Source organism: Rhinatrema bivittatum, chromosome 3, assembly GCF_901001135.1.
Source record: "Rhinatrema bivittatum chromosome 3, aRhiBiv1.1, whole genome shotgun sequence".
Classification (NCBI taxonomy): Eukaryota; Metazoa; Chordata; class Amphibia; order Gymnophiona; family Rhinatrematidae; genus Rhinatrema; species Rhinatrema bivittatum.
The window spans coordinates 261,278,586-261,422,764 of NC_042617.1; the positions used below are offsets into that span (position 1 = coordinate 261,278,586).

Here is a 144,179-nt window from a genome sequence, read left to right on the forward strand (position 1 = left end):
TGCTAATGCTCAATATCGCTACTTAGCTGGCTAACTTATTCAGCTAAGAAGCGCTGTCCGGTTATCCCTTTTGCCCACCCAGCTAAGTGCTGATACTGAAATGACACTTAGGTGGTTAACTGGCTTAACTGGCTAGGTGGTGGCTACTGAGTATACAGTGGCCACTACTTAGACGGTTAAGCTCGACTTAACTGTTTAAGTGTCGTTTCAGTATCGGCTTCTTCATTTTTATCTGCCTGTATTTTTGGAAGGGGAGTCTGGGACCATAAATAGGTTTCCTCCCTCTATCTGGGAAGCCTTGGTTTTCCATTGCTTTCCCACTGTGACCCCTGTCTTCCAGAACCAACCATTTATTAAGTTAGTCCAATAAAATGTATCATCTACAAGTTGTTTCTTGACCTTTAATCTATTTTTTTATTTAAAAGTTTTTGTAAATTGCTTTTAACAAATCAGTTGAGCTAAGTGGTGCACTGTAAAGCATAGATCATGTAAATAAAACAAGACAATCATAAAAATAATTTAAAGCAACAACACATAGAAAATAACAAATGAAAACATAAATCGCTGTTAAAATAACTTGCTAAAACACATTTGCAAAGCCTCCAGCAATAAAAAAGCTTTCAACTGTTTACAAAAAAGTTTGATATTGGAAATCAGGTGTAAATGACATGGGAATTGGCAAGGCATTCCATAGCATAGGACCGATAATGGAGAAGGCTCTAGCACGAATTTTGACTAGGCGTACATACTTAAAAGATGGCATGTCAGGTAATAAATAATCTTGAAAACACAAGAATGAGATGGTGTATATAATGAGATTAAACAAGAAAGAAAGAAGGGCTGTCCCCTTTAATATATTTGAACATGAGACTTAAGATTTTAAACTTTGTTCATTGTGCTACTGGGAGCCAGTGCAACTGAGCGAGCATGTTCTTTAAGCCCGCTATGTGTCACTAATCAGGCTGCTGCATTTTGTAATAGCTGTTGTAAGGTATGGGATCAATATTTTGGCAGCCCAATTAACACAGTATTACTATAACCAATTGAAGTTCAATTAAATGTCTAGACAAAAGTTCTGAAATTTTGAGTTGTTAAAAAATAATTCAGATTACGTAATAATCGTAGCTTATAAAAACCCCATGGCAACTGCTGTCTAATATGAGGCAAACAGGTCATAGCAAGATCAAGATAAAACCTTAAGTCTTGAATGAACTCAACAAAAGGAATAGTAACATGTCCAAAAGATAAGAAAGGATGGGAACTAGGGGGTACTAGGGGCAGGATGTCAGGAAATCCACAACACTTCCATTTTTTTAAAGTTTAAAACAGATGACAGCTGTCATCCAGGTTTTTATATGCTCCAGGCATCGATTCACTCCTGATAAGGTAGCTATAATGCTGCTCTATAAGGGGAAGAACTGAATATCATCAGCATAAATTTCATAAAAAGTGATCAAGAATAGGAAAGGGTGGCAGAGAGAATGAATTTCTGGGGAATGCCAACCAAGCTCCTGCCGAGTGAAATGGTTTTGACCAAGTCTAACCTGAAATTGCTTTTCTGCCAAAAAAAGAATTAAATGAACTGAGAATCTGACCCTTGACTCCTATGTCACTGAGCACTTGGGTGGGGCTCTGGAGGGAACCATAGTCCGTGCCTCTCAGATAGAGGATTGTTGCTACAATGGCTGAGCTGGGTGGCAGAAGAGGAACTTAATGCGGGAAAAAGGGGCGCATTGCAAAAAAATATTAGCCCAGGGGATTTTTTCAAAACTGGCCCACGAGGTAAATGTGACTTACTCATGCGCTTTCTGTGCAGCATGTGCTTCAACAGCTCCCAAAAGCACACCAAGCCAATCATTCAGGCCGATTCAAAAAAACCCACCGGAGAGCCGGCGCTCCTTGTTGAGCACCCGCTCTCCCAACATGCGCCCAGCACCTCTCCTGGGTGTGCGATTCTGTAAGTATTTAAATTATGCCACGTGCTAAAAAGGAGGCGCTAGTGCCTCCTTATTAGTGAAAGAGGCGACTTAAGTGCTAAATCTGCAAGTTTTTAATTGAGTGCCAGGGCTGGAGAGAAGCTGCTGAATAGCCACAACTCATTTACTTCTGAAGTGCATTCTCCGTATTCCTGAACAACCCTCACGCGTTTACACAACCTTCTCCCCTCCCCATCTTCTTGACTATTATAGCGAGCTGATAAAAGCTTCGGAAGAAGGGGAGGGGGAAGGGAGGACTGGTCGTGGGGTGAGCTGGCACCCTATGTCACTCCGCCTCTAGCAAAATACAACTCTGCAGTATCACCAACCTCCCAACCACCTCCTTTCTCACGACTAAACACCGCCCTTGTGGATTGGCTGCAACACGCAGATGCTAGTGGCCTGAAAGATTTTAGAAATAATATCTGGGTATGAAGCTCTCTACCCCGACCTGCCCCATGAGTAGCAGAGCCACTACCTCTCCCTCCCTGCTAGTGCAGCCTCAGGTCCCCGACGTTTCCTGGGTTGCTCAGATCTTTAATTTCTGAGAGTAAAATGTGCGCACATTTTACTTTCAGTATCCCATGGGGATAACCAATAGGCACATCAACATGCATTTGCATGTGATGAGCACTATTAGTTTCGGGGGGTTGGCCACACGTTTTCCAGGCGCTATTACCCCTTACAGTATAAGGGGTAATAATAGCACATCTAAAACGCGTGGCCAAATGGGGTCTAAACGGTGTGCTCTGCCGAGCGCACCATTCTGTATCGCCCTGATTGAGAGCTACCATCATATGACCTGAAGCCTGGCAGAATTGCGACAAAAAATCTCCAACATAAACATCATATTTTTTCCTTAAACTATTTTTTAGAGCACATCTTAGACTAAAGATGAGCAAACTGAACTGCAGTCCCACTACCATCCATGCAATCAGTTGGCCCCACTAGTTACGTCTCTCATAAATCCTGAATTCCTAGTCTAGTGTTAGTCTTTTGCCAATCAATGAGCTCTTGAACCAGGTGCCAAGTAATGAGACAATCGTACTACCAGCCAGTGGCTTAGACACTCACAGACACAAACACACACACACACAGACATTTGCTGTTGTATTGCTGTTCATGTGCTCATTCAATGAGTGTCCTCCTGCTCAGAGGCATGCCTTGAGTATTTGGCACCTGGGGCTGATACTTCTTTGGCAACCCCCCAATATATAATTTTAAAATTTACTAAACATCGATAAAATATTTAAAAACAGCAGACACATCAAATAACACCAATAATTAAAACTAATGAGGATTTAAAAAATCTCCCACTCTCCATATTTGTCATCCTAAGATATATTTATTTATTTTATTTATTTATCTAAATGGTTTTAAAGATACCGACATTCATAGGACATATCATGCCGGTTTACAATCAACTTTGTAGCAAGGAAAGAGAAAATTACAAAAAACAGGGAGAGGGGAAGGGGAGCAGGATTGGAAAAAGGAGAGGATGGGGGGCAGGTGAGAGCAAGCGCATAAGTAGCGGGAAGAACAAAGGTAGTCAAGCGTAAAGGGAGAGAGAAAATATAGGAACTGTATTAAGCATTAATATAACCCTGCCCCTCCCCCCCCCCCCCTATTCTAAGCTCAGAATTTGGGAAAGCACTTCTGGACAGCTATATCACCGCAACATCTTGTGTGACTCTGGTTCAGGCAAATTAGTGTGGCCCTGCGGGATGCAGGACCACAGTTGTGAGATGTATATTGAATATTGTCAGGAGGAAGGCTAACGCCACCTTACCGGATTGGAATGGGATGGCCAGAAATAGTCCCTCTGCTGTCTGGAGGGAGCATTCCTGAGTTCTCTCGGAGGAGAGAGCTGCTTTCTTTTGCTTCCCTTCAGGGGACTCTTTCCCCTGGTTTTTTCTCCCCTAGGCAGGGGAGAATCTCCTTGTTTCCCCCAGGGAGTTTGGACTTGCAGCTGCTGCTACTGCCTCACCCAAGGTAAGCCACTTTTAAACATTTTCTGCTGAGGCTTTCCCAGGCAAGGCACCTCTGTGTGGCAAGAGCAGCTTCAGTTTGTTCCTTCTCCCTTCCCCCATTTTCTTTTCTTTGTTACTATTTCTTTAGAGTTTAATTTGGTAGTATTGTTCTAGTTTGTTCAATTGTCTTTACATAGTTTGTTTGCTTGTAGGTTTGTGGTTTTTGTTTGTAAGGTTGTTTGTTTTGTTTGTTCCTTGTTTCTTTTCTTAAATTGTTTGTTGTTCTTTTGTATGTTGTGTGTTAGTATTGTGGTTTATCTTTTTGTGCTCCTAAGTTAATAGTTTTTGTTGAGTTCTCCCCCAATCCCCCTTTTTTGTTTGAGTTTCCCTTCCCTCATATAGGCTATTCCACCGTGCACAGAACCGGCTAGGCCTGTGCACAGCCTTCTTCTATTAAGCCTTCATTGACTTCTCCTTAGTCCCTAGTCTCCTGAGCTTCCTTCCCTCTCCTTGTCCACCCCCCTCCCTCCACTGCCAAGGCTCATTCTCCTCCCCTGCCTTTCCCCCTTCCCATCCCTTTTGTTATTTTAGGGGTTTTTGTTTTCAACATAGTAAAGACCAGGAAGGCTGAAGGGTACTAGTAAATGTTCATTACCAGACAAAATTAAGGCTACCATAGTGCAGAGAGGCCTTCCATTTTGTCACCACCGGCAGCACCACCACCGCCTAGGGGCCACTCTGAAGGTCAATATGTCCCGGAAGGGTCCAGCCAAGTGGAGGAACAAGGACTCAACAAGACCTAAGCTCTGGAAGACGGAGGAGCCTGGAAAGCCTGCCCAGGAGCCCTGTGATGAGCTAGGGCCCGGGAGTCCATGAGAAGGGACTTCTAAAACTTTCCGGAGATCAGCAGAGACCAGCGTTGCGCAGCTGGTCCAGAGGGTGCAATGGGCCCATCTCCTGGGGCAGACTGGGGTGGAAGGAACCCCCTCCGCTCCACACCCAAGCAAGACACCCACTGTGGAGACACCCTCTCCCATGAAGGACGGCTTTACGGGTATAGACACACCCCGGGGTAAGTTCCAGGCCAAGCCAGTGGAATCTGTGTGCAACATCCAGGCCGGGGCAGACACCACCGACCATGGCAAAAACAGTGAGGGTGGGTCAGCCGATGGACCCTCCTCAGCCAGTAACAACCATGACCACAAGAGTCCCCCCCCCCCCCCCCCACCGAACAGCCCCCGTACGAGTTCCTGAGCTCCCCTTAACGCCGGTCACCGACATCCCAGCAAGAAGCACCGAGGTTGGAGGTGGGCCTATCTCTCCCACCACCATATCCCAAGGCACAAGTAGCAGGAACACCAGGGGTACCGGAGGAGAAGCCCAAGGAGGGAGGAAGAGAAAAGAGAAAACGAGGCGGGAGGATCCAGATCCAAGTACACCACCCATAGCTGTCCGGTCTTATGCAGCTGTCACAGCTGATACCCTCCCCACCCCTCCTGTTGGACATGAGGCAAGCAGGCCACACACCCCACCCTCAAGTGTCATCACAGGGGGGGGCATTGCGGCTTAAGCCATAAACACGCAATTAGGTGCGAGTTGCTGGCCACAGACAACATCCATGAATACACACTGGCGACGGCACAGGTCGTAGGGGCGGAGAGTGTCCACTCTGCGAGCAAGGAGAGCGGCAGGCCAGTGATTCTTTTCCATTCTCTGGCCACTGCCCACAAGGCACTGGTCACCGGGTTTGTGGTTGGAGATCTATTCCACTCTCCGGAGCCGTTGGATGTCCATCCACCTAACAAGATCCATCAATAATTCCTATGCTAAGTAGCTGTATATAGTGGACTCCATATTTATTTTGTTCTCTTGTATATATAGTGGACTCCTTATTTACATTGTACACTTGTATATAATTATCCTCCTCTATCTCTTTTATTTCTTACAATCCCAGTTCATTAGCCCTTGTTAATTGTAACTGCTTCTCTTCTCCACGTTTATTTATGTTTTTGGTTATATTTTTGCACCCCTGTTTTCTGTAAACCGACATGATGAGAACGAGTTCTTGAATGCCGGTATAAAAAACCTTAAATAAATAAATAAATAATGTGCAAGGGGTGCAAGTCGTGCTATCGAATGTACTATCCTTCCTGACGGAGGCCGGGCTGAGGCAGCAGCTCAGTACCCTAGGGATGTGCGATCTTCCATCGCGGTCCTGCCCCTAGGGTTCAAAACAAAGGCAATGAGGCACGTGGAGTCTCACTGGCGGCAGGCGTGGATCATGCTTCCTAAAGGGAAGGACGGCATTGAGGGATGGTTCCCTGTGAAGGATGGGGACCACTCTAATAAAATCTATTATACCACCATGGAGGACCGGTGCTACCTCTGTAAAGAGGTAGGGCATATAAGGAAGGAATGTCCTCTGCGGTGAGGACAGCCCCTGAAAGGGAGTGAGAATGCTACCCCCGCAGCCGGACCTCCCAGAGCCTCAGAGCTCAAGAGTGGTACCCCGGACACCAGGGCCCCCTCACCCCTGGGAAAGCCATCCATCAAATCTGCTCCACGAGCCAAGCCTCGGAAACAGCGAGCTGTGTTGTCTCGGCAAGACTCGGGGGATTTCCCCCGCCGTCAGAGGCGATTAGCCCCCAGCACGCACCATCTGTTGCCAGAGGATTGACTAAGGAACACAGCAGCCGGGAGAAAAGAACTACACCGCCCCTTGCTGGTAGAGTGGACGGTTCTCCGCCCCCTCCTGGCGGTGAGTCTGAGGCTGCTGGGCCCCCACCGAAGAGGGGGAGCGGAACTCGCGTCCGCCAGAAAGGCGACAAGACCAAAGAAGCTGAGGACCGGATCCTCCATGTCCTAAAACGGCCTCCGAGGATTCAGGAAAAGGGAAGGATGGGAAGGTAGCATCAGGAGGGGAGGTGGGTTGGGTCAGGCAAGACAGGAGGCTTTTCTACCTGCTCTCTTTCCACCCGTCAATATTAACAGGAAGAGGGGTCTCCCAGAGCAATAGTCGGGTCACAAGGCAATCACGGATGGGTCAGCCTGGACCTTTAATCCAGAGGCTGGCCCATCCAGCCCGAAGAAGAAGGCCCCACCGCAGATATCCGAGCTGCCTGCCCTAGATGCTTCAGGGGATCCCAGGCAGATCTGGGATGCGGACAGCTTCCTCAAGCTCAACTGAGGTGGGCCTCTGGAGTCCCCCTTCCCCTTCACTCCCATACTGGACCTCCCCCTGTACAGCCTACTCCCTGCTGATGGCTCTGACAAGGCAAATGCCATAACAACTGCCTCTCCCCACCTGAGGCAGGAGGTGAACACGCCCTCCGGGGATGTGCTAGTGGGGAGAGGAAGGCCTCCGGAGTCCGAGCCAGGGACTGGCAGAGACACAGAGCCTTTAAAGACTCTGGCTGGACATTGGCAGGCAGGAGAGGACAAAGTATGTGAGCGGGCACGACAGGTTTCACATCCAACACCTCAGCATGCCAGGATTCCACTAGCAGGATGGCTACCCCACTGAATCACCTGACGGAGTGATTGAGCTCCACCCTGTCGGGCCACCCCAGGAGCCAAGCTGCCTCGGTCTCTGTGGAGGAAAGGATCTCCTGTAGGAAGGACACTGAGTACCCCCCCCCCCCCCCCCCCCCGCCTCAAGGAAGGAGAGCACCCAGTGCCTCCGGAGACCCCTCCTGTGGCCGTTAACGTTCAAAGTGCCAAATGTCAAAGCCATTCTCTGTCAGCAATGCAAACGATCACATGGGGCGGCAACTTACAAGGGGTCGCCTGCCCCATGTCGGTCCTTTTTCTCCAATCCGTCAGGCTGGCCGAGCACCTCCTCAGATGACACGAGGAGGGTCGGCTCAGCCAAGGGAATGAGGGGTCCTGGGAGGCCACAGGACACTACGGAATCCGCAGGCCCTCCCATCAGGGGGTAACCCTCATTCCCTATCTCCCTGTGTTGAGAACTGGACCTCCCCCTGAGGACCGGGGTGGGATCCAATGGGCCAGCAGGCAGAGGTGTGCAATGAGGAGAAGCTCCCGTATCCATCTCCTCCTGGGTGTTACTCTGAACAGCAGAGGGGACATCTGTGCACTCTGGAGGGGAGGGGGGGCCCTCCTCCACATGTGTCCTCTCCTGCCTGCCCATATTCAGCCAGAGTCTGTAAAGGCTCTGTGTCTCTGCCGGTGCCTGGATCAGACTCCGGAGGCTTTCCTCTCCCCACTATCACATCCCCAGAGTGCGTGTTCACCTCCTGCCTCGGGTGGGGAGAAGCAGTTGTTACAGCATTTACCTTGTCAGAGCCATCGCCAGAGAGCGGGCTGTACAGGGGGAGGTCCAGTAAGGGAGTGAAGGGGAAAGGGGACTCCAGAGGCCCACCGCAGACGAGCTCGAGGAAGCTGTCTGCCTCCCATATCTGCCTGGGAACCCCTGAAGCATCGAGGGCAGGCAGCCCAGATATCTGCGGTGATGCCTTCTTCTTCGGGCTGGATGGGCCAGTCTCTGGATGAAAGGTCCAGGTTGACTCATCCGCAATTGCCTTGTGGCCCGACTCATGCTCTGGGAGTCCCTGTTAGTGCTGACGGGTGGAAGGGGAGCAGGAAGCGAAGCATCCTGTCTTGCCTGACCCAATGATGGTGGGCTGTCGCATACAATTCTCTTCTCTCCACACCTCCCCTCCGGATGCTACTGTCCCGTCCTTCCCCTTTTCAGAATCCTCGGAGGCCTCCCTGGGACATGGAGGATCCGGTCCTACAGCTTCTCCGGTCTCGTTTTTGTTCTGGCAGATGCGAGTTCCACTCCCCCTCTTTGGTGGGGGCCCAGCAGCCTTAGACTCGCCGTCAGGAGGGGGCGACAAATTGTCCACTCTACCAGCACAGGGCGGCTGAGGTCTTTTCTCCCAGCCGCTGTGTCCAGTGTTGTGTTCCTTAATCAATCCTCTGGCAACAGATGGTGCATGTTGGGGGCTAGTCACCTCTGACAGAGGGGGAATTTCCCCCGAGTCTTCCCGAGGAAACACAGCTCATTGCGTACGAGGCTCGGCACATGGAGCAGATTTGATGAATGGCTTTCCCAGGGGCGAGGGAGCCCTGGCATCCGGGGTACCGCTCTTGAGTTCTGCGGCGGGGGTGGCGTTCTCACTCCCTTTCGGGGGTTGTCCTCACCGCCGAGGACAGTCCTTCTAATGTGCCCTACCTCTTTGCAGAGGTAACACCGGTCCTCCATGGTGGTATAAAAGATTTTATATGAGCGGTCCCCATCCAACACAGGGAGCCATCCCTCTACGCCTTCCTTCCCTCTGGGAAGCACGATCCACGCTTGCCGCCAGTGAGACTCCACGTGCCTCATCGCCTTTGTTTTGAACCCTAGGGGCAGGACCGGGATGGAAAATCACACATCCCCTAGGGTACTGAGCTGCTGCCTCAGCCCGGCCTCCGTCAGGAAGGGTGGCACATTCGACAGCACGACTTGCACCCCTTGCGCATCCAACGGCTCTGGAGAGTGGAAGAGATTTTCAACCACAAGCCTGGTGACCAGGGCCTTGTGGGCAGTGGCCAGAGAGCAGAAATAAATCACTGCCCTGCCGCTCTCCTTGCTCACAGAGTGGACACTCTCCACCCCCACAACCTGTGCCTCCGCCAGGGCGTACTCGTGGATTTTTGTCCGTGGCCAGCATCTCGCACCTAATTGCGTGTTTACGGCTTAAGCCGCAACGCCCTCCTGTGATGACACTTGAGGGTGGGGGGGCGTGGCCTGTTTGTCAAATGTCCATCAGGAGGGGTGGGGAGGGTACCAGCTGCAATGGCTGCATAAGACCGGGCAGCTATGGGTGGTGGTCTTGGATTCGGTTCCTCCCGCCTCGTTTTTGCTTTTTCCTTCCCCCCTCCTCGGGCGTCTCCCTCGGTACCTCTGGCGTTCCTGCTACTTGCGCCTTGGGATATGGTGGTGGGAGGGATAGGCCCACCTCCAGCCTCGGTGCTTCTTGCCGGGATGTCAGGGTCCGTTCGGTGGGGGGGGGGGGGGGGGGACTTTTGCGGTCACGTCAGTTACTGGCTGAGGGGGTTCCTTCAGCTGACCTACCCTTGCTGTTCTTGCCATGGTCAGTTATATCTGTCCCCGCCTGGATGGTGCGCACAAGTTCCGCCAGCTGGGTCTGGAGCTGTCCCCGGGGTGTATCAGTACTCGTGAAGCCGTCCTTCATGGGAGGGGGTTCCTCCCCAGTGGGTGCCTTGCTTGGGTGCGAAGCGGAGGGGTTCCTACCACCTGGTATGCCCTAGGTGATGGGCCCATTGCACCTTCTGGACCACCTGCGCAACGCCGGTCTCTGCTGGTCTCTGGAAGGTTGTGGAGGTCCCCTGTCCCGGACTCCCAGGCCCTAGCTCTTCACAGGGCTCCTGGGTAGGCTTCCCGGGCTCCTTCACCTTCCGAAGCTTGGGCCTAGTTGAGTCCTTTTTTCTCCACCGGGCTTGACCCTTCCGGGGCATGATGAACTTCAGAGGGGCCCCTAGGCGTTGGTGGTGCCGCCGATAATGACAGAAGGGAGGGCCTCTCCGTACTACAGTAGCCTTAATTGTGTCAGGTAACGAACCTCTGCAAGACTCCCATCCTTCCTGGGCTTAACTACAGTGAGAAAACTAAAATAACAAAGGGATGGGAAGGGGATAGGGGGAAAAGCAGGGGAGGGGAGGGGAGTGGGCATGGGAAGGTGGTGGGGGGGGGGGACGACGACAAGGAGAGGGAAGGAAGCTCAGGCAACTAGGGACTACGGAGGAGTCAATTAAAGGCTCAATTATAAGAAGGCTGTGCACAGGCCTAGCTGGGGCTGTGCACGGTGGAACAGCCTATATGGGGAAGGGAATTCAAAAGAAAAAAGGAGGAGGGGGGAAGGGGAGGAGAACACAACAAAACCAGTAACGGAGGAACACAAAAATAAACCACAATACTAACACACAAGAGAACAAACGAACCACAAACAAAAAATTCAACAGAAGGAACAAACAAACAAACAACCTTACAAACAACAACCACACAACCACAAACCTTTAAGCAAACAAACTATCGGGCCGATACAGTAAAGGCCACTCTCCTGTGCGCGCGATTCACTATTCAAATGAGGCCTGGCGGTAAAAACAGGCAAAAGGAGGCGCTAGGGACACTAGCACGTCCCTAGCGCCTCCTTTTGGACCGGAGCGGAGGCTGTCAGCGGGTTTGACAGCCGACGCTCAATTTTGCCAGCGTCGGTTCTCGAGCCCGCTGATAGCCACGGGCTCGGAAACCGGACGCCGGCAAAATTGAGCATCCGGTTTTCGACCCAACAGCCACGGGCCGACTTCAAATTTTTTATTTTTATGAAACCTTTATTTATTACATTTTCAATAACATGAAACATATCACCAACCATCAATAAAGTGGGTGTTCAATTTTACCCCCCCATTTCCCCCCCCCAATCCCCCCCTCGCCCCGAGCGCTAGTTAGATTAACATATAAAAATAATAGTAATAGCACAAACTTCAAATTGTGACTTCGTAGGTAAACAGAAGAGAATCCTATGAATCTCAACAATAGCTGAACATTTGGCATGGGAAATTAAAAGTTCAATATCCCGTTGATCATGTTGATCAAGTTGATCCTGTGCACCAGAGCAGAAGTCTACCTCAGTTCTCCATAGTAGCAGCAAGGCCTTGCTGTCCCTGGATGGGAGCTTTTTTAGGCAGAAATAGGCAGAGCGAATGTGAGAAACAAACTTTGAAGACTCGAAATTTAGGAGAAAAACTCCAGTGTGACATGGAGAGTGCCCGCATAGTCAAACTTAGGAGGCCAGTATTTTACTGCGAGCTCTAGGGTTCAGGGATAATAGATACGGGTTCCATATTTCCAGGTAAAGGTCATAGAGTCGTTGGGATGGCGAGGACTTTGCTGACATATGCTCGAAGATAGCCAGTCTGTGCAGCCTTAACCTCCACTGCGTTAGGGAGGGAGGTTCCGTCGCCAACCACTGAGTGAGGATTGTCTGTGTGGCTAACAAGAAGGCTTTGCATAGGAATTGGCACGTCGAATATTTCGGCGGACTGGCCAGTGTGTTTTTGATGAGATGCAGTAAGCACAGCTGCGGGTTCACAGGCAATTGTAAAGCCAAAAGGCCACTCAGGTAATGAAGGAGCTTGGCCCAGAACCTCTGAATTGCCTCACATTCCCAAACATTGTGAATCAAGGTCGCATGTTCCGTTCCACATTTAATGCAAGCGGCTGATAGAGTCAACTTCCATTTATAAGCAAGAATAGGCGGAATGTAGAGTCTGTGCAATAGCTTAAACTGGGTTTCCTTAAGCTGTACGTTTTCAACACATTTAGCTATGCTTTTAAACCCATGAGTGATATGAGATGGAGAGATTTGGCAATGCAAGTCTTGAGTCCATAAATCTGCCAGTTTGATAGCCCTATCCGAGATGGTCAAGAGGTTAAGTTTTTTTACCATAGTAGAGCATTTCCTGGTGATCGATTTAGATGCGAGGAACTGATCCAATGGCTCGTGGAAAAAGGTAGTAGTATGTGTCCGGCTCTTTGTCTGTAGAAAGTGTCGAATTTGTAAGTAAGCGAAAAATGTAGCTGAGGGTAGATTAAAGCGAGATTGTAAATCCTCAAAGGAATGGAGATGGTTGCTCACCGGATCCCATAATTGATGCACGTGTTTCAGCCCTGCAACTGCCCATTGTGCAAAAGCTGAAACCTCCCAGCTTGGGGAAAACGCCGGCAAACCCACAATGGTCGCAAAGGTTAAGGTCCCCCAGGTGGTGTGAAGTTGTGTGCATAGTCTTTTCCATGCCATTCGACAAGCTGCAAAGTAGGGAAAGGCTTTAATATGCGCAGGTAGTAAGGATTGCGGAGCCACCAGTATATTGCACAGATCAAAAGGTTTACACCAAGTCTGAAGGAGGGGCCTTGGTATCAAAATCTCCGTGGCAGCAACCCAGTCCTGGAGATGACATAATAACATAGCAACATTATACAAATGTATATTGGGGCACATCAAATCTCCCTCCGACAATGGGCGCATGAGCTGTGGCAGACTGAGCCTGGCCTTTTTCCCTTTCCACAGAAAGTGGCGAAGGGCCTGATGTAAGTCCGTGATATGTTGACGTTTTATCCATAAGGGCAGCATATGTAATATATATAACCATTTTGGGAATTCAATCATTTTGAAAAGTTGTATCCTCCCAGAGAGCGAAAGCGGCAGGTCCATCCAGTCTTTAAGCTTCTGTTTAGTTTTGGCAAGTAGAGGTGGGACGTTGGCATCATAAAGATTGTTAATATCAATCGGAATGTGAATTCCCAAATACTTCATCGTGACCGTTACCCAACGCAGTGGAAAAGTCCCCTGCCAGCAACTTCGCACCTGATTAGTAATATCAATAGCCTCGGATTTGTCTACATTTATTTTTAAACCAGAAAACTGACCAAATAAAATTTGCAGCTCCAGTACCCTGGGTAAGGAGGACAAGGGATTGGTAACAAATATGAGCACATCATCGGCAAATGCCGCGACTTTAAAACAGATTCCTCCCATTTGTAAACCCTCTACCACTGGATCAGAGTTGATAGCCCTGAGAAGTGGGTCTAATGTGAGTATGTATAATAAAGGGGAGAGCGGGCAGCCCTGTCTGACTCCTCTACTTAACTCAAAAGGGGCAGACAATAATCCATTGGCCACAATGATGGAGTGTGGCTGCTGGTAAAGTTTGGATATATTTTGGACAATCGACCCTTGAAAACCAAATCTTTGTAAAACAGAAAACATGTACTCCCAGTTCACCCGGTCGAAAGCTTTCTCAGCATCAAATCCCACTGCCAGTGCTGGGAGCGCCCGAGTCGTGCAATAAGTCATAGCAGCCCACAGACTTAAAATATCTTTTCTGGCTTTCCGGCCTTTAACAAAACCCACTTGGCTAGATAATATGAGAAGGGACAAGATGGCACTCATCCTGGTGGCAAGAATCCGTGCAAATAGTTTAACATCATAGTTTAAGAGTGAAATTGGGTGGTACGAGGCCGGGCTCAGTGGGTCCTTACCACTTTTTGGAAGTACTGTGATATAAGCCATAGTAGCTTCAGCAGTGAACCCTGCTTGTGCTACCGAAGAGAAATAAAGTTGTAGGGGCTCCGCAACATCGGTTTTCAATAATTTATAATAGTCCGCATTAAGACCATCTGGGCCCGGGGCTTTGTGAGACTGGCTGGCCCCTATCTCGTCCCAAATTTCTCTCTCTGTAAATGGGGCATTCAGGAAATCCAGTTGATTCTGAGAAAGAGTAGGCAAGGACAGAGAACTAAAAAAATTGTCCTCAATTTGCTTCGCTTGGGGCCGTGGTTCCTCTGCATACAGAGTTTTATAAAATTCCCTGAATAATGAACATATTTTGGGGCCTGACGTGTGTCTAGAACCTTGCGGATCCTTAAGGGCTGCTATAAAAGCTGTTCCTCTATGTGCTCTCACTTGGTTAGCCAACAACTTACCCATCTTATTGCCAAACCTATATAATCTATGGGAATGGAAAAGGATGTCATGCTGTGTTCTCTGATGGATGTAACAATTCAAGGTGGTCGCTAGGTCCCTGTAATTCTGTTTGGATTGGGGAGTGGGGTGGGCTATCATGGCCCTTTTCGCCAGGTGAACGGCGTGACCAAGATCAATTAACTGTTTGCTAGCGGCTTTTCGTTGTCTGATAACATAGGCAATTATCTCTCCTCTCATAGTGGCTTTCCCCGCTTCCCATAATAAAGCTGGATTGCTTTGATGTTGGGAATTGTGGTACATATAGTTATCCCATTTCTCTTTAAGATATATTTTGAAATCCTTATCCTCAGAGAGATGATCAGGAAAGCGCCATCTCGCCTTAGAAGTTTTTGGGCCCCCAATGTATGCCTCTATCCATATTAAAGCGTGATCAGAACACTCTGCAGGCCCAATTTCCGCAGTAGCTATTTTGTTAAAGCCATGTGGTGTAGTGAATATATAATCTAGGCGGGACATTGAGTCATGTGCTCGAGCAATGTGCGTGTAGTCTCTCTCTTCTGGGTGTAATATTCGCCAGGGGTCCACTAGGTGCAATTGATTACATAGAAATGGTATCCCTTTTCGGGTGGTATGCCTAGATTGGGACGATTGATTGGAACGGTCCAGAGTCGGGTCTGCCACTTGATTAAAGTCACCAGCCAATAAGACCAGCCCCCTGCTGTTTTGAGTAATGATTTGGGTTAAACGTGTGAAGAAACTATGTTGGTATACGTTTGGTGCATAAACACTACATAGCGTGACCTCTTCACCGAATAATTTCCCTATAGTGAGCACATAACGGCCCTCCCCATCCGCCAGTACTTGAGTCTCTTCAAACACTACACTCTTCCCCACTAAAATGGCTACCCCTCCTTTCCTGTTCTGTGCAGGAGAATAAAACACCTTTCCCACCCAGTCCCGGGACAATTTCTGGCTTTCTGAAGCATTCAGGTGTGTCTCTTGTAGGAAGGCAATTTTTGCCTTGTGCCGCCGCAGTGCTTGTAAAACTTTAGCCCTCTTAACGGGCGAACTCAATCCTGCTACATTCCAAGAGACACAGCGAAGCTTTTCAGCCATAGTTCATCTCTGAGCTGACCATGTAGTGAGTCCTTAGGCCATAAATCAGAGCCCGTGGAGCGTACCCCTCCCAGCCTAGAGGTACTGCTACCCGGGTCCCTAAGCTTGTGCTCTGGTACCAACCTAGTCTATGTAACATGTTCCCATACATCCACAAAATATGTAGTGCTATTGCATAACAAGAAAGAGCGCTCCCCCAATACCCACTCCCCCCTTCTACCCCCCTACCCAACCCTATAGAGGTAAGATCCCCTAACTCCTTCATAAAACGAAAGACGAAGACCACAATTGTGCCATACCGGCTCCCCCGTCATCCGTCATACATAAAATAATCAACCAGGCCCAAAGCCTAACCATAAACATACAGAGCTTGAATCCTCTGTTACAAACAGTGTGCAGAGATAATAATCACAGAAAGTTAAACTGGTAGTCCTGACAGTTCCAGTGTCCCAAAAAAAAATGAGAAGAAAAGTGAGCACTGAAAGAGCAAACGTGCCAGCTTCATTGCAGAGTGGAGTCACTCGCCAGATAATTTTTGGCGGCTTCTACTGAGTCAAAACTTCGCCAGGTCCCATTATGTTCCAATCGGAGTCTGGCCGGATATTGGAGCATAAACTTGATTTTCCTGTTCACTAACTCGGCACACAATGGTGAATACTCTCGGCGTTTGGCAGACACAGCAGCGGAGTAATCTTGAAAGATTATGATTTTGCAACCTTCATATGTTAAAGTGGCATTGCGCCGAAAGGCTTGTAGGATCGCGGTTTTATGACAAAAATTTAAAAAGCGTGCAATCACCACCCTAGGCCTCATGGCGTCTGGTTTTTTGATCCCCATTCTGTGCGCTCTTTCCACATTAACACTGCCCAGGAGCTCCGTTAGGCCCAATTCACAGCTCGATACAGTATCGTCCGGTCGAAGATTGCCCGTCTGTAACGTGCTGGGAGCGCACAATACAGACGAGTAAGGCCATCCAGCGATACAGTCTCTAGTTTCACGCGTCCTTAGCGCTTTGTAAAATAGACACATTACCCTTTCCGCACCCAGCATGTAAATGAACGAAAAAGCTGTATAATGAAGGAATTAGCTATTCCCCTCCGATACTGTAACAGGCGCTGATATTATCTCCTTAGGAACCCGCTGTTTTGCTGCGGCCTTAACGTGCTAGTTTACCGCCTCCCCCTAGTAGGAGTTAGGACTGTGAAACAAATCCATCGACACCGCTTAAGATACTCAAACACAATAAAACAATAAGCCTGGCACCCTCCTTGATGTAGTACGTCCCGGATGCCCCCCCCCCCTCCCCAGCGCGCCCGCCACTACCCCTTTCATCAGCTGCATCCACCCATTATGCCCCTCACGGGCATGTCCCGCTTCACAGAGCGCTCCCACTCAAATCCGTTCATGGGTATATACCCTTTCGCCCCCCTCACAGCGCCATGCTACCACTGCGACCCGGCAGTCCCGTGAGGCCTACAAAAACAAAAAAAATCCCCGGCTCCCGCGCCCCCGCACTGGCCCGCTGACTCTACCCCCCTCCTCCCGATCGGGCGGGTAGGCGGCGGCGAAAAGCAAAAAAAACCAAAATCAATTTTTTTTTTTTTTTTTTCAAAAAGCGACATCACACAATGCATAAAATAATTTCTCCAGCCTTAAAGCGACAATTTTGGTTTTTTCCAAAAGCGACTTACTTTTGGGATCTGTCAAGATCCCAAAAGTAAGTCGCAAAAGTAACTTACTTTTCTGAAGCCATCAGGAACACGATCTTAGCTCCTCCGGACGAAGACGAAGATGGCCGCCTGCACGGGGAAAGCGTGCAATTGGCAGCTGAAGACGTGACGTCATGACGTTTGGCGTCACGAGATGTGACGTCACGTCTTCAGCGGCCAATTGCACGCTTTCCCCCGTGCAGGCGGCCATCTTCGTCTTGAGCTACGATCGTGATGGCTTCAGAAAAGTAAGTTACTTTTGCGACTTACTTGACAGATCCCAAAAGTAAGTCGCTTTAAGGCTGGAGAAATTATTTTATGCATTGTGTGATGTCGCTTTTTGAAAAAAAAAAATTGCTTTGGTTTTCGCCGCCGCCTACCCGCCCGATCGGGAGGAAGGGGGGGGGGGGGGGGTAGAGTCGGCGGGCCAGTGCGGGGGCGCGGGAGCCGGGGATTTTTTTTTTTTGTAGGCCTCACGGGACTGCCGGGTCGCAGTGGATGCAGCTGATGAAAGGGGTAGTGGCGGGCGCGCTGGGGAGGGGGGGGCATCCGGGACGTACTACATCAAGGAGGGTGCCAGGCTTACCGAACCACTGCTATTGCCTCTGCTCGCAGGTCTATTTCGCCGGCTTGCTGCACGCTTTCGCTTTGCTCGCACGCTTTCGCTTTGCTCGGCTCTGCTCGGCTCTGCTTTTTCTCCTCTCCCGTCTGTCTTCGCCGCTGTGCCTCACCTCCTCCCGGAGCAAGGCTGCTTTCGCGCCCTGCTCCGGGAGGAGGAGAGACACAGCGACGAAGCAACAAAGACTTTTCATGTTTTTTACACTTCCTGGTACCTGTCATTTGAAATGACATTTGAAATGACAGGTACCAGCGCACCCAGGTTACTGTATAGGCGCTGTATTAAGCGCCTATACAGTAAAACGGGTTACGCGGGCATAACCTTTCCCTAACACTTTAAAGCCGCGGCATGCATTTGCATGCAATTAGAAGAGAGTATCGGGGAGTTAGTGAAGAGAACTGTGCGTGCGGGGAGGAAGGGTGCGCCTGACACTGCCGCACTGTTTCTACCGCGGCCTTACTGTATCGACCTGTCAGTTAGCAACCAGGTTTCCAAAACTTTCGTCATCTCTCTATCAGGCACCACCTCGGGAAACCCAACAAATCTTAAATTATTTCTTCTGGACCTATTTTCTAAGTCCTCCACTTTATCTTCTAGGGAGTGTACCTGCTTTAGAAGCTTTTCTTGTGTTTGCAGGAGGGTTTGAGTTTCCGTTTCCACATCAGCTATACGCTGCTGCGTGTCAGCCACTTGAGTTCTTATTTCCTGTAAAGTTTCATTACCGGAGTTAATTTTTTGAGCCAGCTCCGTGAATCGAGGTTCCAAGGCATGTACCACCGCTTTTGTAACCTCTCCCACAAGGTCTGCAGGTTCCGTCGGTGCGCCGGGGCTCGGAGGTCCGGCGGCCATTTTGCCGTCGGCCTGCCGACTCGCGATTTTTTCTCGGCGTTGCGGCTTGGATGCCATCCCGGATTCACCGCTGTTAAAAAAAGAATCGAGGGTGGTTTGATGTGGATGTATGTCCGCTGGAGCTGCCACGATGCACGTAGAAAGCGCCGGTTTAAGGGCTATTTTGGACGGGGGAGCCGGGAGCGCGGTGAGCGTGCTGCCTACCCACTCATCAGGTCACGTGGTCCTCATTTTTTATTTTTTTTTACTTTTGGAAACTTTCGGGACCTCCGACAATATCGCCATGATATTAAGTTGGAGAGTGCAGAGAAAAGCAGTTTTTACTGCTTTTCTGTGCACTTTCCTGGTGCCCGAAGAAATTAGCACCTATCTTTGGGTAGGCACTAATTTCTGAAAGCAAAATGTGCGACTTGGCTGCACATTTTGTTTTCTGAATCGCGTGGGAATACCTAATAGGGCCATCAACATGCATTTGCATGTTGTGGGCGCTAATAGGTTTGGGGGTTGGACGCGCGTTTTCGGCCAATGGCAGGTTAACAGTGCACTCCGTCGGAGCGCCCTGTACTGTATCGGCCCGTATGTAAAGACAAATGAACACACTAGATCAAACTACTAAATTAAAGAAATAGGAACAAAGAAAAGAAAATGGGGGAAGGGAGAAGGAACAAACTGAAGCTGCTCCTGCCACACCCAGGTGCCTGGCTTGGGAAAAACCTCAGCAGAAATGTTTAAAAGTGGCTTACCTTGGGTCAGGCAGTAGCAGCAACAGCAAGTCCAAACTCCCCATTCAACTACAGGTACATTGAAATTGCAACAAATACAAATTTCTAGTTAGTGCACCCTAAGTCCTATTAGGGCGCACTAACTCCGAAATTAAGAAAACTGGATAGTGAGACAGCCCCCTGCATTAAGGTCTGACTGATGCTGTGCTGACACACTCTTCTTAACAGTCAGCTGTCCTCCACAGACAGGGGAACTGCCTGGCCCGTCACCCCCTCCCCTCCTCCATATATCAGCCAGTGAATGCTGTGTGTGTGTGTGTGTGGGGGGGGGGGGGGTGTTGGGTTATGACAGGTGAGACAGCCCCCTGCATTAAGGTCTAACCAATGCTGTGCTGACACACTCTTCTTAACAGTCAGCTGTCCTCCGCTGATGGGGAACTGCCCAGTCCGTCACCCCCTCCCCCACTATCCATCCTCTGTCCTAAACAACATACTTTTCTTCAATTTCTTTTATATTTTATCATGGTAGAATGGATCCTGAACGTGAACCACCACTGTCTTCCTCTAAGGTGGCAGCTCAGGAGAGGACTCCTCAGTGCAGAAAGCCTGCTTCACGGAGCGAGATGTGGACCTCCTAGCCTGGCTTATCCTCCTAACTTGAAAAGGGAGACTGCAGCCTGGGTTGCTCTCCAGGAGGAGTTTTGCCAGAGGGCCTCTTACTCTCATGAGATTGAAGATCTCAAAAAGAAAGGTGAGAGATAATAATGTTGTGCATATTTACATTATTGGATTTGAAAATTTAATAGTGTAGCAGTGGTACTAGAATAGATTAAGTTATATCAAGTTATAAGTACAGTAGTAATATATTATAATAAATATATTTTAGAAGAACAGAAGTAGCACCACACTATCCCAAAAAAGAAGCAGTTATCTGAGGTATTATTTGTGAAATTGTGGTATTTGGAATTCTGCTCACAGGCGCCCTCTGCTGTCTGGAGGGAGCATTCCTGAGTTCTCTGAGGAGAAAGCTGCTTTCTTTTGCTTCCCTTCAGGGGATCCTTTCCCCTGGTTCTTTCTCCCCTAGGCAGGGGAGAATCTCCAAAAAAGAAGCAGTTATTTGTGAAATTGTGGTATTTGGAATTTTGAGTGCCACATTAAAAGATAAGTAAATATAAAATAGTATTTATTACTAACTTTTCTATGTGGCATACAAAATTACCTAGTAGGTGAAGGCAAATCTTGGTCATGTTTATAATAATTAATGTTATTCCTTTATCCCTCTAATTCTAAGGTCATCATTTGAGACTTTACCAGGGTAAGAGGCTCGAGGAGGTCTGCAGAAGTCTGTCCCATCACTTGCCTGGTAGGTTGTTTTTAGAATACTGTTTTGACACAAATATTATTCATTCAATAAGTGTGCTACTGCTGCTGCTGCTGTACTAAATTTTAATTGTAATGACATTTGATATATGTTGTTATAACAGTTATTGAATGCAATTGCCTGGGGCTACAGTGTTACTAGTACTCATGACCTCACTCTTATGTTTTTCAACTCTTATTCTCTCAATTTTAAACTATCTTGGACAGAATCGCACACCAGCAGTAGCAGTGACACGGGACTTCCTGGTCCTAGCTGCCACCAGAGGAGGATGGAAGCAATTGCATCGAGTATCACATGTATGAATTTTTACCTACTGGTGAAAAATTGTACATGTGCATGCGATGCAAAGAGCTTCTGGCTCTCAGAGAATGAGTCCAATCTCTGGAGGCTAGAGTGACAGACCTGGAGGAGCTGAGGCAGACAGAGAGGTATATAGATGAGACCTTCAGGGACATAGTAGCCAAGTCACAACTTCAGACTGGCAGCCCTGGTGCTGCCTTGAAGGAAGAAGGTCTTATGATTGGAGAGCATCAACCTGGTGCACCAAGAAAGGATCCTGTAGCAAGGACCTGCTCTCCAGGTGATGCATTGACCTTTCGCACCAAGGATATCTCCCCAAGGCCTACTGCCCAGGAGGGAAGGGTTAGGTCGGCCATCATAGTTGGTGATTCGATTATTAAGAATGTAGACAGCTGGGTGGCTGGTGGGCATGAGGATCGCCTGGTAACATGCCTACCTGGTGAGAAGGTGGCGGACCTCACTCGTCACCAAGATAGGATTTTAGACAGTGCTGGGGAGGAGCTGGCTGTCGTGGTACATGTGGGCACCAATGACATAGGAAAATGTGGGAGGGAGGTTCTGGAAGCCAAATTTAGGATCTTAGGTAGAAAGCTTAAACCCAGAACCTCCAGGGTATCATTCTCTGAAATGCTCCCTGTTCCACACGCAGGACACCAGAGGCAGGCAGAGCTCTGGAGTCTCAATGCATGGTTGAGACGATGGTGCAAGGAAGTCTACCTTGATTCCAGCTAGGTAGAGAGGGTATCGAGCAAGTTATAGAGAACATGGTACAAAAATCTCCTTTTCTTTCTCCTTCCAATCCTTCAAATCACGTAATATCTATCTAGATATATGCCCTTCCCTTTCCCCCTCCCTCTCGCTCCCCTGTTATGGACTCCTCATTTTATTAAAATCCTCTAAGTTAGTAAATTAACTATATTCTATGATTGTGTGTTTAATTAAATATACAAATTATGTTATTGGAATATTAATACTAAAATATTTTTTATTTATTTGACTTATATTTATTGTTCTATGTCTCATGTTTATATATATATTTTTACAAATCTTTAGAGGACAAGAGGCCTCCAGTGCCACCATGGACATGGAACACCAGCTGCCAGGCCCCAACCCTCCCGTATGTCCAGCTGGTTCTCCTGCCTGTGCTTGTGCTGCAGTTTTCTATTCTGCAGGAGATCCTGCAGGAAGTGCGGGAGTTCAGGGCACAGCACACCACAGACTTCAGGGTATTGGAGAGGAGGGTAGCAACCCTGGAGACCTCTTTTCCAACACTCTGTGTTATAATATGATTATATATTGTTATGTTTTTGTTTTATATATATATATAGTTATATATATATTGGTTTTTTTGTTTTACATTATTTTTCTTTTTTTTATTTATTCTTTAATTTTTACAATATTATATCAAGATAAATCTCTTGACAATAAATCAAATGTATACATCATAATTTCTGAAAAAAAGGGAAAAAGAGAAACAAGCAATCAAAGTATACATTACCAAGCCCACTATTAAAGATCCAAGTGGTCATAAACCATCTTAACATATACAACTAAATTCATAGCATCAGCAGGAGTTATATATATATTACGTGAGGTGGAACAAATTCAGACATTTTAAGTATAAAGTATAAAGTTTCATACACACTGCAATTCAGATTTATCAGAGAGAAATTGTATTGACTGCGATGGTAAGGAAAACAGAAACGATTTGTCTTTCAACTTAATTTAATTAGACATCTACAAGGAAATATTAGCATAAAAGTTGCTCCCATCTGTATAACTTGCGATCTCAACAACAAAAATTGTTTTCTCTTTTTCTGCGTAACTTTAGAAATATCTGGAAATATCCTCACTTGCATGCCCATAAATAATTCTAAATGGTGTTTGAAATATAATTTCAAAATCCATTCTTTGTCCATCTCCAATGCAAAATTAACTATTAAAGTGGCTGGCTCAGCTTGGGCTTGGTCTGATAGCTCTAGAAGATCTGTAACATTTAAACCAGTTACACCAGATTTAACCTCCCTGTTTCCCTCAGGGGGTCACTGATCATACCAGAGGCTTCTTTTTTTTTTAAATTTTCTGTTGCGGTTCTGGCCATGAGCGCCGCGACCAGACCCTTACCTCCATGTTCCTGGACCTGTTCCCGCTTTCGTTGGCCTAGTTTACGGCCTGTTCGGCGGCGTCCCCATAAGGGCTGCGCCGCCGGGAAGCCTCCCATTGACGCCCTGTCTCTAGGTGCGCGCGCCACTTGGGCGCTTTTCTAGGCCGTTTCCCGCCAGTGGTGACTCCGCCCAATTCCTGACATCAGTCGCCGTGGCCTTGATAAGCCGGCCGCGGACACTCAGTCTTTGCCTTGTGACGGGTTTACCTCCTGGTTCCCTTTTGCGTTGTGCCCCGGCGTGACCTGCCTTGCTATTCGCTCCGTTCCTGCTACAGTACCTGCTTGGTTCCTGTTTACCTGCTACAGTACTTGCCTGGTTCCTGCTTGCCTGCTGCAGTACTTGCCTGGTTTCTGCTTGCCTGCTACTGTACCTGCTTGGTTCCTGCTTGCCTGCTACTGTACCTGCTTGGTTCCTGTTTACCTGTTACAGTTCCTGCCTGGTTCCAGTACCCGAGTCTTGCTACAGTTCCTGCCTGGTTCCAGAACCCGAGCCCCGTTACAGTACTGACCTACTGTCCTAGTCTGGTTCCAGTTCCCAGTCCTGATCCACTACCGTCTAAGTCCCAGCGGCCGGGCCTCTACGGGCTCCTCCCGGGGGGGCTTCGGCTTCCAAGGGTGAAGCCGCCTAAGTCCCAGCGGTTGGGCTCCTACAGGCTCCTCCCGGGGGAGTACCAGCTTCCAGGGTGAAGAGCACCTCTACGTCCAGCCTGAACATCTGCCTCCCAGCCTGCCACATACTAGAGACATTGACCATCTTTCCCAGTCTCCTGCAGGTCAGCCCAAGGGTCCACTAAACTGAGACTCCCATAACAGATTGCAAGGCCATGGACTCGGCGGATGTGTCCGCTCCCTCAGATCTGCCCGGGATGGCCCGGCAGATGCTACAGCACCAGAGCTGCATTGATACTCTGGCAGCCACAGTGGAATAGCTATCCTCGTGCCTGGAGTCTTTGCCTCCTGCGGGCAGAGTCCCCGAGGGACACAGCTCTTCTGTGACTCAGCTACCGGCACCCTCCCGCTACGCTGGTGATTTAAGGACCTGCCGCGTCTTTCTGAACCAATCTTTTGTATGGTTCTCTCTCTTTCCTCGGCAGTTCCCCTCAGATGTGGTGAAAGTGGCGTATATCCTGTCCCTGCTTGATGGGAAAGCCTTAATATGGGCTTCTCCTCTTTGGGAAAACAATGACCCTTCGCTAACGAACTTACAACAGTTCATCTCAAACTTTCGTCAGGCTTTTGATGAGCCCGCCCGAGTAGCCACGGCTACGTCTGATCTGCTGCAACTCCGTCAGGGGGCTCGCTCCTTGGCAGATTATGCTATGGAGTTTCGGACCTTAGCCCAAGAAGTAGGTTGGCAGGATGGTAGTCTTAAGGCCATCTTCTTGGAGGGTCTCTCCGGATGCATAAAGGATGAGATTGCTGCTCGAGATCTGCCGGAGGACCTCAACGCCTTGATAGAGATGGCTGCTCGCATTGACCGCCGCCTACAACAACGGGGAAGGAGCAGCGCTCCTCTCGCTATAGTCCTGCTTGTGGGCCAGCGAGACTTGTGTCTTCTCCCAAGATTTCTCGTCTAGATGCTCCCACCTGCGAACCCATGCAGCTGGGATGGGCCCGCTTTCTGCTGAAGAAAGGCAAGTCGCTGTTCATTGAAGTTTTGTTTATATTGTGGTCAGAAGGGCCACTTCTTGGCACGCTGCCAGGAGCGTGCAGAAAACGCCAAAGCCTAGGAGGTCGGGAGGAGCTCCTCCTAGGCTGTGCTACAGCTCCTTAATGTACCGTCCCTGTTACCCTGGAATATCCTGGAGGTTCTTTTGAGAAGATGGCGTTCCTGGATTCGGGAGCCGGAGGTAATTTCATCCTGCAGGACCTAGTCTCCCAGTTGCGAATCCCTACGCATAGACGGGAGGTCCCGTTATGAATTACCTCCATCCAGGGGACACTCCTTCCAGGTCCTGTCCTGATGTCTACGGCACCCATCACTGTCCGCACCGGGGCGATCCATTCGGAGGAGATAGCCTTCTTAGTGTTGGATAAGGCTGTCCACCATGTGGTGCTAGGGTTGCCATGGTTACAGAAGCACTCACTCACGATTCTGTGGGATACGTTACAGATTGTCAAGTGGAATCCTTTCTGCTTAGCTAATTGTATGAAAGTGCCTAAGATTCCCGCATTCCGTTGATGCACTCTGCCTTAGGTCCTCCTGTAGCTTATGAGGACTTTACGGACGTATTTTCCAAGACCAAGGCGGAGATCCTTTCGCAGCATCGTCTGTATGACTGCGCTATAGACTTGTTACCTGGTACTATGCCTCCCCGAGGAAGGGTGTATCCCTTATCATTACCTGAGACCCAGGCCATGTCCGAGTACATTTCAGAGAATTTGGCCAAGGGGTTCATTCGCCCGTCCATGTCGCCTGCAGGGTTAGGCTTCTTCTTTGTCAGTAAGAAGGACGGTTCACTGAGACCGTGCATAGACTATCGAGGCCTAAATTCCATTACTAAGCGAGACCGTTACCCGCTCCCGTTAATCCCGGAGTTCCTCGATCGGCTCCAGGAAGCGAAGATTTTCACAAAGTTGGACTTACGAGGAGCGTACATCTTAGTCAGAATTCGTCCCGGAGATGAGTGGAAAACCGCGTTTAATACCAGAGACGGGCATTACGAGTATCTTGTGATGCCTTTTGTTTTATGTAATGCTCCGGCGGTGTTCCAGCACCTTATGAATGAGGTGTTGCGGGACTTTCTGAACACCTGCGTAATCGTTTACCTCGACGATGTGTTAGTCTACTCCCAGGACCTGCCTTCACACTGTCAGCATGTCCGTCAAGTGCTCAAAATACTTAGGGAGCATGGTCTGTACACGAAACTGGAAAAATGTAGCTTTGAGAAGACGTCCCTGCTGTTCCTGGGCTACATAGTCTCTGCAACCAGCTTCTAAATGGATCCTGAGAAAGTGGCGACAATTAAGAATTGGCCCCGGCCTAAGGGCCTTAAAGCGTTGCAACGCTTCCTCGGCTTTTCCAATTTCTACCGTCACTTTATTCCTAACTACTCCCATATTGTGGCCCTGTTGACTGCCCTCACCCGAAAGGGGGCCAACGTGGTGGATTGGCCTGTTCCCACCTGCCAAGCCTTCAAGGCCCTTAAGGAAGCCTTCTTGATAGACACCTGCCTTCGTCATCTGGATACCAGCCGGCCCTTTGTAGTAGAAGTCGATGCCTCCAATGTGGCCGTGGGGGCCGTGCTGAGCCAGTACTCTGATTCTGGACAATTGCTACCCTGTTCATATTTCTCAAAGAAATTCTCTCCGGCAGAGAGCAACTACTGTGTTGGTGATAGAGTTGCTAGCCGTGAAACTTGCCCTTGAGGAATGGAGACAGTGGTTGAAAGGAGCCAACCATCCGGTTATGATTTATACTGATCACAAAAACCTAGCATTCTTGAAGCAAGCCCAATGCCTGAACCCAAGGCAAGCCCGGTGGTCGCTGTTTTTTGATCGGTTCGACTTTACCTTACGCTATCGACCCGGCTCTAAGAATGTTCGAGCTGATGCGCTCTCGCACTCTTCTGAGGTCAAAGAGACCCCTGACACCCCTCAGTTTATTCTGGAGCCTGTGAAAGTCAGTCTAGCAACAACCTTGGTGTCCTCCCAAGGGAAGACCGTCATTCCACGTTGCTACCGGAGAGCAGTTCTCACTTGGGCCCATGACTCTCTCACTGGGGGCCATGCTGGCTGTAAAGGGACCTTAGACTTGTTGAACAGATTCTACTGGTGGCCGACAGTGAGACAAGATGTCCAAGCTTTTGTGGGCTCATGCCCTACCTGCGCCGTTCAAAAGCTGCTCATCGGGAAGCCCAGGGGCCTGTTGCAACCATTGCCCATCCTGGTGGAGCCTTGGATACACATCTCCACCGACTTCGTTGTGGACCTTCCCGTCTCAGGAGGTAATTCGGTCATTTGGGTGACCGTAGACCGATTCTCCAAGATGGCGCACTTTGTACCCCTGCCAAAGTTGCCTTCAGCACCAGACATAGCTAACCTTTTCACTCAGCATATCTTTAGACTTCACGGTCTCCCGCAGGATATAGTCTCCGATCGAGGACCACAGTTTACTGCTTGTTATTGGAAGGCACTTTGTAAATGCTTCAATGTGCAACTTAGTCTTTCGTCTGTGTTCCATTCTCAAAGTAATGGGCAAACAGAACGAACTAACCGAACCTTGAAGACTTTTCTCCGTTCGTTCGTGAATGAACGCCAAGATAATTGGGCCAAGCTACTCCATGGGCGGAGTTCTCGTATAACGATCACACGCATGCTGCTACTGGAAGTTCACCTTTCCTGGTCGTCTATGGGAAGCAACTTCGACCGCCCTTGCCTTCATCTGAACCTAGTGCACTCCCGGCAGTGCAACTTTCAGCCCGCCAGCTTCTTTCCTTGTGGACGTGTATCCAGGGAAAGATCAGTAAAGCCGCCCAGTCTGCCAAGGAATGGGCGGATAGGCATCATCAGCCAGCACCTTTCTTCCTCCCAGGAGACCGTGTCTGGCTTAGTACCAAAAATCCACAGCTACGTATTCCATCTCGAAGACTAGCTCCAAGATTCTGTGGGCCTTTCCGAGTCGCCGAACGAGTGGGAGCAGTCTCGTACCGACTACGCCTACCCTCCTCCATGCGCGTACATGATGTGTTCCCATGTGTCATTGCTGAAGCCTCTTGTTTTATCCAGATACCATTCCCAGACTCCTGAACCATCAGACCCTTCAGTACTGGACGAGGTTACGTATCAAGTACGTGAGGTCTTGGATGTCCTGTTTCACCAACGCCGATGGGAGTACCTGCTTGCCTGGGAGGGTTGTGGACCCGAGGATAATTCTTGGAAACCAGCCCATAACATCCTCGACAAGGACTTATTACGGCAGTTCCATCTGGACCACCCGAGTAAACCCGGACCGGCTAAGAGGGGACGTAAATGGGGAGGTACTGTTGCGGTTCTGGCTGCGAGCGCCGCGACCAGACCCTTACCTCCGTGTTCCTGGACCTGTTCCCGCTTTCGTTGGCCTAGTTCACGGCCTGTTCGGTGGTGTCCCCGCGAAGGCTGCGCTGCCAGGAAGCCCCCCATGGACGCCCTGTCTCTAGGCGCGCAGGCGCGCGCGCGCGCCACTTGGGCGCTTTTCTAGGCCGTTTCCCGCCAGTGGTGACTAAGTCCAATTCCTGACATCAGATGCCGCGGCCTTGATAAGCCGGCCGCGGACACTCAAGTCTTTGCCTTGCGACGGGTTTACCTCCTGGTTCCCTGTTGCGTTGTGCCCCGGAGTGACCTGCCTTGCTATTCGCTCTGTTCCTGCTACAGTACCTGCTTGGTTCCTGTTTACCTGCTACAGTACTTGCCTGGTTCCTGCTTGCCTGCTACAGTTCTTGCCTGGTTTCTGCTTGCCTGCTACAGTACCTGCTTGGTTCCTGCTTGCCTGCTACTGTACCTGCTTGGTTCCTGTTTACTTGTTACAGTTCCTACCTGGTTCCAGTACCTGAGTCTTGCTACAGTTCCTGCCTGGTTCCAGAACCTGAGCCCTGTTACAGTACTGACCTACTGTCCTAGTCTGGTTCCAGTTCCCAGTCCTGATCCACTACCGCCTAAGTCCCAGCGGCCGGGCCTCTACGGGCTCCTCCTGGGGGGGGGGCTTCGGCTTCCAAGGGTGAAGCCGCCTAAGTCCCAGCGGTTGGGCTCCTACGGGCTCCTCCCGGGGGAGTACCAGCTTCCAGTGTGAAGAGCACCTCTACGTCCAGCCTGAACATCTGCCTCCTGGCCTGCCACATACTAGAGACATTGACCATCTTTCCCAGTCTCCTGCAGGTCGGCCCAAGGGTCCACTAAATTGAGACTCCCATAACATTTTCCCTCAGTGGGATATAGAATACACGAGTAAGTGGTAGAATTTGATCCGATGGCACCTTCAAAATTTCCTGAAGATATTTACTGAACATGTCTCTAGGTAACATATAGGGAACTTTTGGAAAATTAATTATGCGAAGATTTCTATTTTTTAATAAATTCTCCATATTTTCAATTTTGTTTAACAAAACTAAATTATCCTTTACTAAGAGATCTTTCTGATTTTTCACAGAATTTAATAATATCTTCTTTTCACTTTCTTGAGTATGGATGACCTTTACAGTATTTTCCAGCAAATTAGTTCGCGCCTCATGGTCATCCAATTTAAGTGTAAGTGGCCCAGTTTGTTTAATCATCAGGTTACCTAGCCCAACCATTGCTTCCCATAAAGTTTCCAAAGTTATATGGTCTGGTTTTTGTAGGTAGAAAGAGGAAGATTTCAAACTTATCTGCAGCAGTGTAGATGTAGATGTTAACCCCTGAATACTCGGTTCCGTATCGCCTCTGTCTGGGCTGCCGGGGAACGCTTCACCCTCTCCGGGCGGTTCTTCCATGCCGCTCCCTCCCAAAGGGAGACTCCCTGCCCAGCATGCTCCAATCGCACTTTCGGCTCTCAGAGCTTCCATTTGTATTCGTGGGGAATCGTGATACATTTCATTTCCCCACGAATACAATGAATATGGCCCTATACGTTGCAGATTACCAATACATAGGAAACGAATGCACACCCCTAGCGTGCAGTAAAGCCCACCGGTATCCTGATGGTGATGGCAAACCCTTTATGGAGCTGCTGCTAGTGCAACTGCGGCCACTGCTTACAGGTAATGTCTCGTCCAGCTGCCACCAATGTGCTGTTAGAGACAAATATGCATGCATTGCATTCATGCTAGTCCAAATATCAGTGGTGAGATCTTTCCATATTTTTCCCTTCCCCTTGCTGGCAGATTCACACATTAAGAAATCCACATCAGATTGATGATCACCATCCTCCTCCTCATCATCAATATATGAATATTCAGATTCATCATGCAAGATTTTATCTAGCACTGTTCTTTCATCTAAGAATGAAGTGCACTGCACAGATGTGACCTTTTCCTCACATTGTTCTGATTTTACTCCTTCCTTGCCCTGCAAGAAACCTTGTGCTTCTACATCCTCACAGGTATTAGAAGGAGTATCATTCCTCTAAAAAATTTGCAGTTTTTTTCTAGGAATTGGCAGACTGCTCTTTCTGGTAGCACTAGTACTAGCCATGCCTTGTACATGCCCTCTACCAGTGCTCCTACTACCAAACATTTGCTAGCCACTACCAGTTCATTAATTACTTGTGCTAGTAGTAGTACCAGGTTTTCTTCCAGAGGGATGGCATGATGATTGATTGAATGATTTTACTTCCTTTGCAGATCACCATGTACACTCTAAGATCAATGCTTAAGTTGGCTGTACAGTGAGTGCACACAGACAGACAGAGCACACAGAGTACACACACATACACACAGTGGTCAAGTGGCAATTGCTGTAACTACTGGTGAGTGAGTCATTGAATGACCACCAGTGAAGTACTACTACTGTTTGCCTGCTTGGCTAGCCTGCCAGCCAGGCACAGGCAAAGCTGCAAGTGCAAGTCTAGCACCAACAAGCAAGCAAGCAAGCAGCACACACCTTTCTAAAGATGTTGTGCTGAAAAGAATACGACCTCTCTTCCACACACATGTGCTGAAAAGAATACGACCTCTCTTCCACACACATGACTTCAGAACGATCCTACAATCAATCATTTTCGCAAAGCTGGACTATTGCAATACCATCATGCTTGGTCTCCCCTCATCACACACCAAACCATTACAAATGGTACAAAATGCCTCCGCCCGTATACTCACCAACACCAGGAGAAGAGAACACATAACACCTATCTTGATGGACCTCCATTGGCTGCCCATCCACTTCAGAATAATCTACAAGGCCATTCTCACCATTTTCAAAAACATCCATCAATTAGCCCCAATCGATCTCCATATTCCCCTCCGATTACACCATTCCACAAGACCGACAAGAGATGCTTACAAAGGATCACTTCAAGTACCTCCAGCCAAGACTACCAGACACATCACGCTTAGAGATCGGGCATTCTCCACAGCCGGTCCAACATTATGGAACTCCATAGGGATGTGCAGAGCAAAATTTTATGTTCATATTTTTTATGTCCGAAAGGGGGTCCCACTTGCGGCCAATATGGACATAAAAAAAATCCAATGAGTTGGGTATATGTACATATGTGCAAAAAAAAAATTTAAACCCCCTCACCCTCCTTAATCCCCCCCCCAGACTTACCACAACTCCCTGGTGATCGAGCGAGGAGTGAGGACGTCATTTCTGCAATCCTTGGCGAGAAGCATGTGACGTCGGTGGCACGTCGAGTGACGCGGCGTCACGTGATTCCCGGCGAGTTCGCGCCGGACGGCTCGTTCGGCCCAAAAAGAACTTTTGGCCAGCTTGGGGGGGCTTCTGACCCCCTCAAGCTGGCCAAAAGTTCTTTTTGGGCCGAACGAGCCGTCCGGCGCGAACTTGCCGGGAATCACGTGGCGCCGCGTCACTCAGACGCGGCGTCACGTGATTCCCGGCAAGTTCGCGCCGGACGGCTTGTTCGGCCCAAAAAGAACTTTTGGCCAGCTTGGGGGGCCTCCTGACCCCCCCAAGCTTGCCAAAAGTTCTTTTTGGGCCCGAACGAGCCGTCCGGCGCGAACGAGCCGGGAATCACGTGACGCCGACGTCACGTGATTCCCGGCAAGTTCGCGCCGGACGGCTCGTTCGGCCCAAAAAGAACTTTTGGCCAGCTTGTGGGGGCCTCCTGACCCCCTCAAGCTGGCCAAAGTTCTTTTTGGGCCGAACGAGCCGTCCGGCGTGAACTTGCCGGGAATCACGTGACGTCGCGTCTGAGTGACGCGGCGCCACGTGATTCCCGGCTCGTTTGCGCCGGACGGCTCGTTCGGCCCAAAAAGAACTTTTGGCCAGCTTGGGGGGGCCTCCTGACCCCCCCAAGCTGGCCAAAAGTTCTTTTTGGGCCGAACGAGCCATCCGGCGCGAACGAGCCGGGAATCACGTGACGCCGGCGTCACTCGACGTGCCGCCGACGTCACATGCTTCTCGCCAAGGATTGCAGAAATGGCGTCCTCACTCCTCGCTCGATCACCAGGGAGTTTTGTGGTAAGTCTGGGGGGGGGATTAAGGAGGGTGAGGGGGTTTAAATTTTTATTTTGGCTCAACAATCGCGATTTCCCACATATCGAACATATCTATGTTCGATATGTGGGAAATCCGATCGTTTATGTCGAATCAATTTTTTAAGTAAAAAAAAAATATGAGTTGCGTTTTACTAATGCGGTCAATCCGAATGCACACCCCTAGAACTCCATTCCCCCGGATCTTAGAATGGAACCCAACATCTCAACATTCAAGATAAGACTCAAAACGTGGCTGTTCACGCAGGCCTTTCCTAACTCCAACCCCATCTAATCTCCCTTCACACAACAAGCTCCGCTAGTATTAGCGTTAATAGCCACCTTTCAAAATGTTATTTATACTTATATTTTACTATCTAATCTTCATTTCCCTTCTCATTCCAAGTTATTGTTTTCCCTTGTTTTATGTAACTGCTTTTCTGCACTTTTGTTAAATGGTAAAGTTTCACCCCTGTTTCTTGTGAACCAGCATGATGGGACCACCGTCTTGAATGTTGGTATATAAAAAATTTAAATAAAATAAATAAATAAATAAATTAAGAATATAGCTGGCACAGCAGTGCTATAGTGACACACTACTGCTAGTTATTTTTAAAACGTAACTACCAAAAATCACGTGTGTGTATCACTCCCACCACTAGATCAATAAATCATTAGCAAGCAAACAAATCAGAATATTTGACTTGGACTGGGCTGTCTGACTGTGTACACATTGGAGAAACTCTGTGGGCTGGATTTTAAAAGGGTTACGCGCATAGGGGTAGATTTTCAAACTATGCGAATAGGCCTACTTTTGCTGGCGCATCAGGCGCAAGCAAAAGTACGCTGGATTTTAGTAGATACGTGCGGAGCCGCGCGTATCCACTAAAATCCTGGATCGGCCGCGCAGCCTACCCCCGTTCCCTCCAAGGCCGCTCCGAAATCGGAGCGGCCTCGGAGGGAACTTCCTTTTGCCTTCCCCTCACCTTCCCCTCCCTTCCCCACCCACCCGGCCCTGTCTAAGCCCCCCCCTTACCTTTGTCGGGGGATTTACGCCTCCCGGAGGGAGGCGTAAATCCCCGCGCGTCAGCGGGCCTCCTGCGCGCCGGGACACGATCTGGGGGCGGGTCCGGAGGGCGCGGCCATGCCCCCGGGCTGCCCCGGGCCGTAACCACGCCTCCGGGTCCGCCCCCGAAACGCTCCCGGCACGCCCCTAAACACCGCGCGGTTCGGGCCCGCCCCCGACACGCCCCTGACACGCCCCCCTCGGAGAACCCCGGGACTTACGCGAGTCCCGGGGTCTGCGCGTGCCGGTGAGCCTATGTAAAATAGGCTCACCGGCGAGCAGGGCTCTTAAAATCCGCCCCATAAGGTACGCGCATAACCCTTTTAAAAAACCCCTGCGCACGCCAAGCCTATTTTGCATAGGCTTGGTGGCGCGTGCAAGCCCTGGGATGCGCGTAAGTCCCAGGGCTTGCAAAAAGGGGCAGCCGGGGGCGCCAGGGGCGCGGTTTGAGATCGGGGGCATATTCGGGGGCATGGGGGCGGTCAGGGGGCGTGGCCAAGTGCCCCGACACAGCGGCCTGTGTCGGGGCTTGCCGCGCCGGCGCGCATAAGTTACTACTGCCCGGAGGCAGTAGTAACTTTTCAGATAAAGGTAGGGGGGGGATCTAGATAGGGCCGGGGTGGATTAGGTAGGGGAAAGGAGGGGAAGGTGCAGGGAGGTGGAAGGAAAGTTCCCTCCGAGGCCGCTCTGATTTTGGAGCAGCCTCGGAGGGAACGGGCAGCGCGCGCAGGGCTCAGCGCGCGCAAGTTGCACAAATGTGCACCCCTTGCGCGCGCCGACGCCGGATTTTATAAGATACGCGCAGCTACGCACGTATCTTATAAAATCCAGCGTACTTTTGTTCACGCCTGATGTGCGAACAAAAGTACGCACAAGTGTATCCCACAGGCAGCTCTGTAGCATAATGCAGAAGGAGTTCTCTGCTCTTCACTTTAATTTATAGAACTATAAAATCAAGTGCTTTACTATTTTGTTATTGGCTAGCTATTAATTGTAACTATTACTAATGGTGCTACCACCCACTAGTGTTGAAAATAAAATCAATTCCAGTGCAGTACACAACTAACTGAACTGTTTTATTAAATTTTGAAATTTGGCACTGGTTTGGTGATGGTATTGGACCAGATGCCTCAGACCAGTGGCAACTGGTGACAGATTGAAGAGCCCAGACCATAGGACAGAGGATAGGATATAGTTGATAGTGATACAGTGTGGTGGTGCTACTGATGATTGAAGCTTCAATACTAGTCTAGCACCTCCAGTCCAGCAACCAGTTCTCTAATGCCTGAAAAATATTAACTCTGCAGCAGCACTCACTCACTCACTGAGACGGATCACAGATCATTATTGCATGCACTGCACAGAAAGCACCTACCTTACAAGTACTGCTGGTGGGGCACTGGTGGCTAGGCTAGGCTAATGCTACTAAGTGGCAGTGGCTAGTAGCCACTAGGCTAGAAGCTAGCTGGTACATGTGCCGTCCGCGGTAGACCCGCGGCATGGCCCCCTCTTCTCTCTGCAGTAACTCCGGTACCTGGTTCCTCATCCTTGGTGGTGGTAGGCCACCAGCTCCGTCCTCGGGCCAACCCTGGTGCCTCTGGCTCAGCTACAGACCCTGGTGTTCCTAGTCCAGCCACCGCTTCCACTGCTCCATGTTGGGCCTCTCCGCGTGGCCCGGAGATGCTGCTACTCGGTGCTGTGCCCCTCCGTAGGCGAGCGCACGTGCATCACTGAAGCTTAAGTAGGGCCCATGGCGGGAACCGAGCTGCGGCCCCGGATGATGATGTCAGCGGAGCACCGGTACTTAAGCCCGGGCTCCACACCTTAGCTTTTCCTTTGCAACAGGTCTCCTTGCTGGTTGAGTACTCGTTGCCTCCTGAGAGATTCATCTCACTCCCGTGTTCCTGTTCCTCGCTGATCCTGGTTCCTGATTCCTTGCTCCTACGTTCCTGCTCTTTCTTTCTTTGGATTGCCTACATGGACTTTGACTCTGCTTTGCCTGACCACGCCGTTGACTCTCTCCAAGCCCGGACCGCTACTTTGCTTGACCACGTCATTGACTCTCTCCAAGCCTGGACCTCTGCTTTGTCTGATCATGCAATTGACTCTCTCCAACCCAGACCTCTGCTTTGCCTGACCACGCTGTTGACTCTCTTCAAACCCGGACCTCTGCATTGCCTGACTATGATGTGGCATCTCTGCAGACCCAGACCTCTGCATTGCCTGACTACATTGTTGACTCTCTCCAAACCCGGACCTCTGCATTGCCTGACTATTTCATTGCTTCTTTCCAGACCCAGACCTCTGCATTGCCTGACTATGTTTGACTATCTCCATGATCAGAGCTCAGCCTTGCTTGCCACTGCTTCCAGATTGCTGCTAGCCCTGACTCAAGCTTGTTCCACAACGCCTCTTCAGCCTACATGCTGAACTTGGTCTATTTAGGCTTCGGCCTGCTTTTGCTTGGGCACCCCCTGTCTGCCTTCATTCTTTTGGCTCCCGAGTCTCCGGGACACTACCTCGTCCAGTACAAGACTGTATCTTCTCTCTCCTGCTGTCTCTGGACTGACCTCGATCTCCTCATTGACAACGACATACGGAGGCCCACCGTCCCTGGCACCCAAAGGCTCAACCCGCGGGGAACGAAAGATGGTATTGGTGAAGTGCAAGCTGGCCTCCGCTCATCAGCCCACTCCGCCTGCTGACGGTGGGGACCCCTAGGTCCCTACCTACGGGTTGCATCAACCCCACCTCGGCCCAAGGGTCCACCTCCGGCACAACAGGTTGCAAAGGCCATGGACTCAGTAAAACTGCGTGCCCTCCAGGCCATTCCTGGTCTGGCATCCAAAGTACAAGAACAGCCGCAGTTTCTTGAGGCACTGGCCTCCTCCATTGATCATCTCCACGCCAGGTTTGATGCTCACCAGTAATCCGGTTCCAGTACCGGCTCCTTCTCATCCACAGCAGTCTGCTTCTACGCCTAGAGCCTTGTTGGTCCTTCCAGCACCCCCACGCTTCAATGGTTACTCCAAGCTCTGCAGAGGGTTCATCAACCAATGCTATATGCAGTTTGCTCCTGCATCATGAAAGACAGCCCTCTGTCTTTCAGGATGAATTAACCAAGCTCACCTTTATCTTGTCTCTTCTTGACGGGAAGGCGCTGGCATGGGCTTCTCCCCTGTGGGAGCAATTGGACTCCCTCTTAAGGGAATTGTCTTGGTTCGTGGCCATGTTTCGACGGACCTTTGTTGATCCAGGGCGGCATGCCGTGGCAAGCACTAGTTTGTTATACCTTTGTCAAGGTCAAAGAAGTCTTTTGGATTACACTATTGAATTTCGGACTTTAGCTTCTGAACTCGCTTGGCAGGAAGACTGCCTATGAGCTATCTTCCCGGATGGACTTTCCCTGCAGCTGAAGGATGAGCTGGCTGCATGGGAGCTCCCTTCCTCTCTTGAGGACCTCATAGACTTGACAGGTCGAATTGATCATCGTCTTCAAGAGCGTCACCGGGAGATTCAGATGTCCAAGAAGCCCTCTCGGGTTTGATCCCGTTTGCCACCCACCATCAACCCTGCCTCTGGTAGGGTCTCTATTGTGGCCAAGACGGAAGAGCCCATGCAGCTGGGCCATGAGTGGCTGACCCCGGAAGAGTGCATCCGGCGGAGACAAACCGGTCTGTGTCTGTATTGCAGAGCACCTGGCCACCATCTACAGACCTGCCCCGTCCGTCCGGTAAACTTCCCGGCTTAAGTTCAGTTGGAGTCCTGAACTTGGACGCAACATCTCCGGCCCCTCAGTTGTTTGTACCGGTCACCCTGATCTGGGACTCTCGATCCTTTCCAGTTCTTGCTCTGGTGGACTCCAGAGCAGGAGGTAATTTTATCCTCAAGGATCTAGTTCAACTACTGGGTATAAAGACCCATCCTCTGGAGACCTCCTTGTGCATTGCTTCCATTTATGGGGAACCGCTACCCGGTCGAATATTCCTCACCACAGAGCCAGTTCAACTATGCACTGGTGCCCTCCACATGGAAGAGATTGAATTACTAGTACTGGAGACATCCATTCATCCGGTGGTCTTAGGACTACCCAGGCTCCAACGTCACTCCCCTCAATTTGATTGGGGTTCACTCCAGCTGGTGGAATGGGGTTCCACCTGCCACCAGTCTTGTCTACATAAAGTGGTATCGCCACCTGTGGTTCCTCTGGCTGCCACTTCTTCAGGTATACCCGCTCCTTATGCGGATTTCAAAGATGTATTTTCCAAGCAAAAAGCAGACCTTCTCCCACCTCATCAAAGGTTTGATTGTCCTATAGACCTCCTACCTGGGACCACGCCTCCCAGAGGGCGTCCCTATCCTCTGTCTCTTACCGAGACGAAGGCCATGATGGAAGAAAACCTTGCGAAGGGGTTCATCTGTACCTCTACATCTCCTGCCAGAGCAGGATTCTTTTTCGTGACGAAGAAGGATGGGTCTCTCAGGCCGTGTATCAACTACCGCGGCCTGAATTCGATTACCCACAAAGACAAGTACCCTTTGCCGCTGATCTTGGAACTATTTTATTGCCTGCATGGAGCATCCATGTTCACCAAGTTGGATTTACGCAGGGTGTAAAACATGGTACGAATCCGTCCTGACGATATTTGGAAAACAGCTTTTAACACCAGAGATGGGCATTACGAATACCTGGTGATGCTCTTTGGCCTCTGTAATGTGCCCACAGTTTTCCAACGAATGATGAATGCAATTTTCAGAGATCTGTTGTTTACCAAGGTTTTGGCATACCTAGATGACATCCTTGTCTTTTCTAAAGATCTGGCCACACACCGCATTGATGTCCGTACTGTCCTTCAACGCCTTCGTGAGAATCACTTATTCGCGAAGTTGGATAAGTGTTTGTTTGACACATTCAGTCTGCCTTTCCTAGGATACATTATTTCACAATGAGGATTTTCTATGTATCCCACCAAGCTAAAAGGAATCCAAAACTGGCTGCTGTCCATGGGTCTTAAGCTCTCCAGTGGTTCTTAGGATTCTCAAATTATTATCGTCATTTTATCCACACTATTCAACCTTGGCCGCCCCTCTGACTGCATTGACGTGTTAGGGCCAAGATACTCAAAATTGGACACCAGAAGCTATCACAGCCTTCCACCGCCTTAAAGAAGCTTTCCTGGCTGGGTCTTGTCTTCACCACCCAGACCCAAACTGCCCCTTCCAGGTTGAGGTGGATGCTCCGCGATTGGGGCTGGGGTGGTCCTGAACCAATGCACTGCTTCTGGATCCGTAGTCCCATGTTCATTCTATTCTCGCAAGTTCTCATCTGCAGAACAAAATTATAGTATTGGAGATCGTGAGTTACTTGCCATCAAACTGGCCCTTGAAGATTGGTGCCTGTGGTTAGAGGGCGCTCAACACAAATTTGTTGTATTCACTGACCACAAGAACCTGGAACATTTGAGCCATGCCCAATATCTCAACACCCGCCAGGCCAGATGGGCTTTATTCTTTTCCAGGTACAACTTTGAACTTCGCTACCGTCCAGCTGAGAAAAACCTCCGGGCAGATGCCCTATCACGCTCTTTTGAGCCTGAAGATACTCCAGAAGAACCAAGCCATATAATAGATCCAGCCTGTATCTGTTTATCCGCAACGCACCCAGTCCCTACTGGGAAGACTGTTGTGCCCCGACGACTTTGAGAAAGAGTCCTCCGGTGGGCACAATACTCAAAGTTTTCTGATCACCCAGGGCGAGCACGAACCTTGGCGCTGCTCCAGTGGTTCTTCTGGTGGCCCACTATGGTCTCTGACGCTAACGTGTACCTCGAATCCTGTAACACTTGTGTGCAACAAAAACCCCCGGTCGGTTGACCCTGGGGTTTACTTCAACCACTTCCAGCTCCCGAGGAATCGTTGACCCACCTGTCTACGGATTTTATCATGGACTTGCCTCCATCTAAGGGCCATACCGTTATATGGGTAACAATAGATCATTTTTCAAAGATGGCCCATTTTGTCCCTCTACTGGCCCTACCATCTGCTCCTGAGTTGGCATGCCTATTTTTTTGTCACATCTTCAGATTACATGGCTTATCCAAGGACATTGTCTCTGTTAGAGGGCCACAATTTGTTGCTAGATATTGGCGTGCCCTTTGTCGTAAATTTGGCATTAACATCAGTCTGAAAACAGCTTACCACCCTCAAGCCAATGGACAAGCTGAGGGTATGAATCCGTCTTTAAAGGCTTTTCTCTGTGCCTACATAAATGACCGCCAAGACAATTGTTCTGAACTCCTTCCTTGGGTAGAGTTTTCTCACAACTCCCATATCACCACTGCTACAGGCACATCACCATTATCCATCGTTTATGGGAAGCAACCACAACCATCATTGCCCATATAATTATCAGTACCTTCCCCTGCTGTGCAGGCTACAGCTGATGCCCTCAAGGCTCTATGGGAACAGACGAACCTTCGCTTACATCAAGCCACTTCCTGGGCCAAGAGATCTGCTGACAGTCACCGACACTCGGCCCCTGAATTCCTTCCCAGCCAGAAAGTCTGGTTGAGCACATGGTATATCCGACTCAAGATACCCTCTCAAAGTTTCACTCCAAGGTACATTGGACCTTTTTCGGTCACTTGATGCATTGGACGAGTTACATATCAGCTTTGGCTGCCACCTATGCTGGGAATACACAATACGTTTCATGTATGTCTTCTAAAACCAGTGGTCTTGTCCTGGCCTTCACGAAAGGCTCCCGAACGACCTCAATTGGTGGTTGAGACTGATTTGATCTACAAGATACATGAAGTCCTTGACATCCGCCATAGGAGCCGCCGGTGGGAATACTTCCTTTCCTGGGAGGGTTATGGCCCTGAAGAAAACTCGTGGGAACCAGTTCGAAACATTCTGCACAAAACCCTCCTCCTGCATTTCCATCGAGCCCATCCAGGCAAACCCAGACCTGCAAGGGGAGGGGCATAAAGGGGGGTACTGTTATGTGTGCCATCTGCAGCAGACCCACGGCACGGCCCCCTCATCTCTCTGCAGTAACTCCAGTACCTGGTTCCTCGTCCTTGATGGCAGTAGGCTACCAGTTCCATCCTCGAGCCACCCCTGGTGCCTCCAGCGCAGCTACAGACCCTAGAATTCCCGGTCCAGCTATCGCTTCCACTGCTCTACATCAGGCCTCTCCACGAGGCCCTGCGTAGAGACGCTGCTACTCGGCGCCACGCCCCTCCCTAGGCGTGCATGCGCATCACAGAAGCTTAAGTAGGGCCCGCGGCGGGAACCGAACCGCGGCTCTGGATGATGACATCAGCAGAGCACCGGTACTTAAGCCCAGGCTCTGATCCCTAGCTTTGCCTTTGCAACAGGTCTCCTCACTGGTCGAGTATTCGTTGCTTCCTGAGAGATTTCTCTCACTCCTGTGTTCCTGTTCCTCGCTGATCCTGGTTCCTGATTCCTTGCTCCTATGTTCCTGCTCTTCATCCTTCCTCAGATTGCCTACACGGACTTTAACTCTGCTTTGCCTGACCACGCCATTGACTCTCTCCAAGTGGGACCTCTGCTTTGCCTGACCACACCGTTGACTCTCTCCAAGCCTGGAGCTCTGCTTTGCCTGACCACGCCATTGACTCTCTCCAAGCCCGGACCTCTGCTTTGCCTGACCACACCATTGACTCTCTCCAAGCCCGGACCTCTGCTGTGCCTGACTACTTCGTTGCCTCTCTCCAGACCCAGACCTCTGCATTGCCTGACTACATTGTTGACTCTCTCCAAGCCCGGACCTCTGCATTGCCTGACTACTTCATTGCTTCTCTCCAGACCCAGACCTTTGTATCGCCTGACTATATTTGACTATCTCCGTGATCAGACCTCAGCCTTGCTTGCCACTGCTTCCAGATTGCCACCAGCCCTGACTCAAACTTGTTCCATGATGCCTCTTCAGCCTACAGCCTGCACTTGGTCTATTCAGGCTTCGGCCTGCTCTTGCTCAGGCGCCCCCTGTCTGCCTTCGTTCCTTTGGCGCCCGAGACTCCGGGACACTACCTCGTCCAGTACAAGACTATACAATCTCTCTCCTGCTGTCTCTGGGCTGACTCAATCTCCTCATCGACAATGACATACGGAGGCCCAGCTAAGTCCAGCTGGCCCCGGCACCCAAAGCTTAACCCTCGGGGAACAAGGACTGGTATTGGTGAAGTGCCAGCTGGCCTCCGCTCATCAGTCCACTCTGCCTGCCGATGGTGAGGACCCATAGGTCCCTACCTACGGGTTGCATTAACCCCTCCTCACCCCAAGGGTCCACCTCCAGTGCAACACTAGCTAGCTACCTATGCTAGTAGCACTATAGCTAGGAGCTACCTCTTCAACAAGAAAGACTGCTATTTTAGTATCAATCACCAGTTACAGTTAACACTGATTGATTGATCTAATAAAATATAATTTTTATGCTCTAGAAACTCAAATGGACTGAATAAAAAGCTGTTGTTGTCTCCTCAAACCCCACAAAACAAAAGCGGCTCACAAGCAGAGAATCCCTTATTATAGGCTAATGAGTAAAAGTAAGAGGAAAATAAACCTATAATTGGCCAATTCAAAAATATTCTTAACCAATTACCATGTACCTCTCATAAAAAATGAAGCAGGATTGGAAAATTAAAAGTATGTGTGTGTGCGCATACATACAATATTTCAAAATGCCAGGACCCTCTTTTCTAAAATGCACAGGGATTGGCAAATTCAAAACATGCACTAGCATTTCACCTGCGAATGCCTGGTAACACAAGAATAAGCAAACATAAACAAACAAGTTCTAGTCATGTGACTGATGACATGATGTCACAGGAGGACTAGAACCCTTTGTTCCTTCATTCTTCTTGTACCAGCACTGCCAGGTCATGCCACCCATTCCCAATAAACACTTAAACACACTCTCTAAATGCCACCTTAGTGGGAACATTTGCAGCATAAATAAAAAACATGAAGACAACTAATGGTAATACAGATTCATTCCTTGAAACTGTTCCTTTGAAAGATTAAAAAGTGTCAATTTAGTATCATTTTCTCTTACTGCGCATTACTGCACACTGACACACAGATACTGCGCACTATCGGCAATTACTGCGCAGTATGCACTAACGAAACATATTGCGCATTAATCATTAATCCCTTTTAGACAGCCAATGGGAATACAGATTCATTCCTGTTGCCAACAAACTGCTCCCCTGAAAGATTAAAAAGTGTCAATTTAGTATTATTTTCTGTTACTGTACACTAATAGCTGTTAGTGCGCACTGACATAGAGGTACTGCACACTAACAGCAATTACCGCGCAGTATGCACTAACTAAACATACTGCACTCTAATCATCGCTAATGTGCAATGATTAGAGTAACACAGAGTTACAGTGCACTAATGGGAATTACTGCGCAGTATGCACTAATGAAATGACTGTGCACTAGCAGTTATTAGTGCACTATAGCTCTGTATTACAGCGCACTAATAAATATTAGTACACAGTAGCCAGTCATGAAAGATACTGCGTACTATCAGTTGTTAGTATGCAGTACAAGAGAGATACTGTGCAGTAACTCCCGTAAGTGTGCGGTAACATGAAATAAGGTTTTCAATGAAATTTCGGGGAGAATTTTATTTGTTTATCAAAATACCCGAAAAAATACAAAATAGATAATTTCGTCGTCTCTTTAAATTTCATTAAAAACGATTGCACACCTCTATTGAACTGCAAGTATCTGAAAGCCCTCAGATCTCTGCATTTCAGATTGTTTTGTTTTGAAATCCTACCCATCTCTAGTTGCACATAGGTATCAGAATCCTTCTGTTCTCTGCTAAAGAACTGAACTTGTACTGGTTTCCAAAAAAAATTGAAATTAAATACAAGGATGAAAAATTGTGATTGTTTATAGATCAGTAATCCATGATTAAGGACCTAGCAAATGCAATATGTTGTATTTATTTATTTATTTGTAGAGTTTTATATACCGTTATTCGGTAAAACGGTTTACAAAATATGCAATTATCATATAATAAAATGCAATTAAAAGAAATTGTGAACAGTAGAGTTTTGAGAACAATATACATTTTTTCTTAGTAGTTGAGAAACAGTAGAGTGAGGAGAACATTTTCATAAAAACTTAACGTATTAAGTAAGAGGAGGGAGGGGTGGAAAGGGAGGGTAGGGGGGTACATCAGGAGAGCATGAAGAAAGAGGATTATGTATGTGAGTTCGGCTGAGAGCTGGGATGATCAGGTGTCTGATAGTTAGAATAGAATTTGCGGAATAAAAAAGTTTTTAGGTCTTTTTTAAATGTTTTCATGTTGTGCTGGGTCCTCAGGTCTTTGGGTAGGGTGTTCCAAATTTTGGGGGAAGCAATGGAAAATGCTCTTTCTCATGTAGTTGAAAGATGAGCGTCTTTTATGGTGGGGATGTTTAAGTAACTTGTATATACTTGCCCACCAAGTGCCATCATATATGTGCGTAGGGATGTGAATCGTTTTTTGACGATTTAAAATATCGTCCGATATATTTTAAATCGTCAAAAATCGTTAGGGCCACGATACAATACCAATTCCCCCGATTTATCGTCAAAAAATCGTAAATCGGGGGAAGGGGGAGGGCAGGAAAACCGGCACACTAAAACCCCCTAAAACCCACCCCCGACCCTTTAAATTAAATCCCCCACCCCCCCGAACCCCCCCCCCCCAAATGCCTTAAATTACCTGGGGGTCCAGCGGCACACTAAAACACGGCACACTAAAACCCCCTAAAACCCACCCCGACCCTTTAAATTAAATCCCCCACCCTCCCGAACCCCCCCCCCCAAATGCCTTAAATTACCTGGGGGTCCGTAGCGGCGGTCCGTAGCTTAAATTACCTCCGTAGCCTTAAATTACCTCCGTAGCGGCGGTCCGTAGCTAAATCAGGGGAAGGGGGAGAGCAGGAAACCGGCACACTAAATCGTGTAGTCTTCAGCCGGCGCCATTTTGCAAAATGGCCGCCGCAAAATGGCGGCGGCCATAGACCAAAACAATTCGACGCAGGAGGTCGTTCCGGACCCCCGCTGGACTTTTGGCAAGTCTTGTGGGGGTCAGGAGGCCCCCCCAAGCTGGACAAAAGTTCCTGGGGGTCCAGCGGGGGTCCGGGAGCGATCTCCTGCCGCGAATCGTTTTCCGTACGGAAAATGGCGCCGGCAGGAGATCGACTGCAGGAGGTCGTTCAGCGGGGTAATGGCCATCTTGAATAGACCACCAAGCTCCCAGTTCACCACCTTCCTCTTCTCTACTGTATCTTTTGTTCTCCAGAACCTTTGTGGCTCCATCGCCATCTTCTATATTGCTGCACTTCAGGGCAGTCTCTTTCTCTCAGCTCACTTTATTCCTTACTGCACTTCAGGGCAACCTTTTTCATTACACAGTCTTTCTTTTCCTTTACTTGCAGAGCCAAGCTCTGTATGGGGCATATGAAATAGCAAATTTTTACAGTGTCATGCAACAAGTTACCTAAATATACTTTGTGAGAATGCCTGGGGCTCCCCTTTAACAAATCTGTGAATATAAATTGTCTTTTCTTCATTCTCCATTCTCCCTGCCGTTGAAGCAGAGAGCTATGCTGGATATGCATTGAAAGTGAAGTATTATTTAGTTTGGGGTAGTAACCACCGTAACAAGCAAGCTACTCCCCTGCTTTTTTAAGGATGCAAATCCTTTTTTCCACATTTCCTCTTGCTGTTGAAGCATAGAGAAATGTTGGAGTCGCATTAACTGTGTGTATGTTTATTGAATAAGGATATTAATCTCCAGGTAGTAGCTGTCCTTCCATTTAGATGGCACAGGAACTCTGTGAAAGGCCCACGCTGATCCATTTTATTCCATCATAACGGCACTGGAACTCTGTGGAGGGCCCACACAGAAAAGCTGGAGAGAAGGCCTGTTTCGGTCATGAGGTTCCAGTTTAGGGCCCTTTGCAACTTGGGCCCTTGCCTCTTGGAGGTGGCATGGCTTTGGAGGGCCGACCACTGCGGCCTCGTCCTCGTGCTGGACTGCTGCGGGGGGTTGACACCAGTGAGGAGGACTCAGACGTCGGGTAGGGCATGCTCTCCAGGATCTGGCTCATTATGTTGGTCAGGGTGCAGATGGAGGCAGTTATGCTGTTCGCATCCTGGGACCTAGCAGCAATCCCATGCTGCAGGATCTGGTTCTGCCTTTGCATTACCCGGCGCAGGCTTCGGATTTCCACTCGCAAGAGCCGGTCTTGCGAGGATGTCATGGGCTCATCCAGCTGCAAGGGGTGATGGTGGGGGTGGTGCTGGAGGTGAATGTGTCAGTGCTGGCTGGCTCAGTGGGGTAGATAGGCCATGAGGCCTCAATACTAGCATCCCGTCACTGCTTGCAGAGTGTGCAGGGGTGCTGGTTCTTGCTCTCCAGCCTGCTGTGTCCTGCATGAAAGTGTCGAGATCCAGGGACACATTAAGCCCTGTGAATGGTGGGGAATCCTGTGTGGTAATCAGCTCCTCCTGCTCCACCTGTGTCTCAGCATCCAGCAGTAAGGGACGCTGCATTACAGAGATGGCCTGGCTCACACCTGCCCCTTGCCAGCTGGGACCCGGACGTTCCTGAAGGCGAGCTGTGGAAACAGAAAAGAAATAGAAAAACATCATAAGTATATATGGCGTAACAAGCTTTCAAGCATTTTGCCATCAGAGGAGCACTTCGTGGGATAAGAAAGTGATCGTCTAATGCCAATATCTGTGTGGGTTTCACTACTGTGTTTGGGTCATTCCTTGTGAGTGGCAAAAACACATAGTGTGTGACACAGTAGGTATGTAGCAGTTGCTGGGTGGGCCTTTATGGCTCATGAGAACTTACCAGCTGCGACGTGTGAGGTGTCCAGCCGTGGCTCCAGGCCTTCAAAAACGTCCGGTCCCAGACACTCCAGCAACCTCTGCTCCCTGTGGGTGATGACGTTAGGACAAGGTGCCCCTCCACCTGTCTGCTGCTGGTACTCGCTGCGTACGGCAACTTTTGATTTCAGCTGGGCCTTGACATCCCAATATCGGTGCGATACCTGCTCCCATGTTCGTGGTATGCCACTGTGCCGACTGATGTTGTCAACTATTCCTTTCCATAGCTGGACTTTAGCTGCCTTGCTCGTCTTCGCTGCTCTGTTGCCAAACAGGTATGCATACTGTTCCAGCACACCAGCAACCAGCAGCTCCTTCTCCTCACAGCTAAAGTGAATAGCCCGCAGTCTCTGGCTGCCTGCCTGAGGGGGGTGCCACTTCCAGTCCCGGAGGGAAGTCTTCCTTGCCCTCACTTTCTGTCCCGCTCTCATCTCCCCTCCCTTCATCCTCCCCCCCCCCCCCAACTCATCCTGCCCTGGCCTATCCCTTCCCCTCTGTCTTGTCTCTCGAACTTCTTGTGCTCCTCCCACCACTCTTTCCTGACTAACCCCTTCCCCTTTCCCTCCTGCCTGTCCCTGCTGCTAGCCCTGTCCCTACTTCTACTCCTAGTTCTCATTCCCTTGCCACTCCTCTCCGCCTCCTCCCAATCCCTCTCACTCCTCCTCCCTCTACTATCCTCACTCCTCTTCTCGCCTCTCTTTCCACTCCTGTCACGTTCAATTCTCTCCCACAACTCCTCTACTCCGCTCTCCCATGACTCCTCCACACAAATAGACAAACAAGGCAAACAAAACTAGCACTCCAACAAATATGACACAAGACAAAAGTTTCAGGGGCACAAAGGAAAACAAAGAGACAGCACAACTCACTCAGTAGTCGATCAACAGCTAGCTCCTTTCTCTCCGATAAACTCCGCTCCTCTCCTACATCTCCAACCACTAACACACCCTCAAAGGGGAAGGTCCAGGAACAGGAAGTGTGCTTTTTATACTGGAAACATTATTGCTAAACGCGTTGACATTTTTGCAAATGGCGAAAGCACTTTCCAATATGCGAAGGCACTTCGTTAATGGCGAAGTGACTTCGCAAAAAGAAAATCCCTTTGCAAATAGTGAAGTGCTTTCGCCATTTGCAATGTCACTTCGCAAATTGCGAACATAAACGCCCATTTTTTTTATCACATGCGTTATTGCTGCAATATTTAGTGCATTTTGATAAATCCAGGCCATTGTGTAACTATAGCATGGGTTATTTTTCCCTATATGCAACTCCTTGCACTTGTCCACATTAAATTTCATCTGCCATTTGGATGCCCAATCTTCCAGTCTAGCAAGGTCCTCCTACATGACCTACAATGTATCACAATCTGCTTGTGATTTAACTACTCTGAAAAATTAGTGTCATTTGCAAATTTGATTACCTCACTCACTGTATTCCTTTCCAGGTCATTTATAAATATATTGAAAAGCATCATTCCAAGTACAGATCCCTGAGGCACTCCACTGTTTACCTTTTTCCACTGAGAAAATTGACCTTTCAATCCTACTCTCTGTTTCCTGTCTTTTAACCAGTTTGTAAATCATGAAAGGACATCGCCTCCTACCCTATTACTTTTACTTTTCTTAGAAGCCTCTCATGAGGGACTTTGTTAAACGCCTTCTGAAAATCCAAATACACTACATCTACTGGTTCACGTTTATCCACATGTTTATTAACCCCTTTAAAAAAAATGTAGCAGATTTGTGAGGCAAGACTTCCCTTGGTAAATCCATGCTGGCTGTGTTCCATTAAACCATCTCATTTTATATATTCTGTGATTTTGTTCTTTAGAATAATTTCTACTGTTTCCTGGCACTGAACAAGACAAAACACAAAGAGAGAGTGGAGTAGAAAGCACACACATTTAGGAAATAGCAACAAAATAATGTGCGGCAAATAATTATACTGAGCAATAACAGTTTAACAAAACAAAATGATTTTTTATTTGGTTGTGCACACATCGATTGTGCACAATGTTAAATACCACAATAGACAAATGTATATAATTGGAAGACCCCGACATGGCCGTGTTTCGCGTCAGGCTGCATCAGGGGGACCAGAGTTTTCAAAATCTGTAATCAAAAAGACATCATTCAGTTATTGTGCAGTTTGGCAGACACAAAGGTACAAAAATAGATATCAATTCAGGGAGGAGGAACCAGGACACAGAAACTAGATGGTGATTAGTGAAACAATCCCCCTCCCACTTTTCCTTCCGTCCTCCCTTCTTCTCTTCTCCCATTCCCTTCCCCCCTTCCTTTTTCCCCTTCCCCCTACCCTCGTTCTTCTCTCCCCCTTTTCCCCCTTGCTCTTTTTCTCCCCCTTCCCTTCCCCCTTCTTCCCCATCCTCTCTCTGTTCTTCCTTTCCTCCCCCCCCTCCCCCTCCCCCTTTTCCCTTCCTCTTTTTTCCCCCTCCCCCCCCTTTTTTCTTCGTTATTTCAATTTATCCCTATTTTGTTCCTCTGACATTCTTGGTGTTAAGCATTGCTTTTACAAGTTGGTAAGAACATTACATTTTCTCTCCACTCAGTTATTTGCATCCTGTCAACCATTATCACATGACCTTTATCCCACGCGGCTTTTACCCCGTGCCTGCCCATTAAAAATGCCTATCCTTCAGTGAGTCACCCTGGGACATCGTGACCAAAAGTTCACAGCATTCACTTGTAAGTTCGTTTTCTACAGGCTTAACATACATCTAAGTAACAGGTCAATACAGTAAAGTGCGGCCGCGGTTACTCTAAGAACATAAGAACATAAGAAATTGCCATGCTGGGACAGACCAAGGGTCCATCAAGCCCAGCATCCTGTTTCCAACAGAGGCCAAAAACCAGGCCACAAGAACCTGGCAATTACCCAAACACTAAGAAGAACCCATGCTACTGATGCAATTAATAGCAGTGGCTATTCCCTAAGTATAATTGATTAATAGCCATTAATGGACTTCTCCTCCAAGAACTTATCCAAATCTTTTTTGAACCCAGCTACACTAACTGCACTAACTACCTTCTCTGGCAACAAATTCCAGAGCTTTATTGTGCGTTGAGTGAAAAAGAATTTTCTCCGATTAGTCTTAAATGTGTTACTTGCTAACTTCATGGAATGCCCCCTACTCCTTCTATTATTCGAAAGTGTAAATAACCGAGTCACATCTACTCGTTCAAGACCTCTCATGATCTTAAAGACCTCTATCATATCCCCCCTCAGCCGTCTCTTCTCCAAGCTGAACAGCCCTAACCTCTTCAGCCTTTCCTCATAGGGGAGCTGTTCCATCCCCTTTATCATTTTGGTTGCCCTTCTCTGTACCTTCTCCATCGCAACTATATCTTTTTTGAGATGCAGCGACCAGAATTGTACACAGTATTCAAGGTGCGGTCTCACCATGGAGCGATACAGAGGCATTATGACATTTTCCGTTCTATTAACCATTCCCTTCCTAATAATTCCTAACATTCTATTTGCTTTTTTGACTGCTGCAGCACACTGAGCCGACGATTTTAAAGTATTATCCACTATGATGCCTAGATCTTTTTCCTGGGTGGTAGCTCCTAACATGGAACCTAACATCGTGTAACTACAGCAAGGGTTATTTTTCCCTATGTGCATCACCTTGCACTTGTCCACATTAAATTTCATCTGCCATTTGAATGCCCAATCTTCCAGTCTTGCAAGGTCCTCCTGTAATGTATCACAGTCTGCCTGTGATTTAACTACTCTGAATAATTTTGTATCATCCGCAAATTTGATAACCTCACTCGTCGTATTCCTTTCCAGATCATTTATATATATATTGAAAAGCACCGGTCCCAATACAGATCCCTGAGGTACTCCACTGTTTACCCTTTTCCACTGAGAATATTGACCATTTAATCCTACTCTCTGTTTCCTGTCTTTTAACCAGTTTGTAATCCATGAAAGGACATCGCCTCCTATCCCATGACTTTTTAGTTTTCGTAGAAGCCTCTCATGAGGGACTTTGTCAAACGCCTTCTGAAAATCCAAATACACTACATCTACCGGTTCACCTTTATCCACATGTTTATTAACCCCTTCAAAAAAATGAAGCAGATTTGTTAGGCAAGACTTCCCTTGGGTAAATCCATGTTGACTGTGTCCCATTAAATCATGTCTTTCTATATGCTCTACAATTTTGATCTTGAGAATAGTTTCCACTATTTTTCCCGGCACTGAAGTCAGGCTCACTGGTCTATAATTACCCGGATCGCCCCTGTAGCCTTTTTTAAATATTGGGGTTACATTGGCCACCCTCCAGTCTTCAGGTACAATGGATGATTTTAATGATAGGTTACAAATTTTAACTAATAGATCAGAAATTTCATTTTTGAGTTCCTTCAGAACCCTAGGATGCATACCATCCAGTCCAGGTGATTTGCTACTCTTTAGTTTGTCAATCTGGCCTACTACATCTTCCAGGTTCACAGTGATTTCATTCAGTTCGTCTGAGTCATCACCCCTGAAAACCGTCTCCGGAACTGGTATCTCCCCAACATCCTCATTAGTAAACACGGAGGCAAAGAATTCATTTAGTCTTTCTGCAATGGCCTTGTCTTCCCTAAGAGCCCCTTTAACCCCTCTGTCATCTAATGGTCCAACCGACTCCCTCACAGGTTTCTTGCTTTGGATATATTTAAAAAAGTTTTTATTATGAGTTTTTGCCTCTATGGCCAACTTCATTTCAAATTCTCTCTTTGCCTGTCTTATCAATGTTTTACACTTACCTTGACAATGCTTATGTTTTATCCTATTTTCTTCAGATGGATCCTTCTTCCAATTTTTGAAGGATGTTTTTTTGGCTAAAATAGCCTCTTTCACCTCACCTTTTAACCACCTTTTAACCATGACGGTAATCTGTTTCTAACCCGCCTTCTACTCACAATTTGGCTGCGTTAGTCCATCCCGCGATTCACTATCCCCTTTAACCCATTCTTACCGCCTCTTTAAATCAACGAGTAACCCCTTCCGCCCGCGGCATGTATATGAGATGTAAACGATCGGATTAGCTATTTCCCCCCTTCTCTAAAAACCTAAAATCCTCTCCTCCCGAAGCGACTGGACATGTAAAATATTGAAAACCTAAAATCCTCTCCTCCCGAAGCGACTCGACATGTAAAATATGTGAATAAGTGTAACCAACTTACTTTTTGTTTCTTTTTCAGCCCTTTCTGCCCTTTCAGCCTTCTCTGCCGTCCTCCAGAGGGGCAGCCGGCGGGGGCAGCCGGTGGCGAAAGCGGCTTCCAGCGGCCCCCGCTGGCGAAGACGGATGAACACATGCCCGCAGTGCACGGGCGCTCAAGCCAATGAAAGCACATGGACGGGCATGCGTGACGTACGCCTTGACGTCACGCACGTGCGTTCATGTGCTTTCATTGGCTTGAGCGCCTGTCAATTTGGACGCTCTAGCCAGCGAAGCGCATGACATCACGGCGTACGCTTCGCTCGCTCTAGCCAGCGAAGCGTACGCCGTGACGTCGTGCGCTTTGCTGGCTCTAGCCATTGGCTTGAGCGCCCAAATTGACAGGCACTCAAGCCAATGAAAGCACATGAACGCGCGTGCGTGACGTCACGGCGTACGTCACGCACGCCCGTCCATGTGCTTTCATTGGCTTGAGCGCCCGTGCACAACGGGCGTGCGTTCGTCCGTCTTCGCCAGCGGGGGCCACTGGAAGTCGCTTTCGCCGCCGGCTGCCTTCTCCGGAGGATGGCAGAGAAGGCTGAAAGGGCTGAAAAAGAAACAAAAAGTAAGTTGGCTACACTTATTCACATATTTAACATGTCGAGTCGCTTCGGGAGGAGGGGGTTTTAGGTTTTTAGCTTTTCTTTGGTTAAAGTTGGGATCCACTTCCTGGTGCCTGTCATTTCAAATGTCATTTGAAATGACAGGTACCAGTGCACCCAGGATACTGTATAGGCGCTGTATAAAGTGCCTATACAGTAAAATGGATTGCGCGGGCCTAACGCTTCACGGACGCTTCTTGGACGCGGCTTGCATTTGCAAGCTATTTAAATACAGTGTCGAGCGGTAGGTGAGCCGGACTATGCATGTGGGAAACGCAGGTGCGCCCGGCACTAACGCATCTCTTCCTACCGCTCCTTACTGTATCGGCCTGTAAGTTTGCACGGTGATTTTTCTGTTCTTTTCTGTGTTAATTTATAGTTACAGATTCATAGACCTCCCGGTCCGTTCAAGTTATCTCACTGAAAATTTCCCCGGGTTAATCCTTGCGGTCATATCCCGCCAGTTAAACATGAGAAAATCTTCAAATCTCTAAGGTAATTTTTCAAAATTCTTGATCCTAGCTCCCCATACCATTTTATATCTTTTTGATCCCCCTGGTTTGTTTATATATCAAGTATTAAATCACCACTCAATTACATTTAGCCACACGACCTGCTCTTCTCGCGGTCTTTTTTCTTTTTTATTCTATGCCAACCCTTCAGCATTTTGCCTTGGGACACCACGGATTCACCCGTAAGTCTTACATTAAGTTTGGTGAACATGGTTATCTTTTATCATCTTTCAGCTACAGTATTGGAGACCTCCTGGTCCGGTTCACAGTTGCTTTAAGTATATTTTGTCCCGCGATGGTCCCAGCGATGGCACTCTTCCGGTTGTGCAGAATGATTTATACATGAGAAAGTCCCTGTGGACTTCAAATCTCTAAGGTATTCTCTTTAGAATCTTTGGTTCAGTTCTTTTTAAGCCTTGTTATACCCATGACACCTCTGAGATTTTGTTTTGTCACAGTGTTTCCGATTTCTTCAACACTTTGGTGTTACAATCACTGCCGCGTTCTTGTCTTCCTGAATTCTCGTTTTGAGCTGCTATCTACCATTAAGGTACTGCACACCCGGTTCCTTAGGTTACTGATTTGTTACTTTTGACTGTCCCGACATTAACTAACCTGCCCCGTGCTATTATTTTCTTTTTCAGTATTCAGCAGACAACTGTCCGCTCTTCTAAAACTCAAGTAAGTCCTTAGTTTCTTCTGTTATGATAGTTTCCCTATGTAGTCATTTTTTCCATATTTAGTTTCCCCTTTCCCTTCCCTCCCCTCCCCCCTTCCCTCCCTGCTCTCCCTCCCCCTCCTTTCTCCCCCTCCCCCTCTCTTCCCTTCCCTCCTCCATCTCTCTCCCCCTCCCTTTCCCCCCCTCCCCTTCCCCTTCCCCTCCCTCTCTTCTCTTTTATTTTTATTTTATTTTGTCTACCTGCTTTATTGTTTCACTAATCACCATCTAGCTTCTGTGTCCTGGTTCCTCCTCCCTTAATTGATATCTATTTTTGTACCTTTGTGTCCACCAAACTGCACAATAACTGAATGATGTCTTTTTGATTACAGGTTTTGAAAACTCTGGTTCCCCTGACGCAGCCTGTTGCGAAACACGGCCGTGCACAATCGATGTGTGCACAAACAAAATAAAAAATCATTTTGTTTTGTTAAACTGTTATTGCTCAGTATAATTATTTGCCGCACATTATTTTGTTGCTACTGTACAAGACAAGACAGCTGTGCTAATGACTCTTCCATGTGTTGCAGGGAGCAGGGCTACTTTAAGAGACAAGGTTCAGGGAAGAGGCCCCTCCCCTAAGGACAGCCCTGTATTTTTTCTAGAAAAAATAAAGCACTGCTTTCAGGTATATAAATTCAGGAGCTACAGCAGACTGCACACTTTATTTTAATATTCATCATGGCCAATCACTATTTTCTTGGTGTTCTGCTTTTGGCTTTGCTTTTCATTTGTTCTGCTGAAAATCCAGAGTCTACTGCAGACAATGGCTACCCACCACTTTGGGACCTGGTCCCTGAATCGCTTGAACATTTTACAATGGAGAACAAAGTTGTCATGGACCCTTGGAGGTATTTTGACAGAATGGCCATGTATCGAATTCTACTTGCCAGTACAACTAAATATTTCTCTATCTTAGGATCAAATAATTCTGGTAATATACTTTGGGGATTGGCTTTGCAACACGGCTGGCAGTTTCATACAGGTAGGAGATGGAACATCATTTTTACAAATGTTGCTGGGAGAGAATTCGTAGATTTAGTTTTCATAAGCAGCTAGACAAGGACTTAGAATCGATTGAGAAGAATATATGTGTATTTATTAAACTTGTATTGCTCTAATAGATGTAGAGATGGTAGAGACCTCATTTAAATGTATCCCATAAATGGAATACATCTTAAATTTATTTAAGTTTCAAGTACATTATCTCAAATGTATTTGAAGCTCAAATGGACGGGAATTTCAGACTCATGGATGGGAATGAGGACAGTGCTCTGCCCATGCCAACCCAATTGTAACACCTGAAAAATATCGAACAATATTAAGAACCATCGGAGTTAAATGTAAGCAAATAAAGGACTTTATTGTTAAGGGTTTGCCACAAAGAAATAACACAGCAATTGTAAAAATACCTTTGAAGCAGATAAACCCTGCTGGTATGTAAGCAGCAGGAGAGGAGGGAGGGGGTGTGCAGTAAAAGCTGAATGAGCCTTCTTCCTAAGGAAGACTCTGCCTACAAATTCTATTCAATGAACATTTACTAAGTGCTTAATTGTAAAGATTTTGTGCAGATGTGAAGCAGGAGGTGCAACCTTTGCATTTTCTTATGTAAAACTTTCCTTTAAAAAACAAAACAAAACTGAACAGTTTTTCTGAATAGTGAAATAAACTTTAACACAGAAAATGGAACTCTGTGAAGAACATAAATAAAACAAAATGTTCAGGACTTATTGCAAAAGGAAATCACAGAGCCACTCAGCTAAAGGGGAGAGGGTCTGTGGCGCATTGCCATCTTCTTACCAAGGAGTTCTGCCAGCTGTGCTCCACTCAATGTTACACTCGTAGTCGTTTGTTCTCCTAATTTAATTCATTTAACAAGGAACTTCTATGAGCAGCTGGGAAGTCTCTCTAACACATCATTGGATAGGATTTTACTACCAACTCAGCTGCTCCTTTAGCTGAATGGTAATTCCCAGGCATGGAGCCAGACAGTTGCACAATCAAATCCCAGGATCTCTGGATTATAGACCGAGGCACTCATCGGATAATAGCTCCGCCAGTTCAGCATTTTTTAAACTGGCCTTGAGTTCACTGACAGAGCTTCAGTGAGAGCTGAATTTTCACACTCGGAAACAGATCAGTTCTTGAAATGTTTAAGGAGGCCCAGCCTCTCAAGGCAAGGGCCTCATAACTGGGCAGACGTGCTGGAGCCAGCGCCGGGGGAGGGGGGGAGAAGGAGGGGGAACGGGCGGCCTATGTGGCGCCCTGACTAGGTGGGGGATGGGCGGCCAATGGGGTACCGTGGCCGGTTCAAATCCCGACCAGGAGCCAACGAGACAAGAAGGTGGCGTCTCAGAGCTCAGGTACATTAGGGGGTAGGTCAGGGAGGGATGGCACATTCGCCGACCGGAATTGAGAGCAAGCACTGACCTCCAGCTAAGAAGAAACAGTCCTCCACGTGGCGATTGCAACCAGGGAGAAGCAAGCGGATCCCGCACTTCCAGCGAGGGAGAAGCAGCCGTAGGAGAAGCAAGCTGATCCTACAAAGTATCCGCAAGCAGCTTCAGGTACCCCCTTTCTGAGCTTCACCAATTGTCTCTTGCCGAACCACCAGGTAAATTTTCCCTTTTTGTAGTTGATCTGCCCTGCCCCCCCCCCCCCCCCCCCCTGTTTTTCCTCTCCTGGCTACCCCTCCTGTCCTCCTCCTGCTCCCTTTCCCTGGTCTCTGTCCTCCTTTCCCGCCCCTGCGTTTCTCCCCCTTTCCCTTCCCTTATGGTCCGGAGGTATGGTGCTTTCCTCCTCCAGCCTCATATTAACTCTCCCTGTTTTGATCTCCCCTGCCTCCTATTTCCTCCTGGCTTCCCATCCTGTCCTCCTCCTGCTCCCTTTCCCCAGTATCCATCCACCCTTCCCGTCCCTGTGTTTCTCCCCTCCTCCCTTTCCTTTTCCTTCCCCATGGTCTGGAGGCATGTTGCTTCCCTCCCCCTACCACCCTTTAACTCCCCCTGCTCACTCGGGGCTTAACGGGCCCCCCCCCCACCTGCACTTCCCGGCGATGAAACTGGCCCTGCGGTGCCCGGCCCCGGCGCACGCCCCCTGCCCCACACCCTTCCGCCTGCCCCCCCCCATCGACATATTCGGCCACCTGGCGCTGCCCCCCCTTTTCCCCCCCTGCTCCTGCCTAATTTCTTAGCTTTCTCCCTCCATTACCCCAAGCTCCGTCGGTGAGCTAATTTGCCTGGCAGCACCATGGTTCTCCCCTTTCCCTCCGGCCTCCTGCCCTGCCAGATGGTTGCGCCCCAGCTCCCCATGCGGGCCCTCGTGCAGCTGGCCACACCCCCAGTGAGATTTGGCGCCACCGGCCACGTCCCCTGCGAGATTTGGCGCCGCTGGCCACGCCCCCCGCAAGATTTCACCGATCCCCCCAGGTCACCCCCCTCCCCCACCGGTTCCTTTCAGCCCGCAGGCCTTTTTTAACCTGCTGGGATTGCCCCGCCCCTTATATATCCCTTCCCTGTGGCGGCGAACGATCCCTCCTGTCAGCTCCATGACTCACCCCGCCCTGCCATGCTGGCCTCCCCAGCTGCCCATGCGGCCTATGGCTCCGCCCACCTCGTGAGATTTCGCGCCGCCGGCCGCACAGGATTTTACCGACCCCCCGCAGGTGCCCCTACCCAACACCCCTTGCGGCCTCCGACGCCGCCCCCCCTTTCCAGGCCACGTGATCAGTGAGACATTGCCGCACCCCCAGAGCCCGCAGTCCCCCCCTTTTTTCCTGCCGGCGGTGGCGAGCTTATTCTCCCAGCTGCGCACAGGCTCGATGCCCTCCTGCCCTCCCTGAGCAGGCTCCTCTTCAGCAGCCCATGCGGCCGCCTGGTGCCACCCTCCCCTCATTCCGCCCCCCTAGGCCACTGATCAGTTCTTTCCCCCCACCCCCCCACGAGTTTTGGCCCCGCTGGCCACCCCTTCCCTGCAATACCCCGCCGACCCCCCACCCACCTGGCCGCCCCCCCCCCCCCCCCGCACCGCCAGCAGCCCACTAAGCAGACCGGAGCTTTTCTGCGCCCATCCACCCCCAGCGAATATTCCCGGAGCAGCCCTGGCCCGGACCTCTCCCCCCCCCCCCCCTTATCATCACCCCCCTCGCCTTATTCCCAGCAGCTCACGCAGCCCCTTCCCCAGTTGCCCCATTCCCGCGAGAATTCACCGTCCCCCCCCCCCCTGCCAACTCCCACCGGCGATAGCGAGCAAACCCCCTCCGGCCGCCCCCAGCGGCGGCTTCCAATTTACCTGCTGGCGTGGGACTCGGCACCCACCCCCTGCACCCCCGCCCTCCTTAAATTTGGCAACCCAGCTGCAGGCAGCCCAACATACATTTTAAACAGCTCCAAGTAGGTGTTTTTTAAAATGTCATTTAAGCAAATTGAGAGGGCACACAGGCCCATTAAGTTTATTCCAAGCACGTGGCCCCCGATATCCTGCCACCCCTCCCCCCCCCCACAGGCCACCTAACACTACACCGCCCTCCCCCGCCCCCCCAGGCCTCCGCTGTTTCCCCCGCTGGCCGTTACGTTTCCCAACATTTAACCCCCCCCCCCCAAGCAGTTCCTGCCCCATGAATCATTTTTCTCCTGCTATCGCGGGGCTCAGTCGGAAGCCTCGGCCACCAGCATTGGCCCTCTTCACTGTTTGGTGTTCGGCCCCCCCTGCCACCAGTGAAAGACCCCCCCCCCTACATCTGGCCCGGAAACCCCACGGTCGGGTCTGAAGTGCCCCTCCCCCCCCCCATGCCCTTGCCAAAAAATCCTGCATGGGGTTTTATTTACAACAAGTCAAAAACGTAAACACCACCCCCCAACTCCCCATTTGGACCCCCAAACCCCCCCACACACACACACTTTCCCACGCCGGCCACCCTTCATCCTCAACGCCCAACCACACCCACCTTGCAGGTGGGGGTTTTACCTCCACCAGGTTACCGACTCTTCCACCCCCCCCCCCCCCCCGATTGTGATCTAACCTATTGATATGTTTACACAGCACGTCTGCCATTCGTTCTTCCATGGCCAACAGTTTGGCCGCACCACAACTCGCTATAATAGATCAGGCTCCAGCCAGCAAAAGAGCGAGGAAGAAGCCAAGCAAGCTACAAGAAAACTTCGCTGCTACCCCAGATGACGACAAACGGACAAGAAGCAAGGCTAAGACGCAGAGGAACAAGACGCACAAAGCAGCGTCCAAGCGACGACCACACAGCATCAGCCACTTGGGCTGCTATGTCCCTCAGTAATCCCTTTAGCAAGCATGACCCCTTTGAGCACAGCAGTGCCACAACAAGATTACGCCACAGCGAGCACGGCACTAACGGAAAGCGAGCTGCGACAGGTCACAGAGCAGGCACTGGGGGCAGTGGCGATTCATGGCTCCGACAGGATGAAGTCACTGCTAGCAGGGCTAACTCAAACCGGCAGCCTGTTCCCCTCACAGTATAACGAGGTAACCGTCGGCCCACATCAAAGTGCAGCTGGCAACACCACTATTCCACCACATCACTCTATCATCAACGAGTCAAACCGGCGCTCACAAGAGGGACAGAACTGTGAATACTCTGTTTTAAGTGTGGGCCAGGCTAATGCGCAGGTTCCTCAAAAACAGCTCAGTTACCCGCCACAAACGCTTAATGCGCTGAGCGGTAATGTCAGCGAAGTGTGGCTGGGGACACATGGGGGTAAAATTGATATTTTCTCTGCCATGAAAGCCTTTTTCAATAACTTTACTGGACAGGGTGTTGGGGGCGCAATATCACCAGTCCCCCAAAAAACGCCCAAGCAAGTCGATACATGGGGACTGGGGCATTCAGAGCAAGCCATGGGGGAGGCCTTCCCATTAGCTACAACACAAACCGGGGATGATCCCAGGACAACAGCAGCAGAAACAGCAGAGAGTCAGGTGGGGACCACAGGGCAGGAATACGTAGTAAACGCTGCCACTAAAGTTACCAATGCGACACAATACACATGTACTGTGGGCTCTCTCACCGCGCATGTCTCAGAAGCAATAAAAGCGAAAATATGGCGCAGCGAGTATGTCGACATATTCGAGTTGCTTAGGAGGGACGGGAAAGGAGCCGAGCCAAAGTGCCATGAAGCATGCAAGCTAACAGCTATGGATAAACCCTTCATAGCCAGAACTTTAGCCAATTGGTCGGTGGGTTTTAGAATTTTGTCTAGTATTATAGGGGAAAAACACCCAGAAAAATGTTGCTCCTTTTCACATACCAAGATGTTATTTGCGGTGCATACCGCACGTATGGGGGTACGGCTTGGTTAGAATATGACGAACAATTCAGAAGAAATATGGCAGTGAACCCTAGCTTGGACTGGGATCGCAAGGATATTGATTTGTGGCTCTCAAAAATCACCCTGTACAGACCAGTGCAGGAAGTCATCCCTGGCTTCTCAGGAAACGCATATCAGCCTAATACATGGTCGGCACCTCGCCACCAGACTTTTCCTGGGAGGCCCCGTTTCGTCAGGGGCAGCCCTTTCGGCAAGTGCAGCGGTTCATGCAACCCGCTAGATTTAGGGGTAGCACTCCCATCTGCCGGCTGTACGCCAGTTTTTGCAGATATGCTGGAGCCTGAAAATTCAGACACTCCTGCACTGTATGCGGGGCAGGCCACCCGCAAGCCAAATGTGCAAGGGGCGGTAACATCCAACAGTCAGAGCAGCATTAGATTTGGTAGGGCTCCGACGCCTATCAACCTACATAGTTTGCATAACATACTAAAGGATTATCAGCCCGAAGAGGCAAGGTCGCTTTATGAAGGATTTTCTCAAGGTTTCCACATACCATTCATGGGCCCCAAAACCTCTACAGAGGCTAATAATCTACTATCAGCACAAAGCAAGGAGGAGTCATAGATCAAAAAATTAAAAAAGAATGCTCCATGGGTAGGGTGGAAGGCCCATTCGACGAAAAACCGCTACCCAACTTTAGGATTTCCCCACTGGGGGTAATACCCAAAAAAGAGCCAGGTGAATTCTGAATGATTCATCATTTGTCCTTCCCGGAGGGTGGATCAGTTAATGATTATCTGGACCCTGAAGCATGCTCAGTAGCTTACGCATCCTTTGACCAAGCATTAGACATGGTGAGGCACTGGGGACAAGGAGCATGGTTGGCCAAGGCAGACATCGAATCAGCCTTCCATTTGCTACCAATACACCCAAGCTGTTCTCATTTGTTGGGGTTCCAATATCAGGGGAAATATTACTTCGATAAATGCCTCCTAATGGGCTGCTCTATATCTTGCGCCTACTTTGAGAAGTTCAGCACATTTGTACAATGGGCGGTGGAGCAGGACATCGGGAGAGGAAAAATAATCCACTATTTGGATGATTTTTTGTTCACAGGCCATAGGGACACACAGGGCTTGGGCATGTGCCCAAGCCCTTAAGGCATTCATCAGTAATGCTGACGAGTTAGGTATTCCACTAGCCCACCAAAAAACAGAAGGGCCAGGATTTCCCCACTGGGGGTAATACCCAAAAAAGAGCCAGGTGAATTCTGAATGATTCATCATTTGTCCTTCATCGATGCCCTCCTGCCCTCCCTGAGCAGGCTCCTCTTCAGCAGCCCATGCGGCCGCCTGGTGCCACCCTCCCCTCATTCCGCCCCCCCAGGCCACTGATCAGTTCTTTCCCCCACCCCCCCACGAGTTTTGGCCCCGCTGGCCACCCCTTCCCTGCGATACCCCGCCGACCCCCCACCCACCTGGCCGCCCCCCCCCCCCCCCCCACACCGCCAGCAGCCCACTAAGCAGACCGGAGCTTTTCGGAATAGAAATTGACACACAACAAATGGTCACACGCCTCCCTCCCAAAAAACTAGAAACATTATGTGTGCCACCATCTTGGTCACTGAAAAATCAAGGAAGGTCACTTTGAAACAAAATGCAGTCACTCATCGGTCATCTTAATTTTGCTTGCAAAATCATGCCCATGGGTCGCCCATTCCTTAGAAGACTGTCCCAATCTACATTGGGTATCTGAAAGAGCCATCATTTTATTAGAATCACCCAGGAGCTAAGAGAGGACCTGAGAGTCTGGCAGAAATTCTTGAGGGAGTATAATGGGAGGACAGTATGGAGGGACCCATTAGTGACTAATCGGGAATTACAGCTGTACACTGACGCGGCTGGCAGCGTCGGTTTTGGGGCCTACCTGGCCGGGAGATGGTGTGCAGAGCGGTGCCGTCATAGTGGGAAGCCTTGGGCGTTCTCAGAGATATCACCTTTCTCGAGTTATTCCCCATAGTTGCGGCCATACACATGTGGAGGTCACATTTCCAGAATATGAGAGTGGTTTTCTGGTCCGATAACATGGCGGTGGTACAGGCCATAAACTCTCTCACTGCTCACTCACCCAGGGTCCTTAGGCTACTGCGGGATTTAGTATTGCTCTGCCTGCGCATTTACTTGGTCTTTAAGGCTAAACATGTACCTGGGACGGATAAGAGCATTGCTGATGCACTTTCCTGTTTTCAGTGGTCTCATTTCAGATTCATGGCCCCGGAGGCAGAAGATCAACCATCGCGCATTCCACCATGGATTTGAGAATTGGGGTACCCGGGATTGACTCCATGCTGAGAACAGCTCTGGCAGAGAGTACATGGAGAGCCTATTCAAGGGGATGGAGCTTATTCCAAAATTTTAGTCAATCACATGACACACAGTATCCGGGGCGAATTATAGAGAGAACAGTGACCGAGTTCTTAATCCACCTCAAGAACTCTGGTGTCTCCAGAGCGCAGGCAGGGCAGCACTTAGCTGCCATTGGATTTGTGGCTAAATTGTGGGGCATCGGCGGCATTAGCAGCTCCTTTCTGATTAGAAAGCTTCTGGAGGGTTGGCGGAGACAAGAACTAGCTAGAACAGACAATAGAAGGCCTATCATACCTATGGTGCTGCAAGCCCTGGTGGAGGAGCTCCCTAGGTTAGTTTGGGATGCTTTTGAGGTAAAGCCTTTTCACTAATGTTCTTCGGAGCCTTTAGGAGCAGCGAGCTGATCCCATTGGCAAAAGTGACTACCAGGCCCTCCGATGGAGGTCTCCCGATAGAGAATATAAGGGTAGTTAGGGAGGCGGTGCAGATTTTCATAAGATGAGAAAAAATGACCAACGGGCAATAGGTCGATGGGTTACATTATATCCTGCTCGTATATCTATTTATTTATTGATTTTTTTTTTATACTGATGTCGGTATGTACCTTCACACCAGTTTACAATAACTCCTTAAAATAAAATAAGATACATAAAATTCATATCAACAAAATTTAAGATACACAGGTTTCAAACAAAAACATAATAAATTAACCAATCATGCAGAGTAAAAATTATAATGCTATAAATAAGTAAAAAATAAAATAATCTAATGGAATAAAATAATCCAATTAAAATAATAATGAAATTAAAATATTAAAATAAAATAAAAGAATCCTAACTGGCTTCAATTTGAAATGCTTGAGCATTTCAAATTGAAAGGTTTTCAAAGCTTTCTTAAAAATCTTTAAATGGCTTTGGAGCCTTAATTCGGTTGGTAATGAATTCCAAAGTCCCAGACCAGCCAGTGATAGAGCCCTTTCTCTGACGGATGTGAGTCTAGCAGTGGCAATAGATGGAATGGTAAGGAGCCCTTTGCCCGCTGACCGCAGGTTTCGTTGTGGACTATGAATGCGTATAACTGCATTCATCCAATCTACCTGTTCTGCATAGATTGCTTTGTGAATTAGAGGCCTTATGCCCAGTAAGGGCCATGAGGGAATATCTAATGGTATGCCCACGGGGGAGGGGCCCCTTACTAAAACACCAAGATGGAGCTGCTTTATCGCGTTACCAGTTTATTAGTATACTGTGTAAGGGATTAACAAGGATAGGGGTGGACCCGGGAGATTATCACACCCACTCCTTCAGAATAGGCGCAGCATCGTTTGCTAGCAGCAGTGGTTTCAGCGAGGATCAGATCAAAGCAGTAGGGCGCTGGAAATCAGGTAAATACAAGGCATACATATGGCCCATAAAACAGGTTCCCTAGGAAATACTTAACATGGTGCATCGCAGTCTATCGAGCTCCCCATAACCATTGTTATTCTTATCTATCTTAGACTTCATAGGCGGTCACGAAGGTGATATGGATCCTGGGGCACTCATACGTTTATTGGGCTCACATTAGAGCCATAAAAAAGACCTCAGTGATCAGATGGGCATACCTCAGAGCAAGGCCAGCATATTCTGGCTAGGCAACCGAGGGATGAGGTGGGTCCAACTAATGCCATCCATCCTGCAATACACCATGCAACTTCCATGGCCAGACATTATCATCTTGCATTTGGGAGGTAATGATTTGGTCTCAGTCAAAAACATTGACCTTATAATTGCTATCAAGAAGGATTTGACTACAGTTAAGGCTCTTTGGCCATCCGTGGTATTGGTTTGGTCTCACATTATCCCTCGATTGGTATGGGGAAGTGCGAAGACACATAAAGGCATTGAGAAAAGCAGGCATAAATTAAATAAGGAAGTGGGTACTTGAGTGAGGGCGGTAGGGGGTCACGTCATCAGACCTGATGATATTTCACCTACCTGTGCGGGCATGTATATCTTCATACTCTCCCTGCAAATGTATATGTGGGCATGGATATCTTCATACTCTCCCTGCAAATGGCCACAGCAGCGCTAGCTGAGTAGTGGGGGTAGGAAACAAATAAGGTGTTACTGTTTCCTACTATGGCAGGGCCCTCACCAGTGCATAAGGAGATTTTTCGCTGCATAGGGGGAAGTTTTTGGTGTCGGGGGAAGGGGAAGGGGAGGAGCTGAGCACCAATGACTTTGCATAGGGGGAAAGCTTGGGGATGGCTATACGCAAAGCATGGCGCAGACCGAGATGATGGCCGGTCTGGGGGTGGCCCAATGAAGGCCTGGCATAAACAATAACTGTGGCCCGCAAGGCCAGGGGTGGGAGGAGGCGGAAGAACATTGCACGGAGCGGCAGTAGCCACAGGGGCATTCACGGAGCAGGATGCCAGTGGTGGGTGTTTCACCTTCACGGAGCGGAAGGCTGGAGTGGCATTTATGGAGTGAGATGCCAAGGTCGTACCACCTTCACGGAGCGGAAGGCTGGAGGGCTGCCGCCTCCAACAAATAGAGGGGTGGGTAAGAGCATGTAGTTTTACCAGTGGGGGCATAGGCTAGATGTATTGCCAAATGTTAAGCTTGTTCAAGTATTGCTGATTGTTAATGTTTTAAAGTAATGTTAATTGGCTGTGACCAATTCTTACACTCAATAAAGGACAATGATTTACCTTACTGTGTATCCTTGTGGTCAATGATGGGAGGGGTGGGGTGCCCAGAAGCTACGGCTTGCACAAGTTAGGAAAACAAAGCAGAGTCGTGGAATACCTCAGGTTGCTTCTACAGCAGTACCCCGGCAAAAAAAAAAACCCCTTCCTTTATTTAGGAAAATGTCTTACTCGCCTATACATTATTACACTCCCGACCATATCCTTAGATAACAATTAAACAGCACAAATGTTCATGGAGTCTTGGGCTGTTCATACCACTGAATGCTGGTTTACCCACTCTTGGTGCCTTCCTCTGCTGCTGAAGCCTGCCTGAAAGTCTGAAAAGGTGGATGGAAAACTCCAATGTCAGAGTGAACAGTAGGATGCATTGCTTCTCCTATTGTCTTTACTGGAAGTGGCATAAGCAGACAACCTGGAAAATGTAACAAATGAAATGACAAAAACTGAGACACAGAATGAAATAATGAAACAACACAAACATGTATTTATTTTATTTATGTTGGATCATTTATAAATCATTTTCCAGATTCAAGAATCACCCAAAGCGATGCTCAATAATAAATATTCAATTATAATAGATTAAAAATATCTATAATAACTTCTCAATTCCCCCCCAAACTAAAATGAAACAACAAACAATAAACATAACAAGTTCTATATTCAAAAGCATTTAGCTGGCTAACTCAGAAGTTACAAACCAAGAAATATATCAACACCACCTTGACAGTGATTTATAAATTATCTCTTAATCAAAGAACAAGTGTAACTGTTCAATCACTTTGATGTAAAATTTTAAATTTACTTTATATCAACTGTTTCTTGTTAGACTTGATTAATATTTATATATCTAATATTGAGCCTACACAAATGATTAGAATGTCTTACATGTCACTTATAGTCATATATAAAAAAAACTTTTCTGTTCAAAAAATAATTTTTTGGACTTGGTTGAAAGTTTCATATACTCGTGTAGGCGTCCCTTCCAACCGCCTCCTTATGTGTATTTTTTGAAAAAAATTGTTTTGCTTTTTTATCCTTAAAGTCCCAATTGTGATACGTGACATCCATTAAAATACCATTCAACCGATGTCAAGCTGACATCCATGGCGTTGGTTTGAACAACGGAGAATGGGAAAAATGTATATTTATATGGTTTTGAAAAATAACTAGTGTGGAGTTTTGATTTATAGAGAACAATTCCCCTGAGGAAAGACACAGTCTGAAACACGGACGTGTCGGGATTTTGCAGAAGACTCGTAACGCACAGTAGGGTTTAAGGTATCCATACTGAAAAACCACTAAGAAGTAAGAACCACGTCGGATTTGAACAAATTGAGTAAATAGAAGGTAACAGTTTTTCAAAAAACTGTTTTTTGTAAGACGGCAGAATTATTTAAAGAAGACACAAGCAAGAAAGCAACATATGTAACATTTTTATACAAAAAGGGGTAGATTTTCAAATACCGCGAATAGGCGTACTTTTGCTGGCGCATCAGGCGCAAGCAAAAGTACGCGGGATTTTAGTAGATACGTGCGTAGCCGCGCGTATCCGCTAAAATCCTGGATCGGCGCGCGCAAGGCTATCGATTTCGTATAGCCGGCGCGTGCCGAGCCGCGCAGCCTACCCCCATTCCCTCCGAGGCCGCTCCGAAATCGGAACGGCCTCGGAGGGAATCCTCTAACGCCCTCCCCTCACCTTCCCCTCCCTTCCTCTACCTAACCCACCCGCCCGGCCCTGTCTAAACCCCCCCCTTACCTTTGTCGGGGGATTTACGCCTCCCTCTGGGAGGCGTAAATCCCCGCGCGCCAGCGGGCCGCTAGCGAGCCGGGACGCGACCTGGGGGCAGGTACGGAGGGCGCGGCCTTGCCCCCAGACCGCCCCGAGCTGTAACCACGCCCCGTACCCGCCCCCAAAACGCTGCCGACAAGCCCCCTAAACGCTGCGACGACCAGGCCCGCCCCTGACACGCCCCCCTCGGAGAACCCCGGGACTTACGCGAGTCCCGGGGCTCTGCGCGCGCCGGTAGGCCTATGTAAAATAGGCTCACCGGCGCGCAGGGCCCTGCTCGCCTAAATCCGCCTGGATTTGGGCGGATTTAGGCGAGCAGGGCTCTTAAAATCCGCCCCAAAATGGTGTTTTAATGGATGTCACATATCACTATTGGGACTTTAAGGATAAAAAAGCAAAAACACCTACATGAGTATATGAAACTTTCAACCAACTCCAAAAAAATTATTTTTTGAACAAAGTGGTTTTTTTGATATATGACTATACGTGACATATAAGACATCCTAATCATTTGTGTAAGCTCAAGATTATATATATAAATATTAATCAAGTCTAACAAGAAACAGTTGATATAAAGTACATTTAAAATTTTACATCACAGTGATTGAACAGTTACATTTGTTCTTTGATTAAGAGATAACTCAGAAGTTAGCCAGCTAAATGAATATTTGGGCACATATCTGGATAAATTCTAGCCGCCTAATAAGTTAAGCGGCTAGAATTTAGCTGGTCAAGTAGGAATGTTTCTAGGGCATAACTGGGAAGAGTTGAGTTAGCCAGCTAAGTTAACTGACTAACTCCAATATTCAGAATTAGCAGGATGACTTAGATGGCTAAGGGGGTTATTTTGTAAGCCTATCACATGCGTAAAGTCCCTTTTTGCGTGCGATAGGTTGCCGGGGGAGGAGTCGGGTGGGGGCGGGGAGGGGAGGAGTTGGGGCACTGATGAGGTGGACACGGTGGTAACTTCGCTGGCAGCAATAAGGTAAGACCCGTTATCGCCACCAGTAGCGCATCCAATAACACCACCTTTCACAGAGGCGCTATTGGGTGTGAAAGCTGGCAGCGATAACACCGCGGTGGTGCGATCGCTGCCAGCTTTCGCAGGCCCGCTCCCCCATTGCCGCTGGGATTCACCATTCTCTGCGAGAATGGAAAATCCCGGCTAAGTTTGGTTGAGCCAAAAAGATGTCCTAAATTTAGGGAACTATAGTTAGCCGGCTAACTTTAAGATAGCTGGCTATGTTCAATGGTGTAGCTTCACTATTGAATATCCCTCCAAAGTTAGCCTGATAAGTTTAGCTGGATAGTTATGCTAGTTGGACTGTGTCTGAATATGGATCTCAACGTTTTTTTCCATGAATATCTCCGTCTGATATGCTTATCTAGAATGGCCTATGGAAAATCTTCCAGAAACTTTTCTACACAGAGAAAAATTATTTTCAGCGTCAGAGCTTTCATGCAGGGATGCTGGCCAAGGTAAAGAAATGTGAGGAATCCTCTGATCCCTTCCCAGTTGCAAATGAGACAAAACAAGGCTGTACACAGTTCTTTGCTAGAACTGATGCCAGAGCAATCAGTGACGCTGAGATGGCAGCATCTAAATTTGGCCAGCCATCTTTGGCAGTTAGCACTGAAAATGAGGGCTGACTATTCAACTTCATCCCCCAATCTAACCCAATTCCTGGGCCTGCCCAAAATTTGATTGGCTAAACTGAACTTCCTAATAAAATGTATGGGGTTAAATGTAGCCACTTAACCTGGGAGATTTTCAAAGGCTTTGATCTTTTACTTTATTTTAATTTGTAGCCCGGCCACTCATAAAATAATGCTCCAGATCAGTGGTTTCTAAACTTGTCCTGGGAGACCCCAGACTAATCAGGTTTTCAGGATATCCATAATGAATATGCATGAGATAAATTTGCATGCAATGGAGCCAGTGTATGCAGATGTCCTGTGGGGATAGGGAAACCTATAGCACCTGAATGTAATCTGCTTTGATGTGCACTTTGAAGTGCAGTAAAGCGGAATATAAAAATCTAAATAAATCTATCACCTGTATATTCATTGTGCATTTCCTGAAAACTTGACTGGCTGGGGATCCCCCGGACAGGTTTGGGAACCACTGCTTTAGGTGGATAACAATATCCAAACAAACTGCTTTAGGTGGATAACAATATCCAAACAAAGTTCCTCATGAGAGGCTTCTAGGAAAAGTAAAAAGTCATGGGATAGGTGGCGATGTCCTTTCGTGGATTGCAAACTGGCTAAAAGACAGGAAACAGAGAGTAGGATTAAATTGGCAATTTTCTCAGTGGAAGGGAGTGGACAGTGGAGTGCCTCAGGGATCTGAATTGGGACCCTTACTGTTCAATATATTTATAAATGATCTGGAAAGAAATACGACGAGTGAGATAATCAAATTTGCAGATGACACAAAATTGTTCAGAGTAGTTAAATCACAAGCAGATTGTGATAAATTGCAGGAAGACCTTGTGAGACTGGAAAATTGGGCATCCAAATGGCAGATGAAATTTAATGTGGATAAGTGCAAGGTGATGCATATAGGGAAAAATAACCCATGCTATAATTACACGATGTTGGGTTCCATATTAGGTGCTACAACCCAAGAAAGAGATCTAGGTGTCATAGTGGATAACACATTGAAATCGTCGGTTCAGTGTGCTGCGGCAGTCAAAAAAGCAAACAGAATGTTGGGAATTATTAGAAAAGGAATGATGAATAAAACGGAAAATGTCATAATGCCTCTGTATCGCTCCATGGTGAGACCGCACCTTGAATACTGTGTACAATTCTGGTCGCCGCATCTCAAAAAAGATATAATTGCGATGGAGAAGGTACAGAGAAGGGCTACCAAAATGATAAGGGGAATGGAACAACTCCCTTATGAGGAAAGACTAAAGAGGTTAGGACTTTTCAGCTTGGAGAAGAGACGACTGAGGGGGGATATGATAGAGGTGTTTAAAATCATGAGAGGTCTAGAACGGGTAGATGTGAATTGGTTATTTACTCTTTCGGATAGTAGAAAGACTAGGGGACACTCCATGAAGTTAGCATGGGGCACATTTAAAACTAATCGGAGAAAGTTCTTTTTTACTCAACGCACAATTAAACTCTGGAATTTGTTGCCAGAGAACGTGGTTCGTGCAGTTAGTATAGCTGTGTTTAAAAAAGGATTGGATAAGTTCTTGGAGGAGAAGTCCATTACCTGCTATTAAGTTCACTTAGAGAATAGCCACTGCCATTAGCAATGGTTACATGGAATAGACTTAGTTTTTGGGTACTTGCCAGGTTCTTATGGCCTGGATAGGCCACTGTTGGAAACAGGATGCTGGGCTTGATGGACCCTTGGTCTGACCCAGTATGGCATTTTCTTGTGTTCTTATGTTCTCACATACATTACCATAATATATAAGCAAAAAAACAGTAAAACAAATACAATTAAAACAACAGTAGAAACATATAGATGAATTTTAAAAGAGATATGCATGCAAATAGTGCTTATTCGCACTACTATTGTTTTATAAACCTCATATATGCATGCAAGTACTGGTGCATGAATATATTTGCTTGTGTAAAAAAGGGGGGAGGATTAGGGGCAAGGCAGGGGCGTTCTGGGGCAGGGGCCAACATTTGTACACATAAATCGAGATTTTATAACCTGCAAACAGCTGTTATCTGTGCATATTTACTTCTGCTAATTATCAGGTTTAAGTCAGACTAAAACTCTTTATAGCCAAAAACTGACTGGGTGAAGGGTCAGGGTAAACTGGGGGGGTGTTGTGCAAGCTGAAGAAAAAGAGGGATGACCTAGAGAAAGACTGAGTAAACTGGTAGACTAAGTAGGCAAACTAGTTATTTCCTTCATGCTTGAGTGTAAATGCCGACAACTCCTAGGAAAATACACATAAAATGTTTCCTTGTGTAACTGTGCACGATGGGGTAGATTTTATAAAAAAGTGCGTGCGCGTACTTTTGTTCGCGCACCAGGCGCAAACAAAAGTATGCTGGATTTCAATAGATACGTGCGTAGCCGCGCGTATCTGTTAAAATCCGGGGTCGGAGAGCGCAAGACTGCCCAAAATCGGCAGCCGGCCCTCGCCGAGCCGTGCAGCCGGCCTCTATTCCCTCCAAGGCCGTTCCAAAATCGGAGCGGCCTTGGAGGGAACTTTCCTTCCACCCCCCCTGCACCTTCTGCTCCCTTCCCCTACCTAACCCACCCCCCCGGCTCTATCTAACCCCCCCCTACCTTTGTTGCACAAGTTACGCTTGCCCAAGGCAGGCATAATGTGCGTGCGCCGGGCCAGCCACCAGCGTGCCATGGTCCGGTCCGGGGGCTGGTCCGGAGGCCGAGGCCACACCCCGGAATGCCCCCGATGACACACCGGCCGCGACATGCCCCAACACGCCCCCGATGACGCGCTGGCCGCGACACGGCCCCGGCATGCCCCCGATGACGTGCCGACCACGACACGTCCCCCCGACATGCGCGTCCCGGGGCTTTGCACACACCGGCAGCCTTTGCTAGATAGGCTCGGTGCACGCAGGAGGGGTTTGGGGTAGGTTTTCGGGGGTTACGTGTGTAACCATTTGAAAATCTACCCCATTCTTATTTTATATACAATATGCATGCACTTATTCAGATGATATAAAATTCCAGTGCATGTGTGCTCACACCCACATACGCATGCAGATGGGCAAATGCACACTCATTTTAAAGTTACCATCCCTATAATTAATCACCCACAGTGTAGTAATCAGCAAAATAATTTTATTTCTCACAGACATCATACATCATAACATAACATCAATGATGCTAATCATTAGACAAGACTGGTCTCAAAAGCTAAGTTAAAACAATAGGCTTTTAATCATCTTCCTGAAGACTATTAGAGAAATGTGATGGCAGGAAAAGACGATACAGACTATCTAGTCTGCCCATCCACACCAACTAATTAAGATTTACAAACCCTCGACTTTCTCAGAGTTCCCCTGTGTTTATCCCAATCTTTCTTAAATTCAGACAGATACATGGGGAGGATAGAAGTATGATGGGTACATTTGTCAATCAAAATTGCCATCAGCCAATTAGCAGTCACTTCTATTCTAAGCCCCACTCACTCCCTGTCCACTCCTGCCTCAAACTCTGCCCATGCCCTTCCCACTCCCAAACAAGTGAATGCACCAATTCCCCACCCTAAATCATGCCCCAGCCTGCCCCCACCCACCAAACCACTCCCACAACTCTGCCCATGCCCCTCCCACACCATAGAAGTGAATGGAGTAGCTTTTAATGATGACAATGGATCCTGCCTGCTTTTTGATGATCTCACCGGAAGTCCAAACAATTGCTACTGGGGGTGGTGCAGAGCCAGAAACAGGATTTTCTGACCCCGGATTTAAAAGTTACTAGTTGTGACATAGCAGGGAGCTCTCATTCTATCCACAGTGTAAATATGCATGCCCATTCAGCATGCCTGGCTGCGCTGGCATGCAGAGTGAAATGTGAGCAGATCCTTTTGTAATATACAAAAAGGATGATTAATAACAGGGTCTAAGGTGTGTCTGTGGGGGGAGGGGGGGAGATGGGGGAGGGAGAGGGGAGGGACTAGAAACTCAGAAGTGTAAAAGTGAATAAAACAAGGCTTGATGGTTTTTTTTCTTTTTAATACAGATCCCTTTGTTTATGACCATCAGGGGCAGATTGGCCTATTGGGTGATTGGGCATCCTCCGGTGGGCCGGTCGCTCTGGTCACGTGGTCTGCCGTGCACAGCCGTGACAGAGCCGTGCTCGGCAGACCATGGGGTATCTTCTGGGCCGGTTTTGGGGAAAATCCCCGAGCCGATCTTTACCCGGAATCCGCCCCTGATGACCATACACAACAACCTTGCACGAGCAGCTATTAAATAAAATTTATTAAGATCCAGGCACAATAGGGAGTTTTGGTGGAGGTAAATCCTCTTTTTCAGGCTGCAAAAACATATAATGAAATAGAAACCAAAAAACAAATAACTGAATGGCTTACAGTTGAAGACGCTTATTCTTTACTCAAACCTGCTAGAACACATTTTAAAAGAAACAAAACCATTGTGTCAGACGTGGATGCACAATAGCAGGCTGATCTGGTCAACCTGACCGCCTTGTCTAGTTATAACAGTGGCTACAAATACATTTTGACAGTGACAGATATCATGTCAAAATATGCGTGGGTTGTGAGCCTACAAACAAAGACAGGTCGTGAAGTGGCCAAGGCATTTGAAAATATATTTAATGGTAGATGTATTCATAATAACATACAAGCAGACAAAGGTAAAGAGTTTTTAAATAGCACTGTGAAGAATTTGTTAAAACACAGAAGTGTTCATTATTACGTTTGGCAGTCTGCGGCCTTACCACACAGACCACCGCACACACATATTCCTTCAGGGGCAGCCCAGGTCCTCCGCTCTTCGCCACAGCCATCTGCCATGTTCCTCTGCACCTCTGGCATGACTTGGCTGGGCTTCCACCTGGGCCTCACCACTCGACAAGGATACCTTCCCTGCCTTGGCAGTGCTGGCCGGCCGGGCTTCTTCCTCCAGCGCTGCCCGACCTGGATTTCCCTAGGCCGTGTGCATGCTGACTGCCAGATTCTTAAAGGGCCAGTGGCAAGAAATTCCTGGAGATGTCCTCTGATGACATCATGACCTGGGGCAGATATAAGGAGGCCCCAGCCAACTATCCAACACCTTGGCAATAGGTCAACTCCTCTTGGAGCAAAGTATTGCTTGTGTTCCTGCCTTGATTGTTAGTTCCTGACTCACTGTGATTCCTGTCTCCATGTCTTCTGTCCGTGAATCCCTTCACCTGGTCCCTCCTTGTCTGTAAGCAGTTTCTCTTGTCTCTTGTCCCTGTGGTCCTTCTTCTTCTCCTTATCATCCTCCTTGTGGTTGATCTTCTGGCTTTGACTGCACCAGACACCGACCTTGCTTTTTGCTGCCTGCCTCAACCACTGCTTGGACACCGATCCCATTCCTTGCTGCCTGTCTGGACTTTCACAATCACAAAGGCCCCCACCTAACATTTTCCAGCCCTGGCGCCCGAGGGCTCAACCTAAGCGGAACGTGGGCTGATAGTGGCAAAGCTCCAGTTGGGCCTCTGCTTCTGTCTGTTCCATCTGCTGACGGTAGGGACCTATGGGGGCTCCTCCCTTCACGTAGTGCGAACTCCCCCTTGGTCCAAGGGTCCATTACCGCAACAGTCATCATTTTGTGACCAACAATGATGTTAACGCAGTGGTTATGGAGAGATTTAACAAGACCTTAAAACCCAAAATGTGGCGATACTTTACATCGTGCAACACGTTTTCAATAAGAAGATGTGCTGCAGGCTTTGTGAATAGTTATAACCACAGCCAGGACCAGCGTGACTGGGTATGCTTACCATGCATTTGCATGGGGTAGCGGCATGGGGATGGTGGCAGCAAAAGAGGCCATGGGACTGCCAGCGGAATCTAACCTACTGGTGGCCAAAGAAGGAGAGGCTGCAGGCCACCGGTGTTCAAACACCCCCCCCCCCCTCCCTGGCGGCTGAAAATGAGAGGCCTGTCTTCCGTTTTCCTGCATGCATGTGTGCCTGCGCACAGCTTCCATTCCCTTCCCCCAATCAGGAAGATCAGTAGGCCGTGGTGGATCTCACACCCAATCCCATAGGAGTTCCAAGTGGTTTTTTTACAAGTTTTCTGGTTGGCAGCACAGGAGTGCATGTAAATATAATATGCATGTTGTGTTATTTTTGCTGCAGAAGACTGTACTTTTGAATGTTCATTTTCATGTAAGATTTGTTATACATGCATGATTTAATTGTTTGTGTCTGTAAAGGGTGTGGGAGTGTGTGTGACTGGGGGGTGGGGGGGGGAGGGATGGTTGGCGTGTGTGCAAAGCTGTAAGGTTTGTCTAGGGTACCTAAAGCCCTTACCTATCCATGGGTTCTGGTGGGGGGGGGGGGGGGGGGGGGTAGCGTGTCACTTTTTAAAAATATAGATTGCAGGATGGAGCTGGGCTTTATTCGATGGGCCCAGGAAGATGCTGAATGAATTGGGGGGCAGCACAGTAATTTTCCACACAGGGAAACAAAAAAGCTAGCACTGGCTCTGATCACAGCTTTCGTTGAACAATACAAGTCAGCCCCATCGATGTAACAGCCTCATACTCCCTGTGGATCTGGAAAGTAATCTACTGTTCAATCATCATCCTGCTAAGCTGTTTTTTATTTTTTTCTACATCTTTATTTATAATCTTTTATATTCAGTTAACAAGAATAAACTTGGCAAGAAATGATATACATATTAATCTAGTAAATCTTTATCCATAATAACATCTCTAATATTAATTTTCTGTATTATCCTGTCAGACCACATTTCTGGGGGAATTCCAATTTGCAAATATGTAGTAAATTTACAACATTTAAACACAAAAGAAAATATAGCTAGTGTTTCTTTTTCCTTTTTCCAATGGTCGGAACGCATTACTCAGAGCTAGTTATAACAAATGTAGGATCTGGATTGACTTTGCTATTCAAAAAGGAATTTAACTGTAAGGGGTCGAAAAAAAACATACTTAACCCCAGCATGCTTAATAATACACTTGCATGGAAAATACAACCAAAAAGAAGCACCCAAACCAATAACAGCGGACACAACAGAAGAAAACACTTTCTTTTAGCTTGTGTTATTTTGGCAACGTCTGGGAACATAGGTATTTTATTCCCCAAAAATAATACATCTCTCTTCCTGAAAAATATTTTAAGGACAAAATCCCTATCAGAGTCCAGAGCTAATGTTACAAAGTCTTCCTTCATTGAAGTTTCCAGGAATGAAGATAGATGTGAAGTATCTACTATACGAGAGTCAAGCACCTATTCTTACCCACATATTCAAGCTTCCATTCTCACCCACACACAAACCCAGGCTCCCATTCTCATCTACATATTCAAGCTTCCCTTCTCATCCACACACAAACCCAGGCTTCTATTCTCACCCACACATACATACATTCAAGCTCCCATTCTCACACACACCCACACATCCAGGCTCCCATTCTCACCCACACATACACATTCAAGCCCGCACACAGTTTCCACTTCCTCCCCCTCCCAAGCAGGAAGATTAGTTGGCCTCTCCTGCTGCCACTGGCCTCCTGCTATCTTTTGGCCGTATGGCTTGGGGGGGGGGGGGAGGGAGAGGAAGCAGAAGCTGTGTATGGCACTTCTGCTCCCTCCCCCCAAAAAAAAGGGAAAGATCGGTGGGCCATACAGCCCCATGTGTGCCGGGCAAATGCATGGAATGGCACGCCGGCCCTGGGTCCTCCTCTTCGCCACGCAACGGCTCCCTTCCGGTTCCAGTTGGATAGGCCTGGGTCCAAATTGTGTGGGCAGCTGCCCACCCAGGCCCACCCAAGGCTACTCCACTGTCAAGTACTGACATCGTTCATCTAGGTTTTGACTAAGGAACATCATACATCTCAGTCTTTTTAGACCTATCTGCAGTATTTGATACTGTTAATCACGAAATACTAATCAACAGACTAGCCAATATAGGAATCTCAGGTACAGTAACGCAACGTTCCTGACTTATGTGGCTAAATTCTAGTTGGATCACTCATTATCCAGCTAGAATGTAGCTGGATAAGTCTTTAAATTTGCTGGTTTAGCCATTTAGATCTCTAAAACTTTAAAGTACTTCTTTGATACTTCAAACTTTATTGGGAGGGAAACCAGTAATTTGTCCTATATCCAATGGGAGGGGAAGATTTAAATCCACTTGAGCAGCAAATTAACTTGCTTTAACATCCTGAATTCAAGAAAGACTTTGAGAAGTCATTAATTGAAAGAACTGAATTCATTGGCTTTAATGTCTGAATTGAGAAAAAAAACTGTAAGAAGTCACAAACTTACTAAAAGCATTTGTATCTTCTTGAAAATAAAGTGCACAGCTGTAAAGACTTTAAATCACTATTTGCACCTTATCAGTAAAAGATAAATATTAGAAATCACTAAACAACGTTCCTTGTGATTCACTGCGTGGTAACTGCATTATTATTTGATCTGTGATTATCAGTGCTGTGTGCAAAAGACTTGAAAATAGAAAATATAAGAGCAACCTGAGGGACTCTGGAAAAACATTTAATGGCATACAAACAGTGTCTACCTTAAATAGAAATGTAGGATATGGCCTCTGGAACTGTTATCCGGGTTCAACATCACAGGGGTTACACAAGTAAGCTTTTCATCTCAAAACTTTCTCCTTTCAGTGGGCAGTGTTTGTAAAGTGAAAATACTTGTACCTTGAATACTTCACCCAGCTGTTAAAAATACTGTATAATATGATAGAAGTAAAAGTCATGTGCGCACAAATAATGCCGCCTTCACTCAGGGGCAACCCACTTTAAGTCTTTTAGAACCTTGAGCTCAAAGACAGATTGTACTTGTGTAAATACTATAAGCAGTAACTGCCTTTCTGTTTTCCATTATCATTTGTGATTCTGTTTGCTTCAGGCAGGTTAGCTGATCCTTCCAAGACAACCATCTGTGGCTTTAAAGATAGAGAAGATCCCCTGTGCATATCTGAGAAAAGCTGGTGGGCTTGTAAGTACTGTGTGCATCGATCTCGCAGATTTTCACCGGTGGAATGGTGACTTTCCTTCTCCTCATACAGCAATGAGAGCTGCTTCTCTTCCACTGGGCCACCTCGTGCCTCTCTTCACACTCATTTCCTAGACTCCCTAATTCATTCCTTTTGCTTCTCATTGCACTGTTACATTGATTATACTCAAAGCTTCAGTCCACCTACAGTTAACTACTTTTTCTCTTTCAGTTTTTCAGCCCTCTCTTCCAAGATATGTTATCGCATTCGGCAAGGTTAATGTTCAGAACAGTTTCTTTTTCACTTTTTCTCCAGAGAAAAATCAAGCTATCATGATGATAGTGGCTTTTCAATAAATCATTCATAGACATTGGCTACTTCTGTCTATATTCTGTGCTATGTAACCTACCTCCATGACTTCCCTAAGCTAGTTTAATCTTTCGGCAACATTTTGTATTGCAAATAGAGATGGGGCAAAACCAGGTGGTAAAATCAGAGCCCCCCCATGAACTGGGGAGGCTTATGTTTTATCCAAACCAAGGCAGGGCCTGGAATCTAAGGGCTCCTCAAATCACAAAAGTGGTTTGCCTCAGGTTTACTACCTGGTGAACGTTTCCTCTCCTGGAGCCATCTGTTGATGGAGTCTGTCAGCAGGTGGCATGAAAGAGGAAGAGCTGCAGCTCCTCCAACTGCTGAGAGCCTCTTCTTTTCCCTTCCTTCTTCTCCTGTTTCTCATCACTATGATCCTACCTCAACCCCTTCCCTCCAACCTAAACTCTCCTTTCTGTGGCCTTAGCCTCTACCTTTTCAACTCTCCACAAATGTTCTCTTCCTGCCTCTACCTCCTTTCCTTTCCCTTCTTGTTCTTAGTTGAGGCCACATCTCCCCTTTCTCTTCTGAGTTGCAGGACTTTACTCCTACCACTTTGGAAAGCTTTATTAGCTCTGCTGGAACAAGTATGGTTATGTATTTCCTACTATGATCAGTGGGACCTGCAATAGATGTAAAAGTGTGCCTGTGCTTGTACCCTAAAGATATCCAAAACTTCAGCGTAGGCTTCTGTTGTTCTTAACACAAAGAGGAGATGACGCCACACTCGAGGAGCGGGGAGAAGCTACAGGGAGTTGGGGAAGGAGGTAAGATCACAAATTGGGCTAGGGAGGGATGAAAGGATACAAAATCGTGAAGAAGAAAGAGTGAGATCACAAAAAAGGAGGGCAAAGAGGTAGAAGTAAGAAGATGAGGCTGTGAAGGAAGAGAGAAGAGGGTGATGAGAGGTTGAGGTCTTGGAGGGATAGAGGGAAAAAAGAGGGGGAGGCAGCAGAGAGACGATGATGTCATGGGGTGGAAGAAGGAGGTGATAAGATCAGCTGGGAAGGTGAAACTGAGTGGAGGATGGGCTGGAGAGATGGATTAGAGTGAAGTTGCATGAGGAGAAAGGGAATGCATGGGCGAATGCTTTACTGCAGATCTACAAATCTACAAGTTCTCTGCAATCCTCTCAGAGGGACCTATTGGATGTCCCTTCTATGTGATATGTACATCTATCCTGAATGCTCATTTTCTGTTGCTGCTTCAATCTAGTGGAACTCTCTACCACAGGAATTACATATGACAACGAATTTTCTGACCTTCAAAGACTTTTAAAAAACATATTTTTCAGGGGGGGGGGGGGTGGAATGGAACAGCTCCCCTATGAGGAAAGACTAAAGAGGTTAGGACTTTTCAGCTTGGAGAAGAGACGACTGAGGGGGGATATGATAGAGATGTTTAAAATCATGAGAGGTCTAGAACGGGTAGATGTGAATCGGTTATTTACTCTTTCGGATAGTAGAAAGACTAGGGGGCACTCCATGAAGTTAGCATGGGGCACATTTAAAACTAATTGGAGAAAGTTCTTTTTTACTCAACGCACAATTAAACTCTGGAATTTGTTGCCAGAGGATGTGGTTAGTGCAGTTAGTATAGCTGTGTTTAAAAAAGGATTGGATAAGTTCTTGGAGGAGAAGTCCATTACCTGCTATTAAGTTTTAAAAGGCCCGCACGCGCCTATTTTGCATAGGCCGCCGGCGCGCGTAAAGCCCCGGGACGCGCGTAAGTCCCGGGGCTTTCGAAAAGGGGAGGGAGGGGGCGTGTCTGGGGCGTTCCCGAAACGACGCGGCGTTTCAGGGCGTGCCGTGGCGTTTCGGGGGTGGGCCCCGGGCGTGGCGCTAGCCCAGGGGCGTGGTCGAGGCCTCCGGACCAGCCCCCGGGACCGGAGGACGGAGCGGGGCTGCTGGCCGACGCACAAATGTGCACCCCCTTGCACGCGCCAACCCTGGATTTTATAAGATACGTGCGTATCTTATAAAATCCAGCGTACTTTTGTTCGCGCCTGGTGCGCAAACAAAAGTATGCGATCGCGCAAGTATTTAAAATCTGCCCCTTAGAGAATAGCCACTGCCATTAGCAATGGTAACATGAAATAGACTTCGTTTTTTGGTACTTGCCAGGTTCTTATGGCCTGGATTGGCCACTGTTGGAAACAGGATGCTGGGCTTGTCTGACCCAGTATGGCATGTTCTTATGTTCTTAGGGTTGTATTTTCATGAAGATTCTAATTCATTGTTCTCTGGGTGCACTGATGGCACGTATTTTTTGTTTTTATTATCATACTTGTCTTTCTTTATGGTTGTTGTTTGATGATTTTATTATGTATGTACCTTTGTATGCTGTCTTATAAATCTTATAACTAAATAAATAAATAAATAAATAAATAAATAAATAAATAAAAGGGAGTAGGTGTCACACTTCATAGGACAAGGGAGGGAGAAGGCGCATGGAAATGAAACCAGTACTGCAAGTAAGTTGGTCCTGCCTTGAACAGGAGGGGAGGGGGTGAGCCTAGAGCAGACAGAGCAAAGAAAAGAAGAACTCCTCCACTCCCTAATGTAGTACCTGCTTAGAAAATACTGATTGCCTGGGTAGTATGAGAGGTTACCAATGTTGGGAGAGATGAGGAAGGGCTGAAAGCTGGGGGGGGGGAGGGGGGGGGGGAATCACAAAGAGAGGCTGAATGCCAGCTCCTTCTCTTCATTCTCTGTGTAGTCAACAATGCAAGTTGGGCTGTCTGACAGAGGGAGGGGGGAAGAATTAGAGAGACAGATATATATATACACACACTCACACATACACACTCACACATACACACACTCACACACACACACTCACACACACACACGTTTGCTTTGCTGATTTCAGTAATGGGGAGCAGAAGAAACAGCATTCATCCTCGTCTCTTACTCTCCCCAGCTTTTTTCTCAGCTGTGTTTTGCTCCAGGCTCACCATCCTCCCATTCTGTTCCTTACACAGAACAGGAAAGATGCATAATGACAGAAGAGGCGAGGCTGTATTAGGAAGCAGAATAGTGCTTCTTAGTTTTGCTCAAGAGCTACTGTGACATTATTATAATATTATTATGAAGTATATTGCACATACCAGAAGTATGCAATGTTCACAGAGACACATAGTGGGACCGTCCCTTTTCCATTCATCTTATAATAAAGTCAAGACAGAACACACAATGAAAAATAATGGAAAGGACACTGTGGTTCAAAAAAGGTTTTTTGAATGAAGTATCTTCAAATGAGATGTTGGGTGCTGTAAATATTTCAGGAGATGCTGGTTAGGTCTTGTTACTAATCAGCCTATTGTTATTTAGTGCAATAAGGCCACAAACTACTATCTAGCTCAGGTCAGCTTAGAAAAGAGGTAAATCCTAAACGTTTACCCCCCAGCTACCATGAATAATGAAACTTGGACCAGATTTTGGGTTGTAAAAGGGCTTTTTAATTACTCCTTTAGCTGTAAAATAGTAGGAAGGAACTAAACTAAGTGGGATTAATTGAGGGAGAGACAGCTTGTATGAGTAAAGCTGTAATGAATTAATTTGCCTAATTGGGAAATTAGGTTCATGAGCAAAGATTTGTGGTTATCTATATAAGAAAAGCAGCCCATGAGGTGCATGTTTGGGAATCTAAGCAATTATCATCCACAATTCAACAATTCTGGAAATTAAATTCAAACATTAGAGTATATAGCAGAAGTGTCAAGAAAATGAAATATCTTAGCAGTAGCTATCCCAACTGAGGTGACTGTGCGAGACCGGGCCGTGCCCCGGGATCCCACTGACCACGTGGCCCGCCCCGGCCGCAGGAGATCCCCTCCGGCCATCCAGGCCTGAGACGTGGCCTACCGCGGCGTCTTCCCTGCGAGGGAGACGCCGCCGCCGATCCGCTGCTGGCCCCGCCCCCTAGGCGCACGCGCACGCAGGGGCTCTAGTTTTAAAGGGGCCAGCCGCGGGAAACTGAAGACAGCCTCCTGATGACGTCAGACGCTGCCGGGTTATTTAAACCCGGCAGTCACAGCTAACTCTCACCTTGCAACGAGGTTCACTCTTCGGAGTAGCTAGTTGTGCTTCCTGCTTCCCAGTTCCTGCTTGTCCCTGAGGTCTGATTCCTGGCTCCTGACCTTGCTTCGTTCTTTGACTCCGGCTTCAGCTTCCGTCCCTTGTTTTGGCATTCGACATCTGACTTCTGGCTCCCGACCTTGGCTTGTTCTGGACTTTGGTTTCATCTCTCTCCACTGCCACAGGTGGTACTTTCTTCACCCGCCCAGAGGTTTCTCTTAAGCCCCAGCTTCTTGGGTCCTCACGGGCTCCTCCCGGGGGGAACCGCGGGCTTCCAAGGGTGGTCGCTCCTGACCTCCGGGGCGCCATCTCATCGTCAGATACCTCGGCAGGCTGCTCTTCTGATCCTTGGTTGCATAGGATCCACCTAAGACCAAGAGGCCCGGATCCCTACGGGCTCCTCCTGGGGGGGACCTCGGGCTTCCAGTGGTGAAGCCCTCTTCGAAGTCTCTCCTCAGCGCTGCCTCCAGTTGCCGACGCCCACTGTGGGGTTCCACAGCACTACCACCTGCCGTCTCAGTTGGCCCAAGGGTCCACGATCCTAACAGTGACTGTCTGAAGACAGAGACTCACTGGGATTATTTCAGACTCAGGTAAGTCTTTTACCTCCAAATTAAGCTGCAATTTCTGGCCCTAAATGCATTTATTAGAAGCCTAGTGCTAAATTTCAAAAGATATTAACATAGACAGAAGGTCTTATGTTCTGGCAATTTTAAAGCACCTGGTACAAGGGCAGTTTAAATGCACTACCTTCATGTTTTGTTTTATTTTTATTTTATTTTTTATACAATTTCAAAAACTATTACAAGAATACCTTGATTTGAAAAAAGGAGATTTTACAGAAAAGAAAATAACAGGTAATCTTTACAGTTGAAAATACATATCCAACCCCTTATTTTTTAAAAGGTAATAGGGAGGGAGCAAGAGAAAGAGAGTGGTTTCATAATGAATGCGAGAAAAAAGAAAAAAATGAGAACCACCCGTTACATCAGGTTTACCGGTTCGATTACAATGGAGAGTTTAACAACGCACGTAATAGGGAAGGCTAAAAAATATATAATTAACATTGTTGTATTTGACAAAATATTTGCATGGATAATGCAATAAGAAAAAGCCCCCCTTAGATTGAACTTCGGATTGCATTTGCAGAAATTTTTCCTCCGAATTTCGGTAACCCTAGATAATCTAGAGTAGTAGAGATCACAGGTACAAGGCAGGAATGAAGGTCTCCGGGCAGGGTAAGCAGCGCCTAGGGTCTAGCTCGAGGAAGGCCACAGACAGTGTCAAGGCAGGTGGGCCTGGTGGGTCTCAGGAGAAGCAAAGAGAGTGTCCGAATGGAGCACAAAGTTCAAAGGCAGGGTATCCGCCAAGGATGGTCAGCCAAAGCAAGTGTCAGTTTCCAGGTATCAGTCCAAGCGTGGTCAGAGGCAAGCAGAGGTCAGTACCATGGTATCAGTCCAAGCATGGTCAACCTGGTTGCAGAACGTGGAACCAAACTCAGGAATGAAGGAACACAGGTATAGGCACTGTGTACACAGAAGGACCACGGGAACACAGGGAACAAAGCAGGAACACTGGAACAAGGACAGGAACACAGCAACAGATGCGTGAAACACTGGAAGAAGCACAGGAACTCAGTAACCTGGAACAATCACAGGAACTCAGGAACGAGGATGGCAACTAGCTCACACAATGTGCCGACCTGTTTTGCCAAGGCAAATAATGGAGGACTGAGCGCCTTTAAAGATCGGCCCTGTGCGTGCGCATGCGCCTAGGGCCGACTGCAGGAAGGCATAGTACGGGCCTCTCCGCGCCACGAGGGACGCGGAACACCGGAGCAGGAGGGAACCGGGTCCGGGGTCGAGGAGGCCGAGGAGCTAGGAGCCCGAGGGCGCAGACGGCTAGCTACGACCGCAGGAGTGACCGGGGGAGCAGTCGAGGTTGGGTCTGGAAGGTGAGCAGGGCCGATCGCAGCCCTAGTGCGGCCGGGGGCGCACAACAGTACATTTTCTCTGTCCATAGGAAAGCAAATTTAACAAGCAATGTTTCTCTCTTACTAATTTCAAGCTCTTGAGAGTTCTGCAGAAAATCTGATAAATCCTGTGGGATCCCAGAAGGCAAATTGTCTTGCGTTTCATCTGTCTGTGGTTTTGGCAGTAGATAATCCTTTACTATCACTGGCATAGCTGTTTCAGGAATTTTAAGAATCTGAGAGAGGTAGTTCCTAAAAAGTTTCACCAGAGTATATTCTTTTATTATAGGAAAATTAATAATCCTCAGATTTAGAAAATGCAAGGAGTTTTCAATGTTCTCAAGCTTTTTTGAGCAAATTAAATCAGATTGTACTAGTTGTTGTGGCACTTTTTCAACAGTAGCCACTCTAGATTCTATATTAGCAATTTTGACTTCTTGAGCTGATAGTTTAAGTGAATTCTGCTTTAAGGTATTATTTGTTTCCAAAACCACAGAAGTAAGAGAAGAAATGGAAATCTCCAACTGCTACGATCCCTCCCGCGAGTGGAACCGCGGGAGGTCTCTCACCTTCCTTCCCCTGCCGTGTTCGCCGCTCCTCTCCTCTTCTTCAGCCAGGAGGCAGTCCCGGGGCTCCGCGTCTGGCCTGGAGGGCTGCCTCAGATTTTCTGGGCAGCTGAAGCCGTTCCCAGCTCCTTGTCTGTGGCAGGAAGCCGCCTCCACACCGAGGCCCACTCCTGCACCCTGCTAGGCATCTGCGTCATCAGCGGCAGGGACGCCACTCTCCAGGGTCCTGCAGTCCATCTCATTAGGCGTGGAGCCATGCCTTCTCTACACTTTTAAAGGGCCCAGGGAGGGAAACCCTAAGCTGGCCTACTGATGACGTCACCCAGGAAGGGCTATTTAAACCCCTTCCTGTGTTCTACTCCTTGAGTTAGCAAGGACTTCAGGTTTGCTACTCTGATCGCTTCTACTTGCCCTTCAGGGTTCATCTGACTAACGTAGACACCCACTCCTCAGGGGTCTTGTCTACTTCTTCCAGGACTTCAGCGCTCCTAGGTACTCGCTCCTCGAGGGGCGTATCCAGCTCCGGGTTTACCCTGCATCAAGAGGACTCTGCTTAGCTGTCTCCTGTTCCGGGTAGGGAACCACCGAACGTGGTCTGTGACCAGCCCTGACTGTCTGAGTAGGGCGCACCAACCAGTGGTGTCTGCGACCAGCCAGCATTGCTGAGTAGGGCGCGTGAAGTAGGGAGTACCTACTCAGTCTTCGTCTTCTCATCTCTTCAAAGGGTCTTCATCATTCCCAGTCTTAGTCTTCTCATCTCTTCAAATGGTCTTCATCATTCCAAGTCTTCGTCTTCTTCATCTCTTCAAACGGTCTTCATCATTCCAAGTCCTCGTCTTCTTCATCTCTTCAAAGGGCCTTCAACATCGGCATCTCTCCGCCTTATATTTATGACTAGGGAACCACTAATTGTGGTCCGCGATCAGCCAGACTGGCTGGGTAGCGCGCCTACCAGCATGATCCATGACTAGCCTGCTTCAGCTGTGTAGGGCGCATGACATGGAAGTACCAACTCAGCTCTCACCTCCAGCTCCGAGTGAGTATCCAATTCTCCGGATTGTTCCTGCTCCTTCGGACAGAGGTTCTTCATCGGCTTCTCAGAAGTTACCCATTACCTGCTGTACAATAAAGACTTGTGTTACTCTGTCTCTCTTACTGTGGCACCCAGCCTATCGTAGCTAGTCCCCACAGGGTCCCACCCTGTGGGAGTAGTCATCTCTAGTTACGACCAGGGGTCCGCCACTCTATTCATGACCCAACAGACTCAACATATTGCTAACTCCATGGTTTTGGCAATGCTGAACGCTCTCCAGACCATACCAGGTCTGGCCCAGAGAATTCGAGAGCAACAATGATTTTTGCAGACATTATCAACTTCCATTTATTGCTTAAATGATCATCTGGATGATCAATCTGAGGGGTTGGAAGGGGTTGGAAGGGGTTGGAAGGGGTTGGAAGTTCTTAAATCCGTTCCAGGTCTCTGGAGCTTCAATCAACCCTGGAACTAGTAGTGGCAGATGTCAATCGCGTCACCGTGCACCAAAACCTTATGACATCTCCCTGTGGACCACGGGTGCCTTTGGCAGCTCCCATACCGACACTGGATTTGCATCAGCCCACCATCCCTCTGCCCACACCACCGCACTATTCCGGTGAGCCTAAGGGATGTCGTGGTTTCCTGAACCAATGGCTATATGCATTTTTCCCCTTCAACCTTCATTGTTCCTAACTAATTCGGTCACAAACTACCTTTATCCTCTCTCTTTTGGATGGCAAGGCCCTAGCCTGGGCCTCAGCTTGTGGGAATATTTGGACCCTTTACTTGCAAACCTGTCCCACTTTGTCTCTGTTTTCAAGCAAGTCTATGACGAACCGGGCCAAATGACCGCCATGGGATCAGATCTGCTTTGTCTACATCAAGGGTCTCGCCCCCTATACGAGTAGTATACCATCGAGTTTCGAATCCTGATTAAGAAACTGAATTGGTAGGGGAATAGCATGCACGCTATGTTCTTGGAGGGGTTGGCTTCCCAAATTAAAGATGAACTTGCAGCCCAACAACTCCCTGTGTCCCTTGAAGGGCTTATTGGCCTCACGAGGAGGATCAATCGGAGACTCCGAGAACGGGCACGGGAGGACCGGACCCCTCGATGGGGGAGCACTAAAGATTCTCCTATTCTTGGTTTACCTAAAGGATTGATTCATTCAATACAGCTTTATTGAATTCAGCTGCTAGGTTAGTTTCTCATTCTAAGCATTTCGAGCGGATCTCTCCTACTTTACGTAGGCTTAATTGGCTGCCAGTTACCGAGCGTATTGTGTTTAAAATTGGCATGATAGTCTATAAGCTTCTTGCCTCAGATTCTTCATACTGGCTTAATGCATTATTACGAATTTATAAACTTATAAGATGTTTGAGATCTTCTCAATTGAATCTTTTAGAGATTTCTTCAGTTCGACATGCTCAGTTGTTTAGTACGAGGTTGACCCTCTCCCCCCACCATTTTTCTATTTTAAACGGGATTTATTAGTGTTTTTATATGAGCCTTTAAATCTAACAGTAGGGTCTTCGAGGCTCCCGTGTTAGATTAACATTTCCTCACTAGGTATAGTTAAATTGATGTGGCTGACAACTTTCTAAGTCGCTGGATTAATTTATTAACATCAGATTGCCTTTTCATTTATGTATTTATTTAAAAACTTTTCTATACTGACATTCATATTATAACATATCACATCGGTTTTCATAAGCTGCTTTTGCACGGATTTCAAAATTCATGCATGTAAATTCATTAATTGTAATAAGGGAGGGAATCTGGGCAGGGGCTATGCAAAACATGGCATATATCGCCGTGCAGGGCTAGTTCATGCGATAAACACATATATTGCATGATATACACCGTTAACATGATTTAGAGCCCTAGTGTAGCTTGATGCATCTCTCAGTTAGATTGCCACTAGCCAGCTATTCTTTCAATACCTACCCCAAAATGTATTGCAAGTAAAAGCTATTTACAGCCATGTAATTCTTTTTACAGCATGAACTACTATTTGTCTGTCATACCCTTTTCTTTCTGCTGCTGCTGTTGGCATGTTTGCTGACTTGCCTCCACACCCCCTAGAAATTGTACCACCAGGACAGAACACTGAAGACTTTTGTTACAGCATCGACCATTGCCAATCGTCCTTTCCAGATGTGATGGACAAATGGAAACAATATTTTCAGGTAACAGACCTGCATTTTTATTTTTTTTTCTTGTCAGTAGTTTCAAGTTTCCTTCTCAGTTGTTATATAGTTAGCAATGCACTGCCAAGTATTCTGATTTTTTTTTCATGGGAATCCTGCAAGCTCTGCCCCGTTTAGCTGGAAGAGTCTCATTTCGTGGCCTATTATATTTCTGCGGCAGCTTTAGGAAAGTCTCACAAGGGAAACATATAAATAATGATTGATCGTTATGGGGAGGGGGGGGGGCTGGCAATATTCTAAAGTTTTTACAGGGGTAAATGTGTGTTTACCTGAGGCGACGCGCAGTCCGAGTCTTGGCCCCTTTCTCCTTAGTCTGGGTTAAAGTAGGTGCCCTGCTTTACAGGCCGTGCATCCCCCCCCCCCCCCCCTGCTTTCAAACGTGGGCAGTGTTAAGTCAGGAGGAGAGAAAGTCCATGCGGGGCTTTATTATTTTGGTATCCCCTCCTACCTCGAAGCTGGTGTCAAAATAAGCAGATACAGAAGCGCCCGCATCCCCCTGCTTGGTCAACACATTCAAGAGGGAAACGCCATGGGCCGTAACTAACGCAGGGCAAGAAGTGCTGAAAATGCTTTAGATATTTAGGGGTTTGGAATGGAATTGATTCCTCTGGATTATACCATCAGCTTACTTTTTATTTTTACAAGTCCTGAGGGTAATAATCAAAGCCTAGTAAAACAGTGTTTGCCTGTGGGAAATGAGCTTTTTGTGAAAGCTGCTCGCCCCTCCATGTGAGTAAAACTTTCACACGTTGTCTGGCAGCGCGTCATCTTACCTTGACTGTTTTTGGAGGCATTCTTGCAGGTGGGATTAATTCAGGGGAGATCACAATGCACATAGTTTGGGATTTTCATAATTTGGCTGAAAACGCAACCACAGGAGATGCAGGGGAAATCTCAGGAGGCAATTTTCCCAGGGGTAATAATCAAAGAGTCTGTGCAGTAATCTTTTGAGTTACCCAGCCAAAACTCGAGGTGGAAATATTTTTCCCTTCTCCCCAGCTAAATGCTAGCTAACTCATTTTATCTGGACAAAATTTAGCCAGGTAAAAAGAGTTGATAATGGGGGTGGGGAGGGGATTCCAGGGGCTGGGCTAAACTTTAGCTGGTGAGCACTGGTAATGTTCAGCACTCCCCTGTTAACTTTAGCTGGTCATCAAAGTATCTGTCCGAAAGTTGCCTGGGTATCTTTAAGTGGCCCACATTCAGCAGAACACTTATCCAGCTGTGTCCTGTTGAATATCCAGTTAAAGCTGCCTGGGTCACTTTCTCATTCACTGGCCACAGATTACTGACCTCAGAGAAGGTTAACCCCAAGGCCTAAAAGACAGGTTTCATAGGATCTCCAACAAATGGTTTCCCATGGATACATCAAGGACTCACAAACCTTCCAGTTTTAGTGCCAAAATTAGCAAATCTGCAGCCTTTGCCTTTTTGTTAGGCTTTTGTTAAAACCTGAAAACTGATCCCAAAGGTCAAGCTTCTTAAGGATTCTCCTACAGGATGTTCCAGAGCCCAAGTCCTTATTCAGGAATGCAGCGTGAAAACCCCCCAAAAACTTGCATTCCCTTTCTACAGCGGGCAGACTCAGGTCTACCACATCGCAATGAACCACCTTTATACAAGGACCAGTGACATTGCAAAAGTCCCCTGGATGATCTTCACCAGCAGTTTTCACTATAGTGCAGGGCAGTGCAAGAGTATTTGGTGCCCTAGACAAAGTTTTGGTTATGTTTTCAAACCCCCCCCCCTCCCCAATTTACCTATTGGCAGCAGCTCTAGCACAGTTTCTCCCTTCCTTGGTAGAACAGCTTTCCCCCTCTGGACCTTGTGCTAGTGAATTTTGCCAATCCAAAAATGTTGGTGCTCTAGGCAACTGCCTAGTTTGCCCAATGAAAGCACCCGCTCTGTTGTAGTATTTGTTCATAGTGTTCACAGAGCCATTGGCAACATTTTTAAAGTACAAGTGAAGAAATTCCTAAAAGAAAACACCTTTTTAAAATGTATTCCTTTGACAATGAAAATGTATTTATTTCAGAGATGTTCCTCTTAACAGCTTGTAAAAAAAAAAAAAGCAAAAAAAAATTTTTTTTTTTGCTTTAGTATTTGAAATCATCCAATATTCCAGACAGCATAGCAAATGGTATGTTTTCTCCAGAACTGGATGAAGTTTTACATTACATGTGGGACTGCTCACGTGGTATCAATCGCAGTTGCAAATCCAAAATGTCAGAAAAGGTAAGATGTATTTGTTACAGATGTTATGTGGCTGCTATCTAAAGGTACAAGTACCAGCAGTTGTGTGATGGAAATCCAGGATTCTCATTGGCTGAGTATTTCAGAAAATGCTTGTTACCCCGAGCAACCTGAGATTTCAATCTTAAATAATGAAATCTCTTTGATCTGCTTTGTGCAATGTGATTTTATTTATTTTATTTATTTTATTTATTTAAAAGATTGTGTATACCGTCGTTCGTAGTTACATCACAACGGTTCACAATATAATATCTAAAACATAATAATTTCAAACATCATAAAGTAAAATACAATCATAATCATAATAAATACTCTAAAAACTAATAAAAATAACTAAAACCTACAGTCATATGTTGGATACATAGGCTTGCTCAAAGAGCCAAGTCTTTAGAACTTTCTTAAATCTCTTACAATCACTTTCAAGACGCAGTACTGTTGGTAAACTGTTCCATGAAGTAGGGCCTGCTATTGGGATAACTCTATCTCTGACTAAATCCAGATGCGCAGTATTTAGTGATGGAACTGAGAGGAGTCCTTTATTTGCAGATCTTAGGGAGCGGTGTGGTGTATGCATGCGAATTGAAAAATTTAACCAGTCTGTTTTATGGCCATAAATTGATTTGTGAATGATACAACATATTTTATAAAGGATCCTCTGGGTAACAGGAAGCCAGTGTAATTGAATCAGAATGGGTGTAATATGTTCGCATTTACTACAATTTGTGAGAACCCGTGCTGCTGAATTTTGTAATACCTGAAGGTGATGATTTATGATAGCAGTTTGGAGCTGGTCACCTTTTCTGAATATTAATAGGGCACTAGGCCCTATTAATATTCAGAAGGTGATGATTTATGATAGCAGTTTGGAGCTGGTCACCTTTTCTGAATATTAATAGGGCACTAGGCCCTACCTGCTGAGAATGGCTTCCCTCCCCAGCACTGCCCCAATCATTATTTGCCATACAACAACACCACAACATACAGTTCCACACATCATTCAGTACTTAACTGATTCATTTCTTAATTGCCTTTCCAAAAAGTCTTTCTATGGTGATTTGCAATCAAATAACACAAATAGTAATATTTTGACATTAACTGAAACAAAATGAAAGGCAATGCTTTCTGGGGTAAGGTGTTCTTTGAAGGCTGCACCTTGCATGTCTTTTAGAGAAACAGAAGAAGGTACATATGTTGTGTAATGACTGCAAGATGTACCACTGTGAATGATATAAATTGCACCTCTGTGATAGGGGTAGAGCTATAAGCGGAGACCCTGGACACATCCCTCTAGTAGCACTATAGTAATGATAACTAATAATAAGTAAGTAGTAGGTGCACAACTTCTGTATAAACTGTATCATGCAGTACATTACTAGTGTACAATGGGAAAGCTGTTCTGTTGATGAGCTGGTACTGGCTTTGATGACGAACAGTGGGGCTGATGCAATAAAAAGCGTGGAAAGCGGGCGCTGAAAAATCAACGCCGGCTTTCCTAATGCGAGCATGGTGCCTGCAAGGGGGGTGCCATGCAATACTGAAATTAGGGGGTTGTGCTAGCAAGGAGGCGCAAGGGTTGCTTGCACAACCTTAGCGCCTCCTTGCTAATGCGACCCCGCCGCGGCTGCCGGTTATGAAGACCGACGCCAGTAAACTCGGCAACGGTTTTCATAACCGGCCGCCGATAAACTCGGTGTCCGTTTTCATTACTGGGAGTGGCCGGTTATGAAAAACGACACCGAGTTTACTGGCGTCGGTCTGCAGAGGTGGGTTTTTTTTTTTTTTTTTTACTTAAGAAAAGAAGTACAGAAAAGCAGTTTTTTCTGCTTTTCTGTACTTCTTTTACCTGCGTTCAGCTATTAATGCCTGCTCCAGGCAGGCGTTAATATCTGAGAGCAAAATGTGCATCTGAGACGCACACTTCTTTTTTTGGCATGTGGAGTGAATGAGTAATAGCCTCATTCACATGCATTTGCATGTGATGAGCGCTATTGCATCCACTCCGCGTCCAACGGCATTAGGGGGTGGATTAGCGCCTATTGCATTAGAGGGTGGATTAGTGCCTATTTAACCCGCGTCGGAGTGCGGGTTATACAGTGCGCTTGGCTGTGCGCACTGTATTGCATCGGCCCCATTATGTTTCACTTCGGCATAAATCCATGGAAAGAGCAGTTTGGAGCTTTTCACTTTTTGCTCCTGTTGTTTCCTTTGACTTGCAAACAGAATTCAGTACTGCAATTCCTACAGGCTCAATTATGAGGGAAATGAAAAGAGCTCCTTGACATCACTGAAAAAGAAAGCAGCTCTGTCTGTGCCACTTGTAGAGCATTGCGTTCTGGTGGCCATATTGATACTGTGGACAACTAGAATGTGGCAGCTTTCCTTAGAACCAGGATAAAAGTTATCCAAAAATGATGTTGCATAACGATAATCTGTCCTTGTCTCTCACCACTGAACTGTACTTATGGCTGCATTTAGGGGAGGTGTTCCTGGGGGAAGAGGAAGAAGTGTGTTTTGGGTGGAATCAGAAAATAGCAGGGCATCTATGGTAGTTTCAAGTCTACAGGCATTAGTTTCCAAAGAAAATCTGCCCACAGACAAAGCGGGGTGCAAACGTCTGCTAGTATTTTGTGGGCGAGTTTGAAAGTGAAAGTGTACATGCACATTTTCTTCGAAAATTGGTGCAAAGCCTGAGGGTAAAAAGTACCCAGAAACTTTTCCCCAATGCGGGCAGTTTGAAAGTTTTCCCCCCAACACTAATATATCCTCAGATATGAAATATCAAATCAGAGCTCAAAATGGGAATCTCAGTGCTTTTTGTTTAGCTTCCAACAGAAGAATAATATTTTTTCCTAGAACTCTGGATTTAACAAGGGCTTAAAATCATAGCATGGGCATACTATACCCTTCACGCCTCGTGCCCGCACCCTTCCATGCCCCCCTCTCCCGCTTCTCTCCTTCCCAACCCAGCTCCCCTTATGAAGAAACACCAGACTCAGTTTAACCAGAGTGGGGGAACAGGCCGCAGCTTTATTTTGTCAGGAACAACTAAATACTGGTACAATTAATACAGTTGATTACAGTAACTTCAAAATACAATAAAGTAAATATAATACCTCATCTACAAAGGATACTTGTACCCTTAGTAAAATTCAATGCACTTATTACCAAACATATAGGCCGATATAGTAAAGCACGGCCGCGGTTACCCTATTTCTAACCCGCTTTGGACGCACAATTTGGACGCAGATCCGCAGTGGGTTCATGGGTATTGCGGGGATGCCGAACGTGTTGGGTGCTATCGACTGCACTCATATTGCATTTGTTCGTATTGGGAGGGTAACTTCCCTAGGCCAGAGGTACAGATGAAACTCTGTGTGTGAGTCACTTCTCTTAAACAAGCTCTATGACATTTGGACCCCCAATGCGTAAGTTTTAAAGAAGTCCAATCAAATTGAGGGTTGTGACGTTGCAACCACGGAATGCCAAGGACCAGCGGATGAATGGCTTTTCTAAGTACGTAAAAGGTAATCTGTTCAGAGTGGTCAGGTGCGATGTGACAATCCAGAGGTTCAGTATGATGCGTTATAGTTCCTGGTAATGGGTCCCCGTGAATAGAAGAAACAATTAACGGCTTAGGGCAGGGTCGGGTAGGGATCCGTAATTGATCAACTATCTCTTGAAGGATGAATTCTCCGCCAGCACCGGAGTCCACTAGAGCCAAGGTAGTGAATTCATGCCCTTCAATCATGAAGGTGACTGGTAGCGTGAGTGGGGGAGCTGGAGATGTAAGGCCTAGGGTTACTCCCCCCATGGACCCTAGGCTTTGGAGTTTCCCGGACGGATTGGGCAGACTGCGATACGATGGCCGGAACAGTCACAATATAGATAAAGTCCCTCCCTACGCCGTCTCTGTCGTTCTGCCGGAGATAGAGAACCTCTGCCAAGCTGCATGGGTTCTTCGGTGGTAGATTCATTGTAAGACACTTCTTGGGTGTTCGTGGGAAGAGGAGATTGAACATAGGAAGTGGTCTGGCATCTTCTAGCTCCTAGGCTTTCCTGAGCCCTTTCTTGAAGTCGCCGGTCAATTCTGGTGGCGAGCTCAATAAGGGAGTTTAAGGAAGTTGGAAGTTCCCTGGCCACCAGTTCGTCCTTGATCTTAGCAGATAGTCCTTCCAGGTAAATTGTTCGGAGTGTTGACTCTTCCCAATGAAGTTCCATTGCCAAGGTTCGAAATTCAATATTATAATCCATGAGGGCGCGCCCTCCTTGACGGAGGTGAAGGAGAGAAGACCCAGTGGCTGCTTTTTTTTTTCCGGGTTCTTCAAACACAGTCCGAAACAATTCCAGGAAACGAGGAAGGTCCTGTAATACCGGGTTAGCGCGCTGCCACAACGGAGAGGCCCATGCCAGGGCTTTGCCTTCTAATAAAGATAATATATAGGTTGTCCTGGTTATAACATCAGGAAAGAGTGAAGACTGCAGACGAAAATGCATACTGCATTGGTCTAGGAATCCCAAACATAAACGCGGATCTCCGGCATACCGTGGTGGAGCAGGTAAAGGTATAACTGAACGAGGACAACCTTGTGGGACTGGCGGAGCAGGTGCGGACAATGGACTTACATATAGAGGGTTAGAGTGCGTAGCAACCACCACATCTAACCGGGCATTGAGTCGTTCAATGGAGGTGGCCATGGATTCCAACATACTCTGTTGTTCGACTATCTTCTGGGCCAAGCCGGGAATCTCTCGTAACGCAGATGCCTCTGCCGGGTCTATGGCCTTGACTTACTGTTATGACTTGGGAGGTGGACCCTTGGTCCGGCGATGAACGTGTGTCCAGCCGCCGGAAGGCGAGGCCAAGTCCAAGGCTCACAAGAGATGGAAGAAGGGAGATCTGGATGCAGGCACCTCCTGCAGATTGAGGAATCGGTATGCAAGTCCAGAAATCAGAGCAAAGGGAAACTCTGCAACTGGTCTAGAAGTCCAGTACCAAAGAATATTCCACAGCCGGTCCAGGGATCGAGAGCCAAGGATACTCCACAGCTGGTCCAGGGGTCGAGAGCCAGGGAATACAATGCAGCCAGTCCAGGAATCAAGCACGGAGGATCAAACGCAGGAACAGGACTCAGGAACAACCACGAGAGCCAAGATGAAGTCAAGGCAAAGTTGAAGAGTCAACCCAGCCTTTAAATAGCACCACCCCAGTAGCTGTTCACAGGAAGGTGTCCAACCACTTCCTGTTGAGGCCCCTTTAAGAACCGGCATTTGCCGCGCGCGCGGCCCTAGGAGGATCAGCGGGGGCGGAGTCAGCCTCGAGCAGGGAGGACGGCCGACACCGCAGCCATGAGGAGCGAAACAGGAGCTGCAGCGAGCAATCCCCAACGAAGCAGTCAACTCAAGCGGAGCGGTTTGCTGCGCCGGTGAGTAGCAGGTCCCGGTCGCGGCTTGCTGCCGCCGCAGGTCATAACAGAAAAGCACAGAGAGATGTGACATATTAGCAAACTTCTATCAGATAGTATTACTATAAGTATGGTGACGGTAGGGCAATCAATCACGCACATCTCAAAATTACTGTTGGAAAAAAGTGAAAACCAAGGAAAGAGAAAGAGCGATCACACATCAGTCGACCACTCGTGACCCATAAAGTTAACATGCAACGCTAACAAGATTTATATACATGCATACCTCCACATGCTGCCGAGTCAGCACTGTACTGCATCTGCACGCCCACCACGACCTCTGGCCTAACAGTTTGGAGAACCAGCTCTTCCACAGGTGTGAGCACGATGTTACATGGTGGCCTTCCACCGGTCCTCTTTGCAGAGGTGTCGAGTTTAGCGGCCTTCTCTTTGACCTCTTTTCTGGTGTCGCGCCACCGGTGCTGCACCTATTTAACATCCCTGGGCGTGACTGAAAGGGAGCTCACATCCTGAGCAATCTTTTCCCAAATCCTTTCCTTGGAGGACCACGAAACCTTGGACTGGAAAAGAACTTTATATTTCTCGCAGACGGCACGGCACAATAATTCCATCTCTTCATCCATAAAGTGAGCATTATGGGTTCGCTTTCTGGATGGCTGGCTCGCACTTGTGCCTTCCTGTTGTTCCAGCTCTACGTCATGCTCCTCAACCTGTGCGATTGTGCGCTTTCCCAGCATATTTATACCTGAACGGTAAAAAAAGAGCCCGTGATTAATGAACAGGAAGACAGCATGACGGAAATTAAATCAGTACTAATAAAATAGACTAGAAAATATTGAGGCCCATGTATGGCATCAAGCAACAGCCAGAAGTGCCTTCCAGTACTGTTTGCCGGTCTCCGGACTCCACCTCTACCCGTGCAATGCAATGTTTTCAGGGCATCATTGTGTGAATCAGAGAAAATAACAAGGGGAAAAGTGGTTAATGATTGTGATGAAAATTTACCAAATGACAGCAAAGGTACAGGGCACAATGGAGAGCATACAGCCAAGAGTCTAAACCTAAACATCAAAAACAGAATAAATGCAAAGAAAGGGGTAACATATACAGGCACTGCAAATAGCAAACATCAAAAACAGAATAAATGCAAAGAAGAGGGTAACATATACAGGCACTGCAAATAGCAAACATCAAAAACAGAATAAATGCAAAGAGGGTAACATATACAGGCACTGCAAATAGCAAACATCAAAAACAGAATAAATGCAAAGAAGAGGGTAGCATATACAGGCACTGCAAATAGCAAACATCAAAAACAGAATCTCCGCTAAGAAGAGGGGCACGTATACAGCAAACACTCACCGTGAAAATCATAAACAAACAAATAATTACCGGAAAGAAGAGGCAAACATATATTGCAAACAGGAAAATGAAAAACAGACCTGCCACCATAGATAGCGAGGCCATGGAGAGTAGCGAGAAGAAGGCGGGAATGTCCATGTTCGCCGGCCATTTTACCTTCAGTCATCCATGACCAGTGCAGAACCAAAGGGACGCCTCATTCTAGGCTTCATCCATGAGCACCCAAGCATAAGCGCATAGAAAAGACTAGCATAGGCACACGGAGCTACACAAGGGACGCCTAATTCTAGGCTTCATCCATGAGTGCCCAAGCCTAAGCACATAGAAAAGAGTAGCATAGGCACATGGAGCTACACAAGGGACGCCTAATTCTAGACTTCAGCATACACAAGAAAGAAAGAATCGTGCATTGCTATGCCTACCTGCTGAAAGCCTTACCGATCTCCCGATGGATATCCAACGGAACAGTTGTACATGTTGTGTCCTAGTCCAAAACTAATTCGAAAGGGACTTTTCCATTCCGAGAAGCGACTTATATACACATTCATGGTAGGATTATGACGCTGTGCTGACATCACCAATTGGAAACTCCAGTTGCAAAAAGGGGGGAAAAATGGCGGGAACGTCCATGTTCAGCCTTGAATGCCTGAAAAGTTCCACTGTAGGAACATGGCGAAACCAAAGGGACGCCTAATTCTAGGCTTCAGCCTTGTGTGCCTGAAACGTTTGTAGTGGTAGGGACATGGTGGAACCAAAGGGACGCCTAATTCTAGGCTTCAGCCTTGAGCGCCTGAAAAGTTTGTAGTGGTAGGGACATGGCGGAACCAAAGAGACGCATAATTCTAGGCGTCAGCCTTGTGTGCTTGAAAAGTTTGTAGCGGTAGGGACATGGTGGACCAAAGGGACGCCTAATTCTAGGCTTCAGCCTTGTGTGCCTGAAACGTTTGTAGTGGTAGGGACATGGCGGAACCAAAGGGACGCCTAATTCTAGGCTTCAGCCTTGAGCGCCTGAAAAGTTTGTAGTGGTAGGGACATGGCGGAACCAAAGGGACGCCTAATTCTAGGCTTCAGCCTTGAGCGCCTGAAAAGTCTGTAGTGGTAGGGACATGGCGGAACCAAAGGGATGCCTAATTCTAGGCTTCAGCCTTGAGCGCCTGAAAAGTTTGTAGCGGTAGGGACATGGTGGAACCAAAGGGATGCCTCAACCGACGCCGGGAGCAGGTGGCAGGGCGCTTGCACATGTAACACCACACCCAGACGGCCATTTTGTTAATGCTATCCAAGATGCCAGAGGGAGACTACCCAACTTCACCCAAGGCAATGTGAGGCTGCTGGCCACCCAAATTGTGGAGTCCGAATGGCACCTATACTTCAGCCCTGGGCGCCCGTGGGACCAGGACAGGGCCGACAAGGCCTGGCGGGTGCTCAGGGCCCAATTCAACGCACAAGCTTCCTACCCGAGGGAGGTAAGTTCATAGGCCTCTGTTTCTTGTTATCTTCTAACATGCATGAAAAAAAACAAGTAAAATAACATATATTTGGGGGGTTGTTTTGTATTGCCGTGCGCGACAATAGGACAACTGGTACTTGACTTGTTTGAAGTATTTGGGTACTAGTTTTGTATTGCGATGGGGATGACAAAAAGAAAACAGACACTTCCCACTTCACTTGTTAGACTTGTTTGTTTTGAATTTATTTTTGCCTCAAAAGCAAAACGTTTTAGTTCAACTTCTGTTTCCTATTTCTATTGTATTACCACCAGGTTGAGGCATTGAGGAAGCGGGCACGCAGGATCCGGAGAAAGGAGCCGGAATACCTGAGGGCCCTGCGGGCCCACCGAGCGGAAGGTACAAGCAGTTAGCAAATGTCATGGTTGACCTGCAAGCGATATGGTCTTGTTAAGAAATGCCCTGAAGAAATTAAACATTTGTACCATTCTTGACCTTTGCATGCGCTGCTGTGAAAATTTTACTAAATTTTGTTTTCAGAGAGCAGCACTGATGACAGTTCCAGTGGGGAGGAAGATGCTCCTCCAGAACAATGCCACGGTGAGTCTTTTATAGCATCGGCAGTATGTGGATGTTTAATGCCATTTGACACGCCTATGAAATGTGCATTTGTAAATGTCATACTCTCTGTAATAGTAGAGGTTATGTTCCTGTTTAAAATGTTGCTAAGTTCTCCCTCCTACACTGTTGTGGATGTTTTCATGTGCAACAGCGGTAACGCTTTCATTTTTTCTCTTTCAGATACATTGTCAGAGACCGAAGCCTCTATTGAGCCCCCCTGTTATCCCCCCCCATTATCAAGCCACCCCACGTGTCACCTCCCCCCCCCCCCATTATTTTTACAGCCCAACTCTCTCCTGCCCCACCTGCCATGGGAGGCGAGTGGGACATCGTTTTTGACGTTGTCTCTGCTGGCTCTCCTGGGCTGCCCGGGACGGGTCATCAGCCGAAGGGCGGCATAGCGTCCGGGGAAGGGCCCTCAAACCTTGAGGGGCGCCTGGACGCTATTCTGCTCCTCCTGGCGCAGATTACCAGTGGTCAGGCAACCCAGGAGGGAATGACAGTGCAGGCGATGATGATCCTACATGATCTGCGTCATGGCCAGTAGGAGATAATTGAGCTCCTGCGAGCAATCGCAGGAGCTCAGTCCCTGCTGCTCATGGGGTGGGCTCCTGCAGGATGGGCACCGCCTGACGATGCTCCTCCTCGTCCCCCATGGCATGGTCTCTCCCCTTTTTCCCCAACACCTACCCTTATCAAAATGTAAATATTTTTTTTGTAAATAGTTTAAATTGTAAATAGTTTAAATTTAAATTTCAAAATATATATATATATTTGATTCAAAAAGTTGGTTTGGGTTTCCTTTCCACAATTGATTGCATGTCACTTATGTGGTGATACTGTGGCCATAATCAAGAACAGAATGACTGCCAAGGATGAGGAGAATATGCAGAGCATACAGGCGGAAAAGAAAGGGATAATCTACCTGAAGAGGAGCACATGGAATACAAAGGGAAACTGAACCGAAACAGAAGAGGAGAACATAGAATACAAGAGGAGAACATAGAATACAAGAAAATCTACAGAACAGAAGAGGAGCACATGGAATACAAGAGAAAATCTACAGAACAGAAGAGGAGCACATGGAATACCACGGTAAAATAAACCAGACAGGCAGAAGCACAGACCCCCATACAGGCAGCAGGGCATTTCAGTCATGGACGTCCGGAAAGAGACAGGAACGTTCATGAACGGATGCGCGACCTCGGACGTCCAAGGTCGCGGCGTCCGTTCATGGACCTTCCCGCTGCCTTGAGCGCCCGGCTGGACATCCAAGGTCGCGACTTGGATGTCCGGCCAGGCGCTCAAGGTCCATGAATGGACACCGTGACCTCGGACGTCCAAGGTTGCGGCATCCATTCATGGACCTTCCCGCTGCCTTGAGCGCCTAGCCGGACGTCCAAGGTCATGGCTTGGACATCCGGCCAGGCGCTCAAGGCAGCGGGGTCTGTAGAAAAGAACCATTCACTTACCTGGTGGAATGACATTTCAAATGACATTTCAAATTACATTTGAAATGACAGGTACCAGCGCACCCTGGATACTGTATAGGCGCTGTATACCACTCTATACAGTAAAATGGATTGTGCACGCCTACCGCTTCATGGACACGCTTTGGACGCCGCTTGGATTTACGTCTAATTTGAATACTGAATCGAGCGGCTTGTGAATCAAAATGTGTGCGCGGCAACCGAGTGGGCGCCCGGCACTGCCGCACTGTTTCTTATGCGTCCTTACTATATCGGCCTGATAATGTACCCAACCTAATGAGGTGGTAGCCTTCCCATTTGACTATACCATATGTGTTTGTGTGTGTGTGTGCGTGTGTGAATGTGTGTAATAGCTCTGATAGTGTCTTTCTCTGACAGCAATATTCTTTACTGGAATGAAGATCTGCATAAACCAGTCCTCTCCCCATTCCCTTCCTGAACTCAGGGGCCTGAGTCTATTCATCATGTAGCAAACCAGTGTACCAGCATCCTAAGCATCTCTGCCTGAGTAATTTTTGTGACTTATTTCCTTTATTTGCTGGTGAGATACCTTGCTACTATGAAATGAGCCCTAACCCCTAGCCCCTGTTAAACCGCTAGGTACAATTCCATTGCTAACTTCTGCCATGGATATGGAGGGTGGGCTGCTTTAACTTGCTGTTCTGCTATCCCCCAGCAATCCTTCCTTTTTAATTCCTCTTTATCTCAAACCCCTGCTGAAACCCTCTGGACCTGGCACAGAACTCCTATTAACTCTCGTCGAACTTCCCTAGCCAACAGGTTTTAAACTGTTAGCCTTTAACTTAATCTCCCTTGAAGTTGATATTCAAAAGCCATTTAGCTGGATAACTGAAAAACTATCCGTCTAAATGGCAAAACCGGCATTTTTAGAGACTTATCCAGTTAAATTCTAGCCGGATAAGTCTGGAGCATTCTGGGGAGAAGTGGAGTTATCTGCATAAGTAACCGGCTAACTCCAATAATTGGAGTTAGCCAGTTAATGTATGTGGCTACCTCTGGTATAAGATAGCTGTGTATATTCAGTGGTGTGACTGCACTGCTGAATATACCTTGCTAGTTAGCCAGATAAGTTTATCCAGTTAAATAGCCAAGCCACTCAATGGCTGAATATTGCCTCCCTCAGTGCTTCGGGAAAGATGGACATGTTTCACTGCCTCATCCCTGAAAAGATGAGCCTGCCTTTAAAACTAATTGGGAAATATAAGGCTCCTTTGTCTTTCCTTAGAGCTCCTGAAAAGTGTTGTATTGACAGTACAGTGGACTGATGTCTTCCATTCATCTACAGTATAAGTGCAGCACATGTACTGACAGTGCATGTTTCCCCCACGCTACATTACCACTGTACATCAGCCCTGCTCCGGTGGAAACACTTTTAGGGGCGAGAAGATAACTGAGTCTCTGCTATCCTTAAACTTTTTTGTTGATATTACCAGAAAAAATAGTGCTAATTATTGCCAAACTGCTATGGTAGATTTTCAGAAACCGAACTGAGATCACCAACCCATGTTGCACAGGGCATCAAATAGCTTTCATAGTCACTGCCAACCAGAACTGGAGTCCTAACTCTAACCTATCAGTGAAAAACTTTGTAATTCTGTGCCCATCCCTTTGGCTATTCAGTCCCCTATGACTGATGACATCTGGCTTATATTTTTCAGATTATCCTATCTCTCTGATCCTGAACAGTATTTTGGCAAGTCATGGGCTACTAATGTGGAATATATTGCAGCAACCCATTTCCTAACAGACTTCCAGAACACAAATAACTTTCAACATTTCTTACCACCTCGAATGCTCATCCGTGGAGACTTACCTCCAAACGTCCCTGACTTCAGTCCAGAAGAAAACAGAGCCTTGTTTATAATCAACAATATATACACAATAAATAGCAAGACAAGTAAGTACAGTGTGTTACGTGTGCATGCACAAATAGATTCAAAGGATCTCCTGAATTAGCACCACAATTGTCAGAAGCTAAAAAGAAGGGCTTTGATAGTTAAACTCCATAAATTTTTGCATGCATGATAGCATTAACTTCACCTATTGTTAACACTTTATAGAGCAGATTTACCTAAGTTTGGCACCAGTGCAAAAATTGCCCCATAGTGTGCCTTTGAAGTTTCCCAATTAAAAACACTGGCTATAGTTTAACTGATAACTCTTGAACCCACAAGTGAATTTCGAAGAGGTGGGAGCTGCAGGTACAAAAGTACCAGTGAATGTGACAGCAGGTGCAAAGGATGTACAATCTCCACGTGTACTTTCTCCCCACTCCTTCCTCGCCCCTTTGCACACTCACCATGTGCAGTAAACAGCACGCTTACTGTAACCCATACTGAGGGAAATTTTCAAATGGCCCTATCTAGCCACGTTAATCCATATTAACGTGGCTAGATCCATTTGAAAATTGCCTCGAAATTATTTTTGAAAAAGGCTGGTACTATTGGAAGTAACTGTGGTGTATCATGTTATTAAGTGATACTTTCTGTCCATCTCTAAATAAATGCAAGTCTGTGGAAACATCTGAATTCCTGAAGTTTCACTCTGTTGTCATAGGCAGGTTAATTTTGCAATATCACAGGTAGCTTATGAGGCAGCTATGTGCATAGGTTGATCCAATATTCAAAGGAAACTGGTGCGGATGAGTTTGTTTTGAAAATAATGCGAAATAATGCACACAAACTTGCCCATACAAAGTTATAACCTGCTCATTGCAGGGCTTAACATGTGCATGGGAATTCATGCGCATGCAATTTAAAATTTAAAGTATGTGTGTAAATCTAAACTTTGCCCCTCCTGAATACCTCTTTTTTGTGCACATACGAGCATGCACAAAATTGAGCAATTCTACAACAAACCATTTATATTATAAAACCCACATTTCATGCATGTAAATGGCGTTGAAAATTACCCCCAAAGGACAAGGTGAAGTGTTTTCTTGCCAGAGTTTCAAACGGTCTGTTGGTTTTTTTTTTTTTTAAATTAAAATAGAGAATAACCCATATACTGATTGCCCACATTCCCGATTATACAAGATTAATTTGCATATCCTGGGTCTCCATTATAGGCACATTTATCTTATAGATATTCATTGAGGATATCATGAAAATCTCATTGGCTGTGGGGCCAGCAGATTTGGGAAGCTGTGGCCCAAGACTCCCTGAAAGAGAAGCTGGAGGTACTGAGAGGCCAAAGGTGTCACACAGGGAAAACCCTAGAGAAAAAGGGCTACCTAGCTACAGATCCAGCCATACGAAACTCATCACATAATAAATCCCTGAAATATCTGAAGATAGTGATAAAAGGAAATGTCAGAGAATCAGGGCATCCTTCAAGGATTTTCTTCTCAGATTGTAACATAGTAAGATAGTGATGCGGGTGTGGAACCTTAGGCTGAGGGGGAGTTGGTGCAACCTGTAGGGAAGAGCCCTGAAGCAGGCGGAGCTAACTGAAGCAGAGGCCCAACTGGGGCTTCATCAATACCAGTCCTGGTTCCCCTTAGGTTGAATCCTCAGATGCCGGGGCCAACTGGACTAGGCGTGGCCCTCTGTGGAGGTGAAAATCCATCCTGTAGAAGATATTGCGAGCCAGCACAACAGAAGAGCATGGAGTCAAGTCAGGCAATGTCAGGGCAGGCAGCATGTGATCAGAGTCAGGTTCAGGCTGTGGTCAGAGGCAGGCAGAGTTCTCTCGGTTGTGGTTCAGGCAATGGTTGGGGCAAGCAGAATTCGGTCAATAACGGTACACAGGCAGTGGTCAAGCCAGAAGTTTAATCAGAGGTCAAAGCCAAAAGGCCAATCCAAGAAGGCAAGGGATGAAGAGGAGAATGAAGGACCACAGGAGCAGGACGGAGCGCTAAAGAAAGGCGAGGAGAGGGATCTGACTACAAAGACGAGAACTCAACACAGACCAGACTGCCAAACAGGACACTGGGACACAGGAACTCACAGCAGGATACATAAAACAGGACCTGGAAGCAGGAACCAGGAATGCAGAGGCAAACTACTTCTCATATGATACAATCTATTGTTGAGCCTTGGGTTGGATGGAGGAAGACCCTTTTATGCTGTAAGGGTCATGATATCATCAGAGGGTGCCATGGGGGATTTCCCACCGCTGGCCCTTTAAATTGGGGAAGGTTGGGCATGCATGTGCCTAAGGCTGCGCTGGAAAGTTGGTGGCATTTGCCGCATGATGGGACAGTGAGTGTGGCAGCCTGCCACACCGCTGCATCCAGGGCGTCATCCGACAGCATGGAAACAGGCTTGGCGCTGGAGTTAAGAGCAGCAGTCCATGGGTTGGGCCTTTGGACTGCTGAATGCAACAGTACCCCCTCACCTAAACCCTCACCCTTGAGGGTTTAGGTTTCTTGGGGTGCCTGGCATGAAATTCCTTCATATGTTTTTATCCAAAATATTAGAGGCAGGCTCCCATGTGCTCTTCTCCAGGCCACATCCCTTCCATGAGATGAGGTATTCCCACCTTTTGCCACGTTGTCTGACATCCAGGATCTCCTTTACCTGATAGATGACACTATCCTCAGAGGAGACTTCTTGAGGCTCTGGTAGTTTACTGGAGGGCCATGAGAGGATTAGAGGCTTTAAGAGAGAGATATGGAAAACATTGTGGATTCCAAGGAAAGCAGGTAGCCATAGCTGGTATGATTCTGGACCCACCTAGTGTAGGATTGGGACTGGCCCAATATAATGGGGAGCAAGCTGCATGGAGGGCATCTGGAGCTGAATCTGATGGGTGCTGAGCCAGACTTTGTCCCCTGGCTTGAATTGTGGTGCTGGTCTACGGTGTGCATCCGTAGTTTTCCTGGCCCTTTCAGCCGCCTTTTGGAGCATTTCCTGGGTATGTACCCAGAGTTCTTGAAGTTTCTGGGCTGTCAGTTGGGCCACAGTGGAGGGGTGGTCAATGGGATAGGTAACGGAGGTTACCTATCCCATTGACCCATATACAATCCCATATACAATCTGGAAGAGAGATGACCCTGTAGCACTGCTGGCATGAGAGTTTTGGGAGAACTCCACCCACAGGAAGAGGGAGACCCAGTTATTTTGATGATCATTTGTATAAGCCCTGAGAAAGCTTTTCAGTGTGTGGTTGGTCCATTCAGACTGGCTATTAGCTTGGGGATGGTACGCTTTTGTGTAATCCAAGGAAATGTTACATTTTTTGCAAAGAGAATACCAATACTTGGCCATAAACTGGGCCCCGTGATTGCAGACAATGTGTTTCAGCAAGCCATGCAGGCAGACGATATGATGCGAAAATAGTCAGGCCAATTCCGGGGCCTTGGGAAGTTCAGGTAGCATAATGAAATGATCCTTCTTAGGGAAATGGTTGATAATGACCCAAATGAGGACAAAACACCCTAATATAACCAACAAACAATCAGGGTCGGAGAATTAGGCTGAGATCCAACCATCAAACACCACGGAACACAAAAACTCCCATGCTGGTAAATAATAGGCATGGCAAGTAGATATATTAACAGCGTGACCCCCAAGGTGGTATATCAGCGGGAAGGCAGGTAGGCTGAGCTGTATTAGCAAGACCAATAAGGTGGTACATCTGGGCATAGCAGGTAAGTAGGATACCAATAAGACCTTTAAAGTGGCAAATCAGGGACATGGCAAGTAGGCATGTGGCAGCAAGACCCCTAATGTGGTATATATGAGACATGGCAGCTGGCATATGGCAGCAAGACCTCTAAAGTTGTACATCTGGGGCATGGCAGGTAGGCAGAGCAATAGCAGCAAGATCCTCTAAGGTAGTACATTAGGAGTATGGTAGGTAGGCACAGCTGCAGCAGCTGCAGCAGCAGCAGCAAAACCCTTAAGGTGGTACATCTGGAGCATGGCAAGTAGGCATATTGCAGCAGGACCCTCAAGGTCATCAGGTGCATGAGAGGTAGGCAAAGCGGTAGCAAAGCCTACAAGGTGCTTTCAGTCATCGTGCTACTTGCATGGAAATTCTAAGAACCCAAGCAAAAGCAGATCGATTTTCAAAAAGACTAGCTTTTCCATCAACTCTGCTGCCAGCCTTGACTGATGAGGCCTCATAATGTCCTCTGTCATTGAGAAAAAAACATTCACTGGGCATGCTGGTTGGGGGTAGTAAAGATAGTGCTGTGCCAACTTTGCTAGATCCGGCCAGACTTCTGTGCCCAATATGGCAGTGCATTTGTGTTCATGTCCTCAATAACCTTTGCGAGATAATGTGTCATAGAAATTTGTGCTGGGATCTCCTTTGCCGGGGGGTGAGGGGGGGGGGGCAAAAAGTATCTCTTGCCAGATGTTTTAGCTATGGCCTGTGTCAGGCAAGATGGCTCTTTCTGGACAACATGGCTTTGGCATTGAGGTGGAGGAGGAACTAGTAACTAAAAGGGTGCTGCTCCTATTTGCACTACTCTCTGAGATGGCTACATCCCCACTGTGTTTTGCCTCTGGTGCTCCTGTTCACACACCCTAGTGTGTGAACAGGAGTTACTAACATTTCCTTCATGAATTTGAGACATTGGGATTGGAGGGCGAGACTCCCTTTCACTCATGGATCACAAAGTGTAGCAAACATGTATGTATTGTTTCATGTGAGAGAGGCTGTCTTGCATCTGCTGCTGTAAGAAGTCTAGAATCTGCAATACCTCTGCTTCAACGCTCTCTTGCTCATAGAAGCCCTCTAACGTTTCCTCCAGAATATTTATTATAGGGATGACCCCACCCAGGATGGTACTTTTGGGACTCAGATCCTCCATGGCATTCTACAAGGGCTTCAAGATTGGTACCAGCTGCTTCGTCACTACCCAATCATGGTGCCCAGTGCCGGTGCAAATTTTTTTGCTGCCCTGTGTGAACATTTACTATGCTTCCCTCCCTCCCCCCATGATTCATTCAGTCTCTGTCTCGGCCCATCAAATAAAGCCCAGCTCCCTCCTGCAAGCTATATTTTTAAAAACTGACATGACACCCCCCCCCCCCCTTCTGTCACATATGCAGAACACAAACAGAAATGCACCAAGTGTCGGGTCGATACAGTAAGGCCGCGTTAGAAAGAGTGCGGCAGTGCCGGGCGCACCCTCGTTTGCCCCACGCACAGTTCTGATCACATACCGCTCAATACTCTATTTAAATTGCTTGCAAATGCAAGCCGCGTCTGCGAAGCGTTAGGCCCGCGCAACCCATTTTACTGTATAGGCGCTTAATACAGCGGTAAAAGGCCACCAATGGGTTGAACTCCGCCAGTGGCGCCATGGCCTCTCTTGCTGCCGTCGGCCTGCCATCCCTCCCTGGGTGTGCCGCCCTGTGCAAATGCATCGTATGTACACCTGGTTGCACTAGGCCTGATGGTGCCCCAGGGTAAATTGTTGCGGTTTGATACCGCTGGAGAGGAAAGTGGACCCTTGGGCCGACCTACCGAGGGAGACAGGGTAGGCCGGGGGGTGGAGCCACAAGCTGAACGGGTTCACCCAGGAACCGGGGACCCCCCGGGAGGAGCCCATAGGGACCCGGGCCCTTGGGACTTAGGAGCTGTTAGTTGAATGTCCAGAGGGCTGTGGTGAAGCGTAGGCTGGGACGGGGACAGGCAGTGTGAATAGGAAGTTCAAGGTACCCGGAGGGCTGGGCCGGTTGTGCTGAGCTGAGGGCCGACTGTAGGCAGGACAGCAGGCGGCAGCGGAGTCCAAAGCAAACCGGAGTCGGAGGCAGGCAGCGGGCTGAAGCGGAGTCAGAAGCAAACCGGCGTCAGAGGCGGGCAGCAGGCTGAAGCGGAGTCAGAAGCAAACCGGAGTCAGAGGCGGGCAGCAGGCTGAAGCGGAGTCAGAAGCAAACCGGAGTCAGAGGTGGGCAGCAGGCTGAAGCGGAGTCAGAAGCAAACCGGAGTCAGAGGCGGGCAGCAGGCTGAAGCGGAGTCAGAAGCAAACCGGAGTCAGAGGCAGGCAGCGGGCTGAAGCGGAGTCAGAAGCAAACCGGAGTCAGAAGCAGGCGGCAAGCTGATCAACAGGAACGCAACTGGAAGCAACTATGAAGTTGTGAACCTCGTTGCAAGGCGTTGAAAGAGTGTCTGAACGCCGGTTATATCAGGAATCGGGCGTGACGTCAGCCGTGAGGGCGGGGCCGGGCTTCCGGGAGCTGGGCGCTCAAGAAGGACGTCCTTGCGCACGCGCGAGACCGGAGGGAAACAGACCCTTAATGGCGGCCGCCACGTGGAATGAGAGAGGCCCCCGGGGCCCGGAGCGGGTGGAATCCGGCGACAACTGAAGCGGAGGTAGGCGGGCCTGAGCCCTATTAGGAGGGGAGCGGTCGGGACCGCAACATAAATTATATTAAGGGGTATCTGCTGCTTTACTAACCTCTACAGCATCATGTAGGTGGAATTCCAGTGGGTGTCAACATCTTGAATCAAATGCTTGTAAGGCAAGCTAAATTCTACTAGCTTCTCATGGGGAAGCTACCCAGCCTTCACGCTTCTATAGATATGCCCTGCTATTTTCCTGCACCTCTCTATAGATATTCCCTGCTATTTTCCTGCACCTATCAGACCTTCAGGAATGGATTTTCATCATTGCTGGGCCCCAGCCACAGGGCATCATTCACTGCCAGGTGCACCACAGTCTGTCATAAATAATCTGCCTGAAGACCAGGGCCGGCACAATCCACTGTGCAAGCCGTGCACTTGCACAGGGCGGCAGCCTGTAGGAGGCGGAGGCCTGAAGCCGAGACCGAGTGAGCTGCTGGTGCCACTGTCCGGTGGTTCCCAACCCGCCACGTGGTGATGAGGAGCCATAGATCTAGAGTTCAAACCCGCCACGCAGCAAAGATGAGGAAATTGTAGGGTAACAATAGGGATGTGCAGAGGGACACCATATTTTGCATTCGTGATTCGGATTCGTCGGGGTGCAGATACGTTGCATTCTGCCGTATGGCGCCCCGATGCGTTAATACGGCGATTTCTATTCGTGTCCCAGCTAAAATTCAAATTAACTACAACCCCCCACCCTCCTGAACCCCCTCAAGACTTACCAAAACTCCCTGGTGGTCCAGTAGGGGGTCCAGGAACCATCCCCTGCACTCACACCCTCGGTGCCGGTTTCATCATGGCACCGATAGCCTTTGCCACAGGGGCTACCGGTGCCATTGGTCAGCCCCTGTCACATGGCCATCGGAGCCATCTTGTGCTCCTACCATGTGACAGGGGCTGACCAATGGCACCGGTAGCCCCTGTGACATAATATGGGCAAAGGCTATCGGCGCCATTTTGAGTACTGGCATCGGACGGCCGAAGTGCAGGAAGTCGCTCCGGGACCCCCGTTGGACCCCCAGGGACTTTTGGCCAGCTTGGGAGGCCTCCTGACCCCCACAAGACTTGCCAAAAGTCCAGCGGGGGTCCGGGAGCGACCTCCTGCACGCCGGCCATCCGATGCCGCTGATCGCCTTTGCCCTTACTATGTCACAGGTACCGACGGTCGGCCCCTGTGACATAATGAGGGCAAAGGCGATCGGCACCATTTTGAATACTGGTAGCAGATTGCCTTTGCCCTCACTGTGTCACAGGGGCCGACCATCGGTACCTGTGACATAGTGAGGGCAAAGGCGATCAGCGCCATTTTGAGTACTGGCATCGGACGGACGGCGTGCAGGAGGTCGCTCCCGGACCACAGCTGGACATTTGGCAAGTCTTGTGGGGGTCAGGAGGCCCCCCAAGCTGGCCAAAAGTCCCTGGGTGTCCAACGGGGGTCCCGGAGCGACCTCCTGCACGCTGGCCGTCCGATGCCAGTACTCAAAATAGCGCCGATAGCCTTTGCCCATACAATGTCACAGGGCTGCCGGTGCCATTGGTCAGCCCCTGTCACATGGTAGGAGCACAAGATGGTGCCGATGGCCATATGATAGGGGCTGACTAATGGCACCGGTAGCCCCTGTGACAAAGGCTATCGGCGCCATGATGAAACCGGCACCGAGAGTGTGAGTGCAGGGAATGACTCCCGGACCCCACGCTGGACCACCAGGGAGTTTTGGTAAGTCTTGGGGGGTCAGGAGGGTGGGGGGTTGTAGTTAATTTGAATTTTAGCTGGGACATGAATAGAAATTGCCGTATTAACGCATCGGGGCGCCATAGGGCAGAATGCAACGTATCTGCTCCCCGACGAATCCGAATCACGAATGCAACATATGGCATCCCTCTGCACATCCCTATTGTTACCCATGCTCGCACCAGCTCACCTCCCACGGTGTGGCTTGGGGCTCCTCCCTGGGTCATGCCGTGGACCAAGGGCTCACAACCCCGTTTGAGAGACGACCGTGCCTCCGTGCCGCTGAGTGTAACGGCCGACGGAGGTAGCGCTTGTAACACTCACTATGCCTATGAAGAGAAAAATCAAAATCAGTAGCAGTACACTTTCTCTTTTTTTGGCACAGTGAGTGTTTGAGACCACTGCAGCACAAAGAAAAGCAGAAACAACCCTTACCAGAGCCAAATCTCAAAGTTTGTAAGCCTTTTTTAAATTCTCCACCATGAGCTAGAGAGGAAATATAGAGCTTATTGCACATGCTCAGACTTTACAATGGGAGGACATAATCAGTGCTTGATCTAGACAAGGCGCTGATAAACGGTGAGGTCGCACAGGCAAGATATGGTTGCTACAGTTAGCAGTTGTTTTTTGTCTCAGCAGTACACAGCCATGGACTTCAATAGGCCATAGAAATGAAAGGGAAAAACATCTAATGAGATGAAGATTATTTGTTTGATTCAAGGGACCCCTCCATTTATTTATTTTTTTTGGGGGGGAGGGGGGGTATAAATGAAACAAATATGGGCACATTTATGTTTTACCCATTTGTTTCAAATGGATGCACATCCCTAGCATCTATAGTACTTTATTTCATGAGGAGAGAATATCAGAGGTTATATTAATATAAAATGTTATAAGCTAGCTAAATGATGGCACTAGTCAAGACTTTGTGATGGTCTCTTCATTCAGCTACAGGAGTCACTATTAGCTTAAGTCTGTATGGAAGGTGAGTAAGAAAGGGATGAAGAGCAGGTGGTAATCACAGTTGATGGACTTTGGCATCAACTTTTGAACAATTTTGTCAAGCAGTGACCAGCTGTTGCACTGGCCATTAGAGATGTGAATCGTGTCCTCGATCGTCTTAACGATCGATTTCGGCTGGAGGGGGAGGGAATCGTATTGTTGCCGTTTGGGTGTGTAAAGTATCGTGAAAATCGTTAAAATCGTGAGCCGGCACACTAAAACCCCCTAAAAACCCACCCCCGACCCTTTAAATTAAATCCCCCACCCCCCCCAACCCCCCCCCCCCAAAATGCCTTAGATTACCTGGGGGTCCAGCGGCACACTAAACACGGCACACTAAACCCCCCTAAAACCCACCCCGACCCTTTAAATTAAATCCCCCACCCTCCCGAACCCCCCCCCCAAATGCCTTAAATTACCTGGGGGTCCGTAGCCTTAAATTACCTCCGTAGCGGCGGTCCGTAGCTAAATCGGGGGAAGGGGGAGAGCAGGAAAACCGGCACACTATATCGTGTAGTCTTCAGCCGGCGCCATTTTGCAAAATGGCTGCCGCAAAATGGCGGCGGCCATAGACCAAAACGATTCGACGCAGGAGGTCGTTCCGGACCTCCGCTGGACTTTTGGCAAGTCTTGTGGGGGTCAGGAGGCCCCCCCAAGCTGGCCAAAAGTTCCTGGGGGTCCAGTGGGGGTCCGGGAGCGATTTCCTGCTGCGAATTGTTTTCCGTACGGAAAATGGCACCGGCAGGAGATCGACTGCAGGAGGTCGTTCAGCGGGGGTCCGGAACCCTCGTTTTCCGTACGGAACCCTCGCTGAACGACCTCCTGCAGTCGATCTCCTGCCGGCGCCATTTTCCGTACGGAAAACGATTCGCGGCAGGAAATCACTCCCGGACCCCCGCTGGACCCCCAGGAACGTTTGGCCAGCTTGGGGGGGCCTCCTGACCCCCACAAGACTTGCCAAAAGTCCAGCGGGGGTCCGGAACGACCTCCTGCGTCGAATCGTTTTGGTCTATGGCCGCCGCCATTTTGCGGCGGCCATTTTGCAAATGGCGCCGGCTGAAGACTACACGATTTAGTGTGCCGCTTTTCCTGCTCTCCCCCTTCCCCCGATTTAGCTACGGACCGCCGCTACGGAGGTAATTTAAGGCTACGGACCCCCAGGTAATTTAAGGCATTTTGGGGGGGGGGTTCGGGAGGGTGGGGGATTTAATTTAAAGGGTCGGGGTGGGTTTTAGGGGGTTTTAGTGTGCCGTGTTTTAGTGTGCCGCTGGACCCCCAGGTAATTTAAGGCATTTGGGGGGAGGGGGGTTCAGGAGGGTGGGGGGATTTAATTTAAAGGGTCGGGGGTGGGAGTTAGGGTGTGTTTAGTGTGCCGGTTTTCCTGCCCTCCCCCTTCCCCCGATTTACGATTTTTTGACGATAAATCGGGGGAATTGGTATTGTATCGTGGCCCTAACGATTTTTGACGATTTAAAATATATCGGACGATATTTTAAATCGTCAAAAAACGATTCACATCCCTACTGGCCATACATAATCTGATTTGGCAGCTGGAATGGAAAGGAGGGTTAAGGCTGCTGGGTTCAGATCACAGGACTTCAGTAAATGGGGCAGAATATGAGTTGATAAGAAATTCTGATATCTTGAAGACAGAGGAACAGGAAGTCATTTTGATGACAAAATAGTGGAGAAAACGACATCCTTTTGTTGCTTGTTATATTATAAATACTGTTATTTTATTTTGCTCTAGATATTTTGTCAATGTCATATTATTTATGCTTTGCTCGTGCCATGTTAAATCTCAGTTATTTTTCATGAGAATGACATTTTTTATATTACAACTTTTCTTTTAAAGGAGGAGTAATGTTGAAGCAATGGAAAAAGGCAATGTGCTCAGAAAAAGGAAGGTTGGAAGGTCGGCGTTTGATGCAAAACTTATTTACAAATCTTCCCTTAGCTGGATGGAACATACTTAAGATTTTCGTACAGTTCATCAGCAACCAGAAGTGCCCAGTCAAGGATTAAATATACCTGCCAGCTTCAGAAAGATGAATTTTGACATAGTTTTAATCATTTTAACTTCTAATATATCTGATGTACTGTAGACATTAGACTCTCGCAACCAGATTTACGGACCAGCACCTCTTACGTATGCCTTTCTCCTAGTTCATTAACACTTTCCTGCTTAATTTTTTGATTCACAGCTACTGATTTTAGCAGTAACATGTTTTGATAACACAGGTGAGGTTTAGATCTATTTTTCCATGCTGACCTATATTGAATTCCTGAGGAAAAATTACATAGCACTGTTCAAGGTTTAAGGTTTATTTGTGCTTATATACCGTTGTCTCGGCGTAGCCTTCACAGCAGTTAACATAGCAATAAAATACAATAAAAGAAAATTACAAACAATAATAATAATAGAAGATAAAATTTAACAATTTAACAATTTTTTGTTATCAAGAAGAGGTCCTGCATTGTCAAGATAGGTATGAATCGTTGTTCTTGATTCTTTTGGACCTGTCCAAAGCTTTTGATTTGATTAATCATGAGTGATTGCTAGAGTGGTATTGAGAAGTAGGGTTGGGGGGGGGGGGGGGGCACGCAGGTCTTGGTTTGGTTAAATTAATTTTTGAAAGGGACATCATTAGTAGTCCAGGTACGAGGGAAACCCTCAGATGCTTGTACTTTGAATTGTAGGGTCCCACAAGGTTCACCACTATCCCTGTTGCTATTTAATTTGTGGGGGGGGTTGCAGCCTCTGGGAGCTTTTGTCAGGTCCCTTGGATTTAAAGAGTTTTTCTATGCAGATGATGTACAGCTGGTAATTCCAGTCGGGCAAGACCCGGTTGTGACATTCAATAAAATTAACAGGGACTTGACTGAGTTGGTGAGATAGTTTTGTAGTTTAAAAATGCAGGTAAAACAGAATGGTTGCAGGGGATTCATCTACATGCTTCTTGAAGTTAAATATAAAGGGGTGGAGTTTGTGCAGCTCTCTGAAGGGGAGAAATCTAGGGGTGGTGAGTGATGAATTGTGGAATTTCAAAGATCAAATTTCAACAGTGGTGGAAAGGATATTTATTTAAACTTTGCTTGCTAAAAAGAATCAGGAGGATTCTGTCACAATGAGTTTTTCAGTTGGTGACTCAAACATTTGTGCTACCAATGTTAGATTAATATAATGGACTTCAAGTGGAGTTGCCAGTTAAGAGTATAAAATGGCTTAAAGTCATGCAAAATATGGCAGCAAATTTATTCATGCCCAAAAAGAGTGAGTGCAGACCCACTTTTAAAACAATTTCATGGTTGCCAGTACAATTTAGAGCATAGTTTCAAGGTTATGTGTTTAATGTTTAAGATCATCTATGGTAAAGGCGCAATTTATTTATGACATTTGGTTGAGAGTTATTGCTGTAAAAGGAGTCTCTGATCAGCCTTGGAATGCGTATGCCAGGTACTAATGGTTAAGATAATGAAGATACACTCTACTTTATTCGTAAAAGAATTTTTTCGGTGAGAGGGCCAGAATTCAGGAATTTGGCACCAATGAGCTGATACTAGAGGGGAATTATCTGTCCTTGTGCATAAAGGTGAAGCGATGGATTTTTCCATCTTGATTATGTGGTAACTGGCATGATCATTTGCAGACTGATTATTTATTTTAATTTATTTTGATGTATTTTAATTGATGATTATTGTTGTATTATGATTTTATGATTTAATTTTATTTATATGTTGTAAACCGCACCGACCAAAGAATTCTTTGATGAAGCGGTATATAAGAGCGAATAAACAAATAAATAAATAATGCAATATAACATTTATGAAGACTTGTTCTGCTTAACCGCTCTTACTATTATGAAGCTAAAATTAGTTGGGGGTGCTGCTGTGCTCAGACTTATCAGAACCTAAAGGAAATGCCACATTGACACATGTAAAGGAAAATGAAGAATGAACTCATGGAAGGAATAATTTTAAACAGAGGGTATGACCATTAAAAAAAAAGTTGTATACCTTTTTATTCTAAAAAAGTATAAACACTTAAAAAAAATAATACATATAAGAAGGAAAAAGAAAGACATAGGGCTAGATTTTAAAAGCCCTGCGCACCAGCGCACCTTTTGCATAGGTCGCCAGCGCGAGCAAAGCCCCGGGATGCGCGTAAGTCCCGGGGCTTCGTAAAAGGGGCGGGAGGGGTGTGTCCGGGGGGCATGTTGGCAGTCCAGGGGCGGGTCCGGGGGTCAGGGGGCGGTTTGGGGGTGGGTCCGGGGCGTGGTGATGGTTAGGGGGCGGGCCAGGAGGGGCAGTCCCAAGCCCCCCTGCACTGCGGCCTGTGCTGGGGGATGCCGAGGCGGTGCGCGCAAGTTACGCCTGCTCGAAGCAGGCGTAACTTGCACAACAAAGGTAGGGGGGATTTAGGTAGGGCTGGGGGTGGGTTAGATAGGGGAAGGGAGGAGAAGGTGGGGGGATGTGGAGGGAACGGAGGCAGGCTGCACGGCTCGGCGCACGCAGGCTGCCGATTTTGCGCAGCCCTGCGTGCGCCGACCCCGGATTTTATAGGCTACGCACGTATCTTATAAAATCCGGCGTACTTTTTTAAGATCTACCCCATAGGGTTCAATTTCCTAAGGGTTTAGGTGTCTAACTTGGGAGTTGTGCTCCAAAATCCACCCCTTTGAAAATAGACAAGATGCCCAAAAAATGGCCAGCAACAGGGACAGAACATGAGAACATAAGAAATGCCATACCGGGTCAGACCAAAAGTCCATGAAGCCCAGCATCCTGTCTCTGACTTTGGTCCATCCATGCGTTCTAGGCTCAGACCGGGTATTCTGGCATTCTGCCTGAAGGTTTGAACTTAGGTCTCACTGGGGTCTACACTGGGAATTTCCTGAGGGACATCACCTGCAATCACACACACAGGACTACCTCAAGGGCTTACCCAATTTAAACACTCACAATCATTAAGATTATACCCAGGAGCTTGAATTTAGGAGCTTATTCCCCACACAAATACTCACACATATACTGATTCAGTACATCATGGTTCCAGGTATGTCTAATAGGTTTATTTAAGCAATAAGGGGATAGAACAGGGTATAAGTAAAATAAAATAATACTAAAGAGCATATATATATATATATATATATATATATATATATATATATATATCGGAGCGGTCTCAGAGGGAACTTTCCTTTCGCCCCTCCCTACCTTCTCCTCCCTTCCCCTATCTAACCTGCCCCAGCCCTACCTAAATCCCCCCCCCCCCACACCTTTATTGTTTTATTTATGCCTGCTTCCAGGCAGGTGTAGGTTGCGCGCGCCTGCACTCAGCCAGCGCGCGATCCCCGGCACGGCTGCTATGCCAGAGGCCTCTGTCCCGCCCCTACCTCACCCCCAGACCGCCCCATCCCGCCCACTCCCCGCCCCTTTTTTCAAGCCCCGGGACATACGCGAGTCCCGGGGCTTGATCGTGTCGCTGGACCTATGCAAATAGGTTCGCGCACGCGTAACCCTTTTAAAATCCGCCCCTAAGGGAATAGCCATTGCTATTACTAACATCAGTAGCATGTGATCTACTTAATGTTTGGGTACTTGTAACCTGGATTGGCCACTGTTGGAAACAGGATACTAGGCTTGATGGGTCCTCGCTCTGACTCAGTATGGCAACTTCTTATAATTTTATGATCATTAGACACAATCATCCCAAGGTCTCTCTCCCTGTCTGTGCATTATCTATGAATTCAATAAGACTTTACAAGCCGCACAGAATGCAACTTGTAAAGCTGCATTCTGTGCGGCTGATAGCTCCCTGATAGCTCACATGCTATCAGGGAGGATTAATATACATGATCATATTACTCCAGTTTTTAAATCATTACACTGGCTTCCAGTCATATGGCATATAAAGTTTAAGTTAGCAACAATTACTTGCAAAGCTCTTAACTTAGGGAGGCAAGACCTGCACTTGCCTCTATCTTGTCCCACTCGCAATGAACACAACACAACTTTATGGCTATACAAAGCCACAGTTTATTTATTCTTAACCCGAGCCCTCACAACTCCATTAATGATTGTAATAACTCTAACAATATCCCTGCCCCCCCCCCCCCCCCCCTCATCTCTTTCCTTCCACGCTCTACCATCACGTCCCAGTGGTGAGGCATAGGATGACTCCAACTCCATTCTTACCCCGCCTCGTCCCAGCGAGGGTAAGCCACAGCCTTAAGCTTTAGCCCTCCTAGCCCATTGGCCATCTCGTGTAGCAGCCCCCCTCCCCCCCAACTACACGAGATTCACCCCCTCCCCCCCCCCCCCCATGCCCATTTCAACAATGCAGTATTACAATTACAACTTGAGCTCGGGTTTCCGCCACAAAACAAGGATGACCCAGTACATCCTTGTTTCTCCACTGTGGCCCTTTATTAACCTTGAATCACTTTCTAATCTTTTCTGCAAGGCATTATTGAATAAATCCATTCCAATTTCTGACAGGTGCACTCCATCACCCCTAAACAATCCTTCAGTCAGATCCCATGCCCACTCATGTCTTATCCAAAACCTTCCTTGTTTGATTACCCACCTGCCTATCTGTCTGTTCAATTTCTTTATGCCCCTCTTCCACAATGCCTCATCCTTACATTGCAGTTGCATGATTAAGTCCGACCAACCCACTCGAATGCTTTGCCATAGCACCATGACTCTCGCCAAGCACTTCCTAATTATGGCTAAAAATTCCTGCACGTGCACCACCTTACATCATTTCCCCTAAATGTATCAATAAATTTGTAGTGTCCCCAAATCCTTAACATGCTCCTGCTGGAAGGATAACAACTCTGCCCATCTCATTACCATTTGCCAAACCATACTATCCTCCAACTCATCCTATCCAGGAGTAGTTTTGTTCCATATGGTCTTTGCTCTGCTCGATGCTGTGCCCAGTGATTAAAGGAATGGCCCACAACCCAGGCACACCCCTTCTCTCTGAGTACCCCCTTTTGCTCTGTAAGAGAATTAAAATACCATTAACAACCCATTACCCCAACTCTCCTCTTCTCCTCCTATTCATTTCTAATGTAGGACTTGAATGCTTTTGATCTCCACCTGCCAATAGCTCTAATCGCAACTTCTGACATGCCGCTTTCCGCTGCCGTCATGGGTGCACCTATGCAAAAGGAATGTTAACTGTAACATTCCACATCCCACCCCAGTCCCTCCAACCGCAGCTTTCAAAACTTTTGTGAATTTGAAGCTTGTTAGTGGAACCCCATCTCTGTGTACCAAGAAGGAACCTGCCACTCTGGGGGCGTACTTTCACATACGCTTGAGTCGTCCGCACGGGGCACACCAAAGCCGTTCCTCGGCCGGGATTAACCTTATGAATTGGACTTTTCCTTTTTGGTCAGTCTTGGACCTCTGTATACAAACTGTCACCATATCTCCCTGCACTTGCACCTGGTTAACCATTAACCCCACTCCTGCTCTGTTGGTCTTGGAACTTGCTACCAACTCGCTAATCCCTTGTCACTCCCAAAAAGGCCAAGGCAAAGGCAACCCTGAATAACAAAACCTCGTACCCAGACCAACACACCTAGGCTAACTGCTCTGCAAAGCAAATTAAAATCCAAATATCTGATGGGCTGCCTCTTATCCCCTACCCTTTCCCGATCCCACTGCCATCCCCCTAATACCCTCTTAATCACAAAGCCTCACCGACGTATTCCCCCATCCCCCTAGCTTTTGGAAGAATGAAAACCCCTGCTACGGTGTGCTTTGACTGAGGACAATCAGTAGCAGTTGTTCTTTGCCCACAGTATAAATTGCACCATCAACTCCTCTCTGACCAGTCCTTCCCTCCATCCTGCCGACTGCAGGAAATGTGCCACAATGCATCTTCCCGTAAACATATGCTGCCCAAGTGGCCGGGGCCACCAATTTCTGAATTAATCTCCATTCTTCCGACCGAGCCGCCATAGGTGTTACAGAAAAAGCTCTGTCTTCTAGCTCGCGTGCGGTGCCAACTCCCTGAAGATACTTCACTTGAAATGAGAGAGGAGCATCCGCAATCACAGTTTGAATACCCAAGACATGCCTAGCTCTAATATTAATATTCCACTGCAAGCAGAAACCTACCAACTCCCATAGCATGGCAGATACCTGCAAGCACTTTGCGGACAGTCGATTAATTACTTGCACTACTCCAAGGTTATCGCACCAAAATACCACTCATTTGTTACTTAGCTCATCCCCCCCAAATCGCCAAGGGCACTATTATGGGAAATAGGTCTAAAAAAGTGATATTTTAGTGATGCCCCCAGACAACCAATCCTCGGCCATAAAAATACACTCCAAAACCTGATGCACCCACAGCATCTGAGTAAAGCTCCATATCATAATTTGATATCTCGCTGCCCGGTATCAATCTCATCCCATTGAATGACTGCAGGAACACCTCCCATACCCCCAGTTCCTCTTAACCTTATGAGTCTCCCGTATAAAATGATGACCTGCACGGATTCCGACCGTGGAAGTCGATAACCTCCTGATGAACGCCCACCCCATTGGAATGACTCGGCTGGCAAAACTGAGTGATCCGATCAAGGACTGCATCTGCCACAATGTTACCTGGTCAACCCTCTCACATCCTGCACTAACTCCTTCAGCTTCAACACGTTTTCCCTTGGCAATCTCGACACCATTGCGTCTGAGTCCAACTCGATTCCTAAAAAGGTCAGCTGTGTGGACGGCCCCTTTCCATCTTAACCTGCGCAATCGGCACTCCCAACCATGCCGGCCACCGTCAAAAGCCATCTAACTGATCCTGGCACTGATTGGAAATGCTGGGGTCCCACAAACAGGAAGTCGTTCAAGTAGTGCAACATGCTGTCAGAGCGCACATGTTACTCCATAACCCATTGCAAAAAGGAGCTGAAGACTTCGAAGTATGCACAAGATATTGCGCAACCCATGGGTAAACAGAGATCTATGAAGTACTGCCCTTTAAATGAAAACCCCAGCAACGGCAGGCTCCCCGGATATATGGGCAACAGCCAAAACGCCAACTCATTATCTGCCTTTGCCATCAGCGCACCCCGTCCTGCCTTATGCACTAATTCCAACGCCGCATCAAACGAGGCATAACGCTTGGAACATGCGCTTTTTGGAATAAAATCATTAACGGACTCTCCGACCGAATAAGAAAGATTAAGGATTAACCTATACTTACCAGGTGCCTTCTTTGGAATGACCACTAATGGAGAGAAATGCATCTGACGAAATGGAGAGTCATCAAATGTCCCGGCAATCTTCCCCAAGCAGAGCTCTACCTGCAATTTGTCCCTTGCCACACCCACCAGTCTCCCCACCGACCACACATTTTTAGTGACGCCTCCACCTCCCGGACCCCTGTATGGGATCCTAAAGCCTTCCCTAAAACCATGATATAGTAAAGCAGCAGCCTTCCTGTCAAGGTACAACATCGTGTTGCCGTACGGCCGGCGCCATTTTGCGCAAAATGGCGCCGGCCGTACGGCAACACGATTCGACTGCAGGAGGTCGTTCCGGACCCCCGCTGGACTTTTGGCAAGTCTTGTGGGGGTCAGGAGGCCCCCCCCAAGCTGGCCAAAAGTCCCTGGGGGTCCAGCGGGGGTCCGGGAGCGATCTCCTACGCTCCTGACGTCGGGGGACAAAAAACAAAATGGCGCCGGCGCTACCTTTGACCTGTCATATGACAAGGCAAAGGTAGCGCCGGCGCCATTTCTACAACGCACCGAGGTCCGAGAGTAAAAGATCACACCGGGACCCTTCCTCTGGACCCCAGGTAATTTAAGGCATTTTGGGGGGGGGTTCGGGAGGGTGGGGGATTTATTTTAAAGGGTCGGGGTGGGTTTTAGGGTTGTTTTAGTGTGCCAGTTTTCCCGCCCTCCCCCTTCCCCCGATTTACGATTTTTTGACGATAAATCGGGGGAATTGTTATTGTATCGCGGCTCTAACGATTTTTGACGATTTAAAATATATCGGACGATATTTTAAATCGTCAAAAAACGATTCACATCCCTAATATCTGCTACGTTCTCCAGATTTTAAAAGACCAGCGAAAGCTCACTAGACGCCAACGGAAATACCCCACTCTAGGGGAGAACCATTTCTAGGGAGACCTTTCCTGCACAAAGGAAAGGGAATTCTCCCTGGGGCCAGCCCTTCTTGCCCCTATCAAAACCACAGGGATCTGACTACCTCCGCTCTGCCAGCCCGTCTTGCCCCTATCAACTTTCTGCCACGCTGCCATATACCAGATGACTCATTCTACTTCTTGTGGTGTTCTCACCACTATCATGGTTCCTCAGTTTTTTGGTGCTAGTCTTTCTGCTGGTTTGTCCCTTTATCGGCGCCTTGTGGTTTTTTCTGACACTCTTTCTTCTTGCTATATTCCCCCTTCATTGTGCTGTAGGATGTTGATGCCATTTGTCTTGCCACTTTCCCTGTCCTGCTGCCTTCGAGGGTTCATGCAACCATTATCGGTGCTCTCTTTTGAATCTGTGGTGTGTTTTTGATACTCTCACTACTGCTTTGCACATCTGTTAAAGCACTCTTGCCACTCCTGGTACCCCTTTGCCCGCTTTACAGTACCTTAGACTATTCATGCCACTTTGGTGCCCACTTTGCCACAGTCTAAGTACTTTGGAGCTCTTTTCTCATTCTGATGATTGCTCCCCAGAAGTTTCATCAGAATTGATAAGAAAACCCCAATTCTGCAGCCAAAAATAGGCTTGCAAATACTTCCCCCATGGACTTTAATGGGAAAATGGGACAACGAATAAACTAATCAACGAATTGGTTTTCCCCCCCTATGAAACTAATGCAACAAATTTGGGTGCCGGCGAAACAAAAACCAAATCGAAAAAAATGTTTTTCCTTCTGCACATCCCTAATATATAGACTAATACCCCTACCTCACATCTAAATGTACTAATCAAAAGTGAATACCCTATTAAAATGACTATTTGTGCCCAATACCCCCATGATCATCGAAGCAAACTTACAGCTACCCAGATATTAGTAAACTCATAAAAAGTTGATCCGAAAATGTTTTCCTTTTGATGGCCTGTTTTAGACCATATGGATTAACAGTGTTCCACTTATAATAAAAAATTGTTCTCGCTGTTGCAAAGAGAGTGAGATGTTTCCCCCTTGTTTTAATTTCAGATGTTGAATATAAAAAAATTGAAACTGTTGAATGGTGTGTTGTTGTTCCTTCCAATATTTATTGAGAGAACCTCTATTTTATCCATTTGTATAGAGCTTTTATGCGAGATTTAACAGGTTGCATTGTATGGCAAATATAATCAATTAATACGGACCAAAGTATCGCATATATAATATCAGCAGTGTAACAATCAAAATGACCCACTTCTTAGTGTGAACTATGTAGGACATGAAGAATGTTGAAAGCTTTGTATCTACATGCAGTTAATGCAAGCAGAACATTTGCCACATCATTAATGGACCCACATGACATTAGGACCATTAGTGGCTATGGAAGTTTGAAAATAAATCGATTAAAAAAAAAAAATCGCTGGTCAGGCCTAGCCTAGGGAATAAGCCAAGATCAAAAGCAGGGGCCCAGCCTATGCCTGTGCGACTCCAGTGCCTTGGACCAAGGCTTGGGCCTCACCTAGGCATAGGCCGTGGCCTGACAAAGAAGCCATTGTCTACACCAGGGGTGGGCAATTCCGGTCCTCGAGGGCCGCAAACCGGTCGGGTTTTCAGGACATCCCTAATGAATATGCATGAGAGAGATTTGCATGCACTCTGCCTCAGTCGTATGTAAATTGTTTTCATGCATATTCATTAGGGATATCCTGAAAACCCAACCGGTTTGCAGCCCTCGAGGACCGGAATTGCCCACCCCTGGTCTACACCCAAGCACAATGCAAGGGTCTTGGCCTAGGCCCAATGCTGGGGTCTCGGCTGAGACCCAAGCAAAGGCCCAGGCACCAAAAATGTTTTCATTTAACTTTTTCAATGTCCTGGCCAGTCTGGAGGCTGTGTTCTGATGCCTGGCCCTCGGCAACCTCCGCGCCCTAGGCCTAGACTAGAAGGAATGCCTTGGGAGATGTCCCTTTGCTCAACTAAAACTGGCCAACATGTGAATTTAGGGGTGTTAAATCTAGCCAGTCAGTGGGGGGAGGAGGGCATTTTTCAAAAGTACAAGTTTAAATGGCAATCTCCCAAAGTCAACAGGTTAAAACAATTGAAAATTCCATCCCCATATATTCAATATACACTTGTGTGTTTTTTCTCCTTGTTGTGCAGCACCATCTGGTGGCTAAAGGACAACACTGTCTTATTTGTATTATGCACAAAATTAGAAGAAATCAAGATTATGGAATACACAGCAGAGCAGCACTAGCTCAGCGACTCTGGGCGAAACATATAATAAAGCTCCCTCATTTTGTCCAAACAGCGAAATCTACTTTTGAGAACTCCGAAGGTGCATTCTATGACACAGTGGGTAGAACATAAGGCCTTGTTGTACCTCATGTCAACCGGCATGCTGGGAACAGCGATGGGTGTGAGAAGCCAGTCCTGCAATAGTATCCTGAGTCTCCTGAAGCAAAGAGAGAACAGCTGCATCACTCATACCACCGTAACTTTGTGCTATCACTGCCACCCCACAGCACGGTATTACACTCTAAAAGCTAAGCTTTAGCTTTACATGAGCCTTAAAAGGCTATTTCCAATCCAAAAGTCCATGCCACCTTTTACTGTGACATTATATGAATGCTACAGCACTTGCTTATGCTGTGTCAGTTCACCCTGAACATAAGAACATGCCATGCTGGGTCAGACCAAGGGTCCATCAAGCCCAGCATCCTGTTTCTAACAGTGGCCAATCCAGGCCATAAGAACCTGGCAAGTATCCAAAAACGATCCCATGCTACTGTTGCTAGTAATAGCAGTGGCTATTTTCCAAGTCAACTTAATTAATAGCAGGTAATGGACTTCTCCTCCAAGAACCTATCCAATCCTTTTTTAAACCCATAAGAACATAAGAACATGCTACCCTAAGCTACACTAACTGCACTAACCGCATCTCCCCTAGCAACAAATTCCAGAGTTTAATTGTTGCCGTTGAGTGAAAAAGAACTTTCTCCGATTAGTTTTAAATGTGCCACACGCTAACTTCTTGGAGTGCCCCCTAGTCTTTCTACTATCCGAAAGAGTAAATAACCGATTCACATGTACCCGTTCTAGACCTCTCATGATTTTAAACACCTCTATCATATCCCCCCTCTGCCGTCTCTTCTCCAAGCTGAAAAGTCCTAACCTCTTTATTCTTTCCTCATAGGGGAGCTGATCCATCTCCTTTATCACTTTGGTCGCCCTTCTCTGTACTTTCTCCATCGCAACTATATCTTTTTTGAGATGTAGCAACCAGAATTGTACACAGTATTCAAGGTGAGTCTCAACATGGAGCGATACAGAGGCATTATGACATTTTCCTTTTTATTCACCATTCTCTTTCTAATAATTCCTAACATTCTGTTTGCTTTTTTGACTGCCGCAGCACACTGAACCGACGATGTCAATGTGTTATCCACTATGACGCCTAGATATCTTTCTTGGGTGGTAGCTACTCTGAATAATTTTGTATCATCTGCAAATTTGATTACCTCACTCATCATATTCCTTTCCAGATCATTTATAAATATATTGAAAAGCTCGGATCCCAGTACAGATCCCTGAGGCACTCCACTGCCCACTCCCCTCCACTGAGAAAATTGTCCATTTAATCCTACTCTGTTTCTTGTCTTTAGCCAGTTTGTAATCCACGAAAGGACATTGCCACCTATCCCATGACTTTTTACTTTTCCTAGAAGCCTCTCATGAGGAACTTTGTCAAATGCCTTCTGAAAATCCAAATACACTACATCTACCGGTTCACCTTTATCTACATGTTTATTAACCCCTTCAAAAAGTGGCAGATTTGTGAGGCAAGACTTGCCTTGGGTAAACCTGTGCTGACTTTGTTCCATAAACCATGTCTTTTATATGTTCTGTGATTTTGATATTTAGAACACTTTCCACTATTTTTCTGGCACTGAAGTCAGGCTAACTGGTCTGTAGTTTCCCAGATCGCCCCTGAAGTCCTTTTTAAATATTGGGGTTACATTAGCCACCCTCCAGTCTTCAGGTACAATGGATAATTTTAATGATAGGTTACAAATTTTTACTAATAGATCTGAAATTTCATTTTTTACTTCCTTCAGAACCCTGGAGTGTATTCTATCTGGTCCAGGTGATTTACTACTTTTCAGTTTGTCAATCAGGCCTACCACATCTTCTAGGTTCACCGAGATTTGGTTAAGTCCATCTGAATCATTACCCATGAAAACCTTCCCCGGAACAGGTATCTCCCCAGCATCCTCTTCAGTAAAAATGTTTAATGCAAAGCCTTATCTTCTCTAAAGCCTCATTTTCTAAAGTATTACAGGCCTGCGATACTTTAGAAAATTTCGTTACTAGGGGGCGGGGGGGCGGTCCTGTGCTAGCCGGCAGCAATCGCACCGCCGTGGTGCGATCGCTGCCGGCATCACTCCCAATAACTACACCATAGAAGGTGTAGTTATTGGGCGCGAAATAGGCAGCGAAAAGGCACTTTCCTTTTCGCTGTGCGCGCCGTCGTCGCAGAGTTGGCCCCGGTGACGCCCCGACTCCTCCTCTTCCGGGGCCGACTCCGCCCCGATTTCAGTAGCGCAGGCCTACGCTACTTTCGCTATCGCAGGCTTGCGCTAACTGCACAAGCCTGCGATAGCTTTGGAAAATGAGGCCCTAAGTGCCCCTTTAACCCCCTCGATCACATAACGGTCCAACTGACTCCCTCGTAGGCTTTCTGCTTTGGATATATTTCAAAATGTTTTTACTGTGGGTTTTTGCCTCTACAGCCAACTTCTTTTCAAATTCTCTCTTAGCCTGTCTTATCAATGTCTTATATTTAACTTGCCAATGCTTATGCTTTATCCTATTTTCTTCTGTTGGATCTTTCTTCCAATTTTTGAATGAAAATCTTTTGGCTAAAATAGCATCTTTCACCTCACCTTTTAAACATGCCGGTAATTGTTTTGCCTTCCTTCCACCTTTCTTAATGTGTGGAATACATCTGGACTGTGCTTCTAGGATGGTATTTTTTTTAACAATGACCACACCTCTTGCACACTTTTTACCTTTGTAGCTGCTCTTTTCAGTTTTTTTTCTATTTTTCACTTTTTATCAAAGTTTCCCTTTTTAAAGTTTAGCACTAGAGCCATGGATTTGCTTACTGACCCCCTTCCAGTCATTAACTCAAATTTGATCATATTATGATCACTATTGCCAAACGACCCCGCCACCATTATTTCTCACCAAATCCTGTGCTCCACTGAGAATTAGATCTAACACAGGTTGAGGAATGCCCCTGTTAGCTGTTTAGAGCCTATTCGGCTAAATTACGAGGTATACAAAGCCAACTTAGAGGCATCCGGGAAATCTCCTGAGGGTCTTTCCCTTAGGATTTTCCACAGTGTAAAATAGCCTGTAATAAATTGCAAATGATTTGCATGTACAGGATCTTCACTCTTAGAAATTATCCTGAGGTCATCAAATTGAAGGAATTTCACCTGACACAGAACTTCCTCTTTTCTTAGTCTGTGAACTAAAAGCTTATTAGCTTTATTATTGAAGTGTAATACCTCTGTTTCATTTCCAGCAAACTATAAACTACATTTTTCTCTGATGTCTCAAATGCTGTCTAATGTATATGAATTTCCCCCTTTTTAAGTGCTGATGATTGTCTTTTATTCAGATCATTCACCTCTTTCAGTCTTCCTTTCAAACTACTTTCCAGCCCCCAAAGCAGTTTTCTAGCAAAAGCATTTAAGGGAGATACACTTACCCCTAATGAAGACCTTCATAGTGTCCCAAATAACTTGTTTGAACATCCTAGGAGTTTTCATTACATGAAAGCCAATGCTGGATCTAGAGACCACATCTGACCAAATGTAGACAGCACTCAACTATTATGGGAGCATGATCAGACTAAGTTATGCTCTGTCTGAACTTTGGTAGTTCCAGTAATCCAATCAGTACTATCTAGTAGCATATAAATACATGAGTAAGAATTATATACACCAGAATGGTATGTATAGTCTTTCTCAACTGGATGCATGTGCATCTCTAGAAGTCAATCAGACCACATTCATCTGAGGCTTTAGAAAATGCCCCCCTTCCCTTTTCATACGTCAAATTCATTGTCAAATTAAAATCCCACCAATCAGCCAACTACGCTCAGAGATGTGAGAAATTTTAGCCAGGCGCAATCCCAAAAAAGTCATTCTGCCCAGAATTTGGAGCATAGACTGCAACAAGGGTTATCATATGCATATAAGAACATAAGAAATTGCCATGCTGGGTCAGACCAAGGGTCCATCAAGCCCAGTATCCTGTTTCCAACAGAGGCCAACCAGGCCACAAGAACCTGGCAATTACCCAAACACTAAGAAGATCCCATGCTACTGATGCAATTAATAGCAGTGGATATTCCCTAAGTAAACTTGATTAATAGCCATTAATGGACTTCTCCTCCAAGAACTTATCCAAACCCTTTTTGAACCCAGCTACACTAATTGCACTAACAACATCTTCTGGCAACAAATTCCAGAGCTTTATTGTGCGTTGAGTGAAAAAGAATTTTCTCCAACCTTCCACTTAATAAGTGATATCTGCCTTTCAGATGCCTCTTTATTTTCTCTTTTATGAAGATGGTGTCTTTGGAAAAAACAATCCCCACCCCTCCCTTCTTTTTCATGAAAGAAGCCTAGTATGAGCCTCCAATGCATTTACTCCTTATTGGGAACTCATAGCCTTTCTTGTAGTGAGATTTCTCAGCAAACAATATGTCTGTCTTAAGTCTAAAGGCTTCCTTAGCCATATGAATATACTTATTTGGAGAGTTAAGCCCTTTAGCATTTAAGGGTAAATTTTAAAACATGTTGCTTGCATTAAAAGGCCCATATACGCGAGTATTTGGGCCAAATGTGAGTAATTCATATTTTAAAACGGCCGAGTTACGTGTCTATACGCATCGATGAGTAACCAAATGTGTTGAAAAAGGGGCAAAGTTAGGGCATGTCGGAGCATTCCAGGAGAAGTTGCATCTCAAAATAGATATAGTTGCACTGGAGAAAGTGCAGAGAATGGCAACCAAAATGATAAGGGCATGGAACGGCTGCCCTATGAGGAAAGGCTAAAGAAGTTAGGGCTGTTCAGTTTGGAGAAGAGATGACTGAAGGGGGATATGATAAGAGGTCTACAAAATCATGAAAGGACTTGAAAAATTTAACATAAATCAGTTATTTACTCTCTCAGATAATAGAAGGGCTAGGGGGCACACCATCAAGTTTGCAAGTAGCTCTTTTACAACAAATCAAAGAAAATTCTTTTTCACTCAGTGCATAGTTAAGCTCTGGAATTCATTGCCAGAGGATGTGGTTACAGCAGTTAGTGTAACTGGGTTTAAAAAAGGTTTGGATACGTTCCTACAGGAAAAATCCATAAACTGCTATTCATTTATAAGCAATAGTAGCTTGAAATTTATTTAATGTTTTGTACTTGCCAGGTACTTGTGACTTGGATTGGCCACTGTTGGAAATAGGATACTGGGCTTGATGGACCCTTGGTCAGATTTTAAATCCCACATCCACTGTTACCCACGCTTATATACTTCTGTTCTTGATGAAGTGTAAGTTTGAGGAAAATTTGTTTCAGGCCCCAAACACCTGGGTGAGGGGTCTGGGTAAACTGGGGGGAGTGCAAACTGAAGAACCAGAGAGATCTGGATGACCTTAGGGATGTGCAGAGGAACCGCATACGTTAAATTCGTTATTCATATTCATTGGGGGGGCAGATACTTTGCATTCGGCAAGGGGGACCCCCGATCCATTCATGCGTTCCATTCTTATTTGTTTCCCTGCTAATATTTATTTAACTACAACCCCTCACCCTCCTGACCCCCCCCCCCCCCACCCACCCAAGACTTGCCAAAACTCCCTGGTGGTCCAGGAATGATCTCCTGCACTCGGGCCGTTGGCTGCCAGTAATCAAAATGGTGCCGATAGCCTTTGCCCTTACTATGTCACAGAGGCTACTGGTGCCATTGGTTGGCTCCTGTCACATGGTAGGAGCACAAGGTGGTGCCGGCCGTCCATTGCTCCTACCATGTGACAGGGGCTGACCAATGGCACCAGTAGCCCCTGTGACATAGTAAGGGCAAAGGCTATCGGCGCCATTTTGAATACCGGCAGCCGACGGCGTGAGTGCAGTAGATGGCTCCCGGACCCCCGCTGGACCACTTGGGAGTTTTGGCAAGTCTTGTGGGGTCAGGAGGGTGTGGGTTTAGTTTAAATTCACTCCTTTAGACTGCCGAATAATTCGGTGAAGATTTGTTGTATTCGTGGGAAATCACGATACGTTTCGCTTCCCCACGAATACAACGAATATAGCCCTATACATTGTGGATTGCCAATACGTTGCAAATGAATGCACACCCCTAGATGATCTATAGACTGTCAAACTGGTGGACTAATTGGTCAAAGCGACTATTTCACATACCCATGTTTTAAAAACTGCTCAGCTGTGTGCATTAAAGCCGAAGGGAAGATAGTTTGCTTGTATAATTGCTTAAAAGTAGGAGCACACATGTGCGTGCTAGATGTATTTTAAATAGTACACACGCACTTGCACGAACAAGTTAAAATTCCAGTATATATGCGCATATGCAAATATATGGATGCTCGCATGCTTGTTTCAAAGTTACCATCTTAAATGTGAATTTTAAAAGCTCAATGCACACATCAATCAGGGGATGTGTGAATATGCTGGGCCTGTGCACAGTGAGCAGATTTTAAAAGCCATCTGGATATATGCAAAAATGCCGCTGCGCACACATCTCTGAGCTTCTGAAAAAGGGATGGGGGCGTAAGCATGATCTGGGCAGGGCATGGGCGCGGCATGGGCATTCTGGGATTTAACCTGAAATTTGCGCATAAACACTTACACGCACTGGCGTGCACCAGTCTCCTGCCACATAACTTTACTTCTACTATGGATGATGTGTAAGTGATAAAACAAAAAAACTTTAGGAAGATCAGTGGGGGTTTTAAGGGTCGGAGTTAATGGGGGGAAGGAAAGACTATTAAACCAAGGGTGTTTGGAAAACCTATTCCTTAACTGGGCAAACTAAGTTGGAACTGGGAAAACTGGCAATGGTGTCTGGGTGCATTCCTATTAAAATTCCTGTTAAAATTACACGGTAGAAGCGGGATTTGCACTCACATGCATGTGCCCACTTAAAATTCAGTGCATATGTGCATGTGGCAGACTATTTTATAACATGCACATATATATGCACATATATTATAATATCGCCACTTCCCTGGGTGCGAGCCAATGTACACATGCACATATGCACTCATTTGCCAGTTTAGAAGTTTCCGTCCCTGTGAGAACAAATCATTATTTTTACTCCCTACCATAGCAAATTAATATACTTGCATAATAGGTGCACCTGATAATATTTTGACATGAAGTAGTTACTTGGTATTCTTGAAGCTCCCAAAAGCTCTTACAGTGATTCCTACAGTGCAGTCCAGTGCTTGGTATGTATGGAAAACCTGGGGAAAAATTAACAGATAAAAAAACCTTGCCATCCTCCTCCAACTCCTACCATTATAGAATATACCCCCCAAAATTCTGTTAACATTGAGAACCCCCATTTTCAACCCCCTATCCATTATTCATAGAACATGTTTTAACCAGCTGACCATCAAGATAACTTCATTAGTTATCAATTTGCCTTTATTCCTCCACCCAAGGAGTTAATCACTCCATCCCCCTCCTGCAATAGGATCCTCCTATCTGAATAAATAACAGATTCTTAATTCTTAATCAATAATATTATTTGAATTAAACTACAGTAACTACATTCTTCTGACTTTCCCTACATTAACTAATGCATATCAGTCAGTTTCTTCATGAAGAGAAAGTTAAAAGAGAGAATTGTAGTATGCCTTAAAACTCAGAAGCAATGTAAACACAAATCTTGGAGGATTATCTTGAGACAAATTCCATTTGCCAGCTCCATTTTGGAGTACAATGCCAGAAGGGCAGAAGCAACTGAGGATTACTCCTGCCTCCTTTTGACTTGCAGAGGCATCTTGATACAGAGGAGAGTTCTGAGGGGATGGGGGACCTGGGACTAAATGGGAATTGGGTGGAAGTGGGATTTGGAGGTCATAGGAGGGGTGACGTGCCAGGTAGGGGGAAGGGATTTTGAATTTGCCCCTTACATAGGGCATCAGGAAGAAAAATTTGGGCTGGCACTTCACATGGGCGCTGTGGTCCCTTTAAGATGCAACTGGAAGAAAGTAGGTGCCGAGGAGCTATGATACAGATCTTCAGATACCTGAAAGGTCTTAATGATGCATGAACTTCAAACCTTTTCCACTGGAAAGAAATCAGTAAAACCAGGGGTCGTGAACTGAAACTCCAGAACCAACATAAAAAATTATTTCTTCATGGAAAGAGAGGTGGATACCTGGAATGCCCTTCTGGAGGAGGTGGTGAAGATTAAAACAGTCAAAGAATTCAAAGTAGCATAGGATAAACACTGTGGATCCCTAAATGCTAGAGAATGGAAATGAAGAAAAAGGTGTATGGAGTAACTTGCTGGTGCAGTAGTTACTACCCTTAATAGGGATGTGCATTCGTTTAGGATGAATGAGGCAATATTGCCTCATTCGTCCTGGTTCAGGGACCCTGAAACCCAAAGTGCGCACTAACCCGAAATTCGGGTCCCCCCGAATTTCAAAGGCCTGAACCACGGGAAATACGATATTTTCCGCGGTGGGCCAAAAACAAAGCCCGAACCGAAAGGTTCGGGCTTTGCACATCCCTAAGCCTTGAAGCTTTTGATGCGACTGCAACATTGCTCTCCGCTTCAATGGCAGGGGGAAAAGGAGAGCTGGATTCAGGCAACAACCAACGAGGGCCCAGACTTTTACGGGCTGGGATACTGATACGCAGACATAAGTGAAAAAGCACAGGACTGCTTCTAAGATCAAATTCATAAGCAAAACACGTTATTACTGTCTGAATTTTCAAGAAGCCTCATCACTCAGTAAAAATGTTGCTAGCAGTAAATTTTTTATAGGTTATCATAAGGGTTGGGAATAAATGCACAGAGCGGCAGTTACTACCCTTAAGAGAAACATGGGGGTAATCTGCATGGAGCAACAGATACTACCACAAGAAGCTTGCTGGGCAGACTGGATGGACTATTTGGACCTTTTCTGCCATCATTAATGTGTCACTATGTTAAGAGCTTGGTCCCAACGTCTCACCACGCTGACAGATAAACTAAAGCAAGAAAACTGTAATAGACTAACACAGGAAACGTTATCTGCTGTCCAGTCAGCAGAAGACAGACAGTGGTATGAGGAGGAATTAGCCAAATAATGGGAGGATGAGGTTGATTTAACCGGGACGTTGAAAATTGCTAGCACCCAGAATGAGGCTTTAAAGTCTGAAATAACAAATTAAAAAAAAAAACAGTTAACTAAATAAAGATGAAGAGTTAGAAATCCTCTTGAATTACTGTAAGCCTGCATGCTCTCTAGCTGAATCCCCCCTTTGATGATTAAATGAGAGAGAAAGTGATATAGAAAAGACTGAGAAGAGGGGAGAAAATAATCCAGCAGAGAGAGTGAGTGAGGATATATAGCGACTGAATGCATCCATCACAGGGCAATAGCCCCGTAGCCCTGTACTTGACCAGAAGCCTGAACCAGCCCCTAAAACTCACTCAGTGACATTTCACGGTTTTTGCTTTCAATGAATAAAAGGCCATAGAGCCAGGAATTGTCCCAGGACAGGGAAACATACGGGCCCCCAGATTTCATATTCAGTACTTTAATTCCCCTCCCAGCAGGCCTGTGGATTATTCCCAGACAGAAGATGGGGGTTGATTATTAACCCCATTCCTTGTACTCTCCTTTTGGCAAACTCAGTGCTTGCTTAACCAGTGGGGTGCCTGGCCTAAGCTGCTAACCTGAAAGTGTTGTTAGTTGCTGTTTCTCTTATACATGAATGGCCTTGATTTTTGTGAAGCCGGCAATATAGAGGGCTAGAAATCCGTTAATCAAAATGAAATGTATGTTTGAAGTGCTTTTTTTTTGTTTGTTTGTTTCGCTTTGTGCAAGACTCTGCATACTGAGGTTTTTTTTTCTTTGTTGAAATTAATTCTGCAAGTGTAACCCCCTTGCAGAATTAACTCCAAGTGTAACTCCAAGGCCGCTCCGATTTCAGAGTGGCCTTGGAGGGAATGGCGAAAGCCATCGGGGCTTCCCTAGGGCTTGGCACGCGCAAGGTGCACAAGTGTGCACGCCAACCCCGGATTTTATAACATGCGTGCGGCAGCGCGCGCAAGTTATAAAATCGGGTGTACATTTGTGCACGCCAGGTAGTGCGCACAAATGTACCCCGAGCCGCTCGTTTAAAAATCTGCCCCTAAGTGTTTCCCATGAGATGAGAGGCTGTAATAACTCAGAAAGGACCAGGTCTGGGTGTTAAAATAACGTTTACTGATTCTTAAAGTCAAATTAAAGTCCATTGTCCAAGATGATGACTGTAGTTACGGGATTTCTTTCTGTGTAGGTAGGTGTCCTTATTACAGACCTCCGGGTAGAGCCCATGGTGATTTTAAATGCGCTTACTCTCCCAGCAGAGGGGGGACCCCTTTGCTTTGCAAAAATCCTACGTTTAGAGCTCTCCTTTCCCGTGGACACCCAGCCTGTCCTGATTCCTTGGAGGGAAATCTGGATGGGATCTCCTTCTCTTGCTCTTCCTTTGATTCAATTATTCATTTTTCTTAGCTGGTACTTTAGGTGATTTCTCTAGTGGAAAAATCTGGGGACCAGGCTATTCACAGCACTGCAATCCTAGTGGGGAAGGTGGGATCCAAAACCTCCAAATAATACTTTGTCTTAATCTGGATCTCTTCTCTGCCCTCACTGTCTCTCGCAGCAGGATCCATCACGGGTGCTTGCCTACCTCGTGGTTAGAGGAGGCTCTCAGGTCTTTGGTCCCCCTGAAGAGAGCCCCTTCGCCCCAAAGGGGTATCAGGCTTTAAAAGTCTCTCTCACCGTAAATTATAAGAAGGACCCTCTGGCAGGGCGTGCACGGTGCGGTATTTCTTCGAAAAGAAAACTCCTGTGGGCAAGGCTGGGAGGCCCTACCAGAGTGTGGAAAAAATATATATTTACTCTGAAGCTGCTCTCTCTAACTGCCCCCGCCGAGTGTTAAAATGGCCGGGCTAAATAGCACTGAGTCACCCAATCAGAATCTCCAGGTGGGAGGGACTGAAGGGTCTGGATGGCTAAGGACAGGGATTCAGGGATAGTGGCATCTATTAGCCAGGCTCGATAGGGGTGCCCCATAAGTATGAAGACCTTTCAGTTTACCTTTAGCTTGATCTGACTTGTTTTAATTGGCCTTAACCTCTCCTGCTAGTAGGGCTGCCAATAAAGTGGTAACACCTGATGTACCCAAGAAAGTTTGCATTATAATAAATTGTGCAGCTATAATATGCATTAAAGCATTAATGTGTAAGTCAGCAGAGAAGTAGCTATTTTATTATTATTTTTTATTATTTATTACGTTTTACATAGTAAGACATCAAGCAAAAAACAAACTTGAGTAGAATTACAGGTAATAGAAACTATTACAAAATTCACCATATTTCTTCAATAAGGAAATGAATTCTTTCCAAACCTGTCTATCAAGCCCTCAAAAAAGAAAGAGATCCAAGTTACACAACTTCATGTTATTTAAACTTAAAGAGATCTATAAAAGAGCGCTTTATGTAGTTCCAGGAGATGAACTTAACAAAGGTTTTCCTTTTTTAAGTAAGAATTGCGTAAGCTGTGGTGGTTGAGTAAATATATATGTATTCCCATTAAATGTTATTAAACATTTACATGGAAACTTTAGAATGAAATACATACCAAGTTGCAGTGCCTGGGGTCTTAAAATAAGAAATTGTTTCCTACGTTTCTTAGTCTGACGTGATAGATCTGGAAACATCCGGACTCTACAGCCCAGAAATTCTTTCGACCTATTTAAAAAGTATTTTCTAAAAATCCAGTCTTTGTCAGACTGTAACATAAAAGTCACCAAAAGTGTTGCAGGCTTTACCAACTGATTTTTCTTCTATTTCAGAAATATTTTAAATTTAATTCATGGGTTGGTTGTAACATCTGTTTAGAATTATCTTCACCCTGTTCTAATCTGGAGGTTTTCTTTAATGGAGGAAGGAAATATAGTTTTGAAATAATAGGCAAAGTATCTTCAGGTATATCTAATACCTCCATCAAGTATCTTCTCCAGATTTGCACTGGAGTTGTAGTCACAAGCTTAGGGAAATTTATACAGCGAATACTCCTACTCTTGGAAACATTTTCTAAATTTTCAACCTTAAGTTGTAAACTTTGATTTTCTTTAATCATAGCACAATGTAAATCATTAACTTTCCCCAAATCATTCTTAAGCAATAGCAAATCTCTTTTAGCTTGTAAATTATCCATTTCTATTTTTTAAACTCTAATTTTCGTATCTGTCACCATCTTCAGTAAAACTTTCGTTTGTGACCCCATATTCTTATTTAAAGCATTTATAGCGTCCCAAATAAGTTCCATGCTAAAAGTATGAGGCCTTACCAGATCCTTAAATGGTAATAGGGGAATATCAATAAAGTTCTGTCCAGGTCCTTCATCTGCTGCTCCATTGGAGTTTTCACCAACCTCCTGGTTGTTAATTTGTTCCGCAGGTACTTCCTGATGGACACCATGCCTCAAGGGGAATTCTATCTGGCTCTCCACTTCGGGCAGCCCAATTTTTCTCCCCTTCCATCTGGAGCCTGATGGCCGGATTTGGTGGTGACGATCTCCCCTCTAAGGAGAGAGATGTTAACAACTCTGGAGCGTTAGAGGGCTCTTCTTCCCCCTTCAAAGCGTTCAGCGAGTTCTCTACCTCCAAATTCATCCTACGGAGGATATAAGCGTCCATAGGTCCTACTGTAGGTATAACCTCTGGAACGCCTGAGGCTAGCCGCTCCTTGGCCTTCCTTTTTCGAGCAGAGTGGGGAATTTATAAATCATTAATCACGGGAAAAATGGACACTCAGTTCTGCCACGTCTCACTCAACTTGGATCTCAAAGATGAGGTTCAGAGAGCTAGAGGGAGATTAAAACAAGTAAAAAAATTTTTAATCACCACTTATTTTTTTTATCCAGCTGAATCCCGGCAAAGCCCTGCTTAGCTGTGTGCTCCTTGAGCACGCGCAGCTTAAGCGGCGTGCCGGCGTCTGCTGCGCGCTGCAAGTGGTGCTGTTAAATAGTCACTTCCGGGTCCGCCTCTAGTACGCACCTCTCAGCGTGACACAGGTTACAGCTGGAGTCGATAGAAAATCAACAGGGCAAGAAGAAATCTTACCCTGGAAAAGTCCACAGCTGGCAAGTAAGCTTTTACTCCCTCTCCTCTCCACCTCCGAAGTAGCTATTTTATATTGTTAAATGGTATACATTGTTGTGACTGTGTTACTGAAATTTGGGTGGGGTTTTATTGGTTTTAAAGGATTTGTGGCAAATAGGAGTAGGGGTATGCATACAATTTTTTTTCATCCCTGTTTCATTTTCGGGTTTGGAGAGGGCCATTTCGATCCACTCCCCGGATCAGAAAATTTTTATCATGCTATTTTGTGAAAACAAAACAAAAAAAAAACAACCCACCCTAACTCTTCAGATTTAATTAATTACAATCCCCCACCCTCCCGACCCCCCCCCCCAAAAAAAACTTGCCTAAAGTCCCTGGTGGTCCAGCGGGGTCCCGGGAGCGATCTCCTGCTCTCAGGCCGTCGGCTGCCAGTAAACAAAATGGCGCCGGTGGCCCTTTGCCCTTACCATGTGACAGGGGCTATCGGTGCCATTGGCCAGCCTCTGTCACATGGTAGGAGCAATGGACAGCCGGCACCCCCCCCCCCAAAAATGATAAGAAAACCACATAAAATTTCGAGGGGTTTTCCTATCATTTTTGGGGACCCCTGAAGTGCGATGAAATAGGAATGCACATCCCTAAACAGGAGATGTGTGCTGATACTGAAACTTTGTGAGCGTTTTTTTTACATCTTCCTTCTCGCCTGATCTGTTTCTTGCCTATGACTAAGTCTATAGGAATGGTAACTTTTCTGCTTTCTTTGCTTAAGAAATTAAAATCATGTAGTTCTAACAGAGATTTATTTTTTAAACTGTGTAAATTAATCAAAGTAGGTGTGTTTTACCTTAAATTGTTTAGAAATGATAATATGTCTAATTAGCTCAACTGCTGATAGCTGTTTTTTTACCTTGGATGTGATTTGATTATTACTTAATTTGGATTTTGTTATTAATCCATAAACACAATCATCTGAGTTAGAGTTGGGAGTGTAGAAACTGTGTTTAAACAACTTTGTGAGCACAATGCTGGCTCCTTCTAAAAAGGCCTTTGTTTAAAACGACATTGTTTATTTTGTTTCATTTCATTGGGTCCACAAAACAAAAGGAAAAAAGACCAAAATGCTACTTTTTTTAGTTTCACGTTAGTATACACTAACTACAAATTTAGAGGAAAAAAAACCTCTAACGAACCATTTTAAAAACAAAATCAAGCAAAAGATGACAGGAAACAAAGATGACACGCACAAAAAAACCCACTGCAATCCCTACTGAGCATATCATTTATAAGTGAAACTATAACTCGGTGGAGGGCAACATCACACCCTTTTGCAACAGAATGGCCCCTTCAACACTTTATGGACAGAAGTGCCCAGAATTTATGCAATAACTAGCTTACATGTTTTCTTGTTCCATGGGGGAGGTCTTACTTTGAGATACACTGGAATGTTAAATCCAGTGTATCTCATATTTATTTTATGAGGCAATATATCTATTTGAAATGTAATTATCATAATGAAACACTTTTATTATGCACTAAGGGCCAGATTTTCAAAGTTCTATGCGCGTAGAGGGGCTTATGTGTGCTGGGCCTATTTTAAAAAGGCCTGGCGTAAAGCCCAGGAATGCATGTAAGTCCCGAGGCTTTACTAAAGGGGCGGTCCGGGGGCGGGGTGGGGCATGGGTGGGGCAGGGCCAGAGGCCTCCAACATAACAGCCATTGCCGCTGTGTCGGAGGATCATGTGCCAGCAGGCTGCCGGCGCATGCAACTTGCGCCTTCCCGGAGGCAGGCGCAAAAGTTAAGACAAAAGTTGGGGGGGGGGGGGGTTAGAGTAGGGCTAGAGGGGGGAAATGTTAGGGGAAGGGAGGGAAGGTCAGGTTAGGGGGAAGGGAAGTTCCCTCACAGGCTACTCTGATTTCGGAGTGGTCTGGGAGTGAATGGGGGAAGGCAGCGCTGCTCGGTGCACGCAAGGTGCACAATTGTGCAACCCCTTGTGTGTGCCGACCCTGGATTTTATAACATGCGTGTGCCTGAGCACACATATTATAAAATCAAGCGTATATGTGTGTGCACCGGGTACCATGCGCACATGTACGCCCGCGTGCAACCTTTTAAAATCTACCCCTAAGCTAAATAGCTAGTTTCATTCTTGCTTGCAGATGCTGACAATTTGATTCTCACAGAGTAAAGACTGAATTAATGCAATTTCATTAGTTCATATAGGTGCTTCCCCCTGTGTTACTGGTTCAATGGTATATTGCTATCTGTATGTCAATTTGACACCCATATAGTAATGTTTCTTGTAGATAGAAATAGAATAAATTTTTGAAAGTGCACAGGGTGTTCTTTTTTTTAACCTTTGCATGACCAGTGGGTGAAGGTAGATAGGTGGTACACCTGAGTAACTGCTCCAGATACATACAAAATATGATAAAGCAGGCTGTGCACTGCCAGTGGGAGATGCTCACAAGCACGGACCTGAGAATATAATTCAGCATAGGATGAAGAGGCACCCAAATAACTGTAAATGAGGAGAACCGAAAACTTTGTTGAACAGGCTATGATGAGCAAAGTGAGACTGACTATAAATTCTGATGAGCTAGATGTCTCCCAAAAGTCAGATCAGCACCAGCATGGATATCACAGTGGATTACAGAAGATACTGAGAACTACTGCATAGGCTCCTAGCAGCCTAGAGGCATGCTCTGCTAAAAATTTCAAATTGGCCAGACTTCTGGGTCAACTAAGTTCCAGGTAAAATAAACCTTAGAAGGAGTTTAGGTATTCATTATGAGGGCCATCTGAACAGCTGCACCAGGAAAGAAATATATACATATGTATTAAATTGATAGGTTTTAGTGATATTCCTCATATAAGGTAGCTTTTAAAAGGCCCATGCGTATCCATGTGCGAACGGTTCCCGCAGCGCGCATATTTATTTATTTATTTATTTTTAGATTTTTATATACCGGTGTTCCTATATGAAATAAAGATCACATCGGTTTACATTGAAACAGAACATGAAAATTGCCAAAAGGCATTACATAGAACAAGGTTATGAAACTTGGAACAGTGTACATAAGTTCAAAATTTAACAATAACGTTGTAACATTGATGACCAAAAGATAAAGATTGATGACCAAAAGATAAAATACCTGCATATGAATGCAGGTATTTTATAAAATTCATGCCTTTGCCCAGTTCCCTCCCAGTCCACTCCAATAAAGGAGCCTACCCGAGCTATCCCCAATTTTTTTGTTTGTATACTTATTGCTTCTCTGGAGCCAAAGTAAAATCCATGCACTGGCCAGCTGCTGGCACACGCTTCCCCAGGACAGCATCTAATGGTGCCTTTTAAAATCAACTTGATAGCTTTGAGCCAATTAATCAGAACACTTATTTTGTTGTTTACTATTATGAATTCCCTATAGGTTGTCTATGTTCAGGGGTGGAATATAATAGAATTTACTAATACTAGCTTGAAGGCCAGGGCCAACCTCTGACAGGCCATTTTTAAAAGCACTGCTCGCACAAAAATGCCCACATATGCGTGTATGTGGGTCACATGTGAACAATGCAGATTTTAAAAGCTGCAAATTATGCGTGTATGTACCTGTGCACACATGAGAAATAAAGGGGTGGAAAAGAGGTGGGGCATGGATGCGACATGGGCATTCTGGGGCAGGGCCAACACTTACATGTGTAAATCCATATTTTAAAACTGAAAACCACAGTGCTCATAGGCTAGATATCTGTATTACTTTACTGCTGCTCCTGATGAAGAGCGGATCTGTAGATTTTGAGTTTTAGGGCTTATAAGACAGGGTAAGGAGTCTGAGTCAATTGGGGGAGATCAGAATGAAGAACTAGAGGGGCCTGAAAGATTTTGATATTAACTGGACAAACTGGTGAAAAACTGGGAATGTGCCTAGCAAGAGCATGTTTTTAAATCTGCTTAATATGTGTGAAATAGCTGACAAAGTCCAATGGAAGAGACGTGAACTAGCTGTGCTCGAGTAACTTCATAAAATGTATTTATTTTTATTTATTTAAAGGTTTTTATATACCGATAGCCGTTTGCACATTGTATCGGTTTACAAGTGGCATAATTGGTGTATTTTAAAACATACATGCGCAAATTTATGCATGATTTAACATGTGTGTGTGGGCGCATGTGGGCTCATTTTGAAATTACTGAGTGAACTCATATTTATTGTTTTGTACTGTGAAATGCTAAAAAATGCTTAGGAATAAGCAAGAATCTGAGAATTTTATTTATGCTAATAGTTCCACAGTGAGAAAGTAAACAATTAATTGATACCAATATTATGAGAGGTTGTATTTACAGAGCACTTACACAGCTGTGCTTGGAACTGATAAGAAGCTGCAGACGTGTGGACATTGTTCTTATCCTAAGCAATTGCCAGTTTTTAGTGTATAAAAAAGTGATAATAGCGAGAGGAGAGGAAAGATCACTTCTTGGACATGATAGAGCAGACTGGAAATGCAAGCTTTGCTGTATAGCTATATCTATATCTATCTATATATGTATCTAAATATGTACATATTTAGATATTCTCTTTAGTAGATATTATCTGCCATTAACTCTGCAGTATTATCTGATTTTATTTATTCTCTGTTTTATCCTTTTATTGCTTAAATAAACCTACTTTAATAAGGACCTGGAAATGTAAAGTACTGAGTCAGAGTGCACGTGTGAGTATTTGTGTGGGGAATAAGCTCCTGGATTCAAACTCCCATGTATAATCCCAATAATTCTGTATGTGTTTACACTGGATAAATGCCTGAGGTAGTCAGGTATGCATGCAGATGATAAGACCCTCAGGTAACTCCCAGTGTAGACTCCAATTAGATTAGCCCCTGGGTTAGAGCATCCAGGCAGAATGGCCGTGTGCACAGTCAGAACTCAGAACACTCCTCCAACTCCCCCATTCTCCCAGTTTTCTATTTGTCTCTACCTCCCACCATGGATCTGGCATCCGTTCCCTTATCACTTGTGGTACCATGCCTTAAAAGTGGGTAGGTGGCACATGGAAGTTTCAGGGGGGTTTGCCATCCCTCATAATTTTGGCAACCTAGGTGACTGCCTGGTTCATCTAATGGAAGAAGCAACCCTAGCATGACAGCTGTTAAAAACAGGAGATGTTACTAGAGATGTGAATCGTGTGATCGATCGTCTTAACGATCGATTTCGGCTGGGAGGGGGAGGGAATCGGATCGTCGCAGTTTGGGTTTTTTAAATATCGTGTAAATCGTGTAAATCGAAAACCGGCACACTAAAACATCCCTAAAACCCACCCCGACCCTTTAAAATAAATCCCCCACCCTCCCAACCCCCCCCAAAATGCCTTAAATTACCTGGGGTCCAGTGGGGGGGAGGGGAAGGGGGAGGGCAGGAAAACCGGCACACTAAAACAACCCTAAAACCCACCCTGACCCTTTAAAATAAATCCCCCACCCTCCCAAACCCCCCCAAAATGCCTTAAATTACCTGGGGTCCAGAGGAAGGGTCCCGGTGTGATCTTTTACTCTCGGACCTCCGGTGCGTTGTAGAAATGGCGCCGGCGCTACCTTTGCCCTGTCATATGACAAGGCAAAGGTAGCGGCAGGAGCGTAGGAGATCGCTCCCGGACCCCTGCTGGACCCCCAGGGACTTTTGGCCAGCTTGGGGGGGCCTCCTGACCCCCACAAGACTTGCCAAAAGTCCAGCGGGGATCCGGGAATGACTTCCTGCACGCGAATCGTTTTTCCGTATGGAAAAACGATTCGCAGTAGGAGATCGCTCCCGGACCCCCGCTGGACCCCCAGGGACTTTTGGCCAGCTTGGGGGGGCCTCCTGACCCCCACAAGGCTTGCCAAAAGTCCAGCGGGGGTCCGGAACGACCTCCTGCAGTCGAATCATGTTGCCGTATGGCCAGCGCCATTTTCCGTACGGAAAAACGATTCGCGTGCAGGAAGTTGTTCCCGGACCCCCGCTGGACTTTTGGCAAGTCTTGTGGGGGTCAGGAGGCCCCCCCAAGCTGGCCAAAAGTCCCTGGGGGTCTAGCGGGGGTCCAGGAGCGATCTCCTACGCTCCTGACGTCGGGGGACAAAAAACAAAATGGCGCCGGCGCTACCTTTGACCTGTCATATGACAAGGCAAAGGTAGCGCCGGCGCCATTTCTACAACGCACCGGAGGTCCGAGAGTAAAAGATCACACCGGGACCCTTCCTCTGGACCCCAGGTAATTTAAGGCATTTTGGGGGGGTTCGGGAGGGTGGGGGATTTATTTTAAAGGGTTGGGGTGGGTTTTAGGGTTGTTTTAGTGTGCCGGTTTTCCCGGCAAAACTTGCTGGGCAGACTGGATGGGCCGTTTGGTCTTCTTCTGCCGTCATTTCTATGTTTCTATGTATAACTGATTGTAAGTGCTTGGCAATTCAGAACAGCTTTAAAGATATCTTTCACAATAATATAAGAAAAAGGGAAGTTGTGAAATTTGATGTGAAATTTTTCTTTTAAATTACTTTAATTTGAACATAGCCCATAATCATTAGCTGCTCTCCTGGAGGAATTAGTACTGGAGGCCTTTGCCCTTAAAAAGGGTCCATTTTGGTAACAGGAACAACAGTTCCATGAAAAGGGATTTTTCTTTTTTGCATTAAGTCTTTTCTTTATATGAAAGATTAATGTTGGAGGAATGGATAAAATCAATGTTTTCAGAAAAAAGGTCAGAAGCTTACTCAGAATATGGCTATGGATGAGCTGATTACTGCAGAAAGCATTTTTACAAGTTGGATAAAGCAAATTAGAAATCAGAACAGCATGTCTAGGATTAAAGATACCTAGTTTCTTGAGTGAAATCAGTTTTGAAATAAGCCTTTAATTGTTTTAATCATTCAACCTCTAGTGTTATCAGATGCGACATGGAAGTTAAACTCTCAGCACCAAATTTACTAGCAAGTACCTATTGTGTGAGCCTTTATCCCATTAAATCAACACTTTTTATACCTAATTTTCCAATTAGCTACTATTATTTAACTCATTCCCTTCTCATTAAAAATGTCTTGCTTAAAGTCTAAATAAAGACTTTGTTAATTTGCCTTCTAGATGAAGGTACAATTAAAGACAAATTGAAATAAAGCCAGCTAAGAACCTGACTGGAACTGGAAGGGTTTTGCATTCAGTGGAGTTGCTTAATAGGTAATTTGTCCTTTTCTACATGAAAAGAAACCTTTACATTTAGGAACTGCTTATGCTTTGTAGCAACAATAAGAATGAAAAACTGAACTTATATTAGTGTATTGTCACAAATGCCTACTACCCATAAATGGAATGCTATTAGGAATGGGATTACTGTGGTGTATTTGCTGTTTTTGTATTTTGCCACATGAAGGGGCCGATGCAAAAAAGTTGCAC

The 144,179-nt window shown here is 46.9% G+C and overlaps 1 protein-coding gene across 1 annotated transcript; it reads left to right on the forward strand.

Moving 5' to 3' along the window:
* The first annotated feature begins 54,174 nt into the window (after positions 1-54,174).
* On the forward strand, positions 54,175-113,737 carry LOC115088553 (protein LEG1 homolog). Its single transcript, XM_029596811.1, is given in 7 exon segments — positions 54,175-54,478; positions 77,198-77,291; positions 87,310-87,334; positions 87,336-87,497; positions 89,653-89,753; positions 101,795-102,033; positions 113,030-113,737. Coding segments are annotated over 7 exon segments (1,095 nt in total). The 3' UTR covers positions 113,200-113,737.
* Positions 113,738-144,179: the final 30,442 nt, after the last annotated feature.